Source organism: Desmodus rotundus, chromosome 2 (genome assembly GCF_022682495.2).
Source record: "Desmodus rotundus isolate HL8 chromosome 2, HLdesRot8A.1, whole genome shotgun sequence".
NCBI lineage: Eukaryota > Metazoa > Chordata > Mammalia > Chiroptera > Phyllostomidae > Desmodus > Desmodus rotundus.
Window position 1 is genome coordinate 169766018 of NC_071388.1, and position 144179 is coordinate 169910196.

Sequence of the window (144179 nt, forward strand, 5' to 3'; positions counted from 1 at the left end):
ATTTTTTATCTTTCTTTCATCAAAAGGGCCCTTAATATAGTCAAGGAACAAGTAAAGGACCCACAGACAAAGCCAAGGAGGGGTCAGATTGAAGGTGGGTCAGGAGAGAGTAGTGGGGGTAAAATGGAGACAACTGTACTTGATCACCAATAAAATAATAATAATAATATAGTAAAGTCACAGATTTTGATGCATTACAGAGAGAGTCTAGTCAACCATCTAAAATTCTCAGCAGGGCCCTGACTGACCATTGTGGCTCAGTTGGTTTGGTGTCATTCCACAAAGTGAAAGCTCACCAGTTCAATTCCTGGTCAGGGCACATGCCTCCATTGCAGGTTTTATCCCTGGTCGGAGCACCTATGAGATGCAACCAATCAATGTTTCTCTCTGACACTGATGTTTCTCTCCCTCTCTTTCTCTCTCTTCTCCCCTCTTCTCTCTCTAAAATTAAATAAACAAACAAACAAACACATAAATAAATAATATATACATATATACATGTGATAAAATTCTCTTGTAAGTACTTTAGTCACCTTTAAAAACAGGTATTCCCAGGTATTTTAGGCCATAGGGGAAAATCTGAGATAAATCTCAAAAAAAAAAAAATCCTGAAATTTTAATTCTGCTGCCTTCAGTACTGTTTTATGAGAAAAGGGAAGGAAAAAAATATATGAATAAAAGAAAGGAATTTCCATTGGTGCTAGCAAGTTAACTTACTCTTTAGCTATCTGGCTGGTTATTCATTCTAAACAATGTTCTTGAAGTCAGGGTGTCTGCTTTTTTGTTAGCTTTACAAATAATTATTTCAAAGACAATGTTGGTTTTATTACTGTTGGTGTTTAGCTAGATATTGATAAAGGAAAGATAGCAAAGGGAACTACCTTATTTTGCTGTGTATAATGGGCACATTTTTGCCCAAATTTTTCAAGGAAAAATAATAATGCACATTATACATGGGTAGTACTAACTCCATATCTATATACATGTTTTTAATTCTTTATTTATGCTTATGTGTTAAAAATGTAACTCTAGAAAGCAATAACAATATCCATATGCAAATTTGTTATAGGCACATAAAATTTCTTGTACCTTGTATCTTTTCTTGTGGTTTGTAATTATTTGTTACATAAAATTTCTTGTAGTATAATATGCTCAAAAGTAAATGCTAAAATTCCTTTATAATACAAAAAATAAGCATGTAAATATAAATAAACAAAATATTGAATTAAAAAATTAAAACAAAATATTTTTTCCTGAAAGTTTGGAGAAAAAGCACAAATGCACATTATACATGGCAAAATATGGTAGATATTGAGCTTAATAAAATGAACCTAAGCCTGCTTGCTCAACAAGGAAATTACAAGTTCACACTCCAGGGGACCATAGGACTGTGCTCCACCAAGAGGATTTTAACATTCCTCCCTCTCCTCCTCTGGTACCACATTGCCAGGTGGGAGCAGGGGGAGGCAAGCACATGTGCAATAAAAGTCAAAGTGGTGTAAGGGGAGGTACTTGACCAAAGAGGCCTGTCAGTGTAGCCTGGAGAAGAAAGGGATTGCTTGGGAGGTAAGCCCATATGAAGCCCACGGAAGCCTGGGAATTGACTGGTTCTTTTGAAAGGGTACCTGTTTCTTCCCAAGCCCAACCTCCTGGTTATAATTCCAGGGGAAACAAGAAGCCCTTTCCCCTCAACCTGGTCACACACTCACCCATGCGTTCATGTGCTCTCTCACCCAGGAGCATGCAATAATGTGGGCCTAGCAGCTACCAGGGCCCACGGCAGGCCATGAGGACTCCCAAGGATCAGTGGACTGCAGATGGGACACACAGTAAGTTAACCGGGTGCTGGAATGGACTGTAGTTTAATATGGAGCAGAAATTCTAACACTGGCTTTTGTCTTGCTCTTGCTGAGGACACAGTTGAACTTCCTTCATGGCAGAACATAGTGAGATGAGACACTAGAAACCCCAGGGGCGACTTTTATTTCCACACTAATAAACCATCTTGCCACTGTGAAATCTCCTATGTATGGGTCCCTGGAATGCTTTCCCTGTGTTCATGTGGAAGAGCCTAAGTCACACCAACAACAGTTTGTCCTGGTCAGAGCTTATTTTGCTCAGTTCAAATGGTCCAGATTTTCAGGGATTAAGACATGCATGGACGTTCCTCTCAAATGGCTGCTTTTGGTCCTTTTTTAAAATGGCTCTGTTTATGTCAACTTTTCACAAATTAAAAGTGCAATAATATTTCAGTTTATAAATAATATGAGTTGACTATTCTTCAAATTCTACTAATTAAAACTGCTTGACTTACAAATATTTTTTAGGTCATGTATGTTTTGTGAGATAGTCTCATCTTACCAATAACCAGTGTTGTGGCTGGACCAGCCCATTTGGTTCTTACTATGATTGCAAGATACCCATTGGCAATAAAAATCAGGAACTTTGGGAAAAATGTTTATAACTCCTAGGTCCTGCAAAACCCATGGTGCACCGGGGACCACACGTGAGATCAAGGAGTGAGGGTAAGAGGTGGGAGGGAAGTATATTAACAAGAGGCTGAGTCTACGGCTCTGCTTTTTTGGGGTCAAGGGTGGGGGCCTCAGGTTTCCTGCAATTAGTCTTTATTGGTGAAATCAAAACATAAAAGTTGGAATTTAAAGCATAGAAAGAGACAAAGCAAGCAGTTCAAGTATTCAGTTATGGAAATCAAAATCTTTAATACAAATGAGTCTGCGGGAGAGTGGGAGGGGGCTTCAGGGGCAAGGTATAGCTTAATTATTTCCTTAGTCCTGTAGCTGGCAATGTGCTTGCTGTAGATAGCTGTTCCTGGAGTGGTTGCTTCTTTGAAGTGGATGCCATGGAAATTAAAGCTTAATTCAGGGACTTTATTCCAGAACAAAGGAACAAAACAAAACAAAACCAAAACAAAAAACTGTCAAGGCTTACACTACAATATAGTTTTAGGTAAAGTATTAGTAATAATATATATGTCAATTTGAATATGGAGTGCAGTTTTCATCTTTAAGCTGTTCTCAGATATGAGCATGCCTTTTATTACAAGTAAAATAAACATTAACCCAAATGGTGCAATTCAAAGAATTTCAAAGGGCCAACAATACAACATCCCCCTCTTCTTTACCAGCTTATTTTGAGTGAAGGCCTTAGATATATTGATGATCTCCATAGCTGAAGATCATTAAGCACACATATGAAATTAAACAAAGTTAGATTTATGAGCTTGATGTGGGAAGAGGGAATGCCTAAGCGTGGAACTGAGATAGTCTTGTTGTGCTGGGTGATTTAGGAGAGATTAAGGAAGTGGAAGTCTGTTTTGAATTCGATGCTGTTAGGAAGTGAGCACATCTTTAAGGGTACCCTTCGCAGAAGTATGCTCCTTTTAGAAACTAGGAGCTCTAATCTGGCAGGGTACAAAATCGCATAGATAGCAAACATAAATTTCACATACTGATGATTGGAAGTGGTAGTTAGAGGTCCAATTCCATTTCTATTCTTTGATTACATAAGCTATGCAATCTAACTGTAGGATGCATAGCACCATCCATACCAACTGTAGGTTTAGTACATACACCAATTTCTGGAAGTCATCACCTCACAGGCTGTCCTTCTGAGTTGACAGTTTAGCAGAGGCCCTACTGTTATACTATTGAGTTAGCCGCATCTGGGCGATGCCGCATATGTGAGCAAAAGCAGATCTTTTCTTTATGTGCCTATTGTCACACCATCTTTGCAATGAAATCAAACGTCTCATTGAAGGGTATGATTCTGGCTCATCATGCCATCTGCAATTCTTAAAACCACGGTGCTAGCAGAGGCACTCCAGGCAGGAAAAACGAAACCATGTCTGCGGTAGATGTCAATTCCAGCAAGAACGAATAGTAGCCCCTTCCAGAGTATAAAGAGGTCAAGCGTAATTAAATGGCCAAAAAACAGCCAGCTAGTTGAGAAATGGTGCTCTCTCAAATACTCAGTGTCAGGCTCTGCTACAGGCACATGGAGTCTTAGCAATAGCTACACCTGCTTTGATGAAAGAGATTTCATGTTTGCTCTGGTTAGCTACCGCTTTCTAACCAGACATACAGAAACTAGTATCTTAAAATATCAATCATTTTATTATTGATTACAGTTTTTTTAGGTGAACGAATTGGAAAAGTTGACTCATGTACTCTCGTGTCACTGCAGACAGATGGTGACCAAACCTGGGACAGTGGGGGACGGACCAGCTGGGGACTAGCGAAGCATCTCTCTTTCTCTTTATATAGTTGTAGGGTTCCTTTTCACTGTGCTGTATTGAACTTCCTCACAGCATGACCGGTTCAGAGAAGTTAGCCTGCTGGCTTGGTGGCAGAATGAAAACAACAAGAATGCCAGAGAAATTGCATTGTTATTTATGAACTAGCCTGGGAAACCACAGAATGTTTTATTTGCTACGTTCTCTTTATTGGTTGAAAAGTTACAAAATTCTACACAGTTTCAAGAATAGTGTATTCAATGCGAATAATGTCTAAAACACTGATGTAGAAGAGGGAAAGTTCATGGTATGGATTGAAAGTATTAGGCGATGGCTTTATATCTATATCTCTCCATCTATCCCTATATATACATATATGTATTCTATATATACATGTGTAAAGTTTATTAAACTGTAGAAAAGTGAATGTGCTAATAAATAGTTATAACAGGAACACATTTTATTAGTATACATCTTATATCTATCTCTCCTTCCCCAAAAAGCATAGAAACACAAATGTATTCTTTCTAAATAATATACAATGTCATGTTTTTCTTTAGTAACATTAAATGTCTATAAAACTATTCCCACTTCCTTAGTAGAGTTTTGCAGCTCTACAACATGATTTAGTTGGACATGATTTATTTTTTCTAAGTGTGAACAGATAAGACATATTTTATTATAATTTCTAAAGATTAGTTGATAATTTAAATGCATTTTTAAGTTACCTGATTAAGGGAAATTGTTGAACAGAAGCAATATTTTTATTGCATTTTTTCTAATAACTCAAAATGATAGAAAGTTAAAATGTGTTTTCATTCATTTTATTGACTTATTTTCTCTTTACAAATCAAAAGGGCATTATTCATGTATTTGCATTTATTGTCTGATATAAAATTCAGATATGCATCTGGAGTGTTTATGTAACTCTGTAGTCCATCTGGGCCACTGTAATTTACTCTGAACCTGGCATGTGTATCTAGCCTTCTTTCTCTGGCATAATGTTTTAAAAATTAATAAATTATATGTAAAAATGGGAAAATAATGAAAATGTGGGTTTAGGAAACAGAAGGAACTAGAGCAAAGAGGAGCTTTAAAATCAGAGAGGACAGTTTTGAACAAGATGCTAAAATGGAAAGGAGTAAGAAACTGAAATGTTTGAATAGTGGGGTGAAATGGAAATAATTCTAGGGAAAGACTGTGTTAATGTCATTATCAGCTTTATGCAGCACAGAAATAAAAAGAATATGCAAAACTCAGAGGCCATGGTATAAAAAAGTTGCCACAAACTCATGAACTCTAATGGGGGCTGCGAACTACCAGATTAGTAGCATTGCTGTTGCAGAAAGGATCTGGACTCATGCTTTGAAATGCAATCTGTATGCTTCATCCCAGTCCCCTTACCCAAATTCTGATTTCTTATTGCCACCTAAATACTCTGCATCTTCAGCTGGATGTCAGTTGGACATATCAAACTCAATACTTCCAAACGCATCTTTCCACATTTGCTGTCAAAGTTGATGGCAATTCTGATTTTTTTTTTTTTTTGTAAATCTGGACAGAAACCTTGATGCCATCCTTCACTCCTTTAGTTCTCTCTTACACCTTATATCAGATTAATCAGGAAATCTACTGACTTTAACCCAATATATATCCAGAATCCTACCACTTCTCACCTACACAACAATAATTTTTCTCGGCCACCTCACATCTCACTGAAAATACAAAAATAGCATCGTGATCATTCTGTGCAGAACTCTGAGGCATTTCCACAGAAGAACAAAATAAACACGCAAATGCAGCAATGAACCACCAGAAGCTAGAAAGAGGCAAAGAAAGGTTCTCCCCTATGGGTTTCAGGGATCCTGGCCCTGTGGGCACCTTTATTTCAGATGCCTAGCCTTCGGAACTACGGAACAGAAGGTTTATGTTGATTTAGGCTACTTGGTTTGTGGTACTCTGTTACAGCAGTGCTAGAAAACTAATACCAGAAGTTTGTGGTAACTTGTTACACAAGAAAGAAAACAAATACACAAAGTGTCGTGGAGCAGTCTGATTTAATTCATCTTCCATTATTATTCTGAATATTTTAGAATATCTTCTTTTTTGATATTTTTAATTTCATAGTATTTTCTTACTTTTAACTTAATTGCTTTTGACAGCAACAATAATTTTCAACCCAAAGGATTAGGTCTTTGTGTAATTCTTGGCAATTCTTGCTCATTATTCCTGCAAAATTTTCTGTATTGTTTACTTTTCATTTTTTCTGAAACATCTATAATTTTATCCTAAATATCAAATATTTAATGTTATGTATCATTACATTAAATATTATGTCTCCAAATATTGTTTAATTAACAATATATAACATTAATTATATATTGTGTATGTGTGTATACAATATATATCATGACAATAACATTAACAGTAAAACACCTGTGTGTCCAACACCCAGCTTAAAGCTTAGAACAATAGCACTAGCTTTAGAATCTCCTGTGGGCCCCTCCATAACCATTTCTTTGATAGAATCTCCAGTATTGATTATCTGAGAGGAGGACAACTTTTTGTATGAGTGTGTCATCTTGTCAGGAACCAAAGTCCCATACTTAGTTTCAGAGATTAATTTGACTGGTGCATTTCCTCACTCAAAATTAAAATCCCTAGTTAATCTTGGCTACTTCAGATTCTGATTGCCAAGGCTTTCCTCTAGGGTTAGCATTTTTGGCCGCAGGGAAATTTAAAAAATGTGCAGGTAAGTTCTCTCATCTCCTTTTTTGATAATCTGTTTAAAGTCTGTTTTTGTGACTGTTGGAGATTATTTTAAGCACTTCAACTTCCCTTTGTGGCTCAAATGATCAACCTTAGTATTCATTTCAATAAAGTATTTTTATTGTTTGGTTGCCAATAGTTGCAAAAGTTTGGTAAGGGTTGAATTTAAGCAATTCAAGCAATAGATTTGTTTTGTTTACCATGTACAAGAGGTTTAAAAATGACATTTGAATACCTTAAATGCACATGAACCATAATCCCCAGCAAAATTGTCCTTTCATTGCCCTTGTAATTACTTGTATTACTTGTATTACCTATATTGTAATTACTTGCATTACCTCTGTTGTCCACAATTACAATAGAATTTATACTATTTGTAAATCTGTACTATTTATACTACACATAGATTATTTTGAAAATCTTAGAATGTCAGTTTAAGATTCACAACGGAGGGGAACAACCAAACTGCCCCAAGGCTTTATAGTGCATTTAAAACCCTAATCATTTATAATATTTCCGTTTTTTTAAGAACAAGGTGAAAAATGAATTAATGAGTGGGTAAAACCTATGTGGCCTCTGTAAAATTCAGTTTCATTGTTAACTGACACTTCTTTCCCTGCACTGTTATCTTGCATCCAGGGTAGACTTAGATACTCTTAACACTGTTTTCAGTTTCCCTGTCTTGGGTGTGTATATTTTGATTTATGGAAACAGCATTGTGATATACTGTTATATCACTATATGTATGATATAACTATACACATATATAATTATGCATATAACCTAACATAATAGTTATACATAACCATACACATAATATATTTATATCTTTTTATATATAAACTTTAAAAAATATTCATCCATGTGTCTCTGCATTCCTGTAATCTATTGTTTCTGTGTCTTACATATCCTCTCACCCAGTAACAGCCCCTGATACTGTCTCCATCACATTGCTGCCACAGATAGCACGGTAATAAACATTGCAATGCGTGTCCTATTATTAAGCTTTGTGAGAAGTTTTGTGGGAACCAAAGAGTAGAGGCTGGAATATCTAGTTAGAAGAACAATTGCTAGGAAACAGGGTATCAGGATAATTAGTTAGACTGCGTGGTGTCAGAATAGCTGCCGCACTCTGCATTCCAAAGGCGAGGGATCATTTTACATATTTCCACACATCAGAACACTTGGTTAAGTTCTGTATAAATGCCCTCGTCCTCCTGTCCCTGATTCTTCTTTGTGTCAGTAGGGGACAAATGGACTAAAGGTAAAGTTGTAGTTACTGCAATGGGGCCCCATGAATCTGTGAGTGTCCAGGGAGAGAAACGACTTGATATTGGCGGGGGTACACCTAGACCCTGGGAGGAATGTAGAAGAGAAACACTTTAGAACTGCCTCTGACATCTCTTCATGAAGGGAAATATTCTGCTAGGGCTCTCCCAAAGCTGAGCTCCCAAACTTGCAAGCATCGCAGATGTAACTGATGCTAGGTCTGCAGCACCCCTCTGGATAGTTCTGGACAGAACTTGTTTGTTATTCTTCTTAATATTACTAAAAATTCCATAAAAATGCAGGAGATATCTCTAGCTCTTGTGCCTGTTAGACAAAACACTTCCAGATGCCTTCCACCCTTTCACTCAGCTATTCCACAGTGTGGGAAGGAGGCCACCTAGCTGGGACAGTGGAGAAAAGGGGCAGCCTAGTTTACCTGTCTTCAGACAGCAAAAGAAAAACAAGGATTACGGTCAATTATTTAGCCTGAACGGGGAACCCTGAAATTTACCAGCCAACTTCAAGGCCACCTTGGAGGTACTTTCCGATTGTGCTTCTTGTTTGATGTAGACCCCGTTGGTGGAAGTGAGGGCAATACTTATAAACACAACTTTCTTTCCATGAGTACGTATGTGTTCCCAGAATTGTACATTTTATGTGGAAACAAGCCATAAACTGTCCTGTATTCTGAACTTCCACCTCGAGGGTGCTGATAAAAACTCACAAGTAGATTAGGTAGCTCTCAGTTGACTGAGTGGGATTTCTCAAAAATGTAGCTGTTTGAAACAAATTGAATAGATTTGGTCCCAGCTCTTGCTAGTGAGATTAATCAGAGTGGCTGATAGTGACATACACATGGAAGATTCACCAGAGGTCAAGATAGTACAGAAATGAGAACTGAATATTGTTGAGACATTTCTCCAGGGGTCTCTTGCATTTCCACATGTCTTATGAGCAGAGACACTGAAGGTGTTTGTTCAAACCACATTTTCAAGGATGTTTGCGTAGCAAACAACTTGGAAGATGGAGATTGCATCTCCCATTAGAATAAAGGACAGATGTGTTTGCTTGTACAGGTCAAAGGCTGGGCAAGCTTGTTTACAGAACCTTATAATGAATTTGGGTTTCAAGCTCAGAGAGTTACTTGGTTGCAATGCAAACCTATTGTGTATTCAATATCCACTTGTGTCCTCTTCCACCTCACTTGAGATACTGGGGGCCAAAGTAAACGAATACAAGCATGAAATTCACATTGCCTTCTGTGCTATGAGTGATAAATCCTTCATCTGTAACCAAGAATCTCAAGATGTCTTTCAGTCCAGCATCCACAAAGTCACGTTGGTGACTTACAAGCAGGTTAGTAACTCAGACACCTTATAGTTCATGACATTACCACAGGTTTAACAGATGCCCGTGAAAAAGTATTGCTCCTTTATACCAAACGAATAGACAAGAAAAACAAACAAAAACTCATAAACACAGACAATGGTATAGTGGTTACATGAGGGAAGGGGATAGGAGTTAGCAAAGGATAAAAATGTTAAAACGTATAGTGACCAAAGATGATTTGATTTAGGGTGGTGGGTACACAATGCAATATACGAATCATGTATAACAGAACTGTACATGTGAAACCTTATAATCTTATTAACCAATGTCACCTCAAAAAACTTAATTTAAAAGTAAATAAAATATAAGGCAGAAATAAAAGAATTATATTTATGATACTAATTTTAATGTCTATTAGACTACTAAAACATTTTATCACATTAATGTTTATAATTGCAATTTTAGAAGTGATTGACTTTCTTGCTCTTAATTTTGGCTATTTTCAGAATAAAGATAACCCTAGCCTTTTTTACATGCTAAAATGTTCATTTTTATATAGAAAAAACTATTGCTCTTACACCTACTTTTCTCTGCCTTACAAAGGATCTAATTTGTTTTTAAAAGTGTAACCTGCCTTGCCAAATTCACAGTCCTGCACTATATCTCATCTAATCTAATCTAATCCCAAGTAATCACTCCCTTTACCTATATGGATTTATACCATTAATAAGATATATGGTACATTCCAAAGTTAAAAAAGGAAAAATGAATCCAGGTATTTGTGTCATTTACAAACAGAGTTATCTGCTTTACAATTATTTGCTTTTATCTGTGAATTTTTACATTCTAACTGATAATTTTATTAATTTAACCAAATATTTTTACAAATATATAAAAGCTTTTGAAGGAAATTTGTAGGCATACTAAAAAATACAGTGCGGATTCAATATAAATATTTTATGTTCTACAGCAGTACCTCTGGAAATCCACCACACTCAGCATCATTCCACAGACTACATTTTTCCTAATCAATCACAGTGATACCTGAGAAAGAAGCATCCTTTTTCCATGTTCATTTACATATATTTACTCAATGAATATTAAATTAACACAACATGGATAATTTGCAGCTGTGCAAACAAATGGCCTGTTTAAAGAATGATGATGACCCAGTTTTAAAAAACAAAAAACTTGTTTGTTATTCTTTGTGCTTCTCCTTATGCCATTTTTGGTATTATATGAAATTATGTCAAATAATATTGTTGTCATATTCCTTTGCTTGGTTGATACTTTAATATGTTGAACAGATGCAAACTAGTTTTCCAAGTTAAAAGCAAACAATTTTGTAGTTTGAATAGAAATTTTTATAAACATAATTGCATCATGAACTAGATAGTAAGCACACAAACAACAAAATATGCATTTAGAATAATTTCAAACTGTCCCAAAATATCATGCTGTCAAGGGAATCAGGGTCACCTTTTTCTATTATTCCAAGTTGATGATTAGCAAGCAATTATATATAAGCATGAAAACTCTATATATGTTCATTCTGTAAATTTTCCATATTCTTTTTAATTTTTAATGCATTTCACTTGTCAAATGCAAAGTTTAGACAGCTAAACCACAGGAAAAAATTATTTTATGTTGTCAAAAAATGTAGGAAATTATTTACAATCACTGATATTAGAAAAGTAATAATTGCTGATTTATTCTAAGGAAAACCTAATGAGCTTTCTGGGATAATTAGAAAAATTAACATAACAAAAATTAACAAGTTTATTCTCATAAACTTGAGAATATACTCAAGTTTACTAGATACTGTGAATTGACAAATGATAAACTGCGGTAACCTTTTTAAAAAATAAAGAGAAAGTACATGTATAAAATTATGGATTATAAAGTGTTTGACATTTTTTAAAGTAAAAAATATGTAAGTAAAAAGCAAGAGAAATCAACACCAAAAGACACCGTAGCATAATTTAGGCTTCAAATATAAAAGAATTTCTTTCATATTGAATAAATTGTACGTAATATGATAGTCTTTATATCCAGTTTACATTCATATATACCTTCTATTACTATGAAAAATCAGTATGAGAAAAAAATATAATTCAAAAATGACCCCATACTGAACCCTGTGAAGTGCTATTTAGCCTGAGCTAAAAAGAAAAAAGGCCTGGTGGGTGTCGTGCCACACACCAGGTTGCTTTAAGAATGGTGGATGTGTACAAGGGTATCTGTATTTCTAGTGTAGCGATTGTTAACCTTTTTCATCTCATTGCACACTAAGCTAGTTACTAAAATGCCGTATACACCAAAATAATGCATATTCTTTGCCAATCTGATGAAAAAATAGGTATAATTTTGATTCATTCACACTGTACAGCTGTTGTTGTGCTTGCTGTTGTCATGTTTTTTTATTTGACAATCTAAGGGGGAAAAGGTCGGTGTCCATAACTAAGTAGTCGGGTATTTCATGCTTTAAAAATTCCTGTGGCACACCAGTGTGCCTGCTACAACACACTGGCTGAAAATTGCTGTTCTAGTGCATAAAAAATAAAAATGAAAACAAAGATAAAGGGAATGTTTCCTGACTCTAAGAATACCTACATTGGAAAAATGGATTTAATTATAACTTGATTTTTCTTATTTGTGTTCATGTAAAGTAATAATCTTATGAGAAGCAATTTCAAGTGTCAAATAAGACTGTGCATTAATAAAAGTATTACATTTAGACATTCAAGACTTCTTTTTTATATTCTGCACCATACTTGTCAGGCCAATATTAAATTTATAACCCTAATTTACTGCTTTCATTCATCATGGCACTGGCTGCTCTCTATTGTCAGTAAAATAATTTTAGATATCTTAAATCTTAGACTATGTTTCTGTGTGTTCCCTTGTTCTTGCTCCAAGAGCCCACCATCATTCAACACTTTCACAGAGATTTTCTTTTCTTTTTTTAAATTATATCTGTATCTGGCACATGCAACAAACAAAATGCTGAAAAACATGGCCAGAGGTGATCCCCAAGTCATTTGAATACTCTAGCCATTATGTGTCTTTCTTGAAGCCATTATATTTTAAACAGATAATATGTGGTTAACAGTTTCAAAATGTAGAACTATAGTTTATTAATAAGAAATACAGATAGAGAAAGACATCCAGTCAAAATGGAAGCATAGGTATACACATTTCACCTCCTTGTACAACCACAAAAAGAATTACAACTAAATCTCAAAACAAATAACACTCAAAACTGTCAGAAAATCAAACTGTACGGAGATCCGATAACCAAGGACTTAGAGAAGCCACATTAATCCAGTAGGGTAGGAGGGATAGAGACACGGAGACAGGGCAGAGAGGCAAGGAGACACAGTGTGGTGCTGAGAGGCAGCGGCAGGGGCAGAACAGGCACAGGTGGTCTCACATTCATGTGTGGTGGATAAAAATTGGGAGGGACACCTTGGGAGTGAGTGATCCCAGCCCCAGGTCAGACTTCACAGCCCAGAGTTCCAGCTCCAGGAGGATAAATCCCCATAACTTCTGGCTGTAAAAACCAGTGGGTGTTGTGGTGTGAAAAAAACTGCTGGATTTTCAGGAAACCCAACTTAAAAGGCCCTCAAGGTCTAAAACATATACAAACCCACCCACTCTTGGATTCAACACCAGGACAATAGCTAGAAGGGTGCCAGTCACATAAGAGGAGTGGGTGAAGTGACTTGAAATGGGGTAAGTGCCAAGCAAACCCCCAGAAGACAGGCAGTAGCTCAGTCCCCTTTCCATTCCATTCCCCTACACAGAGCCACAAAGTGGTGAAAGGGGTTGCCACACCCTGGTGATTATCTAAGGCTCCATCCCACACAATTTACAGGTGCCTTTTATAGGGAGTCAAAGCAGCTCTAACCTAATACACAGAAACAAACACAGGGAGGCTGCCAAAAATGAGGAGACAAACAAATATGGCCCAAATAAAAGAACAGAACAACGCCCCCCCCCCCCCGCCAAATAAAAACTAAAAACAAAACAAAACAGAGATATCCAACCTATCAGATGCAGAGTTCAAAACACTGGTGATCAGGGTGCTCAAAGAACTCACTGAGTACGGCAACAACAAAAATGAAGAAATGAAGGTTACATTAAGCGAAATAAAGAAAAATCTACAGGGAACCAACAGTGAAGGGAAGGAAGCCAGGATTCAAATCAACAATTTGGAACATAAGGAAGTAATAAACATTCAACCAGAACAGAAAGAAGAAACAAGAATTTTTTTAGAATGAGGATAGTATGAGAAGACTCTGGGACATCTCCAAAAGTGCCAACATCTGAATCATAGGGATGCCAGAAGGAAAAGAGGAAAAGCAAGAAATTGAAAACTTATTTGAAAAAGTAATGAAAGAAAACTTCCCTAATTTGGTGAAGGAAATTGGCATACAAGTCTAGGAAGCACAGAGAGTCCTAATCAAGTTAGACCCAAAGAGGCCCACACCAAGACACATCATAATTAAAACATCAAAGGTTAAAGATAAGGAGAGAATTTTAAAAGCAACGAGAGAGAAAAAGAAAGTTTCCTACAAAGGAGTTCCCATAAGACTCTCAAATGATTTCTCAAAAGAAACTTTGCAGGCAAGAAGTATTGAAAGTGATGAAAAGCAAGGACCTACAACCAAAATTATTCTATCCAGCAAGGCTATCATTTAGAATGGAAGGGCAGATAGTGTTTTCCAGACACAGTGAAGTTAAAGGAGTTCATCATCACTGAGACATTATTACAGGAAACATTAAAGGGATTTATTTAAGAAAAAGAAGAAGCTCAAAACTGTGAACATTAAAAAGGCTACAAATTCACAACTATCAACAACCTAATCTAACAATAAAAAAAAAAAAGAAGCAAACAACTAGAACAAGGAACAAAATTATAGGTGCAGAGATCATTTGGAAGGTTATCCACTGGGAGGGGGAAGAGGGAGACTGGTGGAAAAGTTTCAGGAAATAAGCACAATTTGCAGGTAAAAAATAGACAAGGATGTGTTAAGAATAGTATATAAATGGAGAAGCCAAAGAACTTACGGGCACAACCCATGGACGTGAATAAAGGGGAGGATTGCTAGAGGGAAGGGGGATAGTGTGCAGATGGGGGCAGAGGGGGAAAAATCGGAACAACCATAATAACATAGTCAATAAAATATACTTTTAAAAAGAGAGAAAAACATATAAAGGGAGAAAAGTGAAAATAAAATATACGACCATATACGGGTTGTTTTAACTGAGAATAGATCCATGGTATAATGGAGACAAGTTGGAAAGTACAAATGGAGAGGCACGAGCATGCATTACAAACTCCTATGTGACAAGCAGCTCTACGATGAATTCCGGTGTGAATTACCATAGTGAAAACCGTGCAGATGAAATCTTTGGAAGAAGGTAATATGAGTTGTATCTTACTTACCAGACAGTGAAAGACAAATACCATACGATCTCACTTATAAGAGGAATCTAATGAACAAAATAAACAAATGAGCAGAAGAGAACCAGAGACATAGAATCATGCATGGAACAGGCTGACAGCTGTAAGAGTGGAGGGGGGAGGGGGGCTGATTGAAAGAAAGTGAAGGGATTAGTCAAAGAATATATATGAACAACCCATGGGCATGGACAGCGGTGTAGGGATCGACTATGGCAGTGTGTGGAGGCCAGGCTGGGAAGAGGGGGCAAAGGGAGAAAAACTGGGGACAAGTAATAGCATAAACAATAAAACATTTAAAAATACAAATACAATTTGTAACCAGAAAGAAAAAAAAAGAAATGAAGTATACGGGTACCCAGTCCAGATCTACTAAATTGAGAGGTAATGCCAAGAAAAGAGAAAAAAATTTAGCATAACTACTTAGTTGTTCTTGAAAATAATAATAATAATTATTATTATTGAAGAAAACAAACATGTTATACAAAGTTAATAGTTATATAAAGTTAATATAAATCACAATTTGCCTAAAAGCAAGAGATATGCTTAAAGTATAAAATATTCAACATATCTCCAAGACAAAAATAAAGAAAATTAAACAAGTGTGAGAAAGAAAAAAACCCAGGGAAATACATGCGAGATGATGCTCTCGGATCTTGGAAGGTGTAGGAATATGTGGGATCTTCATAGCCCTGTGGTTTCCTTTTTGGCTCCATGAAACAGAAATTGAAATTGCCATCTCAGACTTCAAAATATATTTTAAAGCCATTGTTTTAGAATAGCTTTTCCTGCATGAAAGGAAAGCTGGGTGGGCTTTTATCTTTGAGAATGTGCTGCTGTTGACGAAGGGTAGAAAACACTCATGGACACAATTAATTCATTCCGATGGGATGCCAGACCGGTCTGAGTCTATGGGGGTCTACATATAGCAAGTTTCCTAGCTGATTTGTAGGTCACTAGAGTTTATGTAGCACCGTCTTAGGGATATAGCACAATAGAATAAAAGTATTTTATTCCAGATAGGCTAGCTCAAATTGACTTTAAGGAAGAGAGATTTTATTCCATTTGATTCCCTGCCAACTCTGTTATTTTTAATGTAAAATAAGATCATATATAGTGTCAACTTCTAAACAGAAGCAGAAAAACAACTTCTTTCATGCAAATGCCTAATAAAGAGATTGTCCCAATAAGCATATTTTATTTAATGCTTGTAATTATATTTCAATGGCACAGGAAGATAAATCAGTATCATTTTTAAAATCATGGTAGTTTCTCAAAATTCAGTATTGAAATAAAATAGACTTCATAATTAAGGAAAATTTATGTTATTCCTATAGACAATTTGAAAAGTGGTTTAATTGCTTTTGTGAGTTCTTTCTCTTCTAGGGACTAATTAATATGCCAAAGACATTACTATCTAGGAAGGAGTTTTGATTATCACTTGCTTAAATAATGAATCAATTCAAAATAATTATGTGGATTCTGAATCTGAGATATTTTGATGGCTTGTTAACTTATCACAAGTACTTATTAAATGCCTTCTGCACACAAGTGACTGAATAATACAAGAACTCTCAGTGCCTTTGGAATTTACCTTCCAACCTGAGATAGCGGTAACTGGTTGAAATCAAGATTTGGGGTTCAAAAGTCACTCTTACCTTCCCCGTATTCAGAGGGAAACTAAATATTGAAAGATGGGTTATTTTGGAGTACGTGAGTTTCTCTCCTGAAGGGAATTTGAATTTTGGTCATAACACTTAGAGCGCATCTGGCACACAGGATGAGTAAAATGGTAAGTCAGTAGACAGACTGCAAAGAGCCACAGCGGAGCACGTGCCCACGCGTGGAGATGGGGGGTGCGTTCCAGGGGGCGCTGCGGCTCGTTTGGCCTGCTGTCTGATTTGTCCTACGTGATTTGTTGAGCAAACAAAAGAGCAGGAGAAGCTCGCTCGTCTGAGTGTGCCAACACTACAGTCAGGCACTTCTCCCATTCTTCTCAGCCCACCAGCCCGGCGAGAGCTGCAGATGCATAAGCTCAGCTGTTGCACCAAGGTAAATATGGCCCAGTAGCCAGAAAGAACTGTGAAATACAAACATGTACAGTGCAGATGCTGCTCTGGAAGAATACACAGAGGTGGAAAAAACAAAACCAAAAGAATATTTAAAGGGCCTAAAATATTCATAAAAGGCAAAAATTAAAACTCACTCTCTTAAATATCTATATAAGCAAAGTTTGTGTATTTAAATACACTACAGAAGAGTGGTATCAGTATTGCTATGAATTGTGTGATAATAATATAGAAACTCAAACAGGATGGAAACTGAATGTATAAAGGGGAAAAACTGTCACCTGTTTCAGGAAAAATGGTTTGCCAAGCCACAGCACAATTTGAAGCAGGACTGAAATTATAACCCAAACCTCATCATTCCCAGTCTAACTCTATTCCCACCGAAGCACGCTGCCCATCTCCCACCGCCATAACATGCTCCTCCAGCGCCGATGTCTCTCACATTATGTTGCTGGCCAACATGCTCCTTGACTATTTTCTCAATAAATTCAAATTATCACCTGATGTTTGGGTAGTGTATAAAGTGAACCTGTCCCTCTTTTGTTAAATTTCTCATTTTATTAAACAAATTGTAGTAGTAGTAGTTTTAAAATGTTTAAAATTTTTCCTGTGATAATATTCTTATTACTTAACCTTTTTGTTGTTGTGAATTTAATTATTTTTTAGTTCCTTAGAAAGCTTTATATGCTGTAAACTTAATCCTTTTAAGGAATATTAATGACATTTTAAAAAGTCTTTTCCATTCTTTATATTACCTTTATGTTATCTGTGTTTCAGTTTTTATATCCTGATTTTTTTCTCTTTCTGCGGCTGGGTTTCTCCAAGTACCTGTTAATCCTTAATTAATATTTTGTATTTACCTATGACAGACTATGTTGATTAGGATTAGTATTGTCATTTTATTCTTCAAAAGTTGCACACAATTTAGTTTTCTTTGCATTTTGCAAGGAATAAAGCTAAATTCTGAAAAAAATATGGGTAGGTTCTAAGCAGAGTCAGCCTGCTGATTACATTATACCATTAGGGAGATGGTATACCATTAGGGAGATGCTTAAGACCCTCCAACTCACTATAAAAATAAGGATGATGCTCTTGTGCTGACATACTTAATATCTATTTCAAAACTGAGTGACACTGAATTTCTTTATTTTTCATTTTCTAATTGGGTAATTGAATATTTTCTTAACCTCTGTCTGCTGTCCAATTCTCACACTAGTTCCCTTGTGTGGAATGGTTGTTTAGAAAGTATTTTTGGACTTACCTAGGGGCAGTTACTATAGCCAGTTGCTCCTTGTAGACAGAAAGTATATATTTTCAAAAATAGTTCTTTAACTCATTACCCTGCTTTCTTTTCCAATAGCCCATCACTGTATTCAGATTCTCTATTGCATTCTCTCTGTCAATAAGTTATCTGCTCTTCCTCCTCAGAATTTGTCAGTTTCCTCTTCTGCTGATGACACTATTTCATATGTTAATATGAATATAAATCCATGGCTTATGTCATTACTATTATACATATATATCAACTCTTACTTCAATTAAATCATATGAAGGAGAGAGGATAAATAATGTGCTCTGCCGTCTTAAATTAGATGTTTATTTGCTTTTTACTTTTATATATTTAATGTTTTGATCATGAATTTTTAAAATTCAAATACATTTGTCTTTCTTTTTCTTTAGTTTCTGTCTTTGAAGATTTTATTAGGAAAATTTTGTCCTCTAATAATGTGCAATAGTTTCTTATTAATTTTAATTATTTCAAGGTCTTATCATTTTTTCTTTGTATATGATGATGAAAAACATAATGTGCAGAAAATAATAATTGTAGGCATCAATATATGATTTCTCTAGTTCCATTGCAGGAGGAATGAGGCTAAAGTTCTAGAGGATATTTTGCAGTAATAAAGGATAGGACCAAGATAGTGTGGACTGGGGTTTTAAGTACGTTATATAGTAATGTATAAGAATGTAATTACAGCATTCATGGGACATCACAACCCTACAGTTCTTCCAACTGGCATGGATTATAAGTAGTGTAAATAAACTGAATACTAAAAAATATTTATGCTTACATCCTCTATCTTGGCATTGCTTCCTGAGAAAAGATTCAGAGATAGGAAATGATGGTGCCCATTCCCTGGTTCACCTGCCATCTGGTTTGGTTATTGCCATCTTACTGATTTGTTTGATCTTCTTATTTGCAGCTTTTACCAAAACAGATCAAATAAATCCAAAGGAAGAGTCACTATATTGACCATATTGGATTTTCACCTTATATTCTGATTCAGGAATTTTGGATTCTATGGAAATATAAAGGATATATCGTTTAATATATTTATACCATGATTTTTCTTTGTTTATCATGACATCTTTTTAATTTTTCCTTTTGACAAGTCTTTTTAAAAAAGTAAATATTTAGTTTAATTTTGTTTATGTATGGCACATTAAAATTGCATGTTATAATTAGTATTGTTATTAAAACTATATTTTAGGACAGTTTAATATTCACAGCAAAATTGAATGGAAGATACAGAGGCTTCCCGTATGATTCCTGTCCCTACACATAATTATTTATTTAAAACATATTTAAGAATCCTAGTTTCCCTCTCCTCACCCTCACCGCTGCTCCATCCCCACATAGAAAACCTGTAGTTATACGAGGTCTGTTTAGATGGTGTCCAAGCATGTAATATTAAAAATAGTGAAATTTATTAACGAAGACACAAAATATAAGAAACATTGTACACAGGACAATGACCCCTCAGGTGCCTTCAAAGTAGACACCTTGGAACCTGACACGGTTCTCCCAATTGCCATCAGCTGCGCTGTGTATTTTCTTGAATCTGATCAACAGTCTGGAATCTCTTCCCTTTCAAAGGTGATTTTAGTTTTGGGAAAAGCCAGATGTCACAGGGCACCAAATCTGGGCCATAGGGTCCTAAGTCACCTGGGTGATTTGATGTTACACAAAAATCTCTTCATGAGATGTGATGCATGGGCAGGTGTGGTGTTGTGATGAAGCTGCCAATCACCACCTGCCAATAGCTGCAGGCTTCTGAATCATCCATATAGTTTCCACAGAGGATTGTTCAAGCTTAATGCAAAATTTGATGCAGACTCATTGCTCTACTCAGTCAGTCATCTTGAATGTGACAGTCACACAATACCCATGCTCACTCAACCACATCTACTGCCTCCACTGACTAGTATAATGAAGTTGCCATTGTCCACACATGTGCATTCCAGTCTACTCTCCTTGGCTGCCAGGTTATACTGATGTTATGCAAACTATTTTCATTTAACAATGGCTGGACGTTTTCTAGACAGATATATATATATATATATAACAAGTGCCATAGTCAGACTTACTTCTTATATGTTATTTCATTTTTTCTGTTTTTAGGTTCTTCTGTTTTTGTGTCTTTATGTGTTTCTATTTTTGAAAAATTCATATTTCTTTTAAAGTTAACTAAATTTATAAAGAATTTTTTTTCCAGCCCTGGCTGGTGTGGCTTAGTGGATTATACACCGGCCTGTAAACCAAAAGGGTCACTGGTTTGATTCCTAGTATGGGCACGTGCCTGGGTTACCAACCAGGTTCCCGGTGAGGAGCGCATGAGTGGCAACCATATACTGATGTTTCTCTCCCTCTCGTTCTCTGTCCCTTCCCCTCTCTCTAAATATAAGTAAATAAAATCATTTTAAAAGGAACTTTTTTCTATTAAAGATCCAATCTAATATTTCATAATATACTAATATTACTTGAATCTAAATTCTGATGATCAACAACATCATAAATGAAACAAAAATCTATTGGCCAATCCCACAAATACTCCCTGATTCCTAGAGTTTGATGATGTGTCCTGGAAAGTTCAGTGCCAATGAATAATGGTAAAATAGTTTACATTATGCACTCCTTCTGTCAAAATAACAGCTTCTCTTTTTGCCACTTACAGAGATTAATCGCATAGATCACATTTAAATATTCATTTACGCTTGAAATGTTGCCAAAGTGCAACATAATCCATATAATTTTTACTCTCCCTCCCCTTGTCTACTCCTAACACATACCTACCTTGTCCAAAGTGCTCTTCTTCCGTGATTTCTTTTGTGATTCCACCTACTAATCAGCTGTGGTAGACAGAAATAGGGAAATTATTTTCACTCCTCCCTTTTTTCAAGTCTCAGCGTTTAACTTATCAATCAGTGAGGCATCCACATCATTCAAGTCCATGCACTTTTTTTTCTCTTTCATCACTTTTGTTTAAGATTATACCACCACTTTTTCTTGTTTTCTGGTGCCTGAGAGGTTTCTTATATTAAATAATTTCATACTGCAGCTATAGACATTTTTCCTTTCTGACTTTTTAACTCATAATTAAAATATATTTGCCATAAATAAAACTATTTTTTTCTGAATGTATTGCTATAAAGACTTAAGCAATAAAGTGGGTTTATCATGTTTGTATTTTTAGATATTATTTTATGACCTTTTCATTCCTGTATCTTTATGAGTACATGTATGCCAGTAACTAATTTTATTAAAGTTGAGGTATTCCGTGCAATAGAATCAAACATTAATATATGGTATATGTGCTCACATATGCTTTTACTAAACATATTTTCAAAACTGTCAAGGAGAATTTATTCATTCTGTTTTTTTGGGGGGGTGGGTAGCAGGATGGAACAAAAAAGAAAAAGGACTCATGGACACAGACAACAGTGTGGTGATTGCGCAGGGGGGTTGGTGGAGGTGGAAGAGGGTATAAGAGGGTTAAATGATAATGAAAAGTATACAATAAAAATAAACTACTGAAAGAGAATTCATTTTATTCTTTAAACATTTGTGAATATTTATTTCTAATGCACTATGATAAATGGAAACTGTCATTACAATTCTGTGATATTTCAGAACCAGCTCCATGGTGATATTACATTCATGGATATTCAGACACAAAGAAAAATAGGATGTATTGCCCGGGCTGGTATGGCTCATAGATTGAGTGCGGGCCTGCAAACCGAAAGGTTGCTGGCTCAATTCCCAGTCAGGAAACATGACTGTGTTGCGGGCCGGGTCCCCAGCTGGAGGTATGAAAGAAGCTACAGATCGATGTATCTATTGTGCATTCACGCTCCTCTGCATCTCTTTCTCCTTCCTTTTCCCTCTCTCTAAAAATAAATAAATAAAACATTTTAAAAAATAAAATAGGGTATATTTTTTAGAGAACTATGCATTGTAACCTTGCTCACAATGTATACGTAAGAACATTCCAGGAGCTAAGCTATCTGGAATACTGACAGATGGGTGTGGGAAGAAAATCAAAGGCATTAATTTTGTATATATCCTCAGTTTTAAGAGATTATTGCTTATAACTCTATGATCTGTTACCAGAAAAATATAACTCTTAGTTAAATTTGCAGGAACAAAACATGACCTAATATACCCCACTTCTTACTTAATGGTGAACGGTAGTGATTTCCAATTATTTCCTCCTATAACTTGTGCAATTACAATATTGGAAATTAATATTGCTGTTGCAATTTTATTATAATAGTATTGTACATTCCGGTAAGACTATGCATTTTATAGTGTTAACACACTGAACTTGAACATCTACTTTGAAGATGTTCTTGTGGTGTTCGGGTCCATGGGGAATAAGCATATTTTAGTTTTCAAATGCTATCTTAGTCCTGTAACATCAATGTCCTTTCTTTTAAGTAATTTAACTAATGGAATAAATAATTTAAGAACTTGGCTTATTAACAAAAAATATGTAAGAATCAGTTTCCCCCCTGAAGATTAATATTAAGTGACGACCACAAAAATTTTCTTAGAATGGAGTACCGTAGAGAAGGGAAATACAAAGAAAGAGAATTCCAGGTGTCAACTGCTTTTGACAAATAAAACAAAAGCAATTTAATTAAGAAAGGATAGTTTTTTCAACAAATGAATCTGGGACCCCTGTACATCCATATACAATAAAAGTAAAAAAAAATTAAAAATAAAAAGCATCTAAACACAAACATTACCACTTGCACAAAATTAACTGAACATGGATCACAGACATAGCTGAAAGTCCAGCTAACTTTGGGTTTGGTGACAGCTTCTAAGGCACTACACTAAGCACGATGTATCAAAGGGAAAAACACTTCTCCACTGCAAAAGACAGCTGTGGAACTGAAAAGACAAACCGCAGACTGGGAGAGAATATTTGCAAAACACATATCTGATATTCACTGGTATCCAAAGTATACAAACCACTCAATAGTATACAAAATACACCAAAAAAAAAAAAATCCCACCTCAACAATAAGAAAACAAATAACCCAAATGAAAAATAGACAAAAGATCGGGACCTCACTGAAGACAATGTATGGATGATAAGTAAGCATATAAGTCGATGTTCAACAACATTATTACTAGGGAATGGGAAATTAAAGCAGCAATAAGATACACTACACACATATTAAAGTGGCTACACTTCAGAACACTGACGACACCACATCTTGGTGAGGACGTGGAGCAACAGGAGCTGTCATTCGCTGCAGTTGGAAAGGCAAATCGTGCAGCCCCTTTGGCAGACACTTGGACAGTTGCATGCAAAACCAAACAAACTCTTAATCGTTTTTTACGACAATTGTGTTGCTTGGTACTGAATTTATATAAATGAACTGAAAACATGTTCTCACAAAACCTGCACACAAATTATTATAGTAGCTTTATTCATGATTTCCAAAACTTGGAAGTAATCAAATGAACTTATCTATTTGAATAGATAATCAAACTGCAGTATACTCGAAAATGGAATAAATATTCAGCATGAAAAGAAATGAGCTCTCAAGCCATAAAAAGACATGGAGGAAACTTAAATGCATTTTTCTAAGTGAAAAAGCCATTCTCAAAAGGCTACATTTCCAACTATATGACATTTTGGAAAAAGCAAAAATATGGATTCAGTAAACAGTATCAGTGATTCCAAGGCTTTAGGTGGAGGGATGCTAGAGGGGAGAAAAAGGTGGTTCACAGGGGATTTTTTAAGATTAAATCTATGCTATATGAGATTTTAATGATGGATACATGTTGTTATGCATTTGTCAAAACTGACAGAAAATGTAACAGAGTGAGACCTAATGTGAATTATGGTCTTTAGTTTATAATAATGTGTCAATTTTGGCTCATCTATTCAACGAGTGTACCACAGTGGTGCAAGATGTTAATAATATGGGCAATGGAGCAAGTGACAATGTATCTGGGAACTCTCTGTAATTTCGGCTCAATTTTTCTGCTCTGCAAACCTAAATTTTCTCTAAAAAACTAAATCTATTAATTTTTTAAAAATGGACAAGACAATTGAACAGACATATCTCCCAGAAAAATAAACCAAAGGTCAATAAGCGTGTGAAAAATGCTCATCATTAGTCCTTGGGGACACTTTAGACCACAATGAGATGGCAATTCACACTCACTAGGATAGCTGATAACATATAAACACACTCACACATAGACACAAAAATACTGGAAGGATATGGAGAAATTGAAGCCATTAGACTGGTGCTCAAGGAAACATAAAATTGTGCAATCTCTGTGGAAAACACTTTGGCAATTTCTCACAAAGTAAACATAAAACTACCATATGACCCAGTGATTGTACTCTTAAGCATATACCAAAGAGAATAGAAAACATATTTTCACACAACAGTGTGTACATCAATATTCATAGCAGCATTGTATTTAATAGACAATGGGTAGAAACAACTAAAATGTCCATTAACAGATGAATGATAAACAAGATATAATCAATACAAAGGAATATTATACAACCATAAAGACGAGTGAAGTACTAATACATGTTAGCACGTGGAGGAGTTTTGAAAATGTTACGCTAAGTGAAGGAGGACAAAAGTAAAAGGTCTGAAAGTAACCAGAAGGGAGGTGGGAGGGGATAATGGGGAGAAGGGGGAAGGGTTTTCAGAAACAATTATAAAGGACACATGGACAAAACCAAGGGGAGATGGGATCAGGGATGGGAGGTGGGGCTGCCTGGGGGGTGGGAGTGTGGGGAGGGAAATGCAGACATCTGTACTTGAACAACAATACTTAATACATTTAACCTCAATGTATTAAGTATTCATTCATATGTGATTAGTCTAATAAAAAGAAAATAATTGGCAAACAAAAAAAAGCAAAAGGTCTAATAATACATGATACTACTCACAAATATCCTAAAAAGAAAAATCTACAGAACAGCAAGTGTTATAATTAGTGGTTAATTATACTTGGGGAGTGTGAAAGAATATAGAGATATTGCCTAAAGTATTTGGGTTTCTTTTTGAGGTGATCAAACAGGGTTATAATGGACTGTGTTGATAATTGCTCATATCTGTGAGTATACAATAATTCATTGAATTGTTCACTGTGAATATGTAAATTGTATGTTATATGAATTATCTCAACAACCTGTTGAACACACTGTTGGAAAAATTATTAGACATGCAAAGAAGCATCGTAATTAGAACCCTAAACAGTAATCACCCATAGTACCAGTATTAAAATGAGAAAAAATAGAAAAAGAAGACAGGTATTAAAACAGCTATTATAAATATATACAAGGAAATAAATGAAATATGAACATGGAAAACATTAAAATATAAATGAAAGATATGAGAAAAGAATGAAATGATTTCTGTACAGCTGAAAAACATGAAGCGCAATACATGAGACTATTACTCAGTAGATTTGGCAGGTTGGACACGCCAACACGAACACTCTGTAGACTCAGAGAAATAGCAAAGTGAAGCATAGACAGAAAAAGGTTCACAAAAACAGTTATTTGGTGAAATGTGGAACGATATCAAGTAGTCTACCATATGAATAATAGGGGTTAAAAGGTGTAAAGTCTTATTGCAAGAAAAGAAAGCCATTAGAAAATGGAATGACATTTTATAACAAATAAAGAAATTTTAAAAATTAAATTTTCAATCTAGAATTTGATAGTGAGGGAAAAAATCATCAAAATAGAAGAGAAAATAGTTTTTCATACAAAAAAAAAGTTGAAAGAGCTCGTGGCTACCAGATAGGAATTACCATAACTATTGAAGTATGTGATTCAGTAAGAAAGAAAATGATAAACTTGGATCCGCCCAAAGGAATTACCAAAGTGTAGTAGATAAATATGAAAGGCGTCTTTCAGTTTATAATTTCATTAGCAAATAATTGACAGTTAAAGAAAGCTAACAATCGTTGTGGGTTTCATAACATTTGCAGGAAAAACCATGACAATAGCAAAGAGGGAAGAACGAAACGGGAATAAAGTGTCCTGGGGTTGCACACTGGCGTGCAAGTCGCTTCACTGTACTGGCAGGGAGCCGGTCGAGGGACAGAGATGCGGAGCGTGTTCTCTACGGCAGTGACTAAACTCAAAGAGACGCAGATAGGGGTCCGCACAGGAGATGGCGTGGGGCACTGAAATTATTCAAAAAGGGGGAGCACGAACTAATCACATACGGGCAAATAGAAAACGGAAACAGGACAGTGAGTCCAGATATGTGACGTCCCCAGCTAGTTTCTTCCTTGAGCCTTGGTGCCGCTTATTCCAATATTTGTTCAGTTGTCTCAGTTTCCAAAACTGCTTTTAGTATTTTTGGTGTATATTATCTAAGATCTCCACCCCACCCCACTTTTCCAGAATTCAGGATTCAGCTCCTTTAGCTGTAAAAGGGATTGCTTCTCAATGACATGATCTTTATATTAACACTGAATTATATGACTATATACACGTCACCTAAATCCTGACTATGTTCAACCAACGCTTGGATATGTTTTTTAAAATTTTAGTTTTACATTTCCCTGCAATAAATATTTACACCATAATTCTCTAGATGCAAGAAGTAAATGTGAACGTTATTCCGGAGGTATTTTCAAACTACTTTATTCTTCGGCGTACCTGGTGTTTTTGTTTCTGTCTTTGCGTTGATCCTTAGAATCCTATCACTGCTTTTTTGAGTCTCTGGAATCTAGGTTTTATATTCCTCTTCTTTGTTGAGGATTTATTTCTGGATATTTGGTTGCCCTTTCTATAGGAATTTAGGCATTGGATTTAGGTATGTAAAGCAAGACCTGCGCATAGAAGCTTTAACAAATAGGAGTTTATTTTTCTTGTGCAGTTGAAGTTTGAAATAGGCAGTCTGAAGCTCATTTAGATGTCAAAAACAAAAGGGAAAATAAAAAGCTTCCTTCCATCTTTCAGTATTTGAGGCACTGTGGCTTTTTTCTCACAGTCCAAAAATGCTATTTTAGCCTTTAGTCTGCTATTTATATTCCAATGAAAAAGAAAAGGGCAGGGTGAAGGAAAAAAACTTTCTCGGAAACCCACTTCACTGACTTCAAACCTACCTGTAATTCTACACGGTCACACTAGCTGCAGGAGAGTCTGAGGAGGTAAGTATATTTAAATGGACACATTGCCGGAGGCCCATAAAACTGAGGGCCATGCAAAACATCCATCCCTGCCATCTTGGCCATTTTAATCTTTAGCCCATTGGGCAAAGAAAGGAATGACTAGGCAAAAAAGATAACTGGGATCCCCAGAATGGGTCATTTTTTGGTAAACATTCACATGGAACACAAATATCTTCATATTTTTGCTCTTTCACAGAGAACTAGCTACAGGATTCCTTAATGGAACAGTGGGAGAAAATTAATGGTATATATTTTTGGCAGTGTGGCACGGTCCTTCTTTCCAGAGGGTCAGGGTGTGTAAATGTTCATGTGTGAGTGTTGACAAAGGAACCGTGACTCTGTTTTGGTGATTTAAGTTAGACTTATGTTAACCAGAACTAGCACTAGAACTCTTCTACTGACACAGATTGAGAATTTAGTAGACTGCCCATCTCTGATTTTTCTAGGGATATCACAAGTAATCAACTAGCCATTGTCATAGATGTTTGTGAGTCAGACTATTTCGATCACTGCTTTGAATCTGTTATCCATCACAGTAATCATGCCAGCTTAGTGTTTGGCAATTACGTGCCATTATTTGGATCCTGCCATTCAGGATCATATTATTCCCACTGCAGTCAGGGATCACAGTTTGGTTGTAGAAGCTCCACTGTAATCTCTGACCTAAAGAGAAGAGTGAACACAGCACTCTTCAGTTCAAGAATGCTAGGACTCCTCTCACAAATTTGTTTCTTACGTAATTTGGGAGCCATCAAGTCATCAAAAGTTTGTCATCTCCCATTTGCTCATCCTTACTACCCTGCCAAAAAAATACTTTCAATGTATTTCAGTGAATCAGGATCATTCCAGTAAATCCTACTTCTAGCACCAACTATGATGGCAGTCCCCAAGACCATTCTCAGACTAAACGATTTGCTAATAAAACACACAAATGTTTTCATACTCACAATTATGGCTTATTACAGTAGAAGAATACAGGATAAAGCCAGCAAAGGGTGAAGGATGGATTGAGATATACAGGAAACTAGGTCCTCTAAGTCAGGTCCCATGTCTTTGGTCCTCTCCCAGTGGAATCACAGAAGACATGATTAATTCAGCCAGCAACAATATGTAACAATATATACAAAGTGTTGCTAACCAAGGTAGATCACCTGAGCTTAGGCTTCCAGGGCTTTTATTGAGGCTCAGTTACATAGACATAAGGCACCTGAGTAATTGACCTCAGCTACTCAAGCTCCAAATTGCCAGAGGAAAAGATGGTATCACCATAAGTCACACTGTTAGCATAAACCATCTCAACAAATTGGTGCCGCTTGGCTCAAAGACTGAGGCAGGCAAAAACCTCCAAGAACTGTTTCCAAAAGTCAGACATAGGAAAATATTGAAAACAGTTTTCTCTTGGGAATGTGCAAGGTTTGAGCAGCCCAGAGATGCTGAGATAACTAAGCCTTTTCTGCACAACATATAAGTATATATTTATGTTTAAATCACTGTTTACTATCCAAAAACTTTCAACATCTAGAATTCTAACAAAAGATGTCCAGGACTTCTATGAAAGGAGCCACAGGCCCTGGTTGGTGTGGCTCAGTGGATAGAGCACTGGCCTGCAAACCAAAGGATCGATGGTTCAATTCCCAGTCAGGGCACATGCCTGGGTTGCTGGCCAGGTCCCTAGGGGTGGTGTGAAGAGGCAACCACCTATTGATGTCTCTCTTCATCTCTTTCTCCCTTCCTTTCCCTCTCTAAAAATAAATAAAATCTTTTTTTAAAAAACAAGAAGCTACAGAATATTATTGACTTTATTTATTAATTTTCTTCAGGTTTGATATATTTATATAGCAACATATAACTGTGTAAGTTTAAGGCATAAAATGAAATGATTTGAGATGCATATATAGGAAGAAAATGATTTACCACAATAAGATCAGTTAATACATTCATCATTTTACGTAGTTAACAGGTTTTGTGTGTGGTGAGAACATTTAACAAGTACTCTCAGCGTCATGTAATTCAGTATTGTTAACTACAGTCACTATGCTCTACATTAAACCCCCAGAATGTATTTATTTCTCTTGTTACTGAAAGTTAGTGCCCTTTGATCCACATCCGTTTCCCCCAGCTCCCCTCAGCCCCTGAACAACTGTCAATCTATTCTCTGTTTCTGTGAGTTCAGCTGCATCAGATTTCATGTATAGGTGATATCATAACAGTATTTGTCTTTCTCTGCTTTATTTCATGTAGCATAAAATCCTTGGGGTTTATCCATGGAGACATCATTTATAGACTTTTTGTATGCTGATAATGTTCTAGATCATGACCTAGGTGATAGCTGCACAGGTGAATTCATTTTGTAACATTCATAAAGATATATACTTAACGTTGGTGTGTATCTACTGGATGTAGAGTATGCTTCAGTAGAAAAAGTTAAATGATAAGGAATCAAGTCCCTATTTATCAGTACAGTTTCATCACCTTCAAGTAAATTTATGGCTCAGCAAGACTGCATTAAACCTGTAGAAACCTTATTTTTTAATAAATTAAAGAAACTTTTATAATACATATAAAAACAAATATCAAAAACATAAAGTACAAATTGATGGCAATATGTGATGCTCAACGATTAATGAAGACTATATTTTTTAAATTTTTTGTTTCATGATTTTAAGATGAGCATATTTATACTCAAAGAAAGATTGTGACTTGGACTAACATTTAATACCCAAGACACAAATTCAGTGGGAAAACTGGAAAGGAACTACAAACATAACGCCATGTTCAAGTTCTGGTCACTTATCGTTGGACTATATTTCATTTTATTATAATATAAATGCATACAACATAATTTGTCCTCTAAATATGAAAATAAGCCCTAACTGGCATGGCTTACATGGATGAGCATCATCCTGCAAAGCCAAAAGTCACCAATTCCATTTGTGGTCAGGGCCCAAGCCTGGGGTGTGCCTGTCCCAGCTGCAGCACAAGCGAGAAGCAACCAATCACCATTTCCCTCCCACATTGATGTTTATCTCTCTCTTTCTCCTTTCCTTCCCCAATCTCTAAAAATAAATACATAAAATATTTTTTTAAAAAGAAATATGAAAATAAAATGATTATTTTTTAATATAAATAAAACCTTATAATTGTTCTAGATTATCTCTTGTGTACTTGTAACTACCATAAATCTTGGTAAGGAGAAGAATTACTATTACTACAATCTTCTTTCATGTGTGACTCTAGGTTAAAATTTGCCAGTGACAGTAATTTGGGGGATATAAAACTAAAACTCACAGACACAGACAACAGTATGGTGGTTACCAGGGGAAACGAAGTGGGGATAGAAAAAAGGCAGAAGAGGCCAAATATGTGGTGATGGAAGGTGATTTGACTTTGGGTGGCGAGCACACAATGCAATGTATAAATCATATATTATAGACCCGTACACTTGAAGCCTATGTAATCTTATTAACCAATGTCACCCCAATAAATATAATAAAAGGAAGAGAAAAAAGGAAGTAATCTGTGTGAAAAAATGGAAGGCAGAACTGAAGCAAAAGTCATTATTTTCAGAGATTAGTCATGGCGCCTTAATCATACTGCCTTTTCAGATGACTTTGATAGTTCACACTGTCCCCCTGAATCAGACTTTGCAGAACCCTCTATTAGCTCCCTCTTCATGTTCCGACCTTCTGGCCAAACGCATCCTATTATCAGAATCCCATTTAAACACGAGCTTTTCTTCCCTCTCCAGGGCTTTAAGCTGAAGTTGTGATTGTTTCACTGATCATCCAGCTGTGGCATTCCAGATGTTCATCCTAGTTCTTCCTGCTTTTGAGTAAGTTCTGATTCTTTCATTAAACCCTTCACTCTTCTAAAATTTTACTGGTTCAGTTTTACCAACCAAGAAGCCACTTTCAACTTGGAAGTTTTCCAACCTCGTTGGCTCACTCACAGACTTTTTAATTAAACATTAGAGTTGACAAATTATTTAAATACTCTAAAGTAATTTAAAGAAATCTATTTCATGATAATAAGCACAATGCATGAATGTTAGATGGGAAAAAATATTTTCTATATTCCATATGCCAATTTTACATTTCATTAATAGATATGCAATTAATAATGAACAACCTTCTCAATTTTAAAGGTGGGATTGCTTCCTTTATCACTCTAAAATCCTTTTCAAACTGTACCACATAATGAAAAAATTCCAATTAATTTCTAAAATAAATAGTTTTTTAAATTCTTGCACTTTATAAAGATTATAGTAACACTCAATAATTATGATTTTGAAATTTATTTTATGAAGCCTAATAGATTTAAATATTAAAAATTTGCAAAGTTAGCATTTTTCAATGTTAGAACAATATCAATTAGCAAAGAAAAAGTATTTTTATCTATAATGAACTAAAATATCTTTTTTGGAAGCATGTTTTAACAACAAAATTACAAATCATAAATTACTGTCTACATATTCAATAACAAAAGAGCAAAAGGAAAAATTAAGGAAAGAGAATATGTGACACTGGGAGGAGAAATAAAAGGATAAAGAATTAAACATTAAAAAATAATGTAAATTATTTAATAATTCAATTTCTGCTACTATTGCTATGCTGGAATAACACAAAAAGTTTTGCCAGCAAATTTAGTTTTCTTTAAATGTTTACTTCAAAAGTGCATTATTAATAGTTCACTTGTTTTAACAAAATAAATGACATAAAGCACATTTCTTTCACATTTCAAATATTGTTTAATATTACCAATTTAGGAAAATTATAAAAATATTTTTTTTTATTTTTGTAATACCAATTATCATCATATAAAGATATACTTACAAGTCTATATCTTTTGTAGCAAAGCAAATATATTTCATTACAAAAGTAAACTGTGAAATTGAATATTTAAAATTATTTTAATTGCATAATTTGATAAAACATAATGCAAACATCTGAACATTAAAAGCTAATTTAGACAAATCAATTGTATTATTCTTCCTACTCTTAAACAATAAAAGAAAAAATGCCTGAGAAAATAATTTTAATAAGCTATTATCCAACACCCTAAAATCTTCCATTGTAAGGATTGTTTTTTCAAGGCAATTGTTTTTACATAATTAAGTACCTACAAAAATAATGATTTCAGTGATCACCAAGGTTACCAAGGCAGAACACAATAAATTTCAAGAGAGAACAAGTCTAAATATTATTTCAATTTTAGACCCATTAGAGACTAAAGATTATGTTTGAATGAAACACCTATATATGTAAATAAGAACAAATTAAATATTAATATTCAAAAGACAAACTTTCTCTGGATTTTCTTCTTTCCCTCAAAAAAACATTTTATTTTTTTATATTTTCAAGATCTTACCAGAAACAATGACTCTAATGGCTTTGGTGCTTTCAAATAATTTTGAAAGATTATTTCTTTTTCAATATATACTCCCTGAGCCAGAATGCAAATATTAAGAGTACATTCCTGTGAGTCTATAATTGAAAAATAATTTTATTATTAATTTTTGTGTAAACATATGAAAGAAATTTAGAAGCAATATTTATATAACACAGTTAAGACCTTAAAAAGGTTAAGGGAGGAAGTCACCTGAAGAGTCATAGTAAAAATGCATAAAATAATTATACTGATGAATATATTCATATTGTTTATGTTAATAAGTAAAACAGGTTAATCTATTTCATTTGAAAAAGAAGATTTGAAATTGTCCCACTAAACAAAACTCAATTGTTTCCTGTATGTAGGAAATATGTCTAATACGAAGTGATTCAGAAGGATTTAAAATAAAGAGGTGGACAATGGTGTGCCAAACATATGCAAACACTGGTACTCAGGAGTGAGCTCCTGGTGTCAGATAAGGTAGAATTCAGATAGAAAAGCCTTCAACACCGGAAAGAATAATTAAGAGATTTTGTGTGTGTGTGTGTGTGTGTGTGTGTGTGTGTGTGCAGAATGTCTTCCAAGGTCTTTTTTTCCCCCACCTTCATTACTTTTGGAACCATACCAAAGATAAAACTTTCTCAGACTGCTCACTAGTTAGGTGAAAACATTAACCAACCAACATAAAACAAAACAAAATGCCCATAACTGATAAGCTGTTTCTTGAAATAACCTTGTGACCCCTTGCAATGTTAATATAATTGACCAGCTGGCAGAGACGATAAGGACATGGTAATATTTTTAATTGGTGCTTTTTCAGAACACTTGTATTAGAATAGTTATAATACCAACTACATGAAAAGGTGACAATTATCCCATGTTAACAAAAATAATTTACCTTAATTCAATTTTAGAAGGAGTAAAAAAGTTTTTTAAAATTATATAACTACAATTAGAGGTACTTTATTTAATGTTTATTGGTGAGTTTAATAAACATTTAAATGAATGTTCATTCTTTCAAAATTGGAAAATACAGCCACATCTATGGTGATTGTATTTACTATGACAAATGTGTTTATTCAATATTGTAAGTAGAGCAGCTCCGAAGTTACATGCTTGGAAAACAGAAAGCTCTATATTCTCTAAAGCTCTATAATTTGACAGAAGACTTAAGTTATAAGCTTAAGTCTCCCACTAATTTAATTTGTAATTTCAGGAAATAATTTTATTTTACCAATCCCTTATATCTTTATTTGTTAAATAAATGTATTCCTTGAAATTATGTCCACTAAAATTTTGAAATGTCTTTAATTTTAAGAATTTTTATTAAAATATAAATACTCATAATCCATTACCTTGCATAACTTTAAAACTTTCCTTCTTTAAAGTTATAACACACACATTATATATATGTTTACATGAGCAAAATATGTAAATTATATAGCTATAACTAAAGCAAATTTGCATAAAGTAAAACTTATGTTAAATGTGATAGACACTACCTTCTTTCTTCACTTTTTTGCTTTATCTTTAAAAATGATGCTCTTGATCCACTGAGTTAACCTCACAATTTACAATTTTTGATCATCCATTTACCAAAATAACTACATCTTTATGCAGATCAGTAAGCCTTGTGCTCAGTTTAATATGTGGCTACTGATAGATTTTGCAAGATTCACTGTATGAAAGCTGAACAGTCACAATTAAAATATTCTGTTGCAGTCAAAGAAAGTATACAACAAAGTAAACCGTGTACATATCCATTAAATAAACAAATGGATGAAAGAGGAATGACAAGCCATAATGTACTTTTTAATATTCCATAGCTCATGTTCGTAACATTGTGTAAGAAAACAATAATATAGGGGTTAAAAACCTGAGACATTTTACAAAAGAACACAGTGCCAATTAGACGGATCACGGCTCAGAGTTAAATGTTAAAAATAAAAACCTGGAGATACCCTCAAGTACTGGCAGTGTTCATTTAAGCAGTGACCAAGAAAAAAAAGATAACTGATTCCCTCCTACTGAAGCAGGGTTTATTGAATACCTACTATTGAGCCTTTTCTATTTAATAATTATTACCTGGTGCTGTTCTAGTTATTGAAGAGTACATTGAACAAGACAGACAAAAATCTTCCCCAAAGAGTCTACTTTATTGTGATGAGACAAATAACACAAGATCAACAAGTACAACTATATGCAGAGTCCCATCTTTGGTTTTAGTTAAAAGGAAGTCTGAAAAAGGTTCAGATACGCAAGATTTCCATCAGCAAAGAGGAGTGATTGCCAAAAAATGTAAAACTCTACTCTGCTTCCAAGATTGATTCATTGGAACATTCTTTTGGCTTTGTAAGTGTCTCTGGTACCCCCAAGATCACCTGGACTCCATAGCTAGGCTCACTTCTAGGGTTTATTACAGTGGAAGGATACATAGTAGGGTTTGCAAGGCAAAAAGACTCAAATGGAGTCTGGAGAAATTCAAAGACGGGTTTCAGCTAAATGCTCTCTACTGCCGAGAGAATACACGAAGCATGCTCTTTTCCCCAGCAGGAAAAAAATGCAGTAAAATGTATACAATGTTTCTGCCAAGGCGCCCATTAGAGACTCAGGTCATTAGTTCAGTTAGACTGGGTTTTCTAGGACTGCTGTAACAGAATATCACAGACTGGGTGGGTGGCTTATACAACGAAAGTTTATGTTCTCATAGTTCAGCAGGCTAGAAGTCTGAGATCAAGGTATTGTCAGGGTTGCTCACTTCTGAGGCCTTCTCTATCCTTGACTTGATGGTTGTCTCCTCAAGTCTTCACATGGTCTCTCCTCTGCGCCTGTGTTCTAAGCTCCTCATAAGGATACCAGTCCTATTAGATAAGGGCCCACCCTAATGACCTAATTTTAACGTAATGACCTCCTTAGGGGTCTTCTCTCCAAATACAATGACCTTCCAAGGTACTGTGGGTTAGGATTTCAACACAATTCGGCACACAAGAATTCCGAACTCCCAGACAGAAAGCATGTACTCAGTCTAAATCACGTTGTCTTTATAAACAGTCTAGGTACAGTGAGCCCGTGGTTTCAGTGTGTAGATGGCTCAGCTGCCAGGGTCCCAGAAGCCAGCCCAGAGAGAGCCCAGCAAGCAGGCTTTTCTGGAAGATAGCAGTCTCTGGCCCACTGTCTTAACTCTTTTATGCACTCAGGCTGCCAAATTCAAGATTATTTTTAACTCATGATACATTTTAGGCTAAATATACGCATATGTTTGTTATGATTATAAAATTTTTAATTTGATTTTTAAAGGTTACAAAAATTATAATATTTTGCAGGTTATTCTGTAATAAGCAACTCGAACACTACTTTTCTTTTACTCATCCACTAAGGTCATATAATTCTTAAAGTAATAGAAAATTATCCAGTGATTTTGCTTAAAATTAGTAGAGCAAAGTTTTCAAAATACAAAATAATAAATATTATTATATTTATTATTAATATAATAATATTAATTATTCAATGTTCAGGGAGTGAACATTGAGGGGGAAAAATCTCTACTGTCTCCAAAACAACCAAAAAAAATTAGAAAACCAGTTTAGTCATTACTTGAAATAATCTGTGAGCAACATGTACCCCGGATTACAAAGAAAGACACTCACAGCAGGTGCACACCTTATCAGACCTCCATTGGAGGAATGATAAGCCAGTGCAACCGCTTTGAAATCAGCATACCCTCCATCCAGCAATCTGTATAAAAGGGTGCTCATAGATATTTGTAAGAGAAAGAAATCTAAAAATTCATAAATGGAAGACTAGTTAAATAAATTATGACAATTACAGTATTATATACCACAATGTATACTTAAAAACGAAGTTACATTGTTTTGTCTATTGGAATGATCTTCAAGAAAAAATCTGATGTGTGAAAATCCACACTAAATGCTTCATAGGAATGTTTGCACATGCACGACGATACACAGGCTGCTGTTATTTGCTTCTGAAGAAGAGTATCAGGGTCTGGAAATGAAGGTGAATTATTTTACTTTTTATTGTTTAAATTTTTACCCACACATGTTACCACTTTACCAATATAAAACTCTGTCTCTTGTGCCTCTGAGGAACACCAAAGTGACTAAATCAATTAATAAAAGAATAAAACTTGCGGACTATCGTAGCCATCAATACATCTTGGAATTTAAGACAACACAGGCAAATTAATAATTCAGGCTCACAGGGGTCAGAGCTCTTGCCCAGTGTCGAGTTTTACTAATAATTGCAAGGGGACATAATCATGAGGCACAAAGAGAAGTCCAGATGCTCTAGCGCAGCTCCCCAGGTCTCATCATGCCACCTCAGATGCACTCTGGCCCAACTTGGTACACGGGGCTTCTGTGAGGTATGCAATCACCTCACTTTCATAGAAGGGGCCAGGTAGGTTATGGGACATTCATATTTTATACTGAGAGGTTTACATTCATCATGTAACATCTTCCAGCCAATCAGTATCCCAAATAAATCCATATATTCCAGTTTGCTCACCATTAGCAATTTTAGAGAATTAGGCATGTCCTGCTAAAAGCATTCCATAGAAACAAGTTCTTTTGTGGCAAAACCTTTGTTGGTGTTGCCACTGTTGTTGTTGCTGTTGTTGTTGCTGTTGTCATTGTTATGGAAGGTTATCATTAATGTGTTTACCCGGGGATCAGTTTGGGTCACTTGCCTTTTTCTTTCCCTGGAGAACCTACAGTAAAGAGGGAGACTGTAATAAAGACCTGCAACTTAACACTTTCCTTTCCAAATGACAGAGAAGTGCTACCATGCATGTGGCCATCAGAGATATTTACATTAGAGTGAGGAGAGAGGTAGTGAACTCTTAAGGGCCAGGAAAAAATTAATATTTAATTCACATTATAGTGAATGTATATTCTATTGTATTAAGCACAGAAAATGAACGAAATGAATTAATAAAATCGATTTTGATAAATAGATGAATGGGATCATAATGAATTACCGCATCATGAAAAGTAGTATAGAGATTGTATGTTTAACACCTGGGGCAGAATCGTGGAGAGTAATCAGTACATCAACCCTTTCATGACCTGACCCTGACCCCTATTTCAGGCTCTCTCAAGGTCATAATAATGCACAGTATAGATAACAAAGCTATACCCATTGGTGGTTTTACTGCTAGTGTTCTACTATTTTCCCTAATTTTATGCTAGTGTACTCCCACATGAGAAAAACATATGTACATAGTTTTTCAAGACATACAGGGAGGGGAAATTGGAGGAATGTGCTCAGAAGGTACCAACTACCAGTTAAAAGATAAAAACTAGTAGGGATATAATGTGTAACATGATGACTACAGTTAGCACCATTGTGGGATATATGTATATACACACACACGTATACATATATATGTGTGTAAATACATAAAGTGATTGATAGTAAATCATAACAGTTCTCATCACATCTCAAGGAATTTTTCTCTTTTGCTTTCTCTTTTTATCTGCATGATAAAACTAAATGCTAACTAAATGCTAACTAATTGCTAACTAAACTCACTGCAGTAATATATGAAATATATTTTAGAATATATGAAAGTCAAACCATTATACTGTACCTCTTAAACTTATACAGTGATGCATATCAATTATGTCTCAATAAAAGTGAAAAAAGATTGAAGATGTAAAAATAATTTTACTTTAAAAGTGATGAGGAGAAAGGATTATTGTTTGCCAGTTAAGCATCCCTTAGAACTCAGCCAACTTTAAAGCTCTATAATGACAGGCAAATTAATTTCTCCAAACCCAAATCTCCTGTTTGTAAAATGGAGATTGTAAAAACTGTCTCACGATATTTATGGAGGGATTTAGTGATATACACCCTGGTAGCTGCCTAACACAATGAATGGTACATAGTAAGCATTAGTTACTTATTGCTATGTAATAAATTGTCCCCACACTTAACAGTCTAAAGTAACAAACATTTAGCATTTCACAGTTGCCGCGCCTCAGAGATCTGGACACGGCTTAGCCGTGAGCGCCTGGCTCAAGGTCTCTTCCAAGGTTGCCATCAAGCTTGTTGGCCAGGGCTGATATTTTAAAAACAAACCACAGCTACCTGATTAATAGAGCAAAATGCTCCTCTTGCCGGATAATATTTTCCAACTCTTTTTCAAACTGTTTTTTCCCACAAACACACCAAATGTATGCAACATCTTCCCATTAATAATGTTGATTGGGATTGTGAGGGCAATGAATTCCAACAACTGAAATGAAAAGAAATAAATCTATAATAATCAGAAAGCCCAGTCCCTCAATGTCTCTCTGATTTTAAGCTGGAAGACACTGAACTGGGGCAGACTGCCCACTATTTAAATTAATCATGCCCCTATGAATGCCACTCAAAGTAATGCTAATAATAAAACTGTCATTGACTGAGCATCTCTGTGGGTCAAGACAAAATGTATGAAGTGATAGCTTTCATGCCACTGGGCATTAGGCAACATGGGACAATGATCTCTGAGAGACAATAAACAACAGAGTTGAGGCATTGGATTGTCCCTGCTTACAAACCTGAGCGAGTTTCCAGACCGCAACATCTCCCAAGCCCAGGAAGAACTAACTATATGGCTAGACAGAGATCTAGGGAGACAAGAGATACTCAGAACAAGAGCTCCCAAGATGCGCGGAAGGTCACCTTTGAGATTCCACACCCACTGCCCAGCACACACGTGTGAAGGAGCCACCAGATGCCATGGAAAGAAGCACCCAGGAGGATGTGAGCGAGTGCTGGGGAGTCACAACGGAACTTAAATAGAAGTGCCTGTTCCCACCAGTAGTACACAGAAACATCTTGTCTCCAGATTGAGCAAAAAATTAACCCTGGACTATTCTTGTCCTTCTTGACAGATCTCAAGAATAACATCCCAAAGGCACAGTTTCATAACTTTTAAAAGAGCTGATTCCAGCTCTAAACCTTCACTCTTCCAGCTGAAGTTTCAAACAGCTGATACCTCTGTGCCTTGTCTGAATCCCTGAACAACAGAAACCACAAGAGATAATGTTATTATTGTTGTTTTAAGACCAAAGTTTTGGGGAAATTTGTTATTTCGCTATCATTAAGTGCATAGATCTCTGAATTAACAAGGGCAGTGTCTAAGGAACTTCCCCTAGACATGATTGTAGATCACAAGATGCTGAACTGATAACAATCGAATGAAACTTTTTGTAGTCTACAAAGTGGTAGTATTTAAATATGGAAGGAACATGAATCATAGAGGTCAGAGAATGAATTGTAATGATTTTAGTAGCAATCACCCCTGCTCCCAAGAAAGCAAACCTTACCTCATCCAAACCTTCACATAGTTCCTTTCCACGCTGACTCTGAGCTTGGCTGTGTTACTTGCTTCGGCCAGTGGGATAATAGAAAATGTGATGCTAGCAAAGATTTGAAAAGCACAAAACCACATTAATATTTACCCTCTCTTGCTGCTGGGACCCCTGAAACTCCGTGAAAAAAACATGGTCTTGCCACCTGGAGGATGAAAAGAACATCTGCAGAAAATGGTCCAGCAAGCCCAACCATTCCAGCCATCCCATCTGAGGTCCTGGACGTGTGAGTGATGCCATACTGGATCATTCAGCACTAGCTGATACAGCCCAGGCTGAAAGAAATGCAGCCAACCCAGAGGGCAGTGAGAAATAATAAATCATTGTTTAAAGCCATTCAATTCTGTGAATGCTTTGTTATGAAGTAAACGCTAGCACATACGGTCTCTGCAAAGACCCAAACTATATAACTCCAGTGATGTAACAAATTCTTCTTTACACATGACTATAGATTACTGACTCTCTATTCTCAGTTTCCAAACTGCTTTCTTATTAAATGAATTCACATATTTGATTTTTTATTTAGGGAATTCATTTACTTTTCTGGCTTAACTGTTCCTTCCAGAATCCACGTTTGCCATCTCCCCTTATCCACTTCACTACAGCAATCATCCTATCCAACTCGGTTGTTTTTAAAGTAGGTGAGATGAGGAAGAACCTCAAGTTACGACAGTGTTGCCTCAAATGTCCCCGAAATGCATTCTCTTCCCTTCATTCCAATCATCTTTGACTCATTATTTTAGCACTTGCTTGTTTCTTGCCTATGCAACTACATTTCATGAAGCCTACCAGGTTTCTAGTTCCTCCTCTACAAATACACCCTCCATATTGTCACCACAGTAATCTAAAATTAAAAACCTTCAATAGATTGCCATTCAGGCCTGCTAAGGGCAGCAAAACTATACTGAGGGCTCACTGAATGCTGGCTAGGCTCAATGCTAAAGCTGAATAAGCCAGTACCTGCTCTCAAGGAGTTCCCCATCTCTTAAGGATACTTTTGATACTTTTGGTGAAAAATGTTATATAGAGGGAAACAGAGGAAGGTAATTTGTCAGAAAGCCTTACTAAACAATAATTAAGAAGTCTGGTGAGGGAGGGAGGTGGGTTCAGCTGGGGTGGGGTGGAGGGATGGGGAGAAAAGGCACACAACTGTAATTGAATAACAATAAAAATTATAAATAAATCAATAAAAAGAAGTCTGAAGAGCTGATTGACATTAGCCAAGCACCGACATACACAGGGCTGCCAGGCAGATGGAACAGCACAGCAGAGACACAGAGACGGGCCTCACCAGGCTCAGTGTAGGAACTGTTGCAAACCATTTTGGGCCATTCCAGGTTCAATTCTGAAAGGTAGCACAGGGAAGTTGTGTCTCAGAAAGGGGGAAAAAGGGAAGTGGTTGGTTATAGGATATCCCCGAAGTTATCTACATCTTAATTTCCAAGACAGGTGAATATTAAGTTTCACAGCAATGGGGAATTAAGATTGCTGATGGAACTGAGGTTGCTAATCAACTGACCTTGAAATAAAGAAATTATCCTGGGTCATTTAGATGGGCCCAGAATAATCAAAAGATTTTTAATTATGGAAGAGGGAAACAGAGGTCTGAGTCAGAGGGAAATCTGATGATGAGACACACTGGATTTGAAGTGGGAAGAAAAGGAAGCTTTGAGAAGCCAGAAAGAGCAAGGGCATAGATTGTGCCCTACAGACTCCAGAAAAATGCAGCCTTGCCAGCGCCTTGATTTCAGCACAACGAGATTCATTTCAGACTACTGACCTCAATTATTGTAAGATAATACCTTTGTGTTGTCTTAAGCCACTAAGATTGTGGTCATTTGTCACAGCAGCAGTAAGAAACTAATACAGAGACCAAGCTCCAGAGTCCGTTATATGTTGTGTGTTTAAGTCTTCCTGGGAGAAACTAGGAGTTTAATGCAGGGTAGAGAAGTGGTATCAAAGATCAATTTAAATGAGGGATTGTTGGGAATGAATGGTAGCAGGGAGATGTTTGTTGTAAGGCTATGGCAATCACACAAACCACAAAATAGAAAAAAATAACTGGGAGAGTACTATAAAAACAGACAAGAGTGAACCAATTAATTTCAGTGATAAAATCAGTAGAACTTAGAGATCAAATGATTGTGGGAAATAAGGGGCAAGTATTTAGGAGCATTTCTCAGTTTCTGACTTGGGAAGATACTGGTATTGACACCGAGATGGAAAATGAGAAAAAGTAGGGCCTTTGTTTTGTCCCGTTCTGCTGGAGGGTGTTGTGGTGGGCTGAGGTTTGAGTACGCTCAAGTTGAGATGATTGTGACACATCCCTGTGGTGAGCTGGCAGTGGACTGTGTCCCAAGGTTAGATTTCAAGTTTAGGAGTCCTGAGCATATGAACAGCATCAAAACAAATAGAGCAGATCTAAAGAAGCACGTATGGCTGAGGAAACTGCCTCTGGGGACACTCTAATAGCGATTATGGTTCTTCTTTAATCTTTGAATAAAAAAAGTGTTATTATCCACAAGGCTGTTGTCAAGTTTAAATATGGTATTTAGCACAGTGTCTGGAATTAGTAATTTCTCCACCAATGGTAGGTATTATTACTAAATGGCCCAGAAATAACAGAGAACAACTGGGTTAAAGAATCTAAGAGGTTAAATGAAAATTCCTGAAATCAGGTGCAGTCTCTCCCGTCAATGTACTCACAGTCTACTTAGTTCCTTGAAGAAAAGAGTCATATTTTACCCTCCAGTGCCCAACTCAATGACTGGCCCAAGGGAGTCAGGCACTTCACAAATTTTGGCTGACGGCTGAGAGTAGAAAGAGGGATACAGGAGAAAGCAAGTGAGGCAGAGAGGAGGGAGTGGGAGAGAGAAAAGAGCTAGAAGGAAAGTGGAAGACTATAGGGTGGTGGCTGGGAGGAAGGCAATGAGCGGGTAAGGAAGCCAGTGCTTGTTTTGTAAGATCTGGAGTGGGAAGAGGTTATGGGAGCCTGGGATAGGATGTGGTCGCCTCGCGTAGGAGGGGGACAGGTAGAAAGGCCTCTGGCCCCAGAATGAATGGTACAATCACTCCTGGATTGAATGAATGAATGAATTCATTTATTTATGGAACCACAGGTCTGTGGAGGTCATGAGAAATTAGCTTTACATGTCGAGATTTTTGGGTTGACTGTTGATTCCAGCGAGAAATGATCTAGGACTGGTATACCCAACTCAGGCCTCTCAAGCCTCTAGCGTGAGGGGCCAGCCCTCTGAAGGCTCCGCCCTTTGGGGCCCCCACGTTCGAACCTGGAACACCGCGGGGGCGGGTCCTTGGGTATCCTGGGGTACTGGCCATTCCCTGTCCGGTCTGGACAAGGGAGGAGGAGGGGCCCGTGCCGACCATGGACCTATACCTCAGCGCCTGCTCCAAGCCCGCCAGCGTTGCCGCCACCAAGACGGCCACCAGCAGCGTGGCCGAAGACAGCCAGCAGTGCGGAGACGTGAGTGGCCGGAGACCCGGTGTCCTTGTCTTCGGGGCGTCGGGGCGAGGAGAGCCAGACAGCTCCCTTGGTTTTAACCGTCGCTCTCAGGGCGCCCTCGTGCGGCGCAGCGGGTAGCGGTGGCCGCAACTGGCAGGTGACCAGACCCGAGGTCTTGCAGGCTGTTGGCCAGGGTGGGCCCCTTCAACCCTGAATGTATCTCTTCGGTTCCTTTGGTTAAAGTAGTTGTAGATCATCGTAAACTAAGTAAATAAAGCCTAAAAGGAAGACAAAACTCTCCGATTATACCCGACAGGGCGTGCACAAAACCCACTTTCCAGGGATCGGAGCGGCTGAACTACTGGATTTGCCTCTTGGGGTCAAGCTGCCTATGATCCCAGGGAGCAATACTTTATACTACACGACGAAGTTAAGTGAAAAGGTAATGTGTGGCTTAGCGTTGGTCGTCTTTGCCCATTTCTATTTGCCGTGAAAGTCAAGGGCTACATTCTACAAAATTCATTAAGGGAATTCGTATTAACAGGCAGAGCAAAACAAGACAAGATAAAACAGAGAACCATCAAACCCGCATCTGTACCAAGGTATGGTTAGGATTTATGCCAAGCACCTTCACCTAGTACAACTTGCACAGACTCATGGGCTATAAAGTTTAGATTCTCAGTTCTGTCTTTTTAATTTTTCTTTACCATAACACTTAAGATGTACCTATTCGGTGAGATTTCATTTACTTAGAAGTAAATGTTTGGTTTACTTCTAAGTAGAAAATTATTTGTGCTGCCTGGTATTTATGTTATGATTTTAACCAATAATAACTTGGCCAAAGTTCTCATTACAGAAATTTCTGAATGATTTTGTTTTGAGTGAACTTCTATTTTATACACAGAAGTGAGGGGAAAATGGAACTGAACTGAGTTAACATGTTCAGGAACTTTAACATCACTTTGATGGAGAAGACTCCACCTCCCTAAACAGACTCCATGATTTGCCCCAACCTTGCTATCCAGTCTTAACCCCAACCCGGAGCCTCGGCTTCCCCCAGCTGGATGCGTCTCTATGTGCTCACACACGCCGTGTTAGAGCTGCTGTGCCTTCATTCACCTTGCCCCCGAACCTGATATGCCTGCCCTTTCCTCTCCTGCACCTGTGAATTCCAGCCAGCTTTCAAGATTGTTTCTGAACCACCACAGGCCCCGAAGAACTTATATTTCCTTAGAATTTGCATTGGCCTTGGTTTGGATCGTTTTACTCAACACTACAATTCCTATCATTATAATTTTATAACTTAAATTATACTGGGCTATAGTGCGTACGTCCCTCATGCCCTTTCATGTTTTTAGTCCTCAGCGCTACTCCCACCCTCTAACCGTCCCAGCCCTTGACTCAAGCAACACTGAAGGAAGTTCAGTACATTCTTTCTGGAATGGTTTCTTTTGATTAATATTCCACAAGGAAGAATTCTAAGTGATCCCCTTACCCTTCTATGCTCTATGATATCAGAAATGAGTAGGGCTCCTTGATATTTGATACTTGCCTAATTAACATGTTTCTTAAAGTAAGTTCTGCTTCTGGAAAAAAAATTCACTTTTGAAAACAAATATGTTCTGCTGTCATAGAGCAAACTAACTACAAACATGTCTACCTCACGCAATTTAACTGAGTCACATTCACATAAACTAGCTTTCCTGAAGCATGTTTGAAACCTGTATCACTCCTCTTTTGTGTCCAAAACTTTGTTTCTTTTCTCTGCTTCCTCAAATATATTGTTTGCTGTATACCATTTTCTCTGTTGAATCTTAACTCACTCGTCAACTACTTATTTAAATGATGTTCCCTCTGTTCTTTATTACCTTCATTCCCTCAAATCGTCTTCATTGACTTGTAATTAGGCTCTATACCATTTCCTTGAAGACTGAGTTTGTGAGAGTGTTCCCTTTCTTTCAGTAAAAGCTCCTCAATGAAGTAATGCTGTTTATTTATGCTTTTAGGGTTTTTTTTTAAGGGAAACAAAGCAGTTATTTTAATTGACACAAAAGGGTTATCCTGGCTCCACGGAATGGATTTGTTTAAAAGATGTTCTTTGTTCATAGGTCAGGAACCCAGGTTCGATCTTGAGAAACAGCTCATCACAGTTAAAAGTCATTATCTTAAAGGGGTCAACAGCTAAATGTCAATGTCTAGAAGAAACACTCACTCCAGCCCTTGATTCATGTCAATGCCTAAAAGAAACAGTCCAGTCCTTATTGGTTGCTTCATATCTGGTCTCACTGAATTCAGGACATTGCCCTATAGAATTCCTTTCTTTGCCGCCTCAGGGAAACACTGGTAACTAAGGAATTACGCTTTAAGATTTAGGCTCCTTGGAAGGGATTAAAGCCTGGTGTTAAGCAGGAGAGCACAGACTTTCGAGGAAGTTCCCTTAGAAATGGAAATGGAAAAGGAAAAGGGAAGCTAGCATCCTGTCAGGTTTCACCAATCTGCCCCTTTGCCCACATATGAAGCATCCTCCCACTTACCTTAATGGAGTTCTTTTTAGGATCCACCCAGACAGGCTCCTCAGTGTTCAGAATTTGACTCACCTGGCTACTGTCAGAGCGAACAGCAGAGAGGTCACAAAGTGGTACCTGCAGACAAGTCAGGACTGTGGAGTCGGGCACATCAAATTGGATGCCTGCAAACAGGGCAGGTGCTCCGGGTTTGCCACGTCTCCCATGTATTCCAGTTGCCTTTCACTTGAGCTAGTTCCTGCTTTGACATTACTTTGGACTAAAACTTTCAGAGGGGGGGAAAAAAACCCTTAAAGGAAAACAAAAATAATGTAAAGATATTAGGACAATGTCCACTCTTACTTCTATCCTCCCCTTCTGCCCTTTCACAGGTTCTCCCTTAATGCATTATCACCATCCTGCTATTGAAAAATGGACTAAGAACTCACCCCCACACACACAAAAACCCACTTTTGAAGTGTTTAATTTACAAGTGAGCCTAAATAACCGAGCTGTTTTCTCTAAAGCAACAGATACAGAAACATGACTATTAGCTGATATTTTCCTTCTTTTATATGTTAATGGCTATTGCACATGGTTGTATTTGGTCTTTACAAATATGGAGAACTCGCAATTCCTATCAATATCCTTTATAACTGGTTCTTCAATATATTGAACTTTAGAATTTAGATCTTGAATTTTTCCCTGACTATAACATTCAGAGATTGTTGGGTTTCTTGTATTAGATAAGACCCCAGGATACCGTAACTATTTAATCCATCATCATTAACATCTGAGTTCTTCTATTTTTGATAAATTTGTTTCCATGGATCTTGAAAAAAAGTTTTCCATTTTTCTTCATCTCTAGAATATTGAGGTATAATAGTCATAATTAATATTATTTCTTTATCCTTTGAAGGCAGTGCCTTGACCTGGAAGTGGGAGGGGGGAAAATGGAGGACCTTAGCATTAGTTTTATACATTTAAACAAAATTTATCTTATTTTCTTTCTTTTCCTGACTTCCTTCCTTATCTGGCTCAGGGCCAAGGACTGGTAGAGATCAGTGGAGAAATTGAGTGAGGGTGGGTTTTTAGATTAGTTCAGGTCAATGGGGGAAAAATTAGGAATAAGCAATTAGCATTCATCAATCCAAACCTTTCTGTTGCTGGTTTTCTCCACTTCAAATTCTTCTTGCATGCCTTATTTTTAATGGACATTCTACATATTTTAATAGGTTAATATTTAAAAGTGAAATTCATTAATTTTACATTTGTTATATTTTCAAATCTACGTTTGCAGCTTTTTCGACCTTCTTACGGTTTTAACCTGAGTGACCCTTATTGTCGACTTTTGGAAAACCAGTATAAAAGTCTCCATGATCCACACTTAAGAGCATACCACACACGCAAAGATATCCTGAGGAGGTTGAAGAAAGGTGGCTACATCACCAGCAATAATAAAGTGGGTTGAAAATTACTTCCTTTTAATTACCGACGACTTCCAAGCCTTGATATAAGCTTGCTTCTATACCTCACAGGTGTGGGGGTGGGGTTTCACCTTTAACTTGGTCCTGAGCGATACTTAATGGGAAATTCTATAAATTACTTAGTATTTTAGGTCAAGAGAAGTCAGATAAGAATTGTTTCTAAATGATACTACTTCTTCCACCTTTGTTATTTGTAATATTAAAAGATGATTACCAAATCACTTGAGGAATTAAAGATAATTTGCCGATAGTATCATAGTTCTCTCTCTGTGGCTAATGATACTATATGCTTGTCAAGGATCATATTCTATTGAATTTTTTTAAAAGTTGAGACAAAATAAAAACACAGCAAAACTAGCCTGATAGAACCTTCATAGAATATAAGAAAGCTGTATGGTCTAATTTGTGTTGAATATTATTATTAGATTGGTATTTCATCTAATAACTCCAATTGTATGCATTGAATTTATAAATCAGATTAATAAAGTAATGCGATTTGGAATGAAATATCCTGTCATTTAACAATTGTAAAGAGATACTACTTACAAAATTGTTAGAAATCTATTACTAAAATGTTATCAAATTGTATATTACTGTATTTCCTCTTGAAAGTGATTGCTATGATGTTTAAATGTTTGTATTTATACTTTCTATTATTGTTCTTTTTTTTTTAGATTGTATGTAACTTGAGGGAATTGAATAAATACAGGCAATATCTTACCAGTTTAAAAATAGACTTTGAAAGAAACTATGTGAGAGAACAAGTAAGTTAAACACCTAACTTTGGTTTTTAACATAGGGTTTGGAAGAAAAGTTTATTTGTGTAAAAAATATTTACTCATAATATTTTTACCTTTAATTTGACAAACTAATTAAATATTTTTTTGCTAATGAAAATTTGGAGCAGGAATAAATATTAACTTGAGGTTGTTACACTGGGCCAAGCAAAGGAAAGGGAGCAGGTCGTCTATCAATATGCCAGTGGTAGTTGGCGTAATTTAGTAGTTAAAGTGCTACTCTAATGTGTTCATTCTGTCTGAGCTGGGGCCAACAGCAAGAGTCTATTGTGGCCACAAGATTTTTAAACCAGAATCCCAAACAGCTTGAGTAACAGAAAAGGATCAGTGTGAATAGTTATAATAACATCCTGTGAGTGACTCGAAGATGTACACTTTGTGTTTGTACCCACACCTGTGTCATCCAGTAAAACATTATAAAGGTCAAGAGGAATGATTGAGTGTGGAGTGAGTGGGTATAAATAGTGATTTCCTTTCCATTTGTAACTCAGAATTAGTGAGTGTGATTGTATGTGTATGCACACACATGTCCATGAGTGAATTCAGTTTTACAGTCAAGAGAGTTGAATAAAAATTAGAAAGGTATAGCCCTGGCTGGTGTAGCTCAGTGGATTGAGCACTGGCCTGCAATCCAAAGGGTTTCTGCTTCAATTCCCGGTCAGGGCACATTGTGGGCCCGCCCCCAGTTGGGGCATGCATATGAGAGGCAACTGATCAATGTTTCTCTCTCACTTTGATGATTGTCTCCTTCCCTCCTTCCCTTCTTTTCTCTAAAAGTAAATAAATAAAAGTTTTAAAAATTAGAAATGTATATGTGTACTTTTACAAATGTACGTTCTAAGGTTGAGAGAGTAGTGTAGAAATGAGAATGATTTACCTATCCCTGTAAGTGTTCTATATTTTTCCCTATTTTCCCCTCTGTGTCTAGAGTTTCTTCTGTCCTTCTTCCATATTTTCATTTAGTTTCTTCAGAATGAATGGAAATGTATGATAAGATATTTATCTTTTATTTTCAGAGACAGAAATCTTTACTTTGGTTCAGTTACCCATGTCTGTAATGGATTCAAAATAGATTTCAACACAGTTAAACAGAATTAACTATTTAGAAAGTACAAGAATTTTACTAAACACTAAATATAAAAAGACATAGCAAAGGGCAGCTTTATTTCTGGTAAATTAAAAAAATATTATATACACATACATACATAAAGATATATTCATATATATGACACACACTTTTTTTAATAGAAAATGCTTGCAAAACAAGTTAAAAAACTTCAAGAAAACAGTCAAATTCCCGCACATTCTGATGTTGCACAGTTCCAAAACTGGTTGTTACAAGAAGACACCCAATCTTTTAAGGACCAGGAGCGATTAATAAGACACAGGTAAGGTTGAGGTTATTGCATATCTTACATATACATTGTGGACTCAGATAAGTTGGAAAAATACTAGAAAGAATTGGAGTTAGGAATTTTTTAAGAACTAGACACGAGAGGAAGGGAGACCAAGGGGCACAGAGACTGGGAGCTTTGATGGCAAGGGAAGGAAGAGCAGTTTCCACGAGAGGTGTCTGGGTTTCTTGGGAGTCCAAGGTAACATGAAATCCTTCCTGTAGTTGGAAATGGAAGAAAAGTATCTTTCAGCACATGTGTCTAACAATAGCTTCTATGATTCATCTTTAAAAGCTGAGAGCATTAAATTTGAGGAACTTAGTGCAAAGTCAAAAATGGAAGTTTGATAAAACTGTTTCTAACACCAATATAAATATGCACTGCCCCCGAAAGAAAATGTGTAAGCTCTCCAGATATTGTCTACTCGTGTTATTACCGTTCTGTAGTCAAGCTCATATCTTGGGAAGTGAAAGGATATTATACTTCTTTTTCCTCTTCCTCTTTCCTCCTTCATTAAGGTGAGGGATTGGGTTTCACTCTTGCCTTTTACATTCCATGATTTCATTTTGTGGTAGGTGCACAATGCATAGTGATGTACCAGAGACCCAGACTGTAGATAGAAGATTTGTTCAAGGCTTTGTAAATCACAGGGTACCCGGGATACAACTTTTTCTTAGGAAATTTAAACCTGTTTTTTCTCTAGATGTGAAGTCCATTTTTCAGGTCTTTAAAACTTCTTTGCCAGCTCATATCCGTAAACCCAGTGAGTTATGAATAATTACTGCACACATTTTTTAATGAGTCTGCACCACATTTTAACATTGTATTGGCCATAAGAACAGATACTTATATGGTACGGAGGTCTGTCTAACAAAGTGTGGTGAGAGCTAGTTTACAAGTCCATGAACAGAAGTGATAGAAAACTGTAAAATTCCTGTAGTTCAAGAGCTAAAAAGCGAGCAAAGGAAGTGGTTTGGGCACAGCAAAGCAGCTGGTGTCCCTGCAGGGGAAACGCCCAGTTCACCTTCACTTGAACTTGCACTTTCATTTAGATATTTGGATATGATAAGCAGGGAGCTAGAACAACGTGAGCGGGCCGCCGAAGAGCAGCGCCTCCTCCAGATGGACCGAGAAGAGAGACGACAGCGGGAACAAACGAGACGAAAACTCAGCCTTCGCAGAAAAATTGAAGAGGTGAGGAGGTACATTTAAAATTGAAGAGAAAAATTGTGTACACTATTTTATTTGTAAATAACTTTAGCTGTCTCTCATACTTCTTAAAGTCACTTAAGGTCTAAATAACTTACCCTCATTAATCTTTCTTCACAGCTGTAATGTACAAGTTGTCACATAAAATAATGAGGCTGACACCACAAACTTTATATGTGAGTCAATATTGGCTTTTAAAGAGATGATCGTGAAAGTTGCTAGACACCATTTACCTCCCCTATATCCCTCAGTGTGAGCGGGATGCTTTTTAAAATTTAGCTTTCATAAAAAATAGCCATGCCAACAATAACCGTGCCTGCATTCCTAATAGAAATGCAGTAAGGATAGCCTATTTGAAAGCCAATGTATGACTTTCATTATACTTGACCTGATTTCTGTCAGGCTGGTGACTTGTTCTAATTTGCTTGTTGGTGGTGGGCAAAATACAAAGGTTTACTCTAAACGCTAAGTACAGTAAAATTGTGTTTTCTAGGAATGGAAGGCAAAAGAGATGTTACTTCTGAGTAAGATTGGAGAAGATGTTAAAAGAGAAGCTAGGATAGAGGAACAACGGCGTAGAAGCAGAGAAGAGAGTGACAAGAAGGTAGATTTATTGAAAGTATCTTTGTTTTGAAAGAGCAACAGAATGCTCCTTAATTTTTGCCTAATGCTAATTTTATGCAATAGGCCCTCACTAACCGTAGTGGCAACTAGTGCAGTGGATACATTTTGGCACTAGGAGTACCCGTCAGACAGGCCCACCGATGGCAGGCCTGGTAACACCATAGGCTGTTTAAGCTGTGTTAACGGCTGAGCTATTTGAAGTATTGATATTTCCAATGGAGTTATTCTAAATTGTCTTTTTTAAATCATGTTTTAATAAAGGAGGCTTTTAATTCATTTGTGTGTGTTTCAGAATATTTTTATACATTTTTCTTTCAGGTTTGACATTATAAATATTTTACTCCAAATTATGAGCTTAAATTAGTTACATAAGTTTTTGAATGATTTTTGCATTTTGCATCTTTGCCAAAAATAAGTTGTATCAGTCTACTTTTGAACTCTTTTATTTTGCTCTAATTTGTCTAACTTACTGTCTTGATTGTTGTATCTTCAGCAATTCTTTCAAAAGTAGTACTGTAACTGAATGCAGGTCCAGCTGCCAGCTGCTTCAAAAGCCAGTATTTGAGAGGCAGGTGCTGTTGTAAAGGCAAGTAGTTTATTCAGATGCCAGCTATCTGGAAAATGAGAGGCTTTTTTCTCAAAGCTCATTTCCCTGGGAAGATGGGGATTTTTGTCTCAAAGTCCATCTCCACAATCCAGTGCTGGCAGAGGTCTTTATAAGGAGGGATGGGAGGAAGCAGAACAGAGATCAAGAGAGAGGGTTGAAAAGTTCTCTGAAGTGCAGACAAGCACAATCCATTCTGATAAGGCAAGTGATGGTCCAGTGTGCATCATCCTGGTTTGTCATCCTGGATCCATGGTTGAAAGTTAACAAGTCCCTGGAGCTGGGATGCCTGAAGGTCTGAGCCTGTATCTTTTGAAGTTAATCCCTAGGATTCTTACACAAACATGTTGTTTATCTATAAGCTGCGTATTAGTCAGAGTTAGCACTTACAGACACAATGTCAAGAGAATGGTGGAGTGGGTTACATCATATTGTCTATAAATAAAGGTAGTTTTATTTCTTCTCTTTAAATCCTCTTCTCTTTCTATTTTGTTTCTTGCCTGATTGCATGGACTAGAGCCTCCAGTATAATGTCCTATAGAATCAATGATAGTAAACATTATTATCAAACATTTTTTTGCCCATCTCTCCTCTCTACAGAAATATTAGGCAGCTTGATGTTGTCCCACATCTCACTGATACTGCCTTTGTTTTGCAATATTTTTCTCCTAGTCTTTTCCTTTTGGATGGTTTGTTTCTCTTTCTCTATTAATTAATAGACATTAATTAATCTCTTCCCTTGTACTGTGTACTGTGTTGTTAATACATCCATTGCATTACTCTCTCACATTTTAAAAAATGATTTAGGTCCTTTTTACATCTTTCATGTCTCTTCTTACCTTTTAAATATGTGATGTAGTTATGTTATCTATGTTAATGTTCTTATCTTTAATTCTAACGTTGTGTCTTTTCTGGGTCAATTTTGACTGATTGATTTACTCCTTTTAAAGGTCATATTTCCTTGCTTCTTTATATGCTCAGGAGTCTTTGTTTGGATGCCAGGTATCATGAATTTTACTTTTTAGGTGCTGAGTATTTTTATATCCCTATAAGTATTTTTACTTTTTCTTGGGTATAGATAAATATCTATCTAAATCCATATAGATTTATGTAGAAACAGCTTGATTGTTATAGGTCTTGCTTTTTAAAATATGTTATTTGGAACCAGAATCACACTTAATCTGAGACTAGTAACTCCCCACTACTGAGGTGATACTCATTCTAATACTCTACCCAAATCACTGTGAATGAAGTCTTTCCAGAGTGGCTGGTGAGGAGCACTGTTCTCTCGAATCCTTTAGGATGGTCCTTTTGTGGCCTCAGTAGTTTTCTTTTTTTTTCCACCTATATGTACTGATCCATTTTCTCACTGAATATACTCCGGATCCATCTGAGGAGTTTGGGGATTCTTGCTCTGTGCAATTATATCCTTTCTAGTACATCCAGGATGGATGATATTAGTCCAGAGAGTCACAAAGGGAAGTCACATTTCATGTATTATATTATGTTTACCAATGGTAGGCCAGAGTGTCTTGTGATTACTCAGTAATCCTCCAATCATAGATGATTTAGAAATTTCCTTAAATTCCTAGGGTAGCTATGGATTAAGAGGCCATCCTCTCCCATCTGAAACTAGACCACTTCCCTGAATATGTGCAGTGAAGGAAACTGCATCTATGTGTTAAATGTGCATATTCGTCATGTTTGACCACAAACGGAAATTTACCGCTTAGTGTCCTCTCCTATTTGTACTCCGAGTGACCTTACAAGTCACAAGACAGGAATGACTATTGATTTCCAATGTACTATTATATTATAAATATTTGTTTTGCATTTCTAAGTAGCAAGTTGATGTTAACCGATATATTTTCTGTAATGTTTTAGAAACAAGCCCTGTTAGAGAAAAAAATGGCTTATCATATACAAAGAATGCAAGAAAATGGCTTTAAAAGAGAAGAGATGGAAAAAAGTACATATGACTACAGAGGACAAGATGGAACGCATTGTGAATGTAAGAACACAGAAGCACATAAGAACACATGTGACTGTAGAAAGTATTTTTCTGCGTACTTATCTAAAAATTATTTTGTAAAATTTTGCTTACTTATTCTTGCTCTACTTGCTTTGTACCAGGCACAGTTACAGGCATTTCCCTATTGCAGTTCAGCTTGAGAAGTAGACACATGTGTAAACATTAAAACAAACTAAAATAATCTTACAAAGGTGTTCAGTAGACAAGCTTCCCTATACTATAGTTCTAACCAGTCTCTCTATACTTAAAATAATGTATTTTTTGCTACTAAAACTTGAAAAGGTTGTGTGTAAGATAATGAGTATTATATACCAACATAGTTTTCTGCTATGTTACCAGCCAGAAAGAATAGTAGACAGTACCAGAGAAAAACAAAGGGAAGAAGGAAGGGAAGCATTAGAGAAAGAGGGGAAGCAAGGAAGAATGGAAGGCAAAAGGAAGAAAATGAAGAAAGTTTAAGGGAGGAATGTCAACTCCCAACTTTGTTATGCCCAAACTGTTACAGCTTCCTTTCATTTATATCATGAGAAGAGTATAGGGGAATTTATAAAATCAATTTAGGTAATATATTAATTAAAATTTCATGGCCAGAATGGAAAAATATAGACTTGTTTTAATTATTTGTGCCTATGTAGTATCAGGAGAAACATGCTCATCTTCCATGCAGTAGTCATCACAGCATCCCATCAATCCCATCTCTGTCCCATTAACCCTGATTTCAGGTGAGCACCTACCTGTGCTGTTCCTATAAGTTACTGCTAGTCTGCACTGGCTCTTCATTTAACCTACTTCGAATCCATTCTTTTTAAACTGCTACCTAATTATACTAAAAACTCTATTCTGACAGTTTTTACCTCTTAAATGAAGCTCAGACTTCTTAGGCAGCCATTCCTCATCATCTGGAGTCCAGATGAAACCTGACTTGGTTTTTACTTTATTTCACCTGTCTCCTTGAAGAAAACAGCTCTGACCTAAGCACTGCATATGCAGACCCTTGAGGCAAACTGCTAAAGGACACGCCCTGCTTTACCATTCTCTAACTGTGTAAATAGCTTGGACAATAGCTGACGCTCTGTATGCCACCATTTCATCATTTAAAAACAAAGATAATAGTCCTAAATAATTCCTATAAAGGGTTTAAAAGTTCTAGCCCATAGTAAACACTCAGTTTATTTAACTGTCCAGTCCAATGAGACTCCTGACCATTCCTAAAACATAAGTCACCTTTCATATTTTCTGTGCCTCTCTTTTCCAGTTTTTTCAGACTGGAATGACATGCTCACTGACCATCTATCCAAATCCTACAATTCTTTGAGGTCTACTGTAAATGAAACTCCATAATGTCTTTCTTAATAACCCTAATTGGAACACCCCTCTCTCCTTTGAATCCCTACAGTACTTTGTGTCATTCTGGATACACTTATTACATACTCTGTCTCAATCAACCATGATATCGTAACATTTGTATTCACAGAGTACCTACTATTGTATGTATGCATGTATGTATGTATGTATGCATGTAAGTATGACTAAATATATGCTTGCCAAATGAGTTAATTCAATCTATTCGGCTCATTGAGATGATGACAGCAATGTATTGCTTGAGAAAAGAAATCACTTTCATAACTATATATATTCCTTACTCTTCAACTATTAACTGTTTCATTTAAATAAGAAGAGAGTTTCAAGTGGACATTTTTAACATTTGTTACTTCAAAACCCCCTCTTTTGAAGGAGTAAAATATAAACTTAATTTGTATTATCCAGGTGACAGAGGATAAGAATATTTGTTTCATGAATGAAATTAAATGATACCTTTACAGTAATGTTGCCGTCTTCTGCAAAGTAGGCAGCTTCCAGGGGCACACAAAGAGAACGGGAGGAGAAGGGCCTGTCAAGTGGATCTGCTCCAGTGGGAAGACAGATGGCCCTCACATTTTACATCTCAGATAAAAACCCACTGAGCACACATGTCGTGAAGATCCTTTGCCCTCGTAAATGGTCAGGGACAGGAACTACAGTCACCTCTGTCTTGAAGAGGGGACATGTATGTGGTTGTTTATGCCAGGCTATGAGGCACCTCTCACAACTGCAATAGTGACTGTGGGCTGCTGGATCTCTGGCCGGTAGCTACGTTGGTCAGCATCCCCACACAGAGGAAATTACATTTTACAATTGAGCTGTGTGTAGCTTTTCCTCTCTGCCAGAAAAAAAAAAAATCTGTCCCTCCAAGCAGAGCATTTAACTTGAATGGATAATATTTCAAGAGTTATGTCTTTCTTCGTATTTCACATCTCTGTTTGCTACAATACCTCCCCACAGTCCCACATATAGATTAGTATACGGCTGAATTACTCCAGGGCATGAAGAGAGAGTCTATTTCGGGTAATTCTGTCATCACCATTATTAAACATAAATGTTTTATTACATTTTTTAAGCTTATCTTCCAAAGAAGAAGAAGAAGATCCATGATGATATAAAGACAATTTATCCTGTTGGTGACCAGAAAGCAAACAAAGGTGCTTACGATAATTGACTTGTGTGATAAGAAATACTACATAATGACTTGGGAAAAGACTGTGTTTCCAGGGCTTCATTGCTTAACTGCAGAGAAATCCTCAAATGATTGTTTTAGAGTCATTCTTGCCAACAATGACACAACCTATATTGCTTTCAGAAGTTGACCTCTAGTTATCAATCCAGTGTTTTGAACTTTACCTTATCATTTGAGAAAAATTAAATGAAGGGTCTATTGCTGTTAAATTAATAGCACATGAAAACTAACAAATTGCAAAATAACTTTTATAATGGTCAAAATGATTTTAGAAAAGTCTGAAGTGAGTCATAAGTAAAGTGTGTTACTGCAAAGCCACCACAAACCCTGTAGAAGTATCCCTTAATTATTTATCTCACACTGTGTCACTTCACGTTGTCTATTAGAGCTCATTGGAACCCAATGACAGCATGAAAATCCCCCAAATATTACACTCTCAAAAGTGTAAGACTGTTCAAAATTAAACAATATTAATTTCCTCCCACTGTTAAATTTCCAGGGAAAATTAAAGTATAAAAGTTAAATCTCTTTGCTCTCATCAGTTAATATCTAAGGGGGGGGAAATCCAAAATCCTTCCCCCCCGAGTCCGTGGTTTGATTACTCAGTCTCATCAAGGTTCAGGGACCTGGGAAGAGATGGGGTAGCCTCAGTTGAAGCTGTATTTCACTCCCAGAGCCACTGAGGCTGAGCTAATTCATCTCTAAGCTTTTGGGATCCCATTTTTAGATTCCACAGATTTTTGTATAATACATTGAAGCTTTCTTACAATACACACAATTATGACAACACCAGCTCCACATCTACTACAATGTAGACAATAAACCTAAATTATCAGTCTCTAAACCAGTTATATCACATAGGATGATCTTCTAAAGCTGTGGTGTTTAATGCACCTGGGACTGGTCTTACTGATATGAACAAATCCCAGTGGTATTGAAGGAAAGGATGCTAGAGGGAAAATACTATTTTCAAACTCACCAGGTTACCTGTCTAACTGTGACAACTGTCCAGGGATCAGGCCTGTAGATTTAAGTGTACTTGGGAGACGTATTCTATTAAATGATGAATTCTGAAACTACATTGATACATACCAGGAAGGGAGGGGCAGTTAACTACCTACTCTCCACTGTAAGAAGAATGGCATGTGAATCATTGTATTTTGTGAATTTTAGAAATGTACAGTAGCAACATCACCAATTGTGTATTATTAGAAGTACCCATATTTCCCATTCACCAAGATCAGACCATCTCCGTTTCAGTTTTATCACTGACCCGTGGCTACAGACCCTGTACAGTGCCACACCTCTCACACCCTTGGGGCTGGCAACTCTTCCAGCAGAGCAAAGAGCTCTGGATTCTGTACAGTCTCTGCTTCTGATCTTGTCTCTGCATTTTTTCATTCTCAAAGAAAGATCCTGAGGTATTTTGCTTTAAAATACCCTAAAGCAAAATGGAATTTTTGGTAAATTTCACGAATTGTAATGTGTATGGGTTTGTGCAGCCTTTACCACAATCACATGAGAACAGTTCCAACATTCCAAAAATTTCCTTTTGCACTCACACCTTCCTCCCTCCCGGAATAACCCCAAACAACCACTGTATGTTCTACATTACTGTAGTTTTTTCCCCCTTTGGGGAATGTCTCATAAGTGGAATCATAAGGCATTTGGCCTTTTGATAATGACTTGTTACACTCAACATAATGCCTTTGAAATTCATTCTAGTTGCTGCATATGTCAATGGTTTACTCTTTTTTATTGCTGAGTGGTGTTCCATTATATGTATGCACCAGAGATTGTTTGCATGTTCACCAATTGAAGACATTTGGGTTGTTTCCAGGTTTTAGCGATTATGAATGGAAAGGTTAGCAGTATTTGCATGTGAACAAGTATTGGGTCATACGGTAAGTGTATGTTAGTGTTTAGAAATAACTGCCCCAGTTTTCTAGAGTGCTGTAACATTTTGCATTCCCATCACTAATACAAGACAGAGAGATTTGCTATGCACCTGTGCACCCATTGGTATTATCAGTAGCATTTATTTTAGCCATCCCAGTAGAAGTAGTGGTATCTCATTGTGGTTTTCACTTGCATTTCCAGTGCATATCATGCTGACTTTTCATATACCTTTTGCCTTTTGTAAATTCTGCTTGGTAAAGTATCTGTTGAACATTTTTGCTCATTTTTAGTTAGGTAGTTTTCTTACTGTTGAGTTTTGGGAGTTATTTATGTATTCTAAATATAAGCCTTTTTCAGATATGTGATTTATATTTTCTCTGTCTGTGAGTTGCCTTTTCATTTTCAGTTCCATTGATTATCCCTTACCGATACTGTGCTGTTTCAGTTACTGTAGCTCTTTATTGTCTTTAAATAAGCTATAATCCCACCTGCATTTTTTCTTTTTCAAAAATTTTATACCTATTTTAACTCATTTGTTTTTTCCATATACATTTTATAATCAGCTTGTTTACAAGCTGGGATATTTTTTTGAATGAAGTACATTAAATCAACCTACATGTCCATTTGAGTAGAAAAATATATTTACTATCTGGGGTCTTCCAATCCATAAATATGGTATCTGTCTTTGTTTAGGTTGTCCTTGATTTCTTTAATACATGCTTTACAGTTTTCGGCATAAAGATCTTGTATAAGTTGTGTTATATTTATACATAGGTATTTCAATTTTTGATGCTATTGTACATGGTATTTTTAAAATTTGGTTTCCAATTGTCCATGGCTATTGTTGTTACTGTATCTTCTTGTGCAGAATTTTTAGTTATTGTTCCAGATAACAAGGTGCTTAGCTTTTTACAATCAGTTATGAATGAATATTTTATCTCTCTAAGTGGAATGTGGAAATCTTACCACTACATATGTCTCTCTACCCTTCTCACCTTTGTTATAATTCTTATATATTACATCTACATACACCAAATATCCATTTAGATGATGTAATGCATTTGGTTTTATATAACTAAATAGGGGAAGCATAGTCTACTATAAGTACTTAAGTAGTTTTCATTTTGGTTTCCCTTTAATTCCTGATATATCAGTGTTTTTTATTTTTTATTTTTATTATTATTCAATTAAAGTTGTCCCCATTTTCCTCCTATTACTTTTCCCCACCCCACCAACCCCCCCTTCCCACATACATTCCTCCCCTCACTCTTGTCTTTGTCCATGGATCCCCTATACATGTTCCTTGACAACCCTACCCTTCTTTGCCCCATTACCCCTGTCCCCCCTCCCCTCTGGTTTCTTTTTATCTCTTTCCTCAGTCTATAGAGCTTCCCTTAACATCTCTTTTAGAACAGATTTTCTGGCACCAAATTATCTTAGTTTTTCTTTATCTAAGAATGTCTTTGTTTTACTTTCATTCCTGAAAGAAACTGTTTTTACTTGATATAAAATTGTAAGTTGACAGGTATTTTGTTGTTGTTTTTTTCCAGATCTTAAAACAATGTTATTACACTTCATTGTGGTCATCATGGTTCTAATGAAATAATTACAGTAGTTGGATAGTTTAGTCCTCTATAATTAATGTGGCATTTTTCTATGGAACTTAGGATTCTTTTTGTGGGGGTTAGTTTTCAGCAGTTTGATTATGGTGTATCTTTGTGTGGATTTTTTTTGTTCCCTCCCCCACCCTTTAGCCTTCACTCAGTTTCTTTAAATTGTTTTTATCTTTTGTCAAATTTCTATTAAGCAAATGGAAATTTTTCCATTAAAAATTTCCAAGACCTTTTTTCTGACAAAGAGAACTACCATATTTTGCCACATATAATGTGCTCCCATGTATAGTGTGCATCCATGTTTTTGGCCCAAACTTTCAGGAGAAAATATTTTGTTTTAATATTTTAATTCAATTATTTATTTATTTATATTTAGAAACAAAACCAACTGTCGTATTCCAGGGTATTATTTTGCATATGGATATTGTTATTGCTTTCTAGAGTTATACTTTTAATGCATAAGTATAAATTAAAAATTAAAATATTTATTTTTCCCTTTTTTATTGTTGGTCAAATACAGTTGTCTCCATTTTCCCCCACCACCTCCCACCCTCTATCCTACTCCCCTTTGGCTTTGTCCATGGGTCCTTTATACATGTTCCTTGATGATCCTTGCCCTTCTTTCCCCTGTTATCACCCTCCTCCCTCTTCTCTGGTTCCTGTCAGTTTTTTCTTTATTTCAATGAGATATGGAATTAGTACTACCCATGCATAATATGCATCCTTATTTTTCCCTCAAAAATCTGGGCAAAAAAGTGCACATTTTACATGGCAAAATATGATACTATCCAAATCTGGTGGTTATCATTACCATCATTTAAAAATATATTTACTACATGAATGTGTGCCCTTAAACTACATATAGATATATGCATAGATACCATTGTTAAGATATTTTAGTGTAACTTACAAGGTTGTTGTGACTTGCTTTTTACACTCAGTTTCATAGTACAGAAGTTTTCTCTATGTGCTGCCTGACACTTAATTTCATTACTAATCTTATCCCATTATGTGAATATACCACAATTTATACATCTGGGCTTTTTTGTGGATAGAATTCTCTGTTATTTGAACAATCTTGCCCTGAACATTCTTGTACACATAAAACTCCTGGTACTCATGGACAAGAGACTCTCCAGGGCTTACGTACCTAGGTATAGGGTTTCTGAGTCATGTTTCCTCTTCTGGGAAATTAGCTTTTCAAATATCATGTCCATTTGCCTACTGCACTGGTTTTCTTATGGAGTTGAAATATTTTTTTAGTCCTACTATACACTCATTATTATATATGGTATAATACATGGTATATATGGTATACATATATATGGTATAGCGAAATTATTCCAAATTATGGTTTATTTCTATTTTCTTTGTCTTTTGATATACAGAAGCTCTTAATTAATGTAACATAATTTTGCATTTTTTCCTTCATGGTTTGTATATTTAGTTACTTTTTATTTGAGGTTTATTTGTATGAGTTCTCTTTGATATGGCAAAAGTATTACTCTTTTGTCTTATTTATGTGGCAAATATTCTCACAGTTTTGTCAACTACTTTTCCTTAGCTTTTTTAATTAAGCATTTCAAGCATTAAAAAGCCCCAATAGATCCCTTATATACCAATCACTTCATTTCACAATAGCTCATGGAAAGTTGTGCTTTGTGTACACACTCGCTCTCTCCCTGCTGTCACACTGTTCTAAAGCACATCCAACAGCACAGAACAGCATTTCATTCACCAATGTGTCAGTATGTATCTAAAAGTAAGAATTATATTTTAATACATAGCCACAGGACCATTTTCACATTGCACAAATTAACAACTCCTTAATGTGATTAAATATTTAACCACTAACTTTCTAATATCGTGAATTTTATTAAAATTGTTTGATGTTAGTTTAAATCTACATTGGCATGCATTGCAATAGTGTGTTCTGTGTATCCCTCTCCCTTTCTCCCTCCCTCTTTTTATAAACTACAATGTATTCGTTGAATAAACTGAATTGCTTGTCCCGTTGTATTCCTCGCAAACTGGACTTTGCTGATTGTATCTATATGATATAGTTATGTGTGTTATTTCTTCTGTGCTTATAAAATATTGGTTAGATCAATGCACTCTTAGGTTCAATTTTTTAGTAAAACTGACTCACAGGTGATGGTGTGTCTTTCCCTCAGGAGCCATGTAATAATATCTCATTGTCTTTCTCTCTGTGATCTGAGCAGCCACTTATATTCAAAACCTAAATTTAATATTTAATTAGGGGCTGCAAAATGGGTATATTTTAAATTCTATCATTCCTTCTTTGTAGATAGGCTGGAATACTTCTACAGAAAGAAACTTCAACTACTGTTTGGTTACACTGTGGCATAGGATACTTAGGAAAAGCAGAATGATGCTTAATATTTTACCATCATTTATCAGCATATAATATAAAAATGGTTTGGTAGCATCCTCCAACATTGAGCAATTATTTGTGTGTGTGTGTGTCAGTCTGAATTCACAAATTTAGATAAATTTGATGTGCTTCCACACAGCGCTGTCACTGTGTTCACTGATGCTGATATTGTGACGGCTCTGGCCAGCGGGAGCCCCTCACTATTACTCTCTGAGTCAGCTGCAACAGGAGCTTAGAGATTTGCGGTAGCTTCTTTCCTCTCTGGGAAGACAGGATTATGCAGTGTATCTTGTACACGTTCAGTTGCTTCAGCACAATAGTTATTGGTATCTTTGAAAAGACTAAGTGACCATATATAGATGGCCCTGTTTATGGACATTCTCTTCTGTTTTACTGATCTGTCTGTCTTAATTTGAATTCATTACACTCTTAATTACTGTAGGTTTATAATAAATCTTGTATTTGGCAGTTCGAGTTCTCCAACACTTGTTATTGCTCATGATTAACTTCCTTTGCTAGGGCCTTTGCATTTCCATGGAAATTTTGAAGCAAGTTTTTCAATATCTACAACGTAGTCTGCTGGAATTTTATTTGGATTCATGTTTCGTTTCTTTCCCTTGCTAGCTAGGACCTCCAAGATGGTGTTAAAAAAATGGTTATTGTGTATATCCTAATCTTGTTCTAAAACTTAAAGGAAGAGATAGATATAAATTAGAATATTAGTTCTAGTCTCTTAAATATATCTTTTACCAGAGAAAGGACATGCCCTCGTATTTCTAGTTCACTAAAAAGTTTTGTCGTGAATGAGTGTTGAACTTTATCATATTTATGCATCTTTGACATAATATCTAAATTTTCTCTTCTTTTCACTTAATGTGGTGGATTACTTTGACCTAAATTGAATGTTAAACCAACCCTGCATTCTTAGGATAAACTTCACTTATTTATTATGCATTATCTTTATTATATATTATTATTTCAGGTTATTATTTTATTTATAATCTTTTTGTTCATGGGGAACATCGGCTGAGGTTTTCTTTTCCTGTAATATCTTGTAATGATTTTCCTATTACAGTGGTCCTGGTTTCAAAATACAATTCAGGATAGGTATTCACTGCTCTTTCATTTTTCAGAGGAGTTTGTATAGAATTACTGTAATTTATTCTTAGGTATTTGGTGTAATTCATAAGTGAAGTCACTTGAGCCTCAAGTTTGCTTTGTGGAAATGTTTTTAACAACATATTTAATTTCTTTAATATATATATGAGATTCTTCATATTACCTATTCATGAATGAAATTTGGTAGTTTATTTTGTTCTAGGTATTTGTCCCTTGCATATAAATTTTTAAAATTATTGTCAGGGTTGGGGGGAGTGGTGGCAGGAAAATGCAGACAACTGTATTTGAACAAAAATAAATAAATAAATAGAAAAAATTATTGTCATACTGTTTTCATAGTTTTCCCTTATTATTATGTTTAGTATTTTCTGTAAACTGTGTTGTGCTACCTCTAATTTTCTTGTTGTTAGAAATTTGTGTATTTTTTCCTGACAACGCTGGCTATCCCTTTATAAATTTTTCAGAGGTCAACTGTTAGTTTCGATTTTTTTTCTCTTGCTTTCTATTTTTTTGATTTTCATTTTGATCTTTACCAATTTCTTTCTTATGCTTACTAAGCATTGACAAGATATGAAAGAATTAAAATGCTGATGCACCGGTGAATGCTATGTAAAATGGTAAACCCGCTTCGGAAAAAAGTGTGGCATTTTTTAAAAGTTCAACACATACCTACCACATGACCCAATCATTCCACTACTAGGTATTTACCCAATAGAAATGGAAAAAAAATGTCTACACAGAGACTTTTTCATGAAAGTCATAAAGTTTTAGTTGCAAGAGGCCAAAATTGTAAATAATCCAAATATCAGGGAGTATATGAAAAATTGTGATGTATTCATACATTGGAAATCTCAGAAAAAAGAAACAAATAATTAATACATGCAACATTGTGTTGAATGAAAAAAGCCAGGCAAAAACAAAAAGACTACAATGCTGTCTGATTTCATCCATATAAAATTCTAGAAAATTCCAAGTAATTTCATGTGGTACAGAGCAGTGCTGCCAAGGGATGGGGGATTATACAAGAGGATGAAGAAACCTTTGAGGGTATTGGAAATGTTATTTTGATTACAGTGATGACTTCACAGTTGTATACGTTTTAAAGTTGATAAAAACCATTCAATTTAAATAAACATAGTTTACTGCATTTCAATCATACCTCAATAGGCTGTTTAAAAAAAAAAACTACAGTGTTTCTTTCTCTCATTTGCTTTTAGAACCCAGAACAAATGTTATTCAACAATCACTAAATATTTCAAAGAATGTTGTGAAAAAACCAACAACTCCAGTTGTTTGTCAGTCTAATATACAAGATAATGATACTGAGCAAAAGGTATAACATTATGTGTCAAACTTTTATATGCTGATTAATAACTTATCTAGTTAACTTTCACTTCTATGAACTACCTCTTTCCCTACAAGCAAGGTACTGATTGGTCAGGAATATTAAGGTCTGTTCATGAGACATGATCCCTGAAAGTGTTGAGTTAAGTTTATGCTACACTCATTATGTAATTTAGCAGAAGATAATCTAAACAAATATTTTGTAGTAATAATGATAATACTAGGTAATATTTATTGAGTATCTCCTATTGGCCAAGCCCTGAACTAAGCCAGAAGGAAGGAAAATGAGAAAATTGGGTCACACAGGATACAAAGATAAATAAAACAATCACTTGAGGACTCCTTGTCAAGTGGGCCAGAGAGACACTGTAAAATGGTTTTTACAAAAAAATGAGATTCTGGAGTGATAAGTTTTATTTTGATTCTAAGCAATGTGTTTGTTAAGCATTAGATTAGATTGGAATAGATTGGATTTTCTTGCCCTGAAACAAACAAAATTACTGTATAGTTTTAGAACCAGTCATTGAATGGACTCCATGATTTAAACAAAATATTGAATATTAGAAGAGGAACACTTTTGGACATTGCTACATACTGAAGTCAATTTCAAAATAGTTACATTCGAGATCCCTGGGAAATGTATTCTAGGAGGTTCATAAGATGTATTGTCCCTGAGACAATTTTCATGAGATAATTAAGGGATGGCAGGCAGGGGAATTCTGTACCTGGTTGATAGAAGGCAAAATCTCTTTCAAAGGTATAGTTACTAATGAATGTTTTTTTTCTTTAATGTTGTACCATATAGAAAGATGAATTCATAAATAAAAGATCAAGTATTTGTAATGATAAAGGTAAGAAAATGAAAAAGATAATTGTTTCGTTATTTGTTAAGGATATAATTATGGTTTCATCTTAGTTTCCAAGCTATTTACCTGATTTCACAAATTATGGTTGTCTTAGAAAATAAAACATGGTATAAAATTGTTTATGATTATAGATGTTAGAATTAGCCAAAATATTTGAGTGATTGCTTGATGAGTATGGCTTTTGAAATTTGCAAGGTGTGACAGTTAGGGTCCCTGCTGTGACTATTTATAACGATAGGTAGGGCAAGTTACCGACACATAGTGGATCAGTAAGTTACAGTACAAACATCTGGGAGATCCATATGGGGACCAGGACCATCAATTCCCCACAGACTATACATCCAACTTCCCACGTCCCCTTGAGTAAGATGTACATTGACTAAGTTTTTTATGTGCCTTGTTATATATTTCTGGGCATCACCAACAAGCTCCTTCCTATGCATGTCAGAAAATATCAGACATCTCTGTCCAGTGGCCAATAGCTACTTCAAATTCAATACAAAATTAAATCCATCATCTTCCTGATCCTTCTGTTTTCACCCAGGAACAAAACCTGAGTTATCTTTGACTCTTCCTCTTGTACTTTGCATCCCAAAGTTTCCACTTTCTGTATAATTTACCTTCTTAATTTAGCTTGCCCTCTCCTCTTTCTCATCCCCACACCTTCTGCCTTGTTTCCTCCATCCTTTAATACTTTAGTATCCTTCCTCCAATCTCTTCCTCCTTTTTTGAATTCACCATATGTTTGTTGTGAAACATTCTTCCTAAAAAACAGCTTTGGTTATTTAAATAGTCCATGGTTTTCCATTGCAGACTGAATGAAATGCAGTTCTTTCTGGCCAAAGTCTTTGGTTAGATATATGGATTAAGCTGGTCTTAAAATTCACTAAGTTAGGATCAAGGTTTGAGAATTTGAGACTTCTCCTTGGAACCCATGGTGAAGCACCAGTAATTTGTAGGCCATGAACATCGGAAAGGTCATGTTGTCCTGTTAGATACTTCCCGAACTCAAATAAATCCCTCATTGAGGTAATCCAGTGATTGTGGTGGCTCAGCAGGAAGAACGCTCGATCAATTCTACTCATATCCTGCTTTGTTCCAGCAATACTACCTTCTCATATTTAAAGGTATCTCTTCTTTTTCTAGGAGCTCTGTACATTTCACCTCAAGATTCAGTTATTTCAGGTGAAACTTCACCTGCAAGAAATTTTCCCAGATCTTCACAGTCTTATTTAGCTCCTCCAAAAGTTGAGGTATGTAGTATTTCTTTTGCCCCAAATGCAAACAAAATTAATCTGGTACCATCTTAATATCATCATTGATATAAAAAAATAATTCATAAAGTGACCATACAGATGAGCTTTATTCCCTGAAATTAATACCCCATAATTACATTTTAATAGCCCTAGGATGGTCTTCCTAGGGTGCAACATGGCATTCCATAGATGTACCTGTAACATTAAAAGGAAGTATAAAATTGGGTTTCTTTGATTAGTTTTGCCTAGTACTGATAGGTTGTTTAGAGACAGTCTGTTTAGAAACAGACTGTCCCTCCCCATTCCCTTTTGACCAGTGATCAGTTACCTGCTGTTGAAAAGTTACCAGCAAAGAGTCAGGATGCAGCTTGGGATTATAGATGTGAAAATCACATCTTCCATTTCACCAGTAGCAGTGTTCACTGGTTAAACTGTGCTGAAGAGGGAACATGGTTTTAAAGAGACTTCAATAAACTGAAAATTGATTAAATTTTTTCAAATGAATTCTACTTGATTCAGATAAAAAATGGCATCATTTTCCATGTTCTCTGATGCAGGGGTCCCCAACCCCTGGGCCATGGACTGGTACCAGTCCGTGGCCTGTTAGGAACTGGGCCACACAGCAGAAGGTGAGAGGTGGGCGAGTGAGCAAAACTTCACTTGCATTATTGCCTGAGCTCCACTTCCTGTCTTCACCCCCACTGTGTCTGTGGAAAAATTTTCTTCCACAAAACTGGCTCCTGGTGCCAAAAAGTTTGGGGACTGCTGCTCTACTGTATAATATGAATTCTGTCAGGAAAAAGTCCAGCCATTGTTAATATAATGAGAACAGTTTGCATGGCATTGATATAACTTGGCAGCCAAGGAGAATGGACTGGAATGCGCATGCATGAACGATGATACTTCACTGTACCAGTCAGTGGGGGCGGTAGATGCCATTGAGTGAGCATGTGTACTGTGTGGCTGTAGCATTCAAAATGACTGAAGGACCAGAGCAATGAATCTGCATCAGATTTTGTGTTAAGCTTGAGCATTCCTCTGTGGACACTATTTGGATGATTCAGAAGGCCACAGCTATGGGTATCTAACTGGGGATTGGCAGCTTTACCACAACAATGTGCCTGCTCATGCATCATGTCTCATGCAGAGATTTTTGGCAAAACATCAAATCACTCAGGCAACTGTGCCCCACTACAGCACAGATTTTGTGCCCTGAGTCTTCAGATTTTTCCCAAAATTAAAATCACCTCTGAAAGGGAAGAGATTTCAGACCATTGAATAGATTCAGCAAAATACAGTGGGGCAGCTGATGGCGATTGGGAGAACCGTGTGAGGTCCCCACATGTCTACTTTAAAAGCAACCGAGGTGTCATTGTCCCATATACAGTGTTTCTTGTTTCCTGTATCTTCTTCAATAAATGTCTCCATTTTCCATAATATATGGATGGATCCATTCTAGACTGGCCTCGTATATGGTGGACTACATTATGCATCACTTTTACAATGTAGTATGATTATTCTCATTTATATTATGATATGCTTCTCTGTAGCCGAGTTTTATTATAAATAACATTTTAAAGTTCAATGTTCTATGTCAATATCTACTTTACGTGTGTTAAGAGTCATAAAAATATTTCTTAGCGACTTGGACAAAGTTTTCATATTGCCCAACAAATTTCTAAGACTATGTCTTTTACTAAAAATAAACAAAACAACTCCTTCAAAAACAGTGTCTAGATTTATAATTGACCTTTTTGGGTAATAAGTGTGTTATTAAATTTGCCATTCTCATAATCTCAAATGAGTATCAAAATGTCGACAAATATCTAATTTATGAGAAATTACATTTTATTCATGTAATTATTCATCCTGTTTCCAACATGTTGTATACAGGCTACCGCTGTGAGAAAATGTACTTCTGGTGGCCTATGTTTATCCTTCAGAACTGGTAAAAAGAAAAGTCTATTGCTCTGGTTTTACCTCCCTGAGCAGACTGAATTCTTGGAGAAGTCTACAGAGCTACATCCCTACATATTCAGAGAACCTGTTCTGTCTTCCAGCTCTTTTAAACTTTTCTATATTGTTAGCTTTGTTAAAAAAAACAAACCTGTTCTTTTGTCCCACTAAGTTGATTGACTTCCTTACTAATCAATGCACTCCAGAGACAGTTAATTTTCGAATACCAGTGAACACTATTGTGCAGAAAAAGTTGACATAGCAGGCTTGAGACCTCTGCTTTTAAAAAGGCCAGCTTGCAAGGTTGGCCTTTGGCTAGTGTTTGGGAATTTGGCTTTTCTAACATTCCCTGACATAGAACTTTTCCAAACTGAGTAGGTGGGACACTGTACCTAGACCCTGCAAAGAATGTAATTTTTGCTGAACATCTGATTGCCGTTTGGGAGGCTGGAATTTTGGCATGCACCAAGGCAGGGGTGTCTTCACGACCAGCCTTCAGTAAAAACCTTGAGTGCTAAGGTTCTACTGTATTTCCCTGGGCATGAAAACTACATATTTCTACATTTTTTTTATTGCTGGAGAAAAGAAAATGATCAAGCATGTCCTCCCACAAGAAGGAGAGACCATAAGGAAGGCAATGCATGGATTTTTCCAGACTCAGCCTCCTTATTTTCCCCTCAGTGATCTTATAGTGTATCCTTTACTTTGTAACAAATCTTAGATGTAAACACAAATATACTCTAAGTTCCATCGATCTTAATAAATCACCAAATGTGTGAGTAGTCTTGCAGACCACCTATAACTATGGCATTTTAAATTCTGTAAATTATAGATTTACTATAAGCAGAAAAAATATGTGTACTTCTTAAAAATTGACCTGTAAGGGAGATTCTCAAAATCTGAAGTTTGTGTATTTAAATATGTGTGTGTTGATGTTCAAATTCTAGAAAAAATCATTTGAGGATGTTTGTTTGTTTTATTGTTTGTATTACACAGAAGGACGTAAATACTGATTGGAGTAAAAAGCAAAACAAGAGAGCAAGCGTCCTCTGTGAGTCAGGTAAGCCACTGAGTAAAGTACGTGATCTTTTAAATCAGTGGCTCCATTGAGCCCCTCACTCATGCTGGTCATGGTGCTGAATATTGAAAGAAGAAAAACCATTGTTCTTATCCAAGGCTGTTAAGGTGAAGTGAGGAGATAGGCCTGCCAATAACCACAACCCAATATGATACGTACAATAAAGGCAAAAGGTGTATACAAATCAGACCAAGTAGAGAGAAGACAGGTCTACCTAGGGTAGTCAGGGCAGCTTTTGCAAAATAAACATAGCTGAGGCTCTGGACAGGTAGCTCAGTTGGTTGGAGTGACACCCTGATATGCAAGGTTGCAGGATTTATGCTCAGTCTGGGCACTTACGAGAATCTACCAATGAGTTCATGGGTGGGTAAAACAACAAGTCAATGTTTCTCTCTCCCTTCTCTCTCTAAAATCAATGAATAAATTTTTTTAAAAGAATAGACATAATTGAGACAAACTATCTTCCCCATTCAGAAATAAATTGTTTCTCATAGTAAAATTTTAATATTTTAAATCAAATATCTTTTATTCTATTACTTATGTTAATTTTTTAAATTATTATGTTAAGTAATAGTCATTTGATCATATGTACTATTCTTTTGCTATGTACCTGGATTCAGTATGCCAATGTTTTGTTCTACACTTTTGTTTCTGCAGTCATGGTAGTGATTGTTCCATAATTTCCGTTTCTCCTAATGTTTTTTTCCCCACATAAAAGTTGTGCTATCCTCATATGTATCAATCCTTTCTTTTCTACTGGAAGAGATACGGAGAATATTGGATTAATTTTTTCCTTAAAAATTTTGTAGAATTCACTGGTGAAGCTATCTGGGCTAGGAGTTTTCTTTGTTAGGTAGTTTTTAATTACAACTTAAAAAAATTAAATATATGATTATTTAGTTGCTACTCATAGTAAGTTATCTTTTTCTAGGAATTACTTTACCTAAGTTTTCAAATGTATCAGAATAAAGTCATTCATAATATAACATTTTATGAATATATTTATTATACTAATATTTTACTGTTTTAGTTAGAATTAAAAGCTTTCAGGAAATACAAATTTTTATGTTCAGTAAATAATCTAAAAGCACACAAATCTATGTAACCTCAGGTATGAACATTGAATATAAAATAATCTGTCCTGCCAAAGACCCATGTTTTTCCTTTTCAAATCAAAACATCCTTCCTCCTTCTCTAATAACTATTCTCTTGATTTCTACCACGATATTAGCATTGCCTGCTTTTGAAATTTATATAAATGGAATCAAGGCATATATATAAAAATACATTTCTGGTTGTTTCTCTCAATATTATATTTCTGAGAATCATCACTTTCTTTGTGTGGAGTTGTGATTTATTTTCATTGTTGTGTAGTTTATGAACTACACAATTTATTCTACTGTTCATAACTATCTGAATTTTTCCAGATATGAGCTGATAAAAGGAATTCATTGTTTGTGTGTATGTGTGAGAGAGAGAGAGAAAGAGAAATCTATTGGATACATATCTAAGAATAAAACCACTGGGCCATTCCGTATATATGTGTATGTTCAATTGTAGTAGATGATGCTCAAAATTTTTCTGAAGGGCTTACACCCCTTCAGAAATCACAGGGGAGTTCTTGTGACTTGATATGCTCAACTCTTGATACTTCATTATTTAATGTTAGCCATTCTGGCGGGTTGGTATCTCATTGAGGTTTGAATTAACATTTTCCTTATTAGTAATGAAGTTTCATATCTTTATGGGCCATCTGGAGATCCTGTTGTTGAAGGTTTTATTTAAATCTCTTACCCAGTTTTCTATCATGTTGCACCTCTGTTGCTTCCTGATTTGTAAGCTGGTTTTGTTGCGTTCCAGATCATGAATCCTTTGTTGAGTATAGTGATGTTTTATATTCTCACACTATATGCCTTTCCTTTTCTTTTTTCTTATGGATTTTGAAGAAGGGGTTATTATTCAAGTTATATTTTATTTTTGATTAGTTATTTCTCTCTCCTATGCAAGAAATCTTTTCCTAGGCAATGTTCATAATCTTTTTTACTTAGAAAATTTTTGTGAGAAAACTTAAGTTCTAGTTTATTAGCAAATTCCAATTATGCAATATAGCACTATCAACTACAGACACTTTGTGGTACATCAGATCCTCAGACTTCACTCATCTTATAACTAAGCGCTGGCCCTTTACCAGCCTTTCCTTATTTCTTTCATGCCCCAGCCCCTGGCAACCATCATTCTACCCCCTGTGTCTAGAGGTACAACTCTTTTGTTAAAAAAAAATTGATTCTATATAAAAATATGTGTCTTTTGTTTATTTCAGTTAGTATAATATCCTACAGGTTCTCCATGTTGTCACAAATATTAGCTTTCCTTCTTTTTCAGGCCAACTAACATCGCTGTGTGTGTGTTTGTGTATGTGTATGTGTACACACACTCATATATATATCACATTTTCATGCATTATTCACCAGCAGATACTTCGATTGTTTCCATACCTTGATTGTGGTGAATGCTGCTGCCGTGAACATGGGAGTGCACATAGCTCTTCAAGATAGTGATTTCATGTCTTTTGATATACCTGCAAATGGAGTTGATAGGTCATATGATAGTTCTATCTTTAATGTCTCGGGGAACCTTCCTACTCTTCTCCACAGTGGCTGGACCAATTTGTGTGCCCACCAACAGTGCACAAGGGTGTTCTTTTCTCCACAGCCTTGCCCATGTTTGCTACGTCTTGGCTTTTTTGATAATGACCATTCTGACAGGTGTGAGGCTTTGATTTGCCTTTCTCTGATGATTAGTGACATTGAACATCTTCTTATATTTCTATAAGACATCCCCTGATGTCTTAAGCCTTCTGACCCACTGTTCAGTTTGCAGACATGGCCAGTGTCTGTAAGACAGGCATCAGCTTCAGTACTTGCTAACCACCACAGATTTGTGTTTCCCCCAATTTTTACTCAAGGGTTTATCTTGCCTCCTTGAAGGCTTTTCTGTTCTTACGGGGATGGTTGTAATGTTTCATACAGAATTATAGGCATAAATTATCTTATAATATTTACTCCGGCATATTACTAAAAACTGAGAGGAGTGTTTTGCTTTTTTATTTTGCTTTTAAAATAGTATTGCCTTCATATTTAACCTACCTCCTTGAAAGCTTATCTGTTTTTAAGAAGATGGTTATAATGTTTCATACAGAATTATAGGCATAAATTATGTTATATTTATTCCAGTATATTACTAAAAACTGAGAGGAGTATTTTGCTTTTTGCTTTTAAAATAGTATTGCCTTCATATTTAACTTCTTAGGTGTGTGTACCCTTACTTCAGTTGCTTCTTCTCCAAAACTGAACACACGCAAAAACAAATTTACACCAACCAACTCAAAAGATTTCATAGGATTTAAGACTTTTTACACAAATTATGGGTACCTATCAGTTACTCATTTATTGGAAGAAACAAGTGTTGCCATTTAAACTTGACTTTGAACTGGCCATAATTATTAATACTACTTTCTGTAAACAGGACAGTCTGTTTGTCTAAAACTTTTATTCATTTAAGCATGTGCATAGTTGAAACACAGCAGTCTGGTGTGCCCGTAGAGATGTTCTGCACGGAGGCTTCCTATGTCATCTTCATCCAGAGCATTTACTGCAGTCCAGTAATGGGATCTTGCTAGACTGCCTACCAAGCAAGTTAGAAAATATTTGAGTGGGAAGAGAGTAATGTCAGGCAAATCAATGAGTAAGTGTTGAGGAAACATATTAATTAAATTACGTATTCAACAAATAAACATCATTAAATACTTAATATGTGTTAAGCTCTGAAGATATAATGGCAAATTTATGTCATAGCCAGGAAGACAGAAGAGTAAACAGTTAATTACAATGTAGCATTATGAGTTTTATAATAAAAATATACGGGATGCATTAGGAAACATAGAGAAGGATGTTTACTTAGGCAAGTTCTGTGGAAGGCTTTCTAGAAGACTTAAAAAACTGCGAAGTTAAGAGAAGGCATAATGTGTTCTAGACAAAGGAAATAGCAAAGGTAAGAGCCCAGAGGCATGGAAAACATGGTATATTTAGGAAATTTTAAGTTATTGTGTGTGTTTGCACCATGGAATACATCTGAAAGACTACTCAGAGAAGACACTGGATGGGGGGTAAGAACACCAGAGTTTGTGCTGTATTTTATGCCTTGTTAAAAAGGTGGATGCCATGGCAGACAGTTTCTACCGATTTTTAAACAAGGTGGTGACAACAGAGAATAAGTACATAATAGAGGATATAATTATAATTTTATACGTTTTATAACTTTATGCTGGGGAAGGACACAAACTAACTATAATTTTCTTCTTCTGATAATAGGACCTCAGGCTTCTGCCATAGCCCAGGGTACTTTCCCTTTTCATGTTTCATCAAATGCGTAAGTAGATAAGGAAATTCATGTGTAATTATCAATTAATGTTTTAATAATTACATGACTTCTATTCAACAGTGAAATATGTGGGATCTTTCTCACAGTTCTATTTGGGTTTTGTGATAATTCTATCTTTCGATAACTCTCAGCACTGAGCTTAAGTTATAAAAAAGACACAGTGGATGTTCTTCCTCCTCTATTTTCTTACCCTCATTGTGGTTCTACACCTTCCCACACTCAGAGCCTTCACGCCACTCTCAAGTAAGTCCTACCATGACTCTCCTCTTCACGTGGCTTTTTAAGATCTGGACTTGTCCTTTTGCCTTTCTCCTCTTTCAAACGTATACCATTCCTTAAGCTTTTACAGATTATCAGCTTCCTAAGGATGGTGAGTGGCTTTACTATAAATATTAATGACTTAAAGAGTTATTTCTTTTTAAATTTATTATATTTGCTGTAAAATCCAATATAATAATCTCTAATGATAGAAATTACAAGTCTTTGAGAAGGAAGTTTTAAGAATCTAAGGGATATTTAGTCTTCAAACCTTTGTGATCGCCTGTTCTGTCGGTGTTTTTATATGGTTTTCTCAACTTTAAATGAGAGAGACTTTATTTTAGACCCAATACTATCACCTTTAAAAAAATCTACATGCCACATAAGGTCCAGAGTATATGCTTTACAGATCCCAAATTTCTACAAAAATGGTTGGATAAAATTAAGTGGTACAGGGTGGTAAAAAGTGACTTATTTAGACCAAAATTCCTTGAAGGAAAGATCTTCACTTTAGGACTGGTGGATGTCAATTTGATTGACTTACTGAGGGTTCATGGGATCCACAGCACTGACACAGGTGCAGAAGGAAGAAAAGTGACTAGCCCAGGTTAAAGAAATAGAACAAGGTAAAATAATGATGAGCACATATACAAAATAACCATTCTTTATTTACTGAATAAATTTTTGTTTAGTGAAAATATATCTGCCTCTTTATTTTAAAAAACCAGAAGAGGTTTATAATAATGTTTTATAAATGTTGTTATAAATGTTGTTATAAATAATGTTTTATAAATGTTTTATAAACAGTATAATGTTTTATAATGTTTTATAAATAATGTTTTATAAATAATGTCTCTTTATTTTCCCCCACCCAAGAGTACAGAACTACAGAGTTACTTGAATATTTCATAGCAAATACTTTGCAAACTCTTCTATTAAAATTTCAGGGCAGCTAAAATGAGTAAGTCTATGCATGACCTGGAGCTTCTTCATCACTCCCTGCCAAATTGACAGGAGTAAAATACTTTCAGCTGCACTCAGCCCGCCTACGTCAGGTCCGAGTACAAACAAAACAACAGCTACCACTGCTTCCTAGTCTCACTCTGTCCCTCCTGCGCATGCCGCAGTCTTCTGACTTGACTTCGGATTCCATGACTGTACTGTGGAATCACCACTTTTGTTCTACCATCCACCTCCCTCTTCTCTATTGCTTAGTTCCAATCTTTCTAATGGTAACATATATTTAGAAAGCTTTATAAAATATACATGGAAATTTAGAACTCAGATAATGAAGACAAAGCAAATAACAAACAGTGGGATAACCAGAGTTACAAAAATTAAGCATTGCATGTAGATAATAAGTTCATATCATTGAGGGAAGATATAAGAAGTGACAGAGTAAAGAAAGCAATAAATCTGCTGCTCTGCCAGCTAAGGTCAGAAATTCACAGTTTGTTTATCAGGTGACATTAATAAATTGTCATTTATTGACATGGTTTTGAAAGAGAATATAATAGTCAAGTTAACACACATGATGGATGATAACTCTGGCAGTGATACATAACAAAAATTGGAGGCAAAAAATTTAGGAACCAGTTCTAAAGTTCTGTTAGTGATCTGCACAGAGATTTCCTTTTGTATAAGAGAATAGGCCCAAATCCAAAACACTTAAAATGGGAATTTATTTATCAAACATTAATGAGAACCTACTAAGTTCACAATATAATGCTAGATGTTAGGCAGATAGAAGAGTGAGCAAATATCTCCCTGTGGTGGTGAGGTGGCATTTTTCAAGGACACCATGGAGCTATAGAAAGGGGTCAGAAGGAGGACAAGTTAAAATACCACAAAGCTCACTCTTCTTACCTGGTGGAGCCATTTTTCTTAAAAAATGTATCCTGCATTTCTGAACACCATTAAGTAGTTTTCAGATTTCTGAAAACTATGAAAACATTCACCATAAAATTATGAAAAAAAATTACAACTCTGGCCATTATGGCATTTTGTTAGGGCAATGTCCTGTAAACCAAAAGGTCATAGATTCAATTCCCAGTCATGACATACCTACGTGGTGGGTTTGGTCCCAGTCAGGGCACATGCAAGAGGCTTCCGATTGTTATTTCTGTCTCACATCAATGTTTCTTTCCCTCTCTTTCTCCCCCCTTCCCTTCTCTCTAAAATCAATTAGAATGTCTTTGGGTGGGGATACAATTTTTTTTCCACTTAGCCCAATACTTTTATGGAGGAATAAATTTTCAGAGCTCTTTACTCTTCATTTTTATCTGGTTATTACCATTGGTCTTCACTGAAGTTTTCTCAGTTATCTGGTTAACTTTATTCCTAGGTCTCTGTTCTTTGCTTAGATCTATATGCATGCTTTTGAGGCAGGAAGCTTGTTGAGCACAAGTATCAGTCAATATATTGGACTCCTTGAGTTACCTTTGGTGCCGACAGTATAATGTGAAGAGAACAGAAAAATAAATAAGGGAGAGTTAGGTTGCAGAACATCTAAAAGAAGAAAACTATGGTTAGGTTAACCTAAGAAACCAGATTCTGAAAAAACGAAAGAGGCCAAAAGATAGTCACTATGTCCCTGACGTCAGATCTCATGCCCCGGGTTCCATATTGCACAAAGACGCTCGTCTAAGTGTCCCGATTCCTGAGCTGAAACTAGCAAGGTGGTTTTTCTGCCATGATTTAGCATAGAATTCTCATTCTTAATGCTTCTCATAACTGAATTATAGGCTTTGGGAAAATCAAATTTTGTAATGTAAAGTACAGGCCTAGAAAAAAAGGAGTGTCCATTTTCTGTTAAGAAGGTAGGAAGAAGATAAGCAGAGGGCCAATGTGGAAATATAGGAAAATAAATCTTATATATCTCAAATATGTGGAAGTAAAGCAGAACTACTAGTCTTAGACCTTATTAACTATTTGTTTTCTTATTCTATAGTTTTATTTCTTGAGTTGTTCTTTTATTTGTAATAATTCAGAAAACTCTGTTTTTGATATCTGTGGGTGGTGATAATTCTAATTAGAATATGTGATACAATTGTTACCCATGGAAAGGGGTTACATATCAGTTGGTATTGAATAGGGCTAGAAACCTGTGGTTTTAACCACAGTTATTGAATAATCACTCACATATTCCCTTCCTACTATTCGATGAGAATGTGGATGGGGTCATGGAAGCTGAGGTAGTAAAGGATTATCAGAAAACTCTGGGCAGATGCTTTGCCACCTCATGTCTTTTAGAAGACAGGAAGGACTAGCCCACCTTCTCCCTCCAATTCCATGTCCTTCCTCAGAGACCCATAAAGCAGGTATATATAAGGTGGTTCTGAAGTAGACTTTTCAGATAGATATATATTTTATGCGGTATATATATTTTATTACTTCTCTGAGTAAAAAAGCATGTGGGTCAGTACTGAAGAATGAGGAGAAATTAGTGGATCTGGGGGGATAGGACAAAAAGTTTATGCTACCTTTTGAATTTTCTGTAGAAAGACTCACAGATATAAAGAGGAGAAACTGATTCAATGATTAGAAATTTGTGACAAAGTTTCATAAATTTTTGACCCCAAGTAATAACTGATCACCTTTCTTTACAGACAACAGAACATCCTACAAAATTGTTTGCAAAACAAAGTATGTATTATAAAACCCATTGATAAAACAGCTACTAATGATACTTTCTAATGTATCATAATAGAAAAAAAATGTGAATCAAATAATGAGTTATCATCTATAGCTATTAGTCTCTCTCTTTGCCCTTTTTTAATGTTTACTTTTGGTTAATTCTTAGATTTTGTAGTGGGGCAAAGTTCTTATCAAGAGATAATGTTGGCCTTGCAGGAAGGGGTCTCATGGGAACAGAAGGGGCAAGGGGCATTAATGGACTCAGTTATTGTAAGAACAGCCTCAGATCCCACAAAACCATTCTGTCATGAGAAGCCATTGAGTGGCATGGCTTTGCAAATTTGGCTGGTGAGCTGGGATGTCTGGGTCTGTCAGCCATTGTCATAAGAAGGGAGCTGGTCACCCAAGAAATTCACATAAAAAGGTTCCTAGTCACCTATGAACTGAGACTTGAAACAGACAGATAGGGAGGGTATATTTTTTTTTAAGTCACAAATTTGGATCTGGTCAGAGCAGCCAGCAAAGAGAAAGGGGTGAGAGGGCAGCACATATTCTTACATACTTTTTCACATGGCACCTTCTCAATTCATTGAATGCGCAGTAAATACAAAAGCTTTGATTCAAGGGCATATTTCTCAGTGTACTATTATGATGGAATGCAATTGAAAGCTAGATTCTATTTACCATATTTCACTACATAGAAAACTTTAGGAATATCTCTTTTTTATATAGCAAGGTTGGAAACACTTCCTCTCACTTAGCCTAAGAAAAACAATGTAGGTCTGTTGTTTATTACCTCTGATTATAAGAAAAATAATATATATTGAATGTCTTAGTTTATACATGTTATAGTAGATTAGAGCAATTACTTTCCCTTTTAAAATTTAAATTTTCTTATTAATGTATTTGTTTTAGGATGTGATTATGTGAGACAAGTATTATACAACATATGCTATCACCCAAAGTATGTTGTACATTTGTACAGTAAGTGAAAAAATACCGTTAGGAGATTAGGTAATTAGAACAGATAGAAATGGCTCTCCTTGGACTACCGCCAACACTCTCAAATGCATCAGGAGAGAGTATGCTATATGGATGATAACTTTTCTTTGAATGTTGGCCTGAAACATGGAAAATCCCATGCTAATTTAAAGCAGTATTTGGACGTGAACTACAGTTTACCTTAGTGCCTACGTACTAGCCTTGCACGCTTTCCTGCCAATCACTGTTTACAGCCTTTATGTATTAAGAGTAGTAACAATTTAAAAACAGTCCACTAATTAATTACAGGCAATAGGATTTTTGGAAGCCCAAAGTAGATTTTCAGTAAGCAGAGGGATATAGAATTGTACAGATGCATTCGGTTTCTACTCTTGGTCCAGTTTAATTTGTGACAATACCAATGACATCTAAAGAAACAGTCTTCCAATGATGGCCCTTGTGTTTTATTCTCAGCTCAAAATGAGAAACTCTCCACCTTCCCTACCCCAGTTCAGCCCTCCTGTGTCAAAGAGCCAGTTCTAGATCGGCCTTTATTATCTATCCAAACCAGTGACTCCTTCATCGCATCACCTTTCCTCAGCCTTCCTAGCCAAGACAGCTGCACTGACACTCCTTTGTTGGATACAAAAGCATTCAATGTCCACAAAGCATTGATCTTTTGTTTCCTATTAAGTCATTCTTAACAAGTAGCTGTAGTCATTTGCATATATCCAGATGATAGGCACATCTCTGCACCAGGAAATGGGGAGCTACACAGATGCTTCTAAAGGCACCCAAATGTTTTTACTACATCTGTTTTGAGAAACGCTTTATTAGAAATAATCTGCTGTATTTTGAGAAGTTTTCTGAGTCATAGATACTGTGTTTCTTCTTGCTACCATATTTGCATGTTATGAGTCTAGATGATAATTTGGTGATTTTTTTTTCTTTTTTTTTAAATCAAAAAGTCATATATCCCAACAATAAATGTCAGGGGTAAAAAGTTCTGAGGAAATGTGAATCAAATGGGAATGTATATGAAAATATTCTATGGTATACAGAATAAACCAATTTGAAATTAATGTGAAATTCTAAATAGATTCTAAACACATTCACTTTATTGCCATGATGGCATCCAGTTAAACATTGCTTGATATAAAAAAATATATGTTACCCCCATCCCAGAATAGAGTAAGTGCTTACATGATTTTCTTTTCATTCTTGCTTGCCTCCTTTCCAGGTAACTTCTGAAGAATTGAATAGTACAATTCAGAACATAATGACCTGGGTCGTGGCTACAGTGACCAGTATATTATACCCAGCCATCACAAAGTATGAAGAAAGGTTGCAATATAATTCATACTCGGTGTCTGAAGAGTCTGTCCTTTCTTCAGACAGTTCAAGTTTCTGTAGCACATGCAGTGAAGAGTTTACATACGGAAGCTATACATCTGCAACAACTAAAACATTTCCGGAAGAGCCCCGTGCATTTGCAGTTGACATTTCAGTAAGGCGGCCACCTACACCTTTAAAACCACCTTCTGCCCGTGTGGAGAAAACAGTTGTTGAAAAAACATATCGCATGGCAGGACCACCTTCTGCCCACATAGAAAGAACAGTTGTTGAAAAAACGTATCACATGACGGGATCGCCTTCTGCACATGTGGAAAGAACAGTTGTTGGAAAAACATATCACATGAAAAGACAATCTATAACTTCTGAACTCAAATGTCATAGAACCAACAGGATATATGCACACCCTAAGCTCAGAAGTTGTAAATCTGATAGTTACCTTTTAGCATCATTTGAAACAGGCACAAACAAATTGAAGGATGCTACCACTGAAACAGATAGCTTAGCGAGTCCACACTTAGTTGATCAAAGAGCAAAAGCTGAAATAAAGAATTTAAAGAAGATTTTTGTTAACTTTAAATGTCACTTAAAAGGGGAAACTGAATTGATTTTAGAAAGCATCTTTCAAGAAATAATGTCTGATCTAACCCAGGCCATTCCCTCTATTTCTTCTGTTACTGCTGAAGTCTTTGTTGACCAAAGTGAGCCTGAAAAAAAAGACTTGATGTCCAATGTTGATATCAGCTCAGTAGCTTCAGAGATTGTGGACAATATGCTTGAAAAGCTACAGTTTGCAGTTGAGAAAAAATGTGTTGAGATGTTTACCCAAGAAGAGTCGTCACCAGACATAAATCCAAGCTTAACACCCAGTGAGGAATATCTCACTCCATCAAGTGGAAAACCTTTAAAAGCATCACCACCTTATAATATGGAACCCATGTGTGATATCGCAGAGGATATGGTGCACACCATTTTAGAGAAGCTGGTGACTCTTGCAGCTTGTAAGCAAGATGATCTTCCTCATCTCGAAGACGCAACAAAACATTTCTATAAGCAGCATATGACAGACCCAACACATATGGTCCTTAAAAAAGCTGACAAAAATAAATGTAGTCCTGAACCTGATGCCGCTAATTTAATTGTTAAAGAAGAAATACAAAATTTAATATCAAATATTTTTTCCCAGTCCTCTTTGGTTGGTTATATAGAGGAAGCAATCAGCACTATACTAGGATACGTACAAACTGAACTTAAAAATGAGAGACTTATTGCATCTGAAGAAACAGTAGTATTCCTCCAGCTACTCGATGATATTTTCACTCAGCTACATCAGAAGCCAGTAAAAGCAGATGTTCAAAAAAGTAGACACTCTAGACTGAGAAATCTTTCTGACACTGAAGAAAAATACAGACTAGCTGGCACTAGGTTATCTAGTGACCCTGGGCCTAGAAAACAATTTTCACCTATTAATGTTCCTGGCATGGTTCTTTATTCTGAAGATGATAATGAAGAAATAGACAAAATTGTGAAAAATGTGCTTGATTCATCTATTAAAGATGAAAAAGCAATATCACAAGAACAGAATTCTGAATATTGGTTTACAAAAGGCAACACCTGTTTTGAACACAAAAGAAAAAGAAAAACACCCACAAAGGCTGCTTCTCTAAAAAGCAAAGTTGCATTTTGTGAAGGGGGATTAAAGACTGAGTTACCATGTTTTAATGATACAGAAATTGTAGAGAAAAGACCCTGTTTGAATGAAGACATTTTCATTTTTAGCCAAGATCAAAAGCATCAAATACAAAAGGCTTCACAAAACGTCGTCAAATGTATTTTAGCAGAAATGGCCAAGGACTTATCTTCTGTCCCTCCTGGTCACTTAGACATTAAAACTGGCAAAGACACTTCAGTCCCTGTCTCAGAAAAACCTCAAGGACTGCCACTTCAAGAATGGATAGACCAGATGTTCTCTGTGTCAGAAATTAATAAAGTGGCTCAAGAAATCACAGATGCTGTGTTGAATATACTTCACAAGGCATCAAGCTGCATTCCCAATAGCACCAAAAGTTCCATTTCAGCATCGGCTCGTCAAACTTCTCCCGGTAGTTCTGATACTCCCAGTATGCTCAAAGAAGCATCAAGTAAAAAACCATTAAAAATATGGTTTGACAGTGAAAATAAAATGAAATATTTATCTTCACTCAACTTGGATCCTGCAAAACCTTCCTTGTTAGAGTCTGAAGAAAATGAACTTAAACCTGTAGAAGACATTACTGATAACATCATTAATGCAGTATTTAAAAAGCTGAAGTCACTCATTTATCCGAAATTGCAAATGGGCTTCAAACCTTCACTTGCCGAGCAATCTTCACTACACTCTCAGCTTAGTACTTACACAACTAAGGTAGTAAACATTGTTTTGCGTGCTATCCAGAATGAACTGGACCTCAGTAAGAAAAACCTGAACCTTCAGGATGCAGACCACACCAAACTCCTTACAGGTAAAGGATTTTCTGCTGACACTGATAACCTAAAGTCCCTTGTCTCAAGTCTCAGTGATGACATTATGGCCTCTCCATTATTGACTTGTATTTGTGAGATGTTATCATCAAGTGAACATTCAAATCAAAGCAGCATTTCACTTCCTTCAGACAAGCCAAGCCCTTCAACTTCATATGGACCTGACAATGTTGAAAATCAAAACACTTTGCCCAGTAGGCAAGATAAAAAGTCTTTTCGCCAATATTTAGCTACTCCATGCGTTCTCCATAGTGACTTTAGTGGAAAAGATCCCAAAGACAATGCCAGATTGCAAGTGTTAGATAGTATCGGGGAAGCGCTGTATGAAATGTTGTGCAAGCTTGTAGGAGCGCGTCCTGATGGTCCGCACAGAGAGAAGACGAATGGGAGTCAGCAAATAGCTGCTAAATTGCAGTCTAGTATTCAGCTCATTTCCAAAACGATTTTGGAGTATATCCTTGCAAAATTATGCAGTGTCGACATGGATACTAGTTTTGTAAGTTCTGGAATTAAAGTTGTCTCAGAGTCTCTCGATATTGATAGCCTGTCATTTGATTCAATTATTGAGGAAATAACCAAATGCACCGACATAATCGCCAGCATAGTTTCCAGGATGGTTCATGAGAGTAATAAAAAGACTAAAAAACAGGTGAAAACCATGGCTCCTGCATCTTCCAAAACAGGAAGCACGAAAAAAACACAGCCAAATGAACTGAAAGCTTTGGCTTCCGACATTCTTAATACAGTGTTCGCTAAACTGGAAGGATTTGCCAGTGGAAATTTAGAAACTCTGGATTCCATTAACGCTGAAAATAAAAAACGCAATAAGATAGACTTGAAACGTGAAAGCCCCAGCGTTTTCGCCGATACACATAGAGAACTACTGCAGTCTACGTTATACACGCACGCAAAGAAGGCATCAAGTACCATTTTGAAAGCTATTCAAACAGAATTAAATATGAATTCATTAGATTTGAGGACAAGTGTAGAAACCTCACCACCTGAGAAACAAATTCTTAAGAACATAGTCAATTTAATTTTAAATGCTGTATCCTCAGATATGTTCGATGAAACTGAATCTGAAGAGAAAGACATAGAAAAATTTCGATACAAACCAACTTATGGAAATTTTCTTCCGGGAGGAGCTGAATCAGATTCATTTCTAGAAGACTCTGCGCAGTCAGAGAAAGGATTCCCTGGAGAGAGAACATCATTAAGAGAAGAAACTAACTCGGATTCTTTTAAACAATGGATTCTAGAAAGAACCTTAAACAAAATTGAAGTGAAACTGAAAGAACCACAGAAATCTCCACTCATTCCCATCATTAGAAATATTCTGAATGAAATTTTTCAAGGTGTTTTGGCCAGTCAATTAAATGTGCTTTCTTTCTCCCACTCTCATTTAAGTGGCATCCCTCACAATGTTGATGAGCCAATTGTTCAAGCATCTGTTCCAATTACAGATAAAATGATGGATCCTTTAGTGTCTGAAGCAGATGTAATCATAGTAGTAGCTGATATTGTTAGAACTGTATTTCATAAACTTTATTCAGTTGCCACGACGCAGAGAGATGCAAGCACAAATAGGTATAAAACCATCACCTTTTCAGCAAATGTTTCTTTTCATGAACACACCTATGGAGAAAAATCCTCTATTACTGTGCTGGACAAGAGTCCACGTGCTGTTCAGTCCAGCGTCAATGCTGACAAACAGGTTACAGTAAATGTAGCTGAAGATATTGTTCGGGCGATATTAGCAAATCTGGAAAATTTTGCTACTTCCAAAGTAAAATCTCTCTTTTGCCCCCGGATCAACTACACAGTTCCATTGGCTTTACCTATTCAGCAGGAGAACAGGACATTGAGCCAAGTGTTATCAGCCAAAGATTCATACTCTGATTATCAGTTTTCTTGCTGCACAGTGGATCGTGTTATATCAGAAAAGACCAGCTCATGCCAACTCTCTTTAAATAAATTAAATACACATGCAACAGAAGTGGCCAGAAAAATTTTACAAGGAATCAAACATGAGTTAGACAGAGAAAAGGAAAGTCCCCTCTCAACTCAGAACATCATGGTTCCTGAAGGTATTGCAAGTCAAATTGTCAATACAGTGTTAGATATTGTATCATCTAAAAGTAAATGTGGCAAAAGCAATTCTGACAGAGAGCTTAATTCAGATCAGCAAGAAGGTATCATTGAAAAGATGTTTAATAAGACTGAATATCGAAATGTACTTCAGTTTCAAATACAAGATACCATCGAATGTATCTTATGTGATATTTATGAAAAAACACTGTATCAAAATAATCTCTCATTTGCCACGCCCACCCTGAAACGCAGCATAGCTGGTACACATTCTGAAGGAAATTCTGAAATGTACATGGAGGGTGTAAAGAAGGTTATTCCCAAACCTTCAGTTCCTAAATCCGATGTCATTTTGATATCCAATGACGTTGTGGATATTGTTCTTCATAATCTCAGTTCTGCTGTCACGCTTGGCATAAAAGCAGAGGATTCTACTTCTGCAAGATTGCCCCTTACCTTTTGTGACATGTTTCCACAAGCAGAGTGTCAACGACTTCCTCTTGTGGGGTCAAAAGGTGAAAGAAAACCAGAGTGGTTTCCATCTTCAAGAAATCTGAAATCAGCTTACGCTCTTGATAGTCAGGTAACTGCAGGAGAGAAGGAAGACAGCAAGAAATCTTCTCCTGACCCATGTGAGGAAAATGCTAACTTCATTACTAAAACTATTTTTAAGCAGTTAGAATCTTTTGCCACAAAAAGAATAGATTCGTTAATTACTCTTTCTTTCCAGCCTAAAGAAAAGTCATTTGTTAGCCGGGAACTGGAAAATTGTAAACAAGATGACAGCATTTTTCATGAATCAAGCCAAATTGAATCAAACATGAACGTCCTGAAAATACCCACTGAAACTATGCTCAGCCAAGAGCTCACAGGTTCCACTCTTACCGGTTACAGAGAAAAACGCGGGTCCACAATTCCTCTCTCACAAGCTAGTCTTGAGGAATATGCTGACATTATTGCCAGTGTCATATTGAAGCTTATTAAAAATGACTTAGACCTGGAAATCCAAAAGGCATATCCACATCCAAACACTACTTCGTTCCAAGAAAACATCACTGTGAGTGAAATTGTCAACAGTATCTTAAAGATTTTAAATGATAAAAGACCTGTACAGGAAATTAGTTTTAAATTGTCAAAAGACAATTTATTTACACAATTAACTCTATCAAGTGAAATATTGTTGAAACAAAGAGAGCCGGAAGAAAACACCAAATTATCTCTGTTTTCACACTATCCGTTAGAACAGAATGAAATGACAATGGAAAAGGAGAGGCAGAGAATTGTTTTAGAAGAAATATTTATGAGAAATGAAGAATCGAAACAAAAGGAAAAAACTGCCTTGCTCAGTGCAGTGAAAGCAGTTTTAAACAAAGTGAACCAAAGAATACTGGAAATCAAAGGCCATTTGCCTCCTTTTAATGAAACCCCCTACTTTGCATCTAATTCTAAAATTAGAACATCAGACATAACACAAAAAAACTTTTCTCAACCACATATTAATAGTGTAGCAAATGACATAATCGAGATTGTTTTAGGGGAAATGTACTCTGTAGTTGCATCATCTCTATATGAAAGTAATAAGAGAGAAGAAGCATCTGACAACAACGATACTTTACCCAAGAAACTGTTCTCCGCCACAGAAAGTAAACACGCAGGAGAAGGGAGCGATCCCGCTAGACACGTGGCACAGCAGGCTTATCCTTATATGGGCAACAAAAACACCTCTCTATTAGACAACGGTTCTCTGCAACATTCACCAGTGCAAGTGGGGAAAGATTTAGTCCAAACAGTTGTCAATAAGATCACAAATTTTGCTTCATTTCATTTAAGAGATGCTTCATATCCCGAAGGTTGTTTGGATGAGTTGCAACCTCTAAGTCTACATAGTTTTAAAGTGGGCCCTAAGGGCTACCCTCAGCCTGGGTTTAAGACAAATTTAAAAGCAAAATCAAAAGTTACCCCTTTACCTAAATTTAGAACAAAACTGCCCCTGAGACCTAGCAGCATTAAGGCCAAAAGCAAGACCAAGTTAGGACCTGGAGGGAAAACTCCAAAAGACAGCCAGCCCAAGGCTGCCATTGGGAAGCCACACAGCCTAACAGCAGGGGATGTCAAAAGCTTGCTAGAAATGAAACTGCCCACTTCAGAACTCAAAATGTATGCCAAGCATATAATAAGTAATATCCTGGAAACAACCGTGAAAGAACTCGAAAAGGTGAAGCACACCAGAGCAATGGTACATGCGAAAGCTCTGCCATTTAATGAAATTATGGCCGCACATAAAATAGTTAATACAGTTTTGCAAGAATTATATGCTGCAGATAACCACAGTCTGCCTCATCCAATCAAGCTCTCACGTCTGGATGACTTCAAACACTCACAGGAGAATGTAGGTGCAGGGTCTCTCGCCAAAACACAAGCCTGTTTTTACTTGGAAAATGTTTCTTCACAGCTAGAACAGATTTTTCCTAAAGACGGTATATTTAAAAAGGTGTTTGACAAATGGCAAGCAGAATCAAATGACATGGAAAGTGAAAAATGTAACTTATTGATGATAGCTGAAAATGTTTTGACTGTAATTTCAATAAAAGCAAAAGAACTAGAATATTCTCTCTCGCTTTTAAATTTGCCACATCTCGAGGACTGTGGAAGTAAGTTCCATAACTGTTTTAAAAGAACTTCTACCAGAGCTGAGGATACCAAAGCACAAATTAACATGTTTGGACGGGAAATTGTCGAGATGCTATTTGAAAAATTACAGCTGTGCTTTTTGTCCCAGATGCCCCCCCGAGAGAGTAAAGAAACTCTAGCAAGTAGAAAGTGTGGTTTTCCAGCCAAGGACAGCCCCAGCAGTGCGCCCATCTACAACATGAGCACAAAAGACCAAATGCCTTTGGGTTCTAGCAAGCAAATTGTTCAAGAAATTGTAGAAAGGGTTTTAAACATGTTAGAGTCATTTGTAGACTTGCAGTTTAAACATATCTCTAAATACGAGTTTTCTGAACTAGTGAAAATGCCTATAGAAAACCTTTTTCCTGTCCAACAGAGACTATTAACCAAAAAGATGTTGCCAAAATTACAACCACTGAAAAAGTTTGCTGATGAATCTAAGTCAAGTACTATTATTTCCAAGGAAAATGTACAGAATACTCTTCTACGTGTTCATTCATTCCATTCAGAATTGCTTACGTATGCTGTTAATATCATCAGTGACATGCTTGGTATAATTAAGAACGAGATAGACAAAGAAATAACCCAAACAGGACCATCATCAAATAGCATATTGAAAGAGAACATAGCAGCAAGTGAGATCATTGGCACACTGATAGACCAGTGTACTTATTTCAATGAGTCTCTAATCAAAAACCTTGCAATGGAAAGTTTGTGCCCAAGAGTGGAAAATACCTACATCGTTAATCAGGTTGAATTAACAACTAATATGAAAATTCCCAAGTCAAAGTTAAAGCAAGTTAGTTTTGTGAATAATCTTCCACAAATCAGTGTGCCTGATTTGGTGTTTCATTCTGAGGAAGATATGGAAAAAAACTATAGGGCATCATCAAATTTACCTTCATATGTCAGAGGCTCTGCAGGAGACCCAATTAAAAACTCAGAGCCAATGGAAAGGCCTGATTCAGAAAATACACCAACATGCTTTAGAAACAAAGTACAAAACTATGGCAGAAGGGAATGGCCATTTTATCAAGCCACAAAAGGAAACAGCTCCCTTCCTGAAGGCAGTGTCTTACAAAAACTGTTTAAGAAAGTGAATGAATCCACAGAAGAATCACTAAAGCAAGGCATGTCATTCATAGAAATGGGAAAAGGTGGAAATCCAAAAGTGTTTCATTATGAGGCCCTAAAACCAGTTGTTGAACCAAAGCAAACTCAGACAGCTGTTTCACCACTCAAAATATGTTTAGCTGCAGAAAATATCGTCAGTACTGTGCTGTCCAGCTATGGTTTTCCAAATCAGCCACCCAGTAATGAAAGCATGGAAACAATGAAACCATTTTTCATATCAAAGCAAAACCCTGGAGGACCAAAGAATGAGAAGAAAAGTTTGCTAGGGATGTGGGATAAAAGGATCAGCTGTATACCTGAAGAACAAATCAAAAATTCTGAAGGGAGCAGGGGAGATTTTTCTTTACTGCAAAAATGGGAACATATTAAGCACCCAAAGATAAAGACTCTGAAGGAATTCAACATCATTGCTTTTGCTGATCATGAACTGGGTCCAAATGAAATTAATTTGGTAGCAAGACATGTAACCACGTCTGTGGTCACCTATTTCCAGAATTTCAAAACTAGAGGTAAGCAAGAGATAACTTACTTTAAAATTGGCAAGAGATAAATTACTTTAAAGATCTCTTATCCAAGAAGCCACATTTACTGTTTTTCTGCAAACAGCCTAGGAGCTGAGGTATTTAATACTCCTTAATACATAGGGTACTTAAAACAAAAAAGTTTAGCACATGATTTGAACCTGAAATAGTTCATTGCATATGGGAGAAAATGGGGCTATATTAAAGCAGTGTTGAACATAAGGTATGAGTTCCAAAGAGTTTTTAAAGTTCTTATGCACAGTTAATTGATTGAAGGCTAGTGATTCATCTTTTCAAGGTATACGGTTGAAGTCTTTGCCATTATTCACAGTTTATAAGAACAGAGGTGTTAAATATCATGTCTTGTTTACACTGCAGTATTCTTGATTTTTTTTTTAGGTATAGTACTCTAAACATATTCTTACAAAGATATTTTCACTCCTTTTCTAAGAATGCCTGTCTGGATATGTTAGGTTGAGCCACATGTCAGAGCTATTTTTGTATGTCCGAACCTGTTGATTATTGGAAATTTCATAAAATTAAATCTAATAATACTAGAATAGCCCTTAACTGGAACAATAATTCCATTTACCAGTAATGAGTTGCTACATTACCAGTCCAGATAAATCACTTGCCCAACATTCAAATAAGAGCATATAATACCACCTGCAGGAAGAGGTCATTTTTCATTCTTAAAACTAGCATTTTTTTGAAGGTGGACAGTTGTGTGACTGCAGCTACAAGCTCATAAACAGATTTTCTCCAAGCATAGCTAATTGAACTTAAAAAAAAAAAAAAAAACTAAAAAAGGGGATTCATGATTCCATCCCATTGACATTTGGTTCTTCTGGCAAATCAATTCTCTATTCTCGGACATGTCCAGGGCTTTCATGTGGTGTCACTCAGGTTCCTCCTTTCATGTGGAACATTTCGTTCCTCATTCCCTTCATCTCAGTGTGGGCAAGTCCTGCCAAGCAGTCAAAGCTCAGCTAAAAGCCTCCCATCTCCACAAAGACTTACCTGACTCCACATCAGGAGGCACAATAGGTTATTAACTTCTGAGGAAGTTTTGAGAAAGAAGAGCTGCTCTCACCAACATTCAAAACTGCTGGCCATCCCAACCAGGTACATGATTTGCAGTAAATACTCTGTGGGATGGAAGAAAGAATGGAGTCCTGAGTCCGGCTGGCTTGGCCTTCTGTTTTTGTAAAAAACTGCACTCTAGGGCTAAAGTACTACTGACACAGTCAGCCATCCCTTACATTTCCGGAGCTAGCACACTTTTATTTCAGTCAAGTTGTTATTGCAACACACCGCCTTAGTTTCCTAAAAGTGATATATAAAATAACATTAAATGTTTTGACTAAAAATATTTCTTATGTAATTACATGAGGTCTCTGTAGATTACTGCAGATATGCTAGGATGTAAAACTCAACTTGAAAATCATATTTCTACCCCAGAATTTCCAACTTCTTAGGGACCATAACCATCTAAGCAAGGCAGATTCCAGCATTTGACTTAGAAATTTGAATTCCCCAGGGTTCTTTTTATTAACTTTCTAGCTAAAATTAAGATTCCACAAGATTGGAAATAACTATTAGAAGAAAAACCAATTTTTCTTGACTAGATTTTTCTTTTTCTTTAGTGAGCTATTCCAAATGCTTTATATGTAAATAATTATCAATATATTGAATTTTCTATACTTATCTTACTATATGATAATAATTGTGTTTTCTTTTTTTAAGTGTCCAGTGAGAAGATGTCTATTGTTTCTACACTATCAAGGAAAGAATATGAATCAAAACAGCCTCTAAGAACCATATACAGTGATTCTTCACTTTATCAATTTTGTGAACATCTCACTGAGTGTGTCATTTGCCATTTAATTTTAAGCATTTCTGATAGTGCCGAAGATGGTAGAGAAAAGGAGAGAGTATGGGAAAGCCAAAATGTAGGGTTTAACAAGGTTATTTTAATTTATTCTCAAGTGTTTGAAGGCAGGTCAATATCTATTGGAGAACTTGCTTTAAATATTTCTGAAATCATTACTAAAACTCTTTTTAATAGTAACATTATAGAGGCTAACATTGAACAGCAAATGTGTTCTTTAAAAACAAAGTACACTTATTGCCCAGGAATAGTTGCTGCTGACTTTGATAATCTCTTTCAGGATCTCTTAATAGAAGTGATTCATGTACTGTCAAAAGAAATAGGAATAACTCATCACTTTGAAAGCAATAGAAGAAATAAATCATTTTCCATGCTTAGAAGCAATAGTGTGCCAATTTGCAACAAAACAAATACCATGAAAACACAGATGGGTTGCACAGATTGGGAATCATCTACTCAGCAAAATGATCATCTCATTCAAAAAAATAAATTAAATTACCTTGCACATAAGTTAGGCAAGCTAGTTAGCAACCTAGAAACTCGTGAATCCAAAGAAGTAGTGAATAAAGTCTTCAATATTGTTTTAGATTTATTTTCTCCAGATGAACCCCCAGATGACACTATGGATTCTGGTAAAAAAGCAAGAACATTTTTCTCATCCTTGAATGATCAGCAAAGTAATAGCGTACTTGGAAATAACTTAGGGCTCACTCCCAATTCAGTTTTTCTTCTCAATGTCGTTTGTGAGAAACTTATTAGAACACTTTTGGAAAAATGCACAAGCACTGTCTTTCCTGATAATGGCTCTCTTTCTGATGAAATATCAGCAGAAGAATGTCAACTTTTAAAAATACTTCAAAGTGTAGAAGATGAAAAATTTGATTATTGTAAGCGAGCGATGGACTATGAACATTTTCAAGGAGATTACAAGTCAGACCTTTTGGAACATCTGGCAAAAATGGATCAAGACTTATTGTCATCAGACTCTATGCTCACAATCATTTCCCACAGTTTGGTTAAATCGTTGATGGACAAACTATGTCACAGTATGCAACTCTCCCAGAGTCCACCTACTGCAAACAAGCATTTAAAATATAGAACAAGAGAAATACAGTCTAGTTTTATAAAAGCAAAAAGGCCAGAATTAGCAGAATTGGGACAAGGTACAGGTGCTTTAGGATTCATGAATTATGACGGTAATGCTTTGACAGGATCCCCCCAAAATCCCAGTATGGTTAGCTCCATAATACAAGCACCATTTGGCAAGAAGTGTTCAGTAAATTCCTCTTCCGTGTCACCTCTTAAAAGACAGGGAACAGAGGACATGGATACAATAGGCATCCACAACAAGCTGAATCTGGGAGATATAAATACAGGAGTTTATTCAGCCACATTTTTAGAGGAAATAATTTCAGAACTGTTTTTTAATCTCTCTACTTCATTGTGGGGCAAAGATGAGAACATTACTGAGGCCTGGCTTGATGAGATGAATGCATTATTTGTCAACAATGTAGTGAATGAGTTTAATAATGCACATGTCACTGTTTTACGGAATGCTGAAGAAAGGCTGTGTTTTCCACCAGTCCATAAAGAAACTGTTAGTAGCATTGTTGACTCAGTTTATTGTGATGTTTTGCAGAAATATAAATCAAGAGTAACCTGTGGCAGTAATCCGGCACATGACAATTCCTCAATAGCAGAACGAATAACTAAATGTGTGTTATCAGAAATTTTAGACTACCAGCTGCCACCTTGCATCTCAGAAAAGCTCTCACCTCATTCACATTACCCTCTCGAAGCTGAAATAATACTGCAGAAACTACAAAATAACCTGAGAGAATTTACTTCAAAATCCAGTTCAACATGCTATAGCACACGGTTGTCACACTCATTTTTAGAAGATGTCATCAGAAGACTTTTATCTCAACTCACTGCTCCACCCAGTAAGGCTACCTCTTTGGGGAAAAAATGTTTCACGACTTCAGATTTTAATGAATTGTCTAACTGTATAGTAAATAAGGTTATATCAGCCATTTCAAAACATAAAATTTGGTTCACTATATATAATAATCCACATCTATGTACAGGAAAAAACCTCCAGAAGATGGTGGATTCTGTTTACAGTAATATCATGCAGATGTCTGACTCTCTTGTTTCAATACAGAAAAGTATAGTCAGCCGAAGCCCAACTATGGTTGACCGAATAGCTAGTTTTATTATCCAAGAGGTTATTGAAAACCATCTTCAACCATTTTTGTGCGAAGAAGGTTTGCCTCGTCCAAATACTCCATTGGATGCAATATCAAACATGGTTAAACAGGTCCTCAGTGAAGTCATAGGGTCACATGAATGCAAGATGCCATCACCCATAGGTATTTACCCTGACATATTCGTCAGGGAAGTTGTTGCCAAACTTTTATCAAAGATTTTCAGCCCAAAGGACAACACTGAAATTGAGCTGGAAAAGATTGCACAGAAAATAGTGGACTCAATAAACAGCCAATTTGACAAAGCTAAAGTTCCTCTGCTGTGCGATGGCGAAGAGCAGTCTTACCCCTCTCTAGATGCAGACATTGTGGATGAACTCGTCACCTCGGTTTACAGAAATGTTCTAAAACAGCATGGGCTAGACCCCGAGTTTGACGAAGAGTCTAAAGAAAGTGAAATTTTTGTGGAAAACGTTACCAATTTAATCGTAGCAGCTATTTCAGATTGCCTTCTTCATCCACTGTTTTCTGGGGATTTGCCATCAGCTTCCCGTTCTATTTCCACAGCTGAGAATATCGTTCAGGATATTATTAGTGATATCAATAGATCTATCAAGCCAAGTCAGAGTTTATCTCCATATAACACCTTGCTGCCTTACAAATTTTTAGAAGACATGATCAGAGTACTATTATCTAGAATCTTTCCTTCTGCACCTAACATTGTGCTGAACACGGAATCTCTAAAAGAAAGATCAAAAGTGAATTTCAATGAAATTGCTTCAAATATAATCAATGATATCAGGATGAAAATTTCTCAACATGAAATTCACTTTTTAAAAGATGAAGAAGAAACCAAGTTTGTTTATTCAGAAGATGATGTTCACCATCTTGTTGACTCGGTATTCAAAAATATTTCACAAAACTCTGAGTCTCAGGAATCAGTTGAGCAAAATATCACAGGGAGTAACGATGTTCTTATTGATAGAATAGCAGGTTTTATCATTAAGTATATTTGTCAACATCATCTTCAGCCATTTCTAGATGGAAAGCCATTGCCTTCCTCGTCATACAAATATCTTGACAATGAGACAAGGCAGTGGTTTTACGCTAGTGTTTATTCTTCGACTTTTTTGGAAGATGTGGTCTCTGGAGTTTTGTACAAAATATTCCACAGGGTGGTAGGCATTGTACAAACAAAATCAGTAAGAGATTCAGAAGATGAACTTTTTGAGAAAGCTGAAAAACTCATACATTTAATAGCAGAGGAATTCTCAAAAGCTCAAGTTAGCATTATAGAGAATGCAGAGGAACAATTGTGTTTGCCTCCAGTGGAGAGAGATGTAGTCAAGAATATTATTGATGTGGTATTCAGCAAAGTTTTGCGAGAATATGACATGAAAATAATGCCCAATAATGATTTTCTCAATGACACAAAGACATTGGCTGCAAGGATAACTCACATCATCCTGGCCGAAATTTCCGATTTCCAAATTCATCCAAATATTATAGGAAAGCTTCCTTTTCAGTCACTCTCCAAACTCAATGTTAATGTTTTGATAAACAGAGTTCAGTGTGACATTACTAAATCAAGATTCCGAAGACAGGCATCAACAATGTACACGACTAAGTTATCACATACTCATTTGGAAAAAATTGTCACTCAACTTATATCTCAAGTGAGTCCATTGGCCTCCAGTGCAGTATGCACAGATACCTCCCAATCAGACTTAAGTAATACAGTCATAAAACTGATAAATGAAATTATATCCATAATTTCAAAACATGCAGTATGTATTGTCAAACACGGCAATGAAAAACAAAGTATGATTTCAGAGAAAGATGTCCAATCCATGGTTGATTCCATTTATGCTGATCTTTCATATTCAGATGTCTACCAGTCTCTTACAAAAGATAAAAAAGATGTAAGTAACATACCTGCTTCAAAAATAGCAAGTTATATAATAAAAGAAATATTTAACCATCATCTTCAGTCATTTTCTTCTGGAGATAAAACTTTCACTTCAGCTGCATTGGACCAAAGTGATAAACAAAAAGCAGTCGATTCTGAACAAAGAGAATTGTCTTCCATAGTGAACTCAGCTGTCTTTTTGGAGGAAGTGATTTCTGAACTTTTGTGTAAGCTCCTTTATGCATTCTCACATAATGTCTTGGTTGCTGAAAACCCAGATGCAGTAAAAGTCAAAATTACTGGCATTGTTACAACATTAGTAAAATCAATTGTTCTGGAGTTCACCACATCAGAGATTTTACTTGCAGATTATTTTGATAATGATATGCGTGTTTCAGAAAGATATAAAGAAATGGTTCAAAAAACAGTTAACCAAATTTATGACAAAATAATAGATGAATATAAATCGCTGATTCAAGTATATACAGTTATACAAAGTGACCCTATTTGTTTTGGAAGGAAAATATATCATTTGCTGCTGGAAGAAATTTATGATTATCAGGTGCAATCGTTAGTTTCAGGAGAATTAGTGTCTTCTTCCTATACCTCCCCTAAAGCTGATAATATCATCAGAAAAGTGCTAACTGTCATCTTGAAGGATAGTTACACCTTCCCATCATGTGTTACTATGCTGCCCCGATCTCTTTTAGAAGATATAATTTCCAAGCTTCTAGGGCATTTCTTTCCTTCAGCTGACACTGAAAGTGAACTAAAAGAGGAAGATGTTTCACCAGATTATGAGTTTGAGGATGCAGCTTCAAAATTGACTGATGAAATTATCAAAGAAATTTCTGAACATGAAATCCGTGTTGCCACGGCAGAAGACAATGCAGAAAGTACGCAGCTAGAAGTGATCGAGAATTTGGTTGACTCTATCTGTAGTAATATCTTGAAAAAATCTGAATTTCAAGCTGAAGTGCAAAAAGAGACACACAAAAAAGGAGGCTCATTCCTCAGTAAAATAGCTGGTTTCATTATGAAGGAAATCATGGATCATCATCTGCAACCATTTTTACACGGTGAAAAACGCCCCTGTAGTGATGACGGCCATGTCTCTGGACGGACCAAACCTAGCGAAGAAAAGACACAGGCTTCTCTGTATTCAGCCACATTTCTGGAAGATGTAATTGTTGACCTCGTTCACAAATTTTATTCTCTTCCAAGTGTTACTGAAGATTTTGAGAAAAAAGCAATGCCAGAGACAGACATTGTGGGCTTGGCTATAAAATTTGCAAACTCTCTGATAGGAGAATTTACAAAAAATGAAATTAAAGTTCTACCAAATGCTGAAGAAATGTTTGCTTTTCCACCAATTGATAAAGAGACAGTTGATAAGATATCCAATTTTGTGTATGATCAGTTCATAGGAAAATATGAGCCTCACAAAATTCAGACAGATGATAAAAGTAACAGTGTAATAGAAATGATTGCTAATTTAGCCCAAAAGGCAATCTCTGCTTTCAAGATACAACCACTGTTTTCAGGAGACTGGTCATCCACCTTCTTTTCATTTCTAAATCCAGAGAACATTACTCAAAGGGTTCAACACCTACCACAGAAAACCCCCACTCAGAACGGATGTGTAAAAGGAAACCAACTTACTTTTTCAGAACAACCATATAAACACACTTCTCCAACCTCAGACCAGAAAAATTTGTTAGACACTTTGGGAATACACAGAAGTGTAATGAATGAAAAGAAAAGTTTCCAAACTGAGGAGACATCTATTAAAAAAGGCGACATCCAAGATCCAAAAGTTACTTCTAGAACTAGAACAATGAAAGAAAACATTGTTAACCTGTGTTCAAGGTCAGCTGCAGGTGTGACAAATAAAAAGAAAGAGAATGAAAATAAAACGGCAACTTCAATTAAAAAATATACTGGGGCTGTAACAAAAGTTACATCTCCAACTACTAGTGTGAAAAGCGAAGATACTCAGAAGCCACATTTGGGGGTAACACTTAAAGATGATGAAACTGAGAAGAAACATGAATCAGCTTCAAAAGACAAAGAGAGGCAAGGTAATGAGGTACCCACACAAATTCTAGGAGCCACTGATGATTTTGAGTGTAAGGAAGAAATACTTGGACCAGATATTGAAAAAAACAATGAAAAGAAGATTGGTAAAACAAGAGAAAATTTGTTTCAAAAAAAAGAGAAGCCCTTCCAGTTATTGTTGACACCCAAAGCAAGAAATGCAGGGACCACGGGAACAACTGAGAAAACAGTAACCCAAAAGCCAAACACTGAGGAGAGAAAAAACAATCCACCTCTAACAGATATAAATGACAGACAGTACTCAGCTTATGAATGTGTTCAAAACATCACTGAAAATATTTATGATAATATCTTAGAAACAGTTTCTAAGGATAGTTATTCTCAAGAATCAATAGGTTATTCAAATCTTCAAAGTTCCTCAAGTGATACATTTTCTGCAATTCAAGAGGTTAGCAAGGATTTTGCACAGTGTGCTTCAATAAAGGATTTAACCCCCTCGATTAATGAAAATCTCCCTGCCAAAGACAATGAAAAAGAAAAGGAGAAAGAGAGAGAGAGTGAAAGGGAGAAAAAACAGAGAGAAAAAGACAGAGTGGAAGTTAAGGTGATTAAAAATGAATCTAATAAACCAGACAGTCCTCAAGACCCACCAAAAGATAAACCTGGAGTTTTTCCTGCTAAATTTTTAGAAGATGTTATCATCGAAATGGTTAACAAATTGATCTTTTCTACCTCGCCAGAAACACAAGCACATGATCAGCGTCAAAATGTGAGTGATGGCCACAATCAGGCTGAACTCTATGACACAGCCATGAAGCTTATTGATTCACTGTTAAAGGAGTTTTCAGAGGCTCAAATTAAGGTATTTAGGCCAAGTAAGGAAAATCAGTGTTTTCCATCTATAGCTAAAGTGTCATCAGTTCCTAAAGTTCCTCGCAAGCATAAAGAATCAACGACAGATGACGCAGCATCTAACATTAAGAAAATAACTACGGATAAAATGTCACATATGCATAAAGTGACTAAAAATATTCCTCTAGATAACATATCTTTCTCAGATAGAACACTAGCAATCGATAAATCATTGGTTAACAAAGTTGTTCACTCCTCTGTATGCAATATTTTGAAGGAATATAGATCTCAAGACTCCATTTGTAAGAATATAAAGAGTAATGGGAAAAATTTAGCAAGAAGACTAACTAGTGCAGTGATAAATGAAATTTTTGAACATCAACTTAATTTGATATTTTGTGATGAGGTTCCAGCTTCAGCATGTTTGCCTCTGGAATCTAAGGATGTTGTTAAGAAGGTCCAAAAGGTGGCTCAAACAGCCAGTAAAGAATGTCAAACATCACTACCATATAGCATCATGCTGCCTCATGAATTTTTAGAGAACCTGATTTCTGCTCTTTTATCTAAAATTTTCTCCATAGTCTCCAAAACCAAGGCAGATACATGTGAGGGCAACTGGCTCACCGAACTTGATTTCCTTCAGATGAAGTTATTAAGTACAGTCACAACAGAGATCTCCAAAGATGAAGATATGGTTATTCAGTATGTGGAATCCTTACATCCTAATGATGATGAAATTATTCAATTAGTGGTTCATTCTATTTATAATAATCTCTTGTCACAGTTTGGGTCACAAGAGATTATACAAAATTGTGTAGGGAGTGGATGCAGAATCCTTTCAGAAGCCATAGTCGATTTAGTTCTACGAGAGGTGGCCGGTAATCAGTTGCAGAACTATTTTTCTGGAGAGCTAACTCCACATCAGTGTGCAGAAGTTGACAGTATTGTTGAAAATATTCTTAAAGATGTTATGCAAACTACTGATGCTCCCCGGCCTCAACCATCACGTGCTCGTATACTGCCTCATGACATAATAGAAGACATTGCTGTCAAATTTTTATCAAAGCTTTTATGTATGTTTCCAAAAGTGGATAAAGAAAGAAACAAATCACCAGCAACTGAAATGCGAAACATAGTCTCAAAAGTATTAAATTCAATACAAGAATCTATCTCAAAAAGTAAGATTAAACTTACACCACCAGCCAAGGAATTGCCTACTATTACTTTAGCTGACAATGCAACTGTTGAAAGAGTAGTTGATTCTGTTTATTCGAGTGTTTTAAACCACTATGGCTCACATACTTCTATATTCAAAGATTTAATGGGAAAGAGCAATGTCCTCTCTGATATAATAGGATTTTTAGTGGTGAAGGAAATTTCCAATTCTGAATTTCAATCTCAAGTAAAGGAAGAAGTATCAAGTTCACAATCAGTTCTGGAAGCTGTCAAGATTATGGAAAAAGTGGTCAAAATTGTTGATGAATTGAAGTCCCAGGAAAAGTCTTCATCTGGAAAATGTTCTACATTAGATGCCGCATTTTTGGAGGAAGCATTGGCCTTATTCTTGGCTAAAATAATAAGATTACCAAGTGCCTCAAGCAAAGATGCAAAAAACTTATCAAAGCCCGAATTAAATAAAATTGCATCTCAACTGACAAAATCAGTGACAGCTGAAATTTCCAAAAGTAATATTAGTCTTGTTGCTGCTGATTCTGAAGAACAGTTTTTAAACCCAGAAAGTGTGGAAATGATTTCTCAGGTTATTGACTCTGTTTATAGTAATGTGCTGCTTCAATCTGGAAGCCATAAAGACCTTTACTATGATATAAAAAGTGAAAACAGAGTCTTCCCTAAAAAAGTGGCCAGTTTAATCATTAATGAAGTTTCAAACTTTCCAGTAAATACAGATGACTCAAAGAATTCAAATGTTGATCTCTTTAGCGATCTAGACATTAATAAGATTGTTGAAAAGGCAGAAGAGCATGCTTTTAAAATGATCCCTGACAAAGAGAGAAAAGAGTCAGATGAAATTTCAATTGGAGATGAAATGCCAATTAAAATAGTTCCACATATTGGGAATAAACCACTCAAAGTAGATCCAGGCATTATTTCAGATCACTTAGCAGTAATTTCTATAAAAACTCAACCTCTTGAGAAACTTCAGATGGAGTGTTTAAGAAACACCGGACATAGCATAGCAGAAGTGAGAAGAGCATCAATAGATGGGAGAAGTTACTCTTCATCAGACACGTCTAATATGAGAAATATAAGGAAAGAAAGGCGTACGTCATTGAATAACACAGGACGACTGAGTATGAAACCCTTAGAGGTGAGTGCAAAAGCAACCATAGAAAAACAGGCGAAGAGTGAGACATGGTAGTTCTGTGATTCCCTTCCTCAAATAAGTATTTTGGAATGCATTTTTTTGTTGTTATTGCCCAGCCCGATGGGAGGATTGGTTGAACTGGTTCACCCATTTGGTCACATGACTAATTGGACTTGGCATATCCGTGGCTCACTTTAAAGGTCTCAGGCTAGCGTTCCTAAGACAATCAGTTTAAACTTGCTTTTTAAAAAGTTATAGAATACGAATACATGGGCATACCCTTAATAGTAAAATCAAGCTGACTGATTATAATCTTCATTTGAAGAGACACAAAAAAACAGTCTCATATAGTTCCTATAGTTCTTATTTCGTATATCTAAAGGTGTTTAGAAGGGCCTGTTAGAATATCAGGATACATGAAGTTTTCAAAATTATATATAATTTTAACCTCTCAAACTTAAGGCTCTAAAGTAGTAGTACTCTTTTTACTTGTAACAACATTTATCAACAAACATTAGATCACAAACTCTTAAGTTATACTTGTTTCTCGTTATTTCACTTTAATTATATCAGCCTTTTTCAATCTCTTCTATACTCCAACAAAATACCCAGTTTTTTCCTCTTTTATCCTTTTCTAGATCCAGCAGCCCCAGCGCTGACATTTTTATGCCCCCATTCCCTGTTACCATAGATCTAACTCTGCCTAAGCCCCAAATATATTAAGCTAATCAGGACTTTAAAATGCCAAAATGATGTCCTTGTTACCAGGAAACCATGTCACCGAGGACAAAGGGATTATCTGGACAATGGAGTTACACTGACCCACTACACCTTTTGGGTTTTATCAAAGCCCGTTGTACTAATGCTGTTTATTCATCTGAGCTCTAAGTATGTTTATGTTTATAATCTGTGGCCAGGAAAGTGAGAATAAAATTATAGAATCATTCTCCCTGGAGCAAAAACTTGAAGTGAATTTTCTCTAGCACTGCCCCGCAGCCTCCTGAACTAAGTTTCGGGGCTGGTAAATTACAAGGATGTTAACGAGTGCCTTATGTGTTCATACCCAGACACTGAGACAGTAATTTCATCTCTTTTGTCCTAAACTTTTTCGACTAGATGACAGTCCTTGTCAGCTCAAAAATTTGCTATTCCATATGAGTTCTCATCATCGTATTAGCATATTACTTGGTAGTCTTCATTTATATATAAAAAATCTCTTAGGAGTAAAATTCGTATGAACAGGCTGTAGAATAACTACTCTAAATCATGTTTTAATTACCTGTAGAATTTTCTGTCACAAATTTTACACTTATTTAACAGCTCTCTTTGCTTAATTCACTCATAGGACCCCAGAAAGCAGGAAGGAAATATTTTAATTAAATAGTTACCCTGTCCTCTTAAGGGAAAGAAAAGTCATCCTAAAACTAAAAAACAAAGAAGCAGAGATATAAGGGAGACCCCCCCTGAAATGGGATTATCTTCTGGAGGGCGGGCCCCTTGTAGTACAGGCTTCCCTGCTAGGTGAGTGCTCTAGGAACCCATCTGTATCAGTGTGCCACTTGGCGTTGTGACAGGCTGCGTTCAGCTTCGTGAATTTTTTTGAAGACTCTTTGAACGTCTTTGTCCACTTTATGATGGGTGATTTACAGTGCACCTGCCCACACCACGCTGAGTGTCAGGCAGTTTTTGACCAAAAACAACATGACCCCTGTGTCCCACCCTCCCTATTCACCCCATCTTGCCCCAAGCAACATTTTTTTTCCCTTGGATGAAAAAAGTCCTCTAAGGGAAACATTTTGCCAATGCAGAAGAGGTGAAACAAAAAACAATGGAAACACTAAAAGGCATCAAAATCAAAGAGTTCAAAAGCTGTTTTGAGCAGTGGAAAAAACGTCATGATAGGCATATTGCACCAAATGGAGAGTACTTTGAAGGTGACTGAAGTTTAAACATAGAATAAATACACATGTTTTTTTATAAATCAATTCTGGGTTTTTTTAGAGGCCCACCCCTTGTAGCACACGCTGTTAAGATATGTGATTGGTATCAATGTGGGCACCAACACCGTCTATCTCCAGCACAGAGGAAGACAAGAGAGAAAAGAGCAGTAAATTAGATCAGAGAACCCAGATACATTTAGGTTTCTCCTCAAAGCTTTATTATTTTTTTTGAGGTACCATAAATTCCCAGCACATGCATATGCATTATGAGTACGGAAGAGGGTATTTGGGGATGAATGGTAATGGAAAAATTACAACAAAAATGAACTGTTTAAACAATGGTTAATTAAAAGTTAAAAGAACATATACAGTAATGAATTTCAAAGTTGTATAGAATGATATTAGACTTTCTAAACCACTGGTCCCCTCCACTAATACAGAAAATCAAACTTGATTGTTTTAATTTCTTAAGGAGGAAGTTTCTATAATTTGTTTCAGCAGAATATACTCTTTTAGGGCACCATTTTCTGAAAATTGGTTTACCATGTTACAAAGACATGTTGGGGACTATGGTTATTAACTTAAGTCAATTTGGAGGTTTTGTGGCATCATCAAAAGCTACAAGAGTGGAGAAATTCTATTTTTGAATTATAGTTGTCTTTGAACTGTCCTAGTCATTGAAAATGGAAAATGAGATTTGATTAGGGAGGTGAGAGTACATCCAAAGGATCAGGAGTGGGAGATGGATGAAGAAATAAAAAATCTCACAATTTTGGTTATTTGTATTTCAAAAATCAAGATTAGATAATAACTAGATTTTTATTTTTAAAAAATTAGATTTCTCTATGATTTCTTGTCTAGAATTTTAGAAAAATAGATTATCATGTCTACTTTTGTCATAAAACTTTAGAAGTAAATGTATAAAATGTAAATTATGATGGAACAAAAGACATAAGTTTAAGAAAGAAGGAACTGTGTTAGACCTTCTATACTTTGAAATAAATTATAGTGGATTAATATGATCTCTGAGTATAAAAGAAATGATAGACAAAATATGTTTTGTAATTTTTCTTATACTTTTCATTTGTATCTTCTTAAAACACTGTTAAGTGTAAATGAGTGTCATGTGAACATAATATTGCCTAATTGAAGATAGAAATCATATTAACATAACTTTATCACAAAAGAACCATGGGAAAAGTGATTGAGGGATTTGTCACTGTAATTTCAATTTCAGATCGTTTGCAGAAATTCATTTCAGAATATAAGGAAGCCAGATATCACCAAGGTGGAGCTTTTAAAAGATGTTCAGAACAAAAAAGATCTTCTCATCCGATTAGTAGCTCATGATATCGAAGATGATTCAGAAAGCATGAAAGAGGAACTAACATCTGATGGATATGAAGTTGTCTTATCAGAGGTTATTAAAGAAAAACTCTTAGGAGAACAACTTGAAAATCAAGTGAAAGAAACCACAAAAACAAATATTGTAAGCACTGGAGAAACTTCAGATCATTTAAAAGAACATAAGGAGAGAGAAGTTAAAAGATCTGTAGCTCAGTGTGATATGCCCACCTGCTCAGCGACCATGACTGTAACAGAATCTTCTACGGAGAAAGAGGCACAGCATAAGGTGAGTGAGAAACATGACTCTCAGTGACCAGATATAAAGGGAAAGAATAGAGATCTTCAGAAATTCTGTCCAAAAATATACTTTAATTAGGCAGAAAAAAAATACTAAAATGGTTCCAGTCTTTTCCTTAGCCTGGTAATATTTATAGACTAAGAGAAATAATGAATAGATTAAGCAATAAAACTCAATTGAGGGAAAGCAGTAAAACTCAATTGAGGGAAAGCAATAAAAGGGAGGAGTAAAAATATAAAGCTTTGGAATGTGTTTAAGTTGATAACAGCTTAACCTAGACTGCTGTATATTTATGATGTTATATGTAAACTTCACTGTAACCACAAAAAAACTAGAGTAAACACACAAAAAAATAAGACAGGATTCTAAACATAACATTAAACAAAACCATCAAACCACAAGGGAAGAGAGAGAGGGAAGGAGAAGAAAGAAACAGAGTAACCACAAAAGCACCAGAAAATGAGTAAATGACTATAAATACATACTTATGAATAACTACTTTAAATGGAAATGGACTAAATCTACCAATCAAAAAAAGAGTGGCTGATTGGATAAAAAAATAAGACTCATCTATATGCTGCTTAAAAGGGATTCACTAACAGCAGTAAGGACACACACAGACTGAATGTAAAAGGATAGAAAGACATTATATGCAAATGAAACCAAGAGCTCTGTATCTATAATCATATCAGACAAAGCAGACACTAAAACAAAGACTGTAATGAAAGACAAAGAGCGGCAGTACGCAATGTTAAAGGGGGCAACCATGCGAGAGACTACTGCGTTTACAAATATATATGGACCCACTGTAAGAACACTAAGATATCAATGGACCTAAAGAGAGAAACTGACATCAGTACAATAATAATAAGGGACTTTACCACACCACTCACATCAATGGGTAGGTTATTGAGACAGAAAATCAGTAAGGGAATATCAGCTTTGAATAACATATTCAACCAGATGAATATATACAGGATGGGTCAAAAGTATTCTTACAGTTCATATGAAAATAGTAATTAATCAATGAAGATGTAAGGATAAGCTCTATTTCATGCAATAACAAGTATAAACCTATTTTGCCCCACCCTGTAGGTGCACACTTGCAGACCATTCACTCCAAAAGCAGCAAAATACATATTCCTCTCAAGTGTGCTTTAAACATTTTCCAGGATAGATCACACGTTAGGCCACAAAACAAGCCTCAATACATTGAAGAAGACTGAAATTATCAAGTCTCTTTTCTGACCACAATGGTGTAAAACTAGAATGCCACCTAAGTGTCCACCAATGAATGAATAGATAAAGCAGTTGAGGTCACACATACAATGGAATACCAGTAAGCCATAAAAAATAATGAAATCTTGGCATTTTTGGCATAACGGATGGACCTTAAAGGTATAATGTTAAATGAAATAAGTCAGAAAGAGGAAGACAAGTACCACATGTTTCACTCATATGTGAAAATATTTTAAAAAACAAAAACAAACAAAACATACAAAAAACCTCATAGATTCAGAAAACAGATCAGTGGTGACAAGAAGGTAAGGGAATAGGCTGATCAGTGACAAGAGGATTGGGGGAAGGGGGTCAACTGTATGGTAACAAATAGTAACTAGACTTATGGGGTGATCACTTTTTAGTGTATGCACATGTTGAATTATAATGTATTTCTCAACTTATATAATAATAATTTTTTAAAAATATTTTATTGTAATATTAGCAAAAGTTAAAATAAATTGTATAAATAAGAGTTCCATTAAGAGTAGCCCTTTTTTAGATTCTAACAAACATCAAAATAAAGACATTCTCATAAAAAATATGGCCACGAAATTACACATGATTTCCCAACAAACAGATCAGAGCACTGGTTATGATGAGTGACCTGGCAATCTTCTGAACTGACCAGAGTTATATCTGTTCCTTTTATTTCTGAACTCAGTAAGATATTATTGAAACATTAGTAAAGTGAAGAAATGGTAACTGTATTCTTCAACATTGTGTTAGGTTTGTCTTTAAAATCCATTCAAACTCCAATATTGTAATAATAGATCATCTTCACTGAGCCAATTCCAAAGTATATTGGAAAGAAATATTTTAATTAGAGTTATTAGGGTTCATCTACCTTTTAAATAATCTCTGAAATCTTTTCTTATATTGTAGATTAGAGTGCAATAATCCCTGGCTTTCACTTTTTCAGGAAAAAGAAAATATTACTACTAGTGAACCAACACATTACCTCATACACAGAATTATGAGTTCATCTTCATACAACCAAGAAGATCTGATTTCATCTGCCAGGTACCTGAAATTAAAGCAATACAAAAATAGAAATCTGAGATGAAAGCTATGACTATAGGGAGAATGGTTTCCCTGGTAAAATAGTAATTGGGCGAGTATTTAGTCCTAGACTTCCCCTCATCCCTTATTCTTCCCTCTCATACCATCCCACTGTAGATACTTCCTAAGGCCTCGCCTTTCTATCTGATCCCCCATTTTTATTCTCCCAGCCTATACATTCTGTCTAGTCTAGCAGTGTCTTGGATCAAGAATTTGCTAGTGCAGTTTTACTTGTTTGTTTGTTTTTTTTTATCTGGGAGATAATTAATGGGTCACAGTCATATTTGCACCACCTGCCAAAGGCTTCCTGCTCAAATCTCTTTAGTAACTAAGTGTTCCAGTCCTATAACTGCTTGTGAGAAGAATCCAAAGGAGAGAGGGATCCATGTAAGTTGGAGCATACCAAACTAAATTCTAGAAAGCAATGGAGTTTGATGTGGGACTATAAGTTTGGGGAGCATTTGGACGAGGAGAAGACAATCCAAGTTAGGATGACTATAGAAGCAGAGTCCAGACAGCATGGCATTTTTGGAGGACAGAGAGCAAAATACACTGTAGATTTGACATCTAAATAATAACTATATCTAGAACAGTTAAAACTTGTCTAAAGTTGTTCTTAAGTTTATAAGACTATGCATAAGCTGGAAGAGGTAACATTCTCTGTTGTGGGAAAACAATGGATATAAGGAGAAAAATATACCTGATTACATTTCTTTTACGACACAGCATAAAGTAATTGTTTCTTTTTGACTCTGAAACTAACAATATTTGGGGACATTTATTCCTGGACCATTATTGCCTTTTATTTCTGCAAAATGGTTATTTAAACATACATGATTAGTAATGCAAGCATCTCCCTCCTGTTTATATCAATGATGAAGACAAGGGCACAGAAAATACCAAATGAAAGTCAATTTAAAGCAAGACGGAAGAACAGAAAACTGAAGGCCCTTCTTTGCTCAGGGAAACAAAAAATAAACTACAGACTGATAAAGCAACTTCACAGGAGCCCGAGAAGGATATAGAAATCACACAAACTCTTTTCTAATAACCATGGAATAAAATTGGAATTCTATAGCAAAAGGAAAATGGGAAAATGTACAAATACATGGAAATTAAACAATGTATTCTTAAACAACCAATGGGACAAAGGAGAAATCACAGGGCGAGTAGGAAATACTGGAGACAAGTGAAAATTAAAGCACGGTGGTACTGAAATGTGTGGGACACGGTGACAGTGGTGCAAGTGCAACTTCCAGCAGTAACTTCCTCCTCGAAAATCGTAACAATAGCCTAATTTACACCTTACATAACCAGAAAAAGAAAAACTAAACTCAAAAACGAGCAGAAGGACATAATAAACATTACAGCACAAATAAACAAAATAAAGACTAGCAAAGCAACAGAGAAAATAAGTGAAGTCAAGAGTTGGTTCTTTAAAAAGACCAACAAAATTGGCACTTTTTTCTAGATTGTCTTAAAAAAGAGAGAGATTACTTAAATACCTAAAATCATAAATGAAGGAAGGGCCATTACAATTCAGTGTATATAAATAAAAAAGGATTATAAGAAAGTACTGGGAACAATTGGATGGCAACAATTGGATAACCTAAAGGAAACAGATGAATTCCTAGAAACACAAAACCCGTCAAGACTGAATCATCAAGAAACGGAAAATCTGAACAGACTTAGACCTAGTAAGGAGATTAAGCCAGTAACCACAAACCTACTAACAAAGGAAAGCTCAGAACCAGACGTTTTCACTGGTAAATTCTAGAAAACATTTGAGGAAAATGAACACCAATCCTCTCAAAAATCTTCCAAAATATTGGAGAGAAGGGAATATTTTCAAACCATGAGGCCAGCTCTACTTTGATACCAAAGCTGGATGAAGACACTACAAGAAAAGAAAACTACAAACAAATATCTCTGATGAATAATGATGCAAATACCTCTTAATAAAATTCTAGCAAACAAAATTCAACAGCATATTAAAGAGATTATATACCATGGCGAAGTGTGATTTATCCCAAGAATACAAGGGAGGTTCAACATATAAAAATCAATCAATGTAATGCAATGCATTAACAGGGTGAAGGAAACCCATTCTCATCTATATTAGTGCATTGAAATCATATGACAAAATTTAAAAACTGTTCAAGATAATAACACTGAACAAACTAGGAATAATAGGAAATTATCTCAAAATAGTAAAAGCCATACACAGGAAACCTACAACTATGTTTCTACTTAGTGGAATAAAATAGAGTCCCAAAACAAATCATTCAGATGTGGTCAAGTGAATTTTTTCTAAGCATGACAAGACCATTCAGTGGGGAAAATATAGTCTTTTTAACAAATGTTGTTAGGGAAACTACATAACCATACACAGTTGGAATTGGTGATAATTTTATAGATATAACACTAAAAGTACAAGGAACAAAAAATATTAAATAAATTGTACTTTACCAAAATTAAAATATTTTGTGCTTCAAAGGATAGAGGGAAAATTCAACCCATAGACTGGGAGAAAATATTTGCAATTCATATACCTGATATATCTGGAATATATAAAGTACTCCTATAACTCATCACCACCATCAACAACAAAAGTAACATGATTAAAAACTGGACAAAGGACTTGAATAGCTGTTTCTCCAGAGAAGATATACAAATGGAAATAAGCACATGAAAAGATGCTCAGCATCACTAATCATTAGGGAGATGCAAATCCAAACCATAATGACATGCTGTTCACATCAATTAAAATAGTTCTCTTTTAAAAATCAGAAAATAATGTGTCATCAAGAATGTGAAAAAAGTTAAACCCTCACACATTGTAGTTGGGAATTTAAAATGATGCAGTCACTGTGGAAAACAGCATGACAGTTTCTCAAAAAAATTAAGTGTATAGTTACCATATGATCCAGCAATTCCACTTCTGGGGATGCACCAAAAAGAACTGAAAACAGAGACTCAAACAGGTATTTGTTTGAGCAACATTATTCATCATACAAATCACGGAAGCCACAACATGATGAATGAATGGTAAATAAAATGTGTTATATACATTCAATAGTATATCATTCAGCCTTAAAAAATGAGGGAAATTCTGAGACATGCTTCAACGGGTATGAATGTTGAAGGTGATATACTAAGTGAAATAAGTCAGTCACAAAAGGACAAATATTACATGATTCCACTTACATGAGATACTTAGAGCAGTCAAATCAGAAAGCAGAATACTGGTTTCAGGGAGTGGAGAGCAGGGGACCTGGGGTGTCGGTAACACATGGGTACAGAGCATCAGTTTGGGAAAGTGAAACCTTCTGGAAACGGATGATGGTGATGGTTGCACAACAACGTGAGTGTACGCAGGCACAGCACTGCACACTTAAGATAGGGTGACAATGTTAAATTTTGTGCAACGTATATTTAACCAAAATTCTTAAAGTGGAGAAAAGTCAATCTAGATATCATGTTTATTAATTTGGAAATTCAGCAATATAGTATTCCAAGTTTGTTTCTATATGAAGATTGACTGACAGATTGTTCTTTTGTTTAATTGGTAATTCGTTTATTCATTAAATGCACAGAAAACGAAATGCTCTTTCTCTTTTGTTTTAGTGAGACCGATGGCGGTACTCCAGATACACGGGATAAAATATTAGAAGGTTAGATTTATTTGGTTTACCTTAAATTAGAAAGTATTCAAAAGAGGACTTTGTTTACTGTTTTGATATTTTTTTAGTTATCAAATCTAAAGTTTATACTGTGTTATTGTTATTTCTTGTGAGTTTTAACTGCTTTTAGAGATATGATCTAGTCCTATATCACTCAGATGTTTAAATAAGCCAAATAGTTTGCTTTGTCTGATTTGCTATTAATATTTTATTAATGATTTTGATCAAGAATATAGTATGATATTATAAATTTACATTTATCATGCTCCTGTGAGAAATATACACAAAATAGGGTCTATCATACCATAGTTTCCATCTGAGCTAGAATCCATGACACTAGGATTTAACAATTTTTTGAAAGTTTATTCTGCCTTTGTGCTTCTATCTCTGTGCCTCTACCTTTGTGCCCAACCAAAATGTACCTAAAAAAGGTGTAGAGGGGGGCTTTCAGAGCTAAATTTATTTGCTGACATTACAATCTGGCTAGTATGGACCTCACTTTTTTAAAAAAAAATCTCTTAGTACCTACTCCTTAAAAATTTGTGAGGACTTTTTGGGTTTCTATTTGTTGAATCCTCAGAGGATCAGTGTGCTTCTAACAACAATGGCATGTACAAGAGAGAGAGAGTGCTGTGTTTACTGTTAAGTGGCCTTGAAACTCAAGCCACAGGTTTACCCTGGCTCTTTCAAACATGCAACCCACTCAAGAAATATATTCTTTCATGGGAGGTCAAAGTGGAAATCATTTTCATTACGATGGGTCATAGTATGGCACCAATAAGTATGCCAGAATTCTATGAACACACCATAACCAGAAGGTATCACAATAATCACTGATAATCATGCCTGTATTATGGAACCATAGACTCTTAGAGTCAGACAGAAACTACTTAATACAATGTCCTCAATTGTTTGCATGAGGAAACTCAAGTTCAGGGTGAGGAAAGGACTCCAAGTCCAAGGTTGCTTTGAGTCAGAGACAGAGTCCAGTCTAGACCCATTTATTTATTCATTCATTCAAAAAGTTACTGAGTATCTCCTCTGTGTTACATCCCATGTGTGAACAAACCTACCAAAGTCCTTGCTCTCATAGAATTTACACTGTGACTTGGGGCAGGGTATCAAAGGATAGGAACATAAACAAGACAATTTCATATAATAAGTACTTCCCAGCTAGCTTATCTGGGATAAAAACCAGAGAAACTGCAATGGCTTGCAAAACCCTACATCATCTGAACATTACCCCAATCCTCTATCACCTCTCTAACCACCTCTTTTGTTCCTCTCTCTGACTCACTCTGCTCCAGCCTCGCTTGCTGCTTTGCTCCTCCTTAAACACCCAGGGCATCAGGGGCCCTTGCATTTGCCAATCCTTGTGCCATGCTCTTCCCCCTGCATCTGCATTGTTCAGTCCTCACCTTCAGAATTTTACTCAAATGTCACCTTCTTGGTGAGGACTTTTTTGGCTAAACTTTGTGAAATTGCAACCTCATTCCCAGCATGGCACTACCTGCTCCACTTCATTGCTTGTTTTTCTCCCTGGCATGTGTTATCATCTGACTGTCAATTTTGTTGCTACCTCCTTATAGAGGGTAAACTCCATGAAGATTATAGCTGTATTTTCAAGAGCCTAAAACAGGCATATAGTAGGAGGAGGCATTTAGTACAACAGGAGAGACTATGGGAGTAACTAAGGGGAGGGACACAAAAGTTCTGTTTTAGTTCTGATTGGACCCTACCCCACCTTGGCCACTTTCCACTTGAGTAACCTTAAGCAAGTTGTTCAACTTCATCAATATTCAGTATCTTTGGATATATGGAGACACCATTCTTCCTGTTTCCTTCACAGGAAAATAATCTTTGCAAATGATTTTAAACCCATAAAGTATCTGATAGGTGATTTGATAGCAATTTCTAAATTCTACAAAATCAATGCTGTAGTATGATTATAGTATTAAAGTACCCAATAAATACGCATATTACTTATTTGCTTTATCCACAGAAACTCCCAAGGCCAGTGTATCCAAACAAAGACCTACAATGCTGGCAAAGGTATCTTCAGCTCTGTCAAAGGTGTTTTCCCGAGCAAACACTGGCATTTCCAAATCTCCATCACCACCTCACCAGGACAAACACTAAAGCTTTTGTACTTGATATAACAATGCTTATTTCCCTTAGAAAAATAAAATGATTTTTAAATCATAACTTAGTGTCCTGTAGATGATTTATGTAATATTGAGCAGAAATTTAAGGGCAAAGGAAAGTAAAATAGAGGCCTGTGTAAGAGAATAGTTTGATAAATGCTTTAAGTATTTTGGTTTGAGAAGATATTGAGTGTTAGTTAGCATTACCTGTGTGCCATGAGGATAAAGAGACAAAAAAAATGTGCCTAGTCTACCAGTTAGCCCTCAGTTACCACCAGAAAATGAACTTGAATTCTTTTCTGTTAAATTTTAGAGGTATTTTTACCAAAATAGTTAGCAAATTACGATGAAACTCAAGGTGGATTCCAAGACACAGCTATCACACAGCTATGGTGCACTGTGTGTATTTGGATGTTCAAATAAAAGTACTTATACCAGATAGAAGAAATCAGTTTTTCCCACCTGAAGATAAAATTTTGTCATTTCATAATATACCTCCCAAGCAAAAAGATCCAAGTATGGATAAAGCTCCATTTAGAAGTAAATAATTACCGTGTATAAAATACTAGATATGCATAAAGTGATCCCCGTAAATAAAAAAGAAAAACAAAAAAAAAACCCAAAAAACTATTTTCAGACATAATACCTTCATAGATAAAATAGCATCTATAAATAAATCATTGGTCAGTAAAAACATATTACCCTTGTAGATAAAATAACATATGTAAATAAATAATTGGTCAGTAAATTTATCAAAACCTTTATGTAAGTATTTTCACATGAAAATAGATATCAAGTATCTATTTGTAAAAAATGACAAAAAGTAAAGAAGAAAATTTAGCAAGTGGATATCTAGAACAGTGGTAAAAGAAATTTTTCTAAATTAGCTTGATACTTTGTGATATGAATCCAACTTCTGCATTTTTGCCCCTGGAATCTAAGGATCTTGTTTAAAAGACCGAAAAAGGTGGACCAAACAGCAAAGAATGTCAATCATCATCACTATCAGCCCTAATGCTGACTCATGAATTTTAAGAAGTAGGATATCTTCTTTTTAATCTAAAATTTTCTTGACAGTAACCTGTGCTAAAAACAGAAGTATCATAGAAAATTTTATTTTACCAAATTGGATTTCCTTTAATAAAATTTGTCAGTGAGGGTATGACTGGGAGCTCCGGAGAAAAAGATATGATTATATAGTAGAACTTTTACATTCCGATGATAATGAAGTTATTCAATTAGGAATTTAGTCAATTCATAATAATCTCATAAGTTATTTAATCTCAAAGATCATTCAAAATCATGTAACCTATAGATAGAGACCTTTTCAAAAATGACAGTTGATGAGAAAACACTGCCAGTCCAGTTTAAAACTATTTTCAGGAGGACTTTTGTCAAAAGGGAATAGGTAAACACTGTGCTTAGCTCCTCTCAGGAAAACATCAAAATTACAACTAAATTATAGAACAATCGCCCTGAGAACTACCTGAAGACTAGCTGAACAGAACTCCTCTAACTAAGGATAGTTACTAACTAAGGCTGCTTCTTTAAGAAGCCACATCAAGACTTGCAGGAAGGGTGGGGGTGCAGAACAGATTGGTCCCATACACACATGGTGCAGTGAAGGATCAGGAGGGATATCTTGGCTGCAGAGGTGTCCCCTGAGGAACGAAGGGTTCCAGCCCCAGACTGGGCTCCCCAGTCTTGAGCACCAGTACTGGGAACAACAGTGCCCACAATATCTGGCTGTAAAATCAGTGGGAATTGCATCTAATGCGATGGAGGGCCACTGGAGACTCAGGCATCCTCTTAAAAGGCTCAAGTACAAACTCACTCACAAACACTTGCCTTAAACTCCAGAAAATGAACAGCAACTTAAAAAACACCGTGAACATGCCAGGACAGTATGGGGAATAAATGAATTGTCCAGCTTCAGGACAAGGGCTGTGGGACAGCTCTCTCTGGGACAGAAGTCTCAGCAGGCAGCATTGTTTCTCTTACGATCCCTCCTCCACACAGCAGGCACAGGCAGGCACCAAATTTGGTCAACATCATTCTCACTCTCACCTCCCTAACGATTCTGTGATGCCCTGCCACACCCAATCCATATGCCAGCTTAAGATCTTTCAGAGGCTAATCAACACAACCACCCTGGGTCCATGCTGCAGACTTTCCTAAATTTCTCAAAGGTCCACAAACTCCATACAAGCAGCAGCTGGCTTCACCGTACCCTGTAACTCTTGCTAAATGCGGCAGCCAGACTGGGTTCACAGTGTAATCATTCCCAAGCACTTCCAAGTCCAGCACAAGCAGCTACCAAATGCAGATCACTGTGTAGCTCCTACCAGGGGACCCCAGGACAGATACAAGCAACAGTTGGCCTACACCAGACCCCTCCCAAGAGGTCCCAGAACCAATACACTTGGTGGCCTGCCTCAGATCACACCAGAGCACCTCCCTACTGGCTTCACAAATGACATACCCAAATGGTAAATTTGGCAGGCACTAGAGCCTCAATAAAGTAAATCCCACTCAGGAGGGTCAGGCTCCACAGCAGGTCAGCTCCTGCACAATAGCTCATCCTCTGTCTTCAGGGTTGGTCCTCACAGCCAGTCAGCCTGAAGGTCAATCCCACAGTCTGACATGCCAACAGCAATCAAGGTTCAACTACAATAAGAGAGCACACACAACCCACACAAGAGACGCACCTGGTAGCACACAGCTAAGGCAAACGTGGAGACTGTGCCACAGGGGCCCACAGGAAGCCTACTACATAAGACCACAAAGCTATGACTGAGAGGCATAACAGATCTACCCGATAAATAGAAACCAAAGCAGGTAGACAACCAGAATGAGGAGACAAAGAAAAATGTCCCAAATAAAAGAACAGGACAAAACACCAGAAAAATAACTAATCAAGACAGAGGCAAACAATAAGCAAAATATAGATTTCAAAACAATGTTTATAAGGTTGCTTAATGAACTTAGGGGAAGAATAAATGATCTCAGTGAAAACTTCCACAATGAAATAGGAAACAAAAAGAGGAGATAGAGGACTTCCAGCCAAGATGTAGGCATAGGTAGACACACTGTGCCTCCTCGCACAACCAAAAGGAGGACAACAACAATTTAAAAACAAAAAACAACCAGAACTGCCAGAAAATCAAATGTATGGAAATCTGACAACCAAGGAGATAAAGAAGAAACATTCATCCAGACCAGTAGGAGGGGAGGAGACGGGCAGCTGGGCAGAGAGGACTCGTGGCAAGGTGATGGCTGGTGGACCCAGTGAGGCAGTGGATTGTGGAGCAGGGCGGGCAAAGCTGCAGCTGGAAGTGAGGCAGCAGCTGGTGGGCCCAGCCACAGATAGCGCAACCCAGAATTCCATCATGGGGAAATAAAGCCTCACACCACTGAGTGAATACACCTGTGGGGGTTGAGACAGCAGCAGCAGAAACTCCCAGCCTCACAGGAGAGTTCGTTGGAGAGACCCACAGGGGCCTAGAGCGTGCACAAGCCCACCCACTCAGGAATCAGCACCAGAAGGACCCAATTTGATTGTGGGTAGCAGAGAAAGTGACTGAAAACCAGCAGAGAGTGGAATAAGCATCATTGCTCCCTATCGGACCCCTCCCCCACCTACAGCATCACAGTGCAGAGACCAGCATTACCCGGCCCTGGTGAACACCTAAGGCTCCGCCCCTTTACATAACAGGTGCGCCAAGACAAAAAAAAAAAAAAAAGCCCAAATGAAAGAACAGATCAAAGCTCCAGAAAAAATACAACTAAGCAACAAAGAGATAGCCAACCTATCAGATTCACAGTAAATTAAGGGATACATACAACCAAACAAAAGTAAAATAACATAAATAAATGATGTGGTTAGTAAAAATGATAGTGATGTAGAATGAGTTTGAACTTAAGTGACCATCAACTTAAAGTAGACTGTTATGAACATAGCTTGGTATATATGAAGCATGTGGTAACCCCAGACCAGAAATCTACAAGAGATGCAAAAATAAAGAGAAAGGAATCCAAACACAACACTACAGATAGTCATCAACACCTAAGAGAGCAAGAGAATAAGAAAGGAGCAGAAAACTTCAAAGACAATCAGGAAAAAATAAAATGGCAATAACTACAGACCTATCAAAAATTAATTTAAATGTAAATGGATTGAATGCTCCAGTCAAAAGACAAATGGATGTGGAACATATACAGCGTCCAGGAGAAGTAATGCCTGCTTGAGTGTGGTTGGTAGGGTACTAATATGTATGTAATTATTTATAGTTTTAATTTGGACATTTCACCTGAAATATCATATGGTATGCTTGAGTATGATATTGTTTTGCTACAGAATTACAAGCTTATGATTTTGTAATAAAAAGGAGCATCGTAGGTACCAGACCTTGTATACAATGTAATATTACTCAGCCATAAAAAATCGTATTTTCCACAACATGGATGGTCCAAGAAGGTATTATGCTAAGTGAAATAAGTCATATAGGTAAAGACAAATACCATATGATTTCACTTACATGTGGAATCTAGAAAGCAAAATAAATGAACAAATGAAACAAGAAAAAACTCAGAGATACAGAAAACAAACTGGTGGTTGCTAGATGGGAGATGGGTTGGTGGGCTGCGTGAAAAAGGTGAAGAGGTTAAGAAGTAGAAATTGGGAGTTATGAAATAGTGACAGGGTAAAGTACAGCCTAGAGAATATAGTCAATAATATTGTAATAACCATGTATGGTGTCGGGTGGTTGCTAGAACTACTGGGTGAATAACTGCCTAAGTTGGATAAATGTGTAGCCACTACGCTAATGCAAGCAGAGCATGGAAGATAGATGAAACATCTGCATGTACCAAATCACATCATTTTTAAACTACTGAACTTTCTGTTCTGTAGGAACTATATGAATCAATTTGTAGAAAATTGAAATATAAAAATCTTTTGTAATAAAAAAGATAGCTGTACAGCTTGTGGAAATATCAACAAAGAACTCCCCTATATCAGCATCCTGGAAAAGAATCTGGAAGTCAGGTATAAAAATATGCAAAGAAACATTTATAAATATGCATGTATCTAAGGAGAGTCTAGAAGGTGATGTGGGAAATTGAAACGGTGGTGTTAGCACTGAGTGGCACTCTTTATTTTTTAATAAAATATTCTTGAGAATAAAATAAGTAAAATTACTTTGTAGAATTCAAATATTCATTATTTATTATTTGTTATAATGTGAATTTTTAACATTAAAAATCACTTTTTTTATGTTTCAATGTCACAGATTTTCAAGCACTTTTAACCACTGAAATGCTTCACATAATGGTAAATTTAGCAATGTTAAAAAGAGAATTATATAGAAATGCTTATTTGCAAGCCACCTTTCTTTTGCTACATCATAAGTGTGGGTAAAGAAGTTCTGAAACATGAACTTCATTCTAATTTTCTGGCTTCTACAGAAGTGCTTAGTTTCTCAGTTGCATAACCCCTCAATATAGTAGATTAATTATATAATCACATAATGTGAAATAATCATCAGATACTTCTACTATTTCCAGGTTTACAGCCGGATTTTGTCATTTCATTGTTTCAGTAGAATAAACATTTAAAAGAAAACAAAATAATTTTAATTCTGTCACAAATACCCATGAAGTAATTTAAATATGCTTCCTCAAATAATCACATTTCAAACATATTTGGGAATTGCTTAACATCATATATATTTCTGTTATGTTTTGGATAAGCTGAAATCCCATTTTCAATTATTAATAAAACATATTAGGTAGTTAGGTAATAAGTGCATTGTTCTATGATTATTATAACACAATAATCAATATATTTAACTAGTTTACACAAAATGAATTAAATTATTGCATTTCCTTGAAAGTAAGATTATTAATATTTAAACAAAATGAGTTTTTTACATAAAAACAAAAGCACATGTCTATCCTCAATTTGAATCATTTCATGGATGAAGGTCATGTTTTAAATCCCCTTTCTAATGAATTTTGAATAAATAATCAAAAGTAACACATTCCCAAAACCCTGTAACAGTATCCTAATCAAATGTGATATATATAAGCAACATATTCTCATTGTATTTTCTCAATATTATGTGAATTAATCATCAGGTGATTGGAGAATAAGGCCTGTTATAATTTCTTTTTAAAATTTATTTGTATTGTTGTTCTGGTACAAATGCCTCCATTTTCACCCCACCACGCCCCCCACCCCACACATCCCTGCCTCCCACCCTCAAACCTCCCCCTTTGGCTTTGTCCATGTGACCTTTACACATGTTCTTTGATGGACCTTCCCCCATTATCCCTCTCTCCCATCCCCTCTGGTTACTGTCAGTTTGTTCTTTATTTCCATGTCTCTGGTTATATTTTGCTCGCTTGTTTGTTTTGTTGATTAGATTCCACTTATAGGTGAGATCATATTGTATATGTCTTTTACACCTGGTTTATTTCACTTAGCATAATGCTCTCCAGTTCCATCCATGCTGCTGCAAAGGGTAGGAGCTCCTTCTTACTTTCTGCTGCGTAGTATTCCATTGTGTAAATGTACCATAGTGTATTTGTTTTTTACCCACTCATTTGGTGGTGGGCATTTAGGTTGCTTCCAGCACTTGGTTATTGTAAATTGTGCTGCTGTGAACATTGGGGTGCATAGGTTCTTTTGAATTGGTGTTTCAGGATTCTTAGCATATAATCATAGCAGTGGAATTGCTGGGTCAAAAGGCAGTTCCAGTTTTAATTTTTTGAGGAAATTCCATACTGTTTTCCACAGTGGCTGCACCTGTCTGCATTCCCACCAACAGTATACTAGGGTTCCCTTTCCACAGCCCCACCAGCACTTGTTTGTTGATTTGGTATAATGCCTATTCTGACTGGTGAAGTGGTATCTCACTGTGGTTTTAATTTGCATCTCTCTGATGGCTAGTGATGCTGAGCATCCTTTCATATGTCTCTGGGCCCTCTGTATGTCCTCCTTGGAGGAGTGTCTATTCAGGTCTTTTGCCCTTTTTTTGATTGGATGTTTGTCTTCCTGGAATGGAGTTGTGTGAGTTCTTTCTATATTTTGGAGATCAAACCCTTGTCCAAGGTATCACTGGCAAATATATTTTCTCATATGATTGGTTCCCTTTTCATTTTACTGTTGCTTTCGTCAGCCATGCAGAAGATTTTTATTTTCATGAGGTCCCGTTTGTTTATTCTTTCCTTTATGTCCCTTGCTCTAGTGGACATGTGAGTGAAAATAGTGCTTCATGGAATATCTGAGATTTTCTTGCCTATGTTCTCCTCTAGGACTTTTATGATGTCATGACTAACATTTAAGTTCTTTATCCACCTTGAATTTATTTTTGTGTATGGTGTAAGTTTGTGGGGGGGCTCCCCCGGCTGCCACGGACGAGAATAAATCTACCAAGACATGATCTTCTTGGGGAGGAAAGGTGGCTAATCTCTCAAAGGAGAAGGAACAAGAGCCTTTTCCTCAATGGGCTTTTACTGGGTTTAATTTGCACAAGAATACAGGTAAAGCTCATCAATCATTGTCAGGCAGTAAGGATCAAACAATAGATAACATACAAAGAACTGAGGGCTTATTCTGAGTCAGGGTCAGTTAAAGGGCTATAAAACTTTAGGAAACAAACTCATTTCGTGCTTGGACCCTTATCAGAAAACTGAGGGCATTCTTAGCAAAGCAGGTTTCACAGGGTTTTTGTATTCTTTCTTAGACCTGATTGCCCTGGGGAATCCGCACTTTCCAGTGCAGGACTGCACCACCCTCTGTCATTGTTTCAGGCTTAAGTCAGGCAGGGGAAGTAAGGCAGCCAAGAGACTAAGAGATTTCTTGCAGACTGAATGAGAACTCAGGCTATGTCAAAGCCGAGGGGAAGGGTCCATCACCCCCTTTTTGCTACAGCTCCCCAAGTCCTTCCCTGAGGGCCTCTTTGTGACCATGCCTGTCTTAGGTCATCCCTCCCTTGAGGAATCTTACCTGTCATTGGCTAACTGGTCAGGTTCAGGGCCAAGCAAGGTAAAGTAAAGTGGGCAGAGGCGGCGCCCCTGCTAGGGAGATAAGCTTTGTCTCCTTAGTGACTTATGGTCCCAACGTCTGTCTCTCAGCCTTAGCCATGGGGGTTTATAGCTTCTGAAACCAGGCAGGCAGGGAGGTTCCCCACAGTAAGGTGGTGATCAAGTTTCATTTTTTTTGCATGTAGCTGTCCAGATTTCCCAACACCATTTGTTGAAGAGGCTATTTTTATTCCATTTTATGCTTTTACAAAGTCAATATTTAGAAATCAAAGTCATTTTTATACACCAACAATGAAATATCAGAATCAGAAATCAGGGAAAAAATCCCATTTGATATAGCAACAATAAAAATAAGGTACCTACAAATAAACCTTACCAAGGAGGTAAAAGACCTGTACTCAGAAAACTACACAACACTGAAGAAAGAAATTAAGGAAGACACAAATAAATTGAAGCATATACCGTGTTCATGGATTGGAAGAATTAACATCATCAGAATGTCCATATTACCCAGAGCAATTTATAGATTCAATGCAACCCTATTAAAATACCAATGACATATTTCACAGATAAAAAACAAACATTTCAAAAATATATATGGAATCATAAATGACTCCAAATAGCTGCAGCAATTTTGAGAAAGAAGAACAAAGTAGGAGGGATCACAATACCTGAGGTCAAACTATATTACAAGGGCACAGTAATCAAAACAGTCTGGTACTAGCATAAGAACAGACACATACACCAAGGGAACAGACTAGAGAGCCCAGAAATAAACCCAAGCTCTATGGTCAATTAATATTAGACAAGTAATTTGTTTCTTTATATGATGACTTTAAAATGTATTAGTTCACTCAGAAGACATTATTAAATACACATTTTGAAACTTCTCTTAATGTTAGTATATAACTTAAAAATTTAAGTGATTTTATCAAGCCAAAAATTGATGCACATAAATGATTATATTATTCCATGATGACTGGAACTAGAAAAACAACAGTGAAAAAAAATATTTGTATGTCAAAAATACAGGTGAAAGTAGAACCTTTACAAATAACATTTTCAAAGACTTTGTAATGCTAAATACTAAACACTGAGAAATGGTGTTTAGGAAGATTTGAATTTTTTTCTGAGTAATTTTATCAACAAGAGTGAACACCCCAGGTCTAGAGGGACAACAGCATGTGAGCAAGCACCAACTGCCTTTTTCCCTCCCTTACCTGCTGATAGATGACAAAAGAGACAAAGAAATTTTACTTACAGAAAACCTAAACCTATGCTTAAACTAAACAAGGGTGACAAAATCCAAAGATAACCATAAATGAAAACAAACAATGAATTAAATAATGGCCCACTAGAAATTCCCATTTCTAAAATAGCATCGTAATGTTGCTTAATGGGAACTCCTTTGGCTAACTTGATTAGAGATGAAAAAGATCGTGAGTGAGAAAGAACCACCTTTTAACACCCACCACATAGTTTTGTAGACACATAGAACAAAAATGAAGGAAAAGGAATTCCAACACACAGCCAAATAAATTTTGGGAGAATATTTTTTTGTCTTTGAGGACCACCCACTGTATTTTTACTTGGGGATAAAGGGAATAAAAACACATGAGAATACGGGAACTTTATTTGGAGCTACATTTGCCACCACTGCCGTTTATTAGTAGCATCATACTGGATGCAGCCAGCTGACATGTTGGGGCAATAGAAAAAAATGTATATGAATTGGTTTCACAAAATTACACTTAAATTTACTCCCCATACATATCCACATAAAATAAAATAAACATTAACTCTCTCCTCTCATAATACACAAAAATTTACTCTACATGTATCATTGATCTAAACATAAAGGCTAAAATTATAAAATTTCTGGAAGAAAATATCAGATAAATTCTTTGCCATCTAGCATAAAAAAAAAAACTTCTTTAAAAGGAGACAAAATATTTTAACAGACACTTTACAAAAAAATTCTTGGTTGGCCAATACGTACCTGATAAGATGCTCAGCAGGTACGTAGATTTAAAAATGATAGTGTATCTACAGATGGTGTACGGTTACAATAAAAAGAAGTGAACTGCTGGTACATGGGACGGCATGGCTGAACCTACAGATAATATTCCTCTGTGAAATGAAATAGTCACAAAAAAGTGTATCTTACATGATTCCACTTATACAAAATTTCAGAAAATGAAACCTATATAGCACTACGGGGCAAATCAGGTTGTCTGCAGCCAGGGACACATGAAGGGATGGGCTACAAAGGCACATAAGGAATCTTTTATGTCATGTTGGCTGTGGTCTTTTTCTTAATTGTGGGAAGGATGCTACAGGTATATTATTGCTTGAAATTCATAGAATCATATATTTTCAGTGGACTATTTGTACAAATTATAACAAGAATTAGATAAAACTAACATATAAAAGCACTTGGTACAATGATTAACATCATTAGAGTGGAATTAGAAAATTAGGATACCTTTCTAATTTCTAAATAGAAAATTAAAATGTGGTTCTTTTCAATATGAGTTTAAATTAATCCAGTTGCCTAAATCAACTCCACTAAAACCAGAACTTGTTCTTAATGTTCAAAGAAGCATCATCATAACTAAAGTTTATTAGACTACCAAAATTTCTTGGCCCAAGAGATCAGACTGCAGCTTTATGTTTTTAGAATTGGTTTTGTAAATATTTAGTATAATAACATCAATCTTCTTTTTCAATTATTTGCATTAACCATCTAGTACTGTGTTTTCCTCCTATGGTGAAGTGCATGTCCAAGTACATGGCTTTTGGTTAATTCCCGTCTAAGCACTATAAACTGGTGAATAACAACACAGAGTTGGGAAACAATTACAACTGGGTGCATATTCATTCTCTGTCATCTACTATCTATTTGTCCTCAGACAGGGTACCTATTCTCACTGTAAAATGGGATACTAAGAATTCTAACTTCATAGAGATATTTTGAAGAATTATTAAGACATGTCGATGCTGCTGAATAGTTGTTCTTATTACTTCCAATTATTACCAAGTAGTGATCTTGTTTAGCAATTTTATTTTACATATGAGAAAACTGAGATCTAGAAAAGTTAATAGACTGATCTATGGTCACAGACTGCTCAGTTTAAAGCCTGGTTTACAGTTATTTGTTTTACATACTACTTAGCTGTGAAACATGTTGATACACTTTAGTTGCATTTACCATTCTGTCATTTTTGTCTAAAATTAATGAATGAATATGAATAATTCATGGACAGTTTTCATTCAGACCAAATATACCCAACTCCACAATTTAAAACAATTCCATAATGTTTCTTTGCAGGCCAGAAATACTCCACTTTTGACGCCTGTGCAGACAGATGTTCTGTATTCTGTTAAAACATGAAAAGGTGAAAATCTCACCTGCCCTGACTCTACACTCAGAAACCCTTCTTGCCCTGCAGTGAGAAGTGTTTCAAGGTAATAATTTGGGGAAATTTGTAGGACTCGCCTCGTTTGGTTTTCTTAAAGTATTACAGATTTATACTGCATCTTGTCCAATGTCTGAAAGCAATTATTTCATATATTTTTATTTTCCTTTAGATTTTGTTTGTTCATGAAGAGAGAGGGCTAATCCAGTTCATTATTTTGTCATGAATAGAAAGGGAAGTTATTGTTTTATTTTTACTCTGCTTTAAAAATAATTATGAACATTCTATTAGGTAATTTTAGTTGGAAACTTTCTACCAGGTTCTGGTCAGCTAATATATTAAAATATTCCACGGATTTTTCCAGTGTAAGTATTTTGTACACTAGGGTTTTACCACTCAGTCATGATCAAGAGTGGGTTTTATGTACATTCCCGGTTGTGCACTTGAATCCCCTCCGGGTTTGAACCGCCAAGTCTAAACGTACTTGACTTTAGAAACCAGCTAAGAGTATATGAGTTTCATTTTGTATTGACTTCAGAAGTGTGGTTTGGATAAACCATTTTTTGATGTTCTAAACCGGTTCATCATATTATTCAGGAACAATTACATTTTGTGTTTTCAAGTTTCTCATTGCTAACGTGCCAGGCTCTGATGGAATTAAATATATTTATAAAAAATTTTACATCTGATCATCTTTTGTTGATGATTACACAAAGGATTCCAAATTTCAATAGCTACACTTTAAAGTTTGAGTCGTGGGCATTTCGTTTGCCTCAAATAAGAAATAAAAGCTTCAAAATAATACTACAACACAATTAGAATAATTGATCATCATCAATATGTTTTGTTTTAAATTACATATTCATTTTCCAAAAATTATATGTTTCTAACTAGCTGAAAGCCTATTTTAAACACTAAATAAACTATTTTATCCTCCCATGTATTTCTTTTACATTTCTTTTATTGTGATATAGGAGGAAAGAAAGCAGCTGCATTCTCCAGCTGTGGCAAAGTGTTTCAATAACTGAGACAAGCAACATCAGTAATAAATAAAGCAATTTAATTCTTTACAAAAGTGACTATCTCTATTTCATAGCAAAGCGGTAGCCAGTGTTAGAGCCTGGCAGCTGGTATGGCTAAAGTGAATACTCACTGGGAAATCAAGTTGTCACTCTTATCAGCCATATTATACTAACAAGGGCATACTGACATTCCTGAGGAAAACATTTAAGAGCTTTTGAATTCACAACCAAGAAACTATCTCATTCCACTTGGTCACTACAGTTAGCTGAGTGACAGAATGAAGTTCATTGCTGCTACCACAAAGCAATTAGCATGCACTTCCCATTGCAGTCAGAGTCCAGAGTGTTCTTTAATGGTAAATAGGAAGAAATGTACTAAATCTGTAAGATTTATGCAAAAAAATAAAAATTATACACATTTCCAAAGGTAACTACGTTTCTGTAACATAGGGGTTGTGAAAATAGAGCATGTTCCAATATGACGTTGTGAAGTAATTCATTTTACACTCACAAACACACACACTTCCCCTTCTTATCAACTATCAAAAGTTACAACTATTACAAAGTTACAATTTCCTAAAGTGTCTTCAGAACTAATTGTATTTTCTAGCAACCACCTAATCTATAAGGGAGTATGATCAAACTGAGTTTTGGACATTGGTACGTGGAGAAGCCACACAATTAACCAAAAGCTATGTATGAACTTTCAACCAGTGATCATGTTCTCACACTCATATTTGGATATTAATGATCTAGGCATCATCTATTCATGGATCCAGGCATACATCTTGCATTCACATCAGACTAAGGAAGAATACTGTGTTCACTTTTACTGAAATATTTATAGCTCTTATTTGTATATCATCATACAGTTTGCATCACATTTTTTGCATATATTAATATATTTAGTAACTCTGTAAGATATGGGAAGAATTATTGCCTCATTTGAGATAGGACCACTAGTTGCAGAAGGGTAAGTAGTAGGCTCTTTCAATCTTTGTGTTTGCTAGATTGTGAAAAGGATAAAGTCCACAGAAACTATCAAAATAAAGTCATTATTATAATAGTACAAGTTTGGGAAATAAATTAATACCAGAACTAAGAAAAGAGCTTATAATAGAGAATTAGTGGAGGAAGGAGATGATTGCAAAGGAATTTCTGATGAACTTGTAGGTTTGTATCAATATTTCATCCTGTATCTTTTCATACTATAGCCAGAAATACATTTCTGTACATAAAAACCCAATTATTATGTATATAATTTGTGGAGAAATTCTGTATTCTGAGTATACTGACATTCTTGTCAATTTGCTTGAGCTGCTAACTACTTAACAGGCAATACTGATCAGAATTTCTATATCCCCAAAGGTCTGACACTGAGGCCAAAATTCTCCTCAGTGAGGGGAACTATTCCATAGCTGTCAAATGGTGTAATAAATGATTACAGCAAACGAGTAGGTAACTTTAAAAGGATACTTCATGATTTTCTATATCCCAGGAAATGATTAGTAAGGTCAAAACTATTTTCATTTTTCTTTTCTTATGTTTGCTTTTTTAAAATTTTTAATTGAATTTATTAGAATGACATTGTTCTGCAAGACTTTTCTTAATAATACAAGTTCGTCTTTTTCATCCTTCATGAGTATTCCAGATCACATGATGAATGATAAGAGAGTGAATGAGCTCTAGTCTGTTAGACCAAACACAGAAGAGATTTTCAAAATGAAATAACAATGACACTCTGCTTGCTACATTTTTGCTTTGTATAATAAAATTATGTTTACAGTTCTTTAAATGTATAAAACATTTTATAAATATATCTGTATTATTTATGTTTTGTTACATATTACATATTGTAGATATTTAAATGAATTAATAAATATTCTAAAAATTCTCCATTTAAATATCTAGTATCATAAATGTAGATTGAACTTATACACATTAAGGTTCTCGATAATTTTTAAGAATTTAAAACATTACTGAGACCACATTTGGAGAGTGACTGCCCTAAATTATTAGAGTATTCTATACCAGGTAATAATTAATATATTTGTCTTTTCAAATGGGAACAGGTTTCTGCTTACACTAGGTATAACGTAATGGGTTCTCTTTTGTGGTATACTAAATAAGAGGTTTAGATTAAACATCTTTGAACATTTCCCAATATTTTGGCTATGGGTATGTATTTGGCTTTCTCTGGTTGGTCCTAAGTTGAAAGCAGGAGCAAAAATTAGTGAAACTGTCAGTTATTGATCAGGTCCTGACAGTTTGGGGCCAACATCCTGTAAGGCCGTGGTTCACTTTCCTCGGACTTGCTTGCTGCTGGCTGAGGGGCCAAATTCAACTTTGTATATGGTCTGGCTATTATATTCAGTCTCTCAGTAAAAAAAGTAGTGAAACGTTAGTACAGAATTTTATGACCAAATTGTACTGTTAGTTTCTAAATACAGCCCAAGTAGTATATATTCTTTTGTATTGTTTCCTGAAAACTAGAGTTTATATGTGGAATTGAAAGTAACACTAATATGATATGTGTAATTAGAATTAAAATTATATTGTAAAGTAGGAAAAGTGTTCACAAAGCACTAAATTAAGTGTAATAAATGTAGTTGTACTATAAAACACTGAGCAGAAAAAATCAAAGCCCGGAGTTCTACAGAGGAGCGCAAATGTAATGTAACTCACAATTAAGGCAAATACAAGATCAGCAGATTCAAGATCCTAAAGGCAAAGTATGGTTTTAATTCACCACATTTTCTTCTTGGAAAAAATAAACTTGGAATAGCGAGTTAGAGAAGACATTCTAAAGCATTGATAAAATAATGATTAGAGAGCAAACAAAACTTTGAGCTGTCTCTCAACTAGGATAAAATTAATATTGTTGCATTTGCTCCTTTATTTAAAAGAATGAAGAATACCAAAACCTCAAAGAAGAGAAAGTATTGTTTTACTTTTAACTAAAATACATTTTGCAGAGCCTAGTAATTTGATAAGATGATTAATAGTGTATTCTCTGAAATCAAACTGCCTTAGGTCAAATCCCACTTCTGCCTCTAACAAACTGGTCAGTTTTCTCTATAACAAAGGATTCATGTTATGATTATGTAAAATATATTTAAACCACTTAATAACTTAATAACACCTAGTACCTAGGTTAGCATCTCTTCAAAGTTAGCTGTAAATATATTACTCACATAAGAAATAATTATGGATGTCACAAATGGTAAGATTTCAACCTTCTTTACAGCTGATTAATATTCCATTGTACATATGTACCACATCTTCTTTATCCAGTAGTCTGTTGATGGTCACTTGGGTTGCTTCATATCTTGGCTATTTTTAAAAACACTACAATGAATATAAGGGTGCCTATATTTTTTCAATATAGATGGACATATGGGTATTATGTTAAATGAAGTCAGTCAGACAGAAAAAAACAATTATCTGATTTCCCTCATATGTGGAATCTAAAGACTAAATAAACAAAACAGAAACAGACTCGTAGATACACTGAAGAAACTGAGAACTGCCAAATGGAGGAGGGATGGGAGGATGGGTACCAAAAGTGAAGAGAGTGAAAAGTTACAAAGTAGTCACGGGGTATAAAGTTCAGTTTAGGGAATATAGTTAATGTAATATAGCTAATTGTAATAAGTATGTATGTTGACAAGTGAATACTAGAACTATCAAGGGAATCACTGGTAAATCATATAACTGTCTAACCACTGCATTGTACACCTGAAACAAATATAAAATTTTAAAGAAAAAGAAATAAGTTTTTGGTACCTATTACTTTCCAGTCACTGTTTTAAACACTGGGGATATAGTAATTAGCCAAACAGACACAGTCCCTAGTTTATAGTCGCATTCTGGGGCTATACAAATGCTATTAAGACAGATGCAAACACAAAGGGATAGGTAGAGGGTAATGGTACAAAGTAGAATTCTCTGTAGAATACTGGAACAAAGAGTTCCAAGATGAACTCTTTGACAAAGTAACCTTTCATCAGAGGCCTGAAAAAAAAGAGGAAAAGCCACACGGAGAAGGAGAAGAATATGTTTGATAGAACAAACTTGGAGTGTCAAGTATATTTCAGTGCATTCCTAATATGTTCCAAGAACGACAAGGCCATATTGGTGGAATGAAAACTATGAAGTATTTTAAGAGCTGAGTCATGACTCTGGCTGCAAAGTCTATCTGGGCAAAGAACGACCAGAGGACACAGAATATCCTGCCACACACCTTAATAATAGATTCCAGAAGCCACCCATCCAAACACCTCTCACTGTAGATAAAGTCTAAGTCGGAGAAGCCTGAGAGACTAAGCACTTTTTACCTAGAGAGACTGAATATTCCCTTGAAAGATTCTTAAGTAATTTATTTTCTGTAGTAAATCTAGCTTTCCTGTTGATTTTCCTTCACCTTCAATCCAGGAAAGGGGTTTTGGAGGGCCTATAAAAAAGAGAAATTATTTACAGAGAAGAAGTTACCTTTCATCTACACATTTGTGTGGTTGTTTGAGGATTTGCTTGGGCCCTCTGTGTGTTCATTATTTGAGAGTTTGTTATGGGGAAAGGTGTGGCTTCTGTGTCTGATAAAGAAACTTTATGATTATGTTTTCTTTAGTGCTCAATTTATTTAGTTTACAAATTTAAAAATATACTTGCCTTTTAAACTTCTAAAAACTCTTATAATCTGGTGTATTACATTATAAAAATAGTAATGTGGGTTATCCTTAAATGCCTCTATTTGGGATATTTGGTTTTCATCAAACCTTATTAGGGTATGATTGATATACAAAAACTATCTAAAGTATACCATTTGATGAGTTTGGACATAGGCAAAGCCCTATGATAATATCACCACAATTGAGGTAATACCTTCCAAATACCTTCCAATTGGAAGGTAATGCACTACCTTCCAAAGTTTCCTTGAGTTCCATTTTTAATTTTTTAATACGAATATTTCTACGAGATCTACCTCCTAAACAAACTTGGAAGTGCACTATACCTTGGCTTTAACCATAGGCACTATGTCACACAGCGGATGTCTGGAATTTATATAACTGAAATGTTGTTTCCATTGAACGACTCCCCCTTTCTCCACTCCCAGCCATGGTCAACCACTGTTCCATTCTTTGCTTCTATGAGTTTGGCTATTTTAGATACCTTATATAGCTAGAATCATGATTTATGTTCAATTGATATTCTTTTTTTCATTTTTGTTTATGGTATTACAGTTGTTCCTGCACCTTTTTTCCTCTTTCCTACCTCCACCCACACCCACCCTCACCCCTCCCTTGGTCCACCCCCTTATCATTGTCCATGCCTGTGGGTCGTGTATAAATGTTCTTTGGTTAATCCTGTCACCATCTTTAATCCAGCCCCCACCTCTGTCAACTGTCCATTTGTTTCATGTGTCTATGCTTCTGTTTCTATTTCGTTCATTAGTTTACTGTGTCCATTAGATTCCACATATAAGTGAGATTATGTGGTATTTGTCCCTCACTGACCGGCTTATTTCACTAGCATAATATTCTCCAGGTTCATCCTTCTTGTTGCAAAATGTAAGAGTTTCTTCTTTTTCACTGTTGCCTAGTATTCCACTGTGTAAATGTACCACTATTTTTTAATTTACTCATCTGCCAATGGGCACTTGGGCTGTTTTCAGATCTTGGCTATTGTAAATAGTGCTGCTATGAACATAGGGGTGCATATATTTTTGTATTGATGTTTCAGGATTCTTAGGATATATTTTGAGATATATTTTGATAATACTCCATAATGCTTTCCACAGTGGCTGCACCAGTCTGCATTCCCACCAACAGTGCACTAGGGTTCCCTTTTCTCTGCATCCTCACTAACTTGTTGTTTGTTGATTTATTGAGGATAGCCACTTTGACAGGTATGAGGTGATATTTCATTGTGGTTTCAATTAATATTCATTTTGATGGGAAATTGTCCTAAACATCTAGCAATGTTTACAAACTTGGTTTTATCTGTTTCTAAGAGGATTCCAACTACATCTAAAAGTTTAGTCTTAGCTGCTTGCAAACGTAGCCAGCTTCCTAATGCTTGAAAAACGTTTACATCTACAAAACACTCTAAATTTTCAAAAAACTACCTGAAGTGTTTCTAACAAAACTACAAACAAGTACAATGATTTTAAAACTTGCCACTACATCTGTTAAACAGATTTCAACCGAATATTAATGTTATAGCTTTTGATAACAATCACCATACAAACACTTGCATGCACACACATATGCATAAATAATTATAAGTATAAGGGACAACATTAAAAGAAATATGTCGACTACTTACTTAAACACTAACCCACTCATAGACACCGCCCACTTTCTCTTATTCTTCCACCCACTCGCTCTTACCTCACATTGGAACCCTTCAAATGGCCCATAAAAAGACCCATACATACAAATGCACATATAAACTCACTTTACATATACACATATAAATATAAGTGGAAGACATTATAAATGTTGGAATAATATCCATCCAAATAATCTTGCCATATTAATATATTCTGATGCTGTAAATATCTATGTGATATAACAGATAATATCAAAATACAATTGAATTGCTATATTTAGTGCTGCAATATAAAATATTCATATTAATTCTTGAGAGATTGGCAACTATGTATCATATTTGTTCTGTTTTGTTTAAAATAGATTATGTCTTGGGTGCTGTTCAGCTACAGATATTTAAGGAGTCACTTTTAGTCCTTAAAGTGAATGTCATGATGAATGAAACGTTTTTGTATGGTATATTTCTTATTAGATGTTGACACCTCTTTCAGTCATTTTTATGATGACTTTAGGCTTTTCACCTTTTAATCTAACCATTAGAACTTTCGCTGCAACTTTTGTACAAACTTATTACCGTCGTGGGGCTAGAATCAACTAGCTCGGGGCGGCCGAGCTATTATGTCTATTATGAAATAGACATGAAGTGTACACACAGCAACGGTGGGATTTGCAAACTGAAGCAGACAAGAATCTAACTTATTCTGTTAAGATTAGATTTTAAAATAGAAGGAATAATTTTATGTAGTACACATTTGATTCATTTCTCATAATAAAACCTGCTGCTAGTTAGCTTCTGGATAAAAAAATATTTTTGTGGTTCTGGATTTATATAAAAATAAAGCTCTAATGCTTTAAAATACTTTAGATTTATCTGAAGATACAGTGTATTTAAATATACTTTATTTATTAATGTTTAAATTTATAATTCATCAACAAGTTTATTTTTGTTTCAGTATGAATTAATAATCAGACCAACTACGGTTTTAACATAGTTTTATGTTTGTACCAAAGAAAGTGAGCATTTTGTGTAATTAAATCATAAATTTTACCCACTATACCTGGACTGTACATCTATATCTTTCAGAAGAGCTCTAACACCCTTAATTGCATCCTGTATTATTTTTTGCAAAATAGTTTTGATTTATATATTTATTGCATAATTGTTTCAGAACAATATGAGGACACGAAGCTTTCACATTCATTTTATAAACATATTTTTCTTTTCATTGTGTTTCATGGTTGTGTGGGGAACTATAGTTCTGTATTTTGCATTTTATTTAAATATTGGATACTATATTAATTTATTTGAATTTTTTGCCTATATTGGCACATTTATTCTCAGCCTAATGATAAGGAGAACTCTGTTGTTTTGAGGGCTTGGCTTTACAGAGAACATTTCATAATTTGTTTTGCCTTAGAAACAAAAGAGTAAACACAGGAGTATGTATTATTTTTGACATGCTAAATTTACAGAATGAAGATAGTATTTTCAAGTTAATAATCATTATGGGATTAGAGTGTATATATATGTGTGTGTGTGTGTGTATATATATATATATATATATATATATATATATATATATATATCAGATTATCAAATTGATAGGTCACATGGTAAGTTGATAGGAACTTTTGAGGAACTGCCGAACTGGTTTCAAAAGCTGCTGACACCATTTTACATTTCCACCACAAATGCATCAAGGTTCCAATTTCTCTACAAAACATTCTTTGTTTTTATTTTTTTATTGTTGTTCAATTACAGTTGTCCCCATTTCTCCCCATTACTCTTCTCCACCCTACCCACATTCCCACATCCCCACCTCCCACATTCAGTCCTCCCCCAACCAGTTATATTTGTCCATGAGTCCTTTGTACATGTCCCTTGATGACCCTGCCTCTTCTTTGCCCCACCATCCCCGTCTGCCTTCCCTTCTGGTCACTGTCAGTTTGTTCTTTATTTCTACATCTCTGGTTATATTTTGCTCGCTTGTTTGTTTTGTTGATTATGTAACACTTATTGGTGAGATCTTATGGTATTTGTCTTTCACTGCCTGGCTTATTTCACTTAGCATAATGCTCTCCAGTTCCATCCATGCTGCTGCAAAGGATAGGAGCTCCTTCTTTCTTTCTTCTGTGTAGTATTCCATTGTGTAAATGTACCACAGTTTTTTGATCCAATCATTTACTGATGGGCACTGAGGCTGTTTCAGGCACTTGGCTATTGTAAATAACACTACTATGAACACTGAGGTGCATAGGTGCTTTTGAATTGGTGTTTCAGGATTCTCAGTGTGTAATCACAGCAGTGGACTTGCTGGGAGAAAAAGCAGTTCCATTTTTAAAGACTTACAGTAGTCTACAGTGAAGAAACTATCTGTACCTTTTTGTTAGATGTCATGTACTGCCATAATATAATGTTCGATAATTTGGGAGCTTTGACTCACTGTATAAAAAAATAAGATTTTATTATCACAAACCCACATCCTATATGAAAATAAGCCCCAGGTGGATTAAATACCCAGATATGACAAGCAAAATCATAAGGCCTAAGAAGGAAAAGCTAGGGTGATTTTATGAAATGGGAAGAGTTTCTTATACAGGGCCTAAAAGACACAAACTATAAGGCAAATCTTTAGCTTTGATAAATTCTACTCTAAATCATAATGATAAATATACATTTATTTAGTTACTCTAACTTTGATCTAAACAATTTCCAATATAAAATCTTCAAAATTATTGAGTAATTAATAAATTAAAAATATAAGAATTGCTATTGGGACTACAAAAAATAAATAAAACAAAAAACTCCTTTTCAAGAAGTTGATATGTGCATTAATAATATATTATGTATATTAATAATCATGATTCCAAGCAAAATTTGATAGATTTTTATTATAACTCAAATTACTGGTCATTTTTGCTCACTTCATGTTTTAAATCACAATTTGCTGTAAAAATCTTTTCTTTTTCCCCAAAGAATTCAGTATAAAGATACATTCAATAATTTTTATGAATTTTTATTTAATATTACCAAACATACTAATATGTTTGCAAAACTGCTTCTTCAAAGTATTTATTAATTTCCACTTAACTTCAAACTAACCTAAATAGGAAAATTTATAAATGCTTAAGATAGCTTTTAGGCCAACAAACCAGTGTTGTTTAATAATTATTGCTAAAATTTTATAGGCTCTCCCTCCCCCCATGGTTGTATTATGAATATTTTCACATAAACCATATACCACATGGACCATACCAGAGGAAATTAACTTAGCACATTATAAAAGGCTTTTCTTTTCTCATTAATTAGGACATTAATGCTAACAAATTAAATCACATTAACCACTGCATCTCAAGTTACCCACAAAATTATTAACTGTAATGCTTAGATTCAATTAAATATTTTGTAATCCCTTTTAACCTGGCAAAGATGTTCACTCTTTTCACATGTCCAGTTATAAGAATATAATGGTAAATAGTTAATACATTAGAATTAAGTTTATAATTTCTATGTCCAGAGAAATTAGGTGTTTAAAATTTGCATTTCGGCTTATCTGGATATAAGCTAAAAAGGACACGATTATCTGACTGGGTAACATTGCTGCATCTGTTCAGTTATGTCAAATGTCCACTGGCAAGTACTGTATTAAGTGGCCACATTTTTTGTAAAACACACAACATAATGTATCACCTAATGTGAATATTCAATAAATATCCAAAAATATCCATTTCTTGCCCTTTCTCTTAAGACAAAATTAACACGTACTCCTTTGTGGAATATTGTAACAGCCTCCTATTATGCTCTCCACCACCAGCTTCTCTCCTTTGAATTATCCCAGCATAATGCTGCTTGCTTACTCTTCCAAAGGCACCCTCAAATAATTTCTATGAAGAGTCATACATTCTCCATTGTCTGTAGGAAAAATGCTTACATTCATTATCTTACTTAATGTCTTTTATAATCTCGCCCACATAGTTTTTTATCCATTAATATCTTACAGAAAATTTGCATTTAAAGATCAAGAGTCTACTTACTGTCATATAACTCACTTGTAATTTACTGAAATCGTTGAGCACCTACTGTGTGTCAGGTACCACTTTAGCACCTTTTTTTATCTCATGTATATTACATATTCTCCTCTGGAGATTCTAATTATTTAAAGTCTATACATCATTCATGTTCCAGAACAGACCCCACTTGGACCTCAATACCTTTCTTTGCTACTTAAATTTAGTCATCTCTTTTTGAGCCAATCATTTATATTCTGTACAGTGGAAAATACTGACAACATACTTCTTTGTGTAGTGTTATATGATTTTTGTATTTTTTTATGTTTTGATACTTATGGTTTGTTTAAGTATAATTGATGTGTATATGTCTTGCAGAAAAATATTATTAGTTCCTTCAGTGCAGAGGTAAAGTATGTAGTATGAATAAAATATTGTTCCTGCTTTCAAGTTCTTACAGGCTCCAGGTAGATAGCAGATGACCACTCAAGTATTTTTCTCTGTTATATGCCTCAGTAGGCATCCAATGCATCACCACAAACATACACATACACATACACAGACACACACATAGACACTGAGCAGTCACACTAACTTCAAGAAAGTGCTTCTATAGCCCTGGCAGCTATAGCTCAGTGGATTGAGTGATGGCCTGTGAACCAAAGTGTTGCCGGTTTGATTCCCAGTCAGGGCACATGCAGGAGTTGCTGGCCAGGTCCTCAGTGGGGGGCACATGACAAGCAACCACACATTGATGTTTATCTCCTTCTCTTTCTCCCTCCCTTCCCCTCTCTCTAAAAATAAATAAATAAAATCTTTTTTTAAAAAGTACTTCTCCATAATTTATTTACAGTTCCTTCTGTCACTCACTCTCCAACTATCTTCAACTCTTTCCTATGTTTTGTTCTCTTTTAACCTCTAATATCTCTTTCTTACTCACACTCAATGAATAACCTTGCTTCTTATTAAACAGATTAAAACAAACAAACAGAACTCCCACTATCATGCCTCCTAACCTGCTTGAATCTGTTTCTGTATACTCTGCCTTTCCTCATGTTTCTATGGTTCACCTGTTTCAGGTCCTATATAAGTTCAAACACTCCCTTTGTGCCCTGAATCTAAGGTTATTAAACCATTGTCACTCTAGATCTGTGGATTCAACCAACCATGGATTGAAAATACTTGGGGAAAAAGAATGTTACCTGGTTGCTGATGTACTTAGACCAACAACAATTGCATCTGTACTGAAACTGTACAGACCTCTCTCTTGTCATTATTCCCTAAACGATACAGTGTAACAACTATTTACATAGCATTTACATTGTGTTATGTATTATAACTAATATAGAGATGGTTCAAAGTATACCAGAGGAAGTATGTAGGTTATATGCAAATACTATGCCATTTTTTTAAGGAACTTGAAGATTCGAGGATTTGGGTATCCATGGGGATCCTTGGACCAATCCCCACAGGGATGCTGAGGGACGATTGCACATCCTTAATTTGCCCAGGCTCCTCTTCTTTTATAAATGTGTTTCTTGTGTAACAACCACTGGTATGATTTCATATATATAAAAGAAAATTTCACTGTGTGCATTTGTTTTCAGGTTATTATTATTTGAAGATTTTTCATGGTTTAATTGAAAAAAATTTCATTGTATAGAGGAAGAATGTGTTAAGAAATGATTTGCGCTAGTTGTCAAATACATTAACATAAGCTACCTCCATGTAGAAAGTCTAATGGTCAATATCCTTTCCTTGACATATCAGCAGAGTTTGATAACAGCTTATCACTTCCTTCTCCTTGAACATCCTTTCCCTGAGGACATCACTCTCCTGGTATTCCTCCTCCTCATCAACTACATCTGGGTTTTTTTGGAAGATTCCTTCAAGGCATTTGCCCATTTCTTGATGGGTGATTTATGAGCGCACATGCCCACAGTGAGCTGAGTGGTCAGCAGTTTTTGACCAAAATTGACATAATCCCTGTGCCCTACCTTCCCCATTCACCCATTCTCACCCCTAGCAACTCCTCTCTACCCCGCCAGGTGAAGAAAGGTCCTCAATAGGAAACATTTTGCCCATGTGTAAGAGATAAAACAAAAAACAGCAGAAGCACTAAAAGGCATCAAAATTGACAACTTCAAAAACTGTTTTGAGCAGTGGACTGCATCAAATCAGGAGTACTTTTAAAGTGACTGAAAAGTTTAAACATATAAGTACAGTTTGGGGGTCACCTCTGAGATACTATGATTATACAGAGCATATAGTTAGAATACATTAAGAGTACATCAAGAATATCAGTTAACAGGATTCAGTAAGTTTGACGGGAGGTATAAACATATGTATATTTTGGTCCGCAGGCCAGTGCTCAATCCACTGAGCTACACAAGCCAGGGCCAAACGTATGTATATTAATAAAGCTCAATAAGTAAGTGACATGATTCCCCAAATATAAACCACTGGCCTAGAAGATGCAATATTCAAATTAAAGAAGTAGCAGTCAAATTAACATTTAAAAAATAACTGAAAATATGGTCAGTGATATTAAGTTGTTCATGCCTGATATAAGTCAATACAGCCACCAGGAGCCAGATAAAGAGAAATGTATCATTAACAGCTAGGCATGAAAAAAAAATCTTTAGGAACTTCCCATATAACATAGAATTTCTAAGATACTTATATTAATAACATTTGACCCATGTCAATTTAACCTAGAGAAATGATACTATCTCTTCTGACTTGCCACTCTTCATGCAACTCATCAATAGTAACATGGCAAATAAATGTAAGTATGTTTAACACCTCTCTTTTTGTAAAGTGTAAGAACAAATCTTTGTGATTTTTTTCAGGGCCTCTCTGGGACATCTCAGAGATTGTTTCTGGTGCAAAACATATCCTTAAATTTTTCTATTATTTTATATTTCGGATTTGATTTTAGAAAAACAAATATCAAAAATTATCAGGAGATTTGAAAACCTAGCATAGGAAGAGGGTTATTGTTATAGATATCTGTAGTTTTTAATAAGGAACACTTATTGACCAGATCCGCTCCATGTTAATCTAATTTTCACTTCATTTCTAATTATAAATTAAGTTAACCTACTAGTTTATATATTTCTAAATACCATGTGTCTTATTAGCTTAAATTATTAGTCCCTAGTTCAGAACAGGAATAAAATATGTTAACCTTTATGTATTTATCTCAGGCCCACAAATCTAAATCTGAGACCCTGGGCATATGGAGTCACATTTCTGGATTATGGAGCAGATAAGCTATGAAAAATAAGAGAAATTTTACTATAGTAAAATGATTTAAAGAAAAATGTTCTATAAGGTTTAATTCATAAAATTTCTATGACTTATAATAGAGAAGGTCCCTTGTATTCCCTGTCATTGAATAGGAAAATAGAAATCAAATATTTAATATTTTCCCACTTCAAAATAAGAAACCTTGTTTCTACATGAGAGAAACATATTCCTATACTCGTCCAAGAATGGAGAGGGGGAAAAATTTTATTTCAAACTTGGTGGAGAGAAAAGAAATTGGAATGACAAAATGAAGGCTTCATAACAATACAATTTTGTTTGCACTGAAAAAAATGAGCTTTTCAGAAAAGTATTAAATGCTTTCTTTCTTTTCTTAAAGAAAATAAAGCATAATGCTGAAATAATAGCCAAACTGAGAGTCAGTGGAGGCACTTATTAGATTTCATGGACAGCTGTTTACAGCCTGACATTTAAAATATCAGGTTTCGCAATTCTGTCTCAAAATGCAGAGACTATATGGCAAAGATAGAGAGTTTATATTGCTCAAATTGAAGCATCTGGGCGGCTTTACTGTTATCTGACAGCAGCACAGCAATCAATAGATCGCCTTAGCAGCTTTGTGAGATAATTCACCACCGAGAAGCAATCACTTTCCTCCTTCACATCACACTTGTATTTTCAGCAAAGCCCTCCATGAATTCCCTGTTTAAAATCTCAACCATGCTCCCTGCCACTGGCACACCCTCCTTATTTTTCTCCATTAAGACATGTGAGAATGGAAGCCATTTACAGGAAATCCACACAGCTTATCGCCTACATTAATGACTTTTAGTTTTCCATGGTCTTCATCAACACAATCAAGTGGACATAAAGAAGTTATGGCCTTTGATGTTGTGTTGTTGTTACTGCTGCTGCATTTTCCAGAAAATTTTTGCTCAGGAAGAAAAAAGTGAAAAATAACTATTATTCATATCAGGAACTTCCTGACAAACCTATTTCACTGAACATCAGGTTAATAATTTTTCGATCAATTTTTTCACATGATAGTTTTTTCTCTTAGACTCATCTAAGCCTTTCCTCAAAACACTCATTTTGCTGTATCCACCAGGCATAAACTATTATGCCATGATCTTTACCAAATCTCAAGCTGTAATTTGAAAACTTCATAAAGTTCACAATTCTATCTTCTCTGCTTTGACTTGCTAAGAATCTACGCATTGCTCTCTCTTATCACAGAAAAAATGATCTTACCTTTGTCCTATTAATGTTACTTCCCTGATATTTTTTGGAAACCAGTATTTAACATTTGCCATCATTTATATATTAAGTATTTGCTTATGATATGTGTACACAGCTATATAATAAAACTAAAATCCTTAAGAATAATTTGAGAGACTAAGAATTAAAGATACTTGGAGAATAAAGTGTAATGTAGGGAGAAATTAGACCAGAAGCCTAGAGAGGAAATCAGATGGTTGAAACATATTTTCTTTGAATTTGAAGAGAAATGTTGTATTTTGGGGTTTACTCTCTCTGCATTCTGACATATCTCGATTTGTAAACTGATATTTAAACCAATTTTATTCATAATAGCTAAAAACTGGAAATAACACAAATGCCCATTGACAAGAGCTGAAAGAAGCCAGATGAAAAATATTTTATGATTCAGTTCATTTTGAATTCCTGAATAGGAAAATCAAAACTATAGGGATAAAATCAGATCAGATTACCCAGAGGTCTGGGCATTGTAGGCAAAGAATCAAGAGAAGCTTTCAATGATTATAAAGATAATTTTTACCTTGATTGAGATTTTGGTTGTATAGTGTATAAATTTGTCAAAACTCATTAAACTGTCTTCTTAAAATCTGATCATTTTTTAAAGATGGTGGCCTAGGTAAACACAGCTTGCCTCCTTGCACGACATCAAAATTACAACTAAATTGTAACAACCATCACTCAAAACCATCAGAAATCAAGCTAAATGGAAGTCCACAATTATGGAATTAAAGAAGAAACCACATTTATCCAAATTGTAGGGGGACAGAGATGCAGAGACGCAGACCACAGAGCAGTCTGGTCCCACACCCACATGTGATGGATAAAAATCGGGAGGAATATCTTGGGAGGGAGGGAGGGGTCCCAGCCCCATACCAGGTCCCCCACCCCAGGGTTCCACTGTCAGGAAAATAGGTCCCCATAACTCCTGGCTATAAAACCCAGTGGGTATTGAGTTGGTGGAAGAAACTTCAGGATTCCTGGGCAGTTCCTCTTAAAGGGCCCATGCATGGACTTACTCAAACCCACTCCCTCTGAACTCCAGCAACAGGGCAGCAGTTTGAAAGGCACCAGTGCATATGGGGAGGACCTGAAGTGTCTAGCATCAGGGCAAGAGATGGGGGACAATTTCTCCCAGAACTTTTGGCAGAGGCCACTGTGTCTTTTCTGAGCCCTTTCTTACATCTTTTGTGGAGCAGGAGGCACCATATCTGAGAATCCATCAACCTGGCTTTCACTGTTTGTCTAACCCTGGTGATTCCCTGAGGCTCCACCCCACCCACCCTACAGGCCTACCAAAACTGTTAATAGTGGCTTTTCCATACCAAAGGCTTGTCTTGGCTCCTGCTTAAGGTATACTCGTGTAATGCAATGGAATATTTCTTGGCTATAAAAATGAATGAACTACTGGTTCATGAAACAACATTGATAAATCTGGGAAACAGTGTGTACTGCATAAGCATCCAGATAAAAGAGAGCACATGGTGTAAAATGCATTTACACCAATTTCCAAAAATCAACAAACTAAGCTAAGGTGCTAAAAGTGTAAAGAGTGACTGCTTTTGGGTGATTTTAAGATATTGGATAAATGGGGAGAACATAAATTTCTGAGATGATTGGAATGCTTTATACCTTGATTTGACAAAGCTGTCAAATATACAATTAAAATTTGTTCATTTTCTTGCAAGTCAATTATATCTCAATAATAAACAAGAACATACACATCTATGGGCGTATATCTGAAAATAGGCTTTTCGGCTATGATTTCACTTTCTAAATATTTTGTGATATTTCAAATAGTATTAAATGCTTGATACACATAAATACAACAGAAATATTAAGGGTTCAAAATACATTTTTGGTAGTTTTAAACAACATTGTAAGCTAAATTAAATTTTAAAGAAAATTAAAATTCTCTGAAAATAAATTCAAAATTGAGGAGATTGTGGGTTGGGGGATTCTGTTAGTCAAAGAAAACATGCATGATTCAAGTTTGTGTATAAATATGTATAAATAGTAAAAAGATAGATAAATGAATATACCGATGAATATACTCTTTCTCTTCTGATAAATGAATATACTGGTTTACTACCTCATGGACACTAAAACAAAACAAAATTTCAATGTACAGTATTTGCTTCATGTTTTCAGTGCTTCAGAAAGACAACCTCTTGTCTTATATACCAAGATCTAATCATGCAGCTCAGTGGCCTGCATCTGACTTTACTGCTTGCATGTGAATTTTGCTCATTACCCTTATAAAGGCTAAATTGGAGCTCAAGTGAATGAATCATCTGTTTAAATTTTTTCACTTATGATATAAAAATTACTAGGCAGATAATATCTGACTATAAGATTCCTCCTTTCCATTTCATTTAGTAGTTTTAAAAACATGCTTACAAACCAATAATTCAAATTAATGTAACTTTTTTCTAAAGTTTAGATTATATTCACATTTTAAGGATAAAGACGGAAATCAATTCAAATATAAGTTGAAAAACCCTAGATTACCTCCCAGAGAAGTATGCACCACACCAAATATCCAGGGCCCTGTCTCTCCTCGTTTTGTTCATCAAATGTGTTTCACAATTTCAGACTCTTTCTTGTTGCCAGTTCTCCTATAAATCCTCTAATTTGTTGCCACCGGCCATTTATAATTCAGTCTTCATGTCATCTAATTAAATCCAGAAATATACACTACTTGTAGTTGTAACATAAGCTCAGCCAAAACAGAATTCTCTAAATCAGTGGTTTTTAATCATTTTTGAGTTCACAGATGCTTTTGAGAATGTGATGTAAGTACCAACTAACTCTCCCAAGAAAGTACCTGTGCACACATACATTTATATGTGCACATGCATGTTACATATATACATATAAGTAATTTATCAAGTTACATATATTATTATCAAAATATACTACTAACAAGAGGAGAACCCTCAGTGGATTCGGCAGGTTTTTCTGGTCACCTGACTGAGAAACCTTTCCTAAGCAGCCTCCACGTTTGGTTTATGTACCTGGGCACTAGTGTTTGGCAGGGTCAAATTGTTCTCTATATCATTTTCTGAAGTAGACTTTTACCAAAGTTTTATTTAACTGGCAGGATTTCTTAACAATAAAACACTTTAGAAGAATATCCAGAATAATAAATGATACAGATTATGGTTCTATTATCAATTTCTAGAACACTAACACCAAAAAAGCTATCATATAAAAACTGTGGAGGCACTAGGGGGAATGTTTATACTATTAAGACCAGAAAAGCAGGAACGCTTTTCACTTATTGTACTAAATGTAATGAACTCCTTTGCTCTTTCTCAGTTTGGAGAAGCTTCCTGCCATGTCCCTATGCCAGCAGGAAGACAAGATAACCTCAGAATAAATCTTTGTTCTTTAGAGACATTTGACAGGCTCTGAGTTTACGCAAGTTTAAATAAAATGAACACTTTGTGCAAAAAAGAAAAAAGAAAAACCCTCATCATAGCATGACTGCACTATGTCTTGTTATCAATATTCAGGAATCAGAAGGAAATAGACCTGTTTAAATAAGAAAACAAGAACTCTTCCTGGTGGGCAGCGTGAGCAAGGAAGCAGATCAAACTGAATCTTACTCTTCTTGAGGCTCACGGTTCT

General features: G+C 35.8%; 1 protein-coding gene across 1 annotated transcript; it reads left to right on the forward strand.

The window, feature by feature from the left end:
* The first annotated feature begins 43769 nt into the window (after nt 1–43769).
* FSIP2 (fibrous sheath interacting protein 2) lies at nt 43770–113169 on the forward strand. Its single transcript, XM_053919412.1, has 20 exons — nt 43770–43868; nt 44164–44289; nt 47652–47813; nt 48513–48602; nt 49884–50023; nt 51082–51223; nt 51732–51842; nt 54351–54471; nt 56937–57017; nt 67435–67541; nt 70497–70560; nt 74949–75006; nt 78885–78921; nt 81134–81428; nt 81543–90167; nt 91926–101425; nt 104600–104995; nt 107208–107308; nt 110975–111021; nt 113033–113169. The coding sequence occupies exons 1-20, from the start codon at nt 43770–43772 to the stop codon at nt 113167–113169; spliced, it is 20439 nt and encodes a 6812-aa protein (XP_053775387.1).
* The last annotated feature ends 31010 nt before the right edge of the window (nt 113170–144179 follow it).

Coding starts and splice junctions, on each gene's coding strand:
- FSIP2 (XM_053919412.1), top strand. CDS start 43,770: ATGGACCTATACCTCAGCGCCTGCTCCAAGCCCGCCAGCGTTGCCGCC. Junction 43,869..44,163: donor ACAGCCAGCAGTGCGGAGAC/GTGAGTGGCCGG, acceptor TATACCCGACAG/GGCGTGCACAAAACCCACTT. Junction 101,426..104,599: donor TGAGTATGAAACCCTTAGAG/GTGAGTGCAAAA, acceptor TTTCAATTTCAG/ATCGTTTGCAGAAATTCATT.